The 144,179-nt window shown below is 37.3% G+C and overlaps 5 protein-coding genes and 2 pseudogenes across 12 annotated transcripts; 3 read left to right on the top strand and 4 right to left on the bottom strand.

Annotated features, from left to right (window-relative positions):
- Nucleotides 1-13,703: 13,703 nt before the first annotated feature.
- On the bottom strand, nucleotides 13,704-35,264 carry LOC149831742 (uncharacterized). 7 transcript variants are annotated; one of them, XR_016433311.1, is made up of 4 exons: nucleotides 35,113-35,264; nucleotides 22,617-24,256; nucleotides 16,305-16,529; nucleotides 13,704-13,899 (listed from the first exon to the last, which is right to left on the bottom strand). XR_016433311.1 is itself a non-coding variant. In XM_090014097.1 (3 exons), the coding sequence occupies exon 2, from the start codon at nucleotides 24,198-24,200 to the stop codon at nucleotides 22,653-22,655; it is 1,548 nt and encodes a 515-aa protein (XP_089870223.1). In that variant the 5' UTR covers nucleotides 24,201-24,256; nucleotides 35,113-35,264; the 3' UTR covers nucleotides 13,704-13,929; nucleotides 22,617-22,652. The 7 variants fall into 7 exon arrangements, 5 of the variants coding, with proteins under 5 accessions (XP_089870223.1, XP_089870224.1, XP_089870226.1 ...); XR_016433310.1 differs by having other exon boundaries at nucleotides 13,704-13,929; XM_090014097.1 differs by lacking the exon at nucleotides 16,305-16,529 and having other exon boundaries at nucleotides 13,704-13,929.
- LOC149831743 (uncharacterized) lies at nucleotides 17,308-20,094 on the top strand (annotated as a pseudogene).
- Nucleotides 35,265-40,029: 4,765 nt separating the features above from the next.
- Nucleotides 40,030-62,325, bottom strand: LOC149831744 (putative glycosyltransferase At5g03795). Its single transcript, XM_090014101.1, has 3 exons — nucleotides 61,934-62,325; nucleotides 43,560-44,124; nucleotides 40,030-40,700 (listed from the first exon to the last, which is right to left on the bottom strand). The coding sequence occupies exons 1-3, from the start codon at nucleotides 62,256-62,258 to the stop codon at nucleotides 40,181-40,183; spliced, it is 1,410 nt and encodes a 469-aa protein (XP_089870227.1). The 5' UTR covers nucleotides 62,259-62,325; the 3' UTR covers nucleotides 40,030-40,180.
- A 2,079-nt stretch (nucleotides 62,326-64,404) lies between these two features.
- On the bottom strand, nucleotides 64,405-65,347 carry CRR42 (DUF3148 family protein). The gene is made up of 2 exons (XM_090012204.1): nucleotides 64,964-65,347; nucleotides 64,405-64,708 (listed from the first exon to the last, which is right to left on the bottom strand). The coding sequence occupies exons 1-2, from the start codon at nucleotides 65,278-65,280 to the stop codon at nucleotides 64,606-64,608; spliced, it is 420 nt and encodes a 139-aa protein (XP_089868330.1). The 5' UTR covers nucleotides 65,281-65,347; the 3' UTR covers nucleotides 64,405-64,605.
- A 15,908-nt stretch (nucleotides 65,348-81,255) lies between these two features.
- LOC149831746 (rhomboid-like protein 15) lies at nucleotides 81,256-88,143 on the top strand (annotated as a pseudogene).
- A 7,062-nt stretch (nucleotides 88,144-95,205) lies between these two features.
- LOC149831747 (uncharacterized) lies at nucleotides 95,206-101,675 on the bottom strand. Of its 2 annotated transcripts, none has more exons than XM_090014102.1 (8): nucleotides 101,130-101,675; nucleotides 100,663-100,755; nucleotides 100,374-100,532; nucleotides 99,947-100,114; nucleotides 99,719-99,835; nucleotides 99,535-99,630; nucleotides 97,472-99,431; nucleotides 95,206-95,448 (listed from the first exon to the last, which is right to left on the bottom strand). In XM_090014102.1, exons 1-7 carry the CDS (start codon nucleotides 101,574-101,576, stop codon nucleotides 98,967-98,969), a joined length of 1,545 nt encoding a protein of 514 aa, XP_089870228.1. In that variant the 5' UTR covers nucleotides 101,577-101,675; the 3' UTR covers nucleotides 95,206-95,448; nucleotides 97,472-98,966. The 2 variants fall into 2 exon arrangements, with proteins under 2 accessions (XP_089870228.1, XP_089870229.1); XM_090014103.1 differs by having other exon boundaries at nucleotides 95,206-95,458.
- A 6,082-nt stretch (nucleotides 101,676-107,757) lies between these two features.
- On the top strand, nucleotides 107,758-140,340 carry LOC149831748 (uncharacterized). Its single transcript, XM_090014094.1, has 10 exons — nucleotides 107,758-107,856; nucleotides 108,090-108,184; nucleotides 108,302-108,414; nucleotides 124,168-124,239; nucleotides 124,787-124,822; nucleotides 138,811-138,856; nucleotides 138,973-139,060; nucleotides 139,215-139,272; nucleotides 139,749-139,810; nucleotides 140,118-140,340. The coding sequence occupies exons 2-9, from the start codon at nucleotides 108,106-108,108 to the stop codon at nucleotides 139,797-139,799; spliced, it is 543 nt and encodes a 180-aa protein (XP_089870220.1). The 5' UTR covers nucleotides 107,758-107,856; nucleotides 108,090-108,105; the 3' UTR covers nucleotides 139,800-139,810; nucleotides 140,118-140,340.
- Nucleotides 140,341-144,179: the final 3,839 nt, after the last annotated feature.

The raw sequence follows: 144,179 nt of genomic DNA on the forward strand, positions 1-144,179 counted from the left end.
TACCCGTAACGTGGTTACATGCAAGCGCACAAGAAAACACAAATTAGAGCCAACCCATAATTGATGATGCATGCAGGGCATATCTCTCTTAGGGATGCAAATGGGCCGGATCCAGTATGAGCATTTTTATAATTTATTGACTTTTTCAACCCGATCAGGATCTGATTTTCCTATGTATTTAGTTGATCCAGATCTGATTCATCTGCATTCCTACTCTCACGTGAGCCCAAACGCGTGCTCTCTCTCTCTCTCTCTCTCTCTCTCTCTCTCTCTCTCTCTCTCTCTCCCCTACGTATTTAGTTGATCCAGATCTGATTTATCTGCATTCCTACTCTCACGTGAGCCCAAACGCGTGCTCTCTCTCTCTCTCTCTCTCACACACACACACACACACACACAACGTCAGTCCAAACACGAGCAAATCTCAAATCCAACAATCACATGGACTTGATTTGAGTGGGGCCTCAGTGTTGTGGGGGCCCATGTGCAGGTACTGCCATGTTGGTAATTATGATATTGGACGTGTCTGATGATTGGATCCCCTCACCACAAACTCCCACTAGAATACCAACAAATTATGATGTGTCCGCCGAGCACGTGTAGAAGCATCTAAGTGACTCTTATGAAAGCAAAGTAGCATCACCATAGGAGGTCATATGGCTGTCCAAGAAAAAGTGATACTCCAAAACAGTACAAAGGACACCAGTGCTATTCCCAACTCCAAAACATATATAGCCACACAACCCCATGTAAAAAACCAGTCAAAAAGAGGGTGAAATCATTGGTCCAAATCTTTAAACCTTCCCTAGGTAAACACTCTCTATGTGAAAACTGCTCCTGCCTACATGGGGTTGTAAGGAAAAAAATCAGATTGGTCCAAGTCACAGTTAAAAAAAGTAAAAGTTTCACCATTCCCATTGAGATCTCCATGGGAACAAAATAAAAGCAATCATTCATAATTGATCTCTCTCTCTCTCTCTCTCTCTCTCTCTCTCTCTGTTATATCAGGCTAAGATTTGGACGGTGGCCTTTCTTCTGTTCTGGCCTCATAAAAATCCTTCTTGTTAGCTTTTTTCAACAATGCTTTTCATTATTATATTTGACATAAAGAGACCCACATCTCCACCGTGCTTCTTGTTCCCACCGTTTCTTTTACAGGCAAATAGCCTGTAAAAGTGATAGTCATTCTAATGATAAGAAGACAAGATTTCCTTGAAAACCCACAATCTTTTCAGTATTCTATGCTTAAAATGACCTGTCATCGTGTGCTTTTCTAACTAATAAACCCCCTTATGTCTTCCTTCCCTGCCTATTTACTCCAGTTGATTATGGAGTCAAGATCTTATGAAGATAGAGAAGGAAACTGTTGTCTGGAATGAAGTTTGATCCAAGATCTTTCACTACAAAAAAAAAAAATTGCTATTTGTCATGTAATTTTGTCTCATAGGTAAATAATTATTTTGAAGATAGATCTCGGACCAGGCTTCATTCCTCACTGCAAGATTTCTTTACACAGAAGGTTCATCGGTTCCGCGTTTTCAAATAAACAAGTAAGCGTTTCTAATTTTTTGTGATTCTGTCAAAGCTCATTCTTGACATGGAAATCAGCTTATTATGCTTTGATTGATACGTCTGATCAAGAAAAGATAGCAATCATAGTAATGATGTCATCGATAGCAAGAGTTTTCCTCACTCACGAACCTACCTAAACTAGACCAGCCCATCGAAGTCCGACAATTGTGATCTCTCACTTGAACTGGAAGTAACCAAAACAGAGATTTTCTTTAAGCGCACCCGAGTACCAACACCTAGATATAAAACCAGCAAAGCCACTCAACTTTGTTTAAACTAAAAGAAAGAATTGTTATAACATGTTTGCTTTATGCAGGCTACTCAAAACTTTAGACTGCAAGGGTAATAGGGATTCAGATTACCCAAAAAGGGTATGGGGATTGAAGAATTATGTTGCGTTTAGTGTCTTTTGTGCTTTAGAATGGAGATAATATGATAAACTATAAGTTAGTCTTGGGCTTATTAAGTTATTGAACTGATTTATATACCTTGTAGCAGTTTTAAAATGGCCATGTAGGTGGGTTTTGCTTCTCCTGTGTATTGCATCTAGATGACACTGTTGGAGGCTTTTTTTTCATATGGTTTAGGGCAAGTTGGAAGAACCATTAACATTAACATGTTCTACGGTTTTCAGCTACTGTAAAACATTATATACATCAAAGCCATTGTTAATGCTGATTCAATCCTATATTATATAATCTTCTTTGAACTTTGAGTTCGCAGAATTTACTGATAAGTGGTGTAACAGTTATCCTTTTTAATAATGTGATGGCAGAAGTATCTTTGATCCAGATCCTTCTTCATTACAGATTCAGTTTTCAGTTGAGTTTTAGAATTGTTTGGATATATATAAGCTAAGATAACCTTTCTCATGATGATAAAAATAAATTTATTAATCAGATCTCTCTCTCGCTATATCTATCCATTTATCTATCTATAGGGACATTATTTGCTATCTTGCATATTGCATGTGGCATTTTCGTAGTGCTTACTTATTTGCAGGTGCTATATAATTTCTCTCTTGTTATTCACCTGAAAGAATAGTTCATACTATATCTTTGCCAAGATGAAAATGAGAGGTTTTGGAAGTTTCTAGATACAAGAAAATATTAGTGTTGTAAAGTGGCCAGGTTGGTCCTTGGGTGGTTGGGATGAAACTGATACTTGAATTCACAAAGAGTTCCCTGACTCCTTGTCTTTCATCCGTCCAACTTTCATCTTGTTATGTATGGTGGCTACCATGGATTCTTTGATTGCATTTTTAGCACAACCATAACCAAAGTAAAATGCAGAAATTCTTTTGAGGCAGATGTTGGGAGAAGGGTAAGGCAGTGCCTGCAGGTTGTGATGCATTTCAGATGTGGATGATAGACAACGTGTAGGTATTTTACCTCAGGAAATGGGCTCTGTACCTGCAACCATCTTTGTGTTCAGTGCAGCTCACTCTCTCTATCTCAGGTTAATAGTCCATTGTGCCTCATAAGCATGCCTTGATAAAGTGCTTCCTAGACTATATATAATCAGAATATTCAAGGGGTGTCACGTGAAATATGACCAAATTCATGAACTCCTATATTTCAAGCACTTACTATCTATTCATGTTTGGTATACCATGACCAAGTTCATGAAACTCCTATATTTCTACTGCTAGTATGGTCATATTTCATATTATGACATAAGTTCAAATGATGTCCCGAGATACAAATGTAGATATGTGCTGTTTGGTTATTTAAACTTTGCAAGCTTGTAAAACATCTTTCTTTTTTATTGTCTAACTTGGTATGTTTGGTTTCTCTTCAGAAACTAGAAATTCGAGTTTGGTTCTAAGTTTTGCTGCATGATAAGTTTTGTTGCTAACTGGAAGTCATCTCTCTCTCTCTCTCTTGCAATGTTACAGCTTATATGCTTAACTGGTGCAATTCCCTCTTCCTATCAAGAAGATACAAAAGATTGTTTTACCCTTTCAGAAGCTATTTAACTGTCATAAATTTTTCTCATATCCAGGTTTTCGTGGAGAAAGGCCAAAAACTTTACTAATAAATTTGTCAATATTTCCCAAAAAGTTCATGGTTTTCCTCCTCCCCAGAATTTTAGCCCTCAACACATTTTTAGTCTTTTTTTTTTATAATTTTGAAAGCCAAGATGGAGATAGCCTGGTGGGTTAAGACTTAAGACCTGAGACCCCTTGGTTCTTGGACTCCATCCAGGTTCTTGGACTCTTTTGGTAGCATCAACTTCTTTGAGGAAGCTTAAGAAATCTGACCAAGTCGCATATATTTGCTACAAAAGGAGGGGCACTCTAGATAAAACCTGGCACTACATGTCAATCAGATGCTCATTTTCCACCAATGAACGGCCAGCCAAAAAAGTCTGCTGACTAGATACAACCAAACTGAACCTGTACTGAAAATAATGGTAAAATAATACAGTTTATACCGCAACTCCATAGCATAGTGACAAATCTCGCGAGATTTAGGAAACTCGCGAAATTTTTGCGAGAAATACCCAAAGTTAAAAAGGGTATAATTTCTCGAGTTTTTCGTCAAAAACATAAATATCGCATTTTAAACATGATATTTATGTTTTTATTGGCTATTTATATTGAAAAAACATGTGGTTTTTATTTTTAAAAGTATTATTTATACTTTCTTATAAAAAATATTTAGATTTTTTATTGTTGAGATTTTGCCAAAAAATGCAAGATTTAAAAAAAAATCAATTTCTCGAAAGTTTTTGGCTGTCAATATTTTGCCGTTTTAAACTTTTGTCACTATGCTCAATAGATTCTACGCTAAATATTGATTCATTTATCATATTAAGAACACATGTGCGTGAATTTGTTATTTTATTATATCATCCTCGTATGTAAAGTTGTAACTATTGATGCCCAAGAGTGAATTTTCTCACCTTGTTTATGTCCATATAGGACTTAAAAGTGCAAATAATTTTGTCTTGCATCCTATAACACAAGAAATTAGGATCCCAATATGCCTGAAGTGTAGTTGGTTACTTATTTGAACAACAGCAGTAGTGGGTTTCTCTGGTTAAGTCCACCAGGTAGCCCATTTATGTGTAACTCAGAGAAAATTAATTCAGTTGGTAGCCTCACTTGCAGCTGCCCACAAGGGCTCTACACATCTAGCAAGGTGGGTCAGCTTAAAGCATAAGTTGAAGGATGCCACAAGGTAGATACCGAAGGTGTGCTATCCGTTGCTGTGAGGGCGGAGCCAATGGGAAACTATATATCCCCTTGGGTAGTGGGGAGTACTCATGGAGTTTTATACTGCAGAGACTGAAACAAGGTCACTGTCAATGTGGTACCTTTCGATGAGGGAGGATCAAATGCAACAAGATTGTGCAATTTTAATGTGCTGCTGTACCTAATCATCCGCCATCTTTAGTAGGTCCCCAGCATCAGATGGTAGGTGATCAGGTGCAGCAGCATACTTAAAGTGTGCAACAACATTGCACCTGATCTCAATTCTCTTTCGATCCGTAATGAGATATCTTAACTAGAACAGTGGTTTCCTCGCCATTATCTGAAGAAGACGAAGTGTAGCAGGAAACCAAGAAGAAAAAGGGGACGATGACTTTATTGGAATTCTCTTTTTTTTTTTATATTAACATGTGCAAGTTACAAGGTACAACTTATATACATAGGCTCATCCCTTGGATGTAGGCAACATTATCTATTGGGCTGGTGACCATAGAATTGATAACGAGTTACACGAAAATAGAAAAAATCTCAACTATCGATATCAATAATAGATAATGGGTAACACAAAAGTAAGAAAAAGCTTAACCAATATCCACGTATGTAGGTAATATTAACATATGGTTATCAAATGTAATGATTTGCCAACTAATATCCTCATATGCAAGTGATAACTCATTATCAAGTTATCTAAATCAACTAATACGCCCCCCTCAAGTTGGAGCATGTGGATTGAGCATGCCCAACTTGGTCTTTAGAAGTGAAAGTTGTGCACTGCCCAAGGCTTTTGTGAAAATATTGGCGCACTGTAAATGGGTAGGAATAAACTGAGTACAGATGAACTCATTTTAAATTTTCTCCTGAATAAGGTAACAATCAATTTTGATATGTTTAGTATGTTCATGGTAGACAGGGTTAGCAGCAATACTCAAGGCTGCTTGACTCACAAAATATAACCATGGGCTGAGGATAAGAGATCCCAAAGTCAGTCAATAAATATTTGACCCGAATAAGCTCACAAGTTGCTAATGCCATATAACGATACTCGGCCTCTACAGATGATCGAGATAATGGACTGTTTCTTTGAATTCCACAAAATCAGACTCAAGTCGATCATAATGCAATATTCAAAGGTAGACTTGCGAGTTATTGGACAAGAAGCCCAATATGAATCAGAATAGCAGAGAATAGTTAACTTACTAGATGAATTCATTAAAATCCCATGTCCCGGGGTGCCTTTGAGGTAGCGCAATATGCGGAGGGATGCGTCCATATGAGGAGTTCATGGTTGGTTGAAGAATTGGCTTAAATGTGGATGACATATGAGATGTTAGGTTGTGTGATGGTGAGATATATTAATCGACCAATCAATCATCGATAAAGGCTTGGGTCTTCCAAAAGTGAATCATCTGCATTATTGAACTTAAAATGTTGCTCCATTGGAAAAGAGCATGGCTTCGAACCTAGATATCCCATGTCTTCCAATATATCTAATGTATACTTGCATTGAGAAAGAAAAATCTTTTGTTTGGATCGAGCAATTTCAATGCCCAAGAAATATTTGAGAGCGCCGAGATCTTTAAGGAAAAATCGTTGATGAAAATTTTGTTTGAGGGCATAGATCTAATCAAGATTATCACATGCGATGATTATGTCATTTACATACATCAAGATGAACAAGTGATAAGTGGTCTTAGTTTTGGAGAATAAAGAGTAGTCGACCTTGGATTGAACAAAACCAATTTTCTTTAAATAAGAGGAGAGCTTCCTAGACCAATTTCACAAGGATTGTTTAAGATCGTAAAGGGACTTATATAGGCGGCAAACTGGGTGCGCCTCTTGATGAGAGAATCCAGGAGAGAGCCGCATGTATTCCTCTTCATCGAGATCACTATGAAGAAATGCATTGTTGACATCGATTTGAAAAATATGTCAATGACATAAAAGTAATGGCAAGGAGGCAACGAACGGTGACCATCTTGGCCACTAGAGCAAACGTCTCATTGTAATCAAGACCTTTGATTTGAGTGTACCCTTTGGCAATCAAGCGGGCTTTATAATGTTCAATAAAACCATCATACCAAAATTTAACTTTATAGACCCATTTGCAATCGACAAGATGCTTACCTTCAGGTAATGTCATCACCATCCAGGTATGGTTTGCCTCAAGTGCTCAGATTTCAGCAGCCATGGCATCACACTAATGTTGGTGTTTTATGGCTTGAGAAAATGTCTTTTGCTAAAAAACTTGAGTGATAGCGGCTAAGAAGGTTCGATGGAAAGGAGAGAATAGCTAATATGTAAAGTAATGGTTGAGAGGATGGTGAGTACTTGGAACCATGTCACATGAAGCATCTGATTGGAGTACGGGGGCTTCACAGTAAAAGTTGAAATCCTTGAGGTAAGAAGGTGGTTGGTGAGAATGATAAGATCGATGAAGTAGAGGCATGTCTTGGGTGTTGTGGGTGTCAAGAGGAATGGGTAGGTCATTTGAAACAGAGGGCGATAAAGAAGCATTGGGGGCATTTGGGATGGTGAAAAAAGGCTCAAGAGTTGAGGCAATGGGGATAATTCTTTGGATTAAAAAATGGGTATGGGTATGACATTATTGTCATCAATAGAAGGGGCTTTTTTATTGAAATGAAAAAATGTTTTAATAAAATTTGATATCTTTACTCATAAAAAACTTTTGAGATTCAAGATCATAAACTTTATAACCAACTTAACCGTATGAATATCCTATAAAGATGCATTGTTTGGCATGAGTATCAAATTTATGGATATGGTTGATGTTAAATGCGTAACATAAGCATCCAAATATGCCTAAATTATCATAATTCGGCACTTGGTTGTATAATGTCTCATAGGGAGCTTTACCCATCAAGGGTTTTGAGGAGAGATGATTAATAAGGTATCTGGAAGTAAGAACACATTCCCTTCAAAATTTGAATGGTAAATTTGATTGAAATCGAAGGGTTCGAGCCATATTCAATAAATCTCTATTTTTGCGTTCAACAACACCATTTTGTTATGGTGTTGTTATGCAACTATGTTGATGATTGATTCCATTTTCTCTAAGAAAAGTTTGCATGTCATTTGAAAAAAAATCAATTTCATTGTCGGATCTAATGCTTAAAGCATTGGTTTAAAATTGATTGTGAATTAACAAAATAAAATCTTTGATAACATTGAATGTCTCAGACTTATACCTCATGAGATAGACTCATGCGCATCTACTGTAGTCATCTACTATGGTTAAGAAAAATGGGCTCTTGACATAGAGGGAGTTTGATATGCACCCCATATGTCATAATGTAGTAACTTGAATGGTTTGGAAGAGGATATAGTCCCATGAGAAAATGGTAGCTTGGTTTGTTTAGCTTTATGACAAATGAAATAATTTTCATGAGAAATCTTGTCATTAACTTTATTAGAATTAATAAGAACTTGAAGAAAAGAATTTGATAAATGTCCAAGTCTAAGATGCCAAATGGAAGGAGATGAAGCATTTAAGGCATGATTACCACCGCTCTCAAGAATATAAAGATTCCCTTGCAACCTACCTGTTTTAATCATCATTTTCAAGTGTGGGTTCTGAAAAATACAATGATTTTCTTTAAACACAACATCATATTTCAAATCATGAATTAATTTACTAATGAAAAAGAGACTGAATTTGAAATGAGAAACATATAAAAAATTATGTAAAGTAATTGTAGAAGTCAATATGACATTGCCTGTATAAGTGATAGGGGTGGATGTCCCATCATGGAGGTCGATGGGTGGGAAGGAGATCGACACTAGGGAGGAAAGATTGGATATAAAATTTGTGATGTGACATGTGGCTCTTGAATCTATAATCCAACATTGAGATGCAAATAGACAAAGTGATGGTTTGAGTATATTATATGCAAGGTTGGCCATAGATGGAGTGTTTTGGTTACCTAGATTGACAATGGCCATAATCTTATCATATTGTTCTTGGGTAAGTTTAGGAAGAGAAGAACTGAAAGTTGGTTTTTCGGGTTCGATGGTGGAGGAACATGCATTAGCCTGGCTGGTGAAGCGAGCATTGGAAGAACCCCTTGATCGGTTAGGAAAACCATGAAAATAATAGCATTTTGACTTGATATGACCAAGATGCCCACAATGTTTGCATTTTGGTCTTGGACGTGTCTGGCCTATCTTCGATGTGTCAGCCTTGACAGGCAGATTGCCTCGATCGATTATTGTGGCAGTTGGTTCATGAGATGGCATGAGGCGAAGGTCGTTCTTCTTGAATAATCAATGAATAGGCCTTGGATATATTTGGCAAGGGTGTCACGAGGAGTAATTGACACTGGATGACACTAAAATTGTCATTAAGGCCCATCAGAAATTGAATGATCATTTCTCGTTGTTGGAGTTCTTGAATGACCTTCATGGCCCCACACGAGCAAGGTGAAATCTCAATATATATTGGCATTTTATCCCATAATCCCTTTAGCTTGGTAAAATACATCATTATTGGAGATTGTTCTTGCTTGAGAATGATTATCTTCTGTTGGATTTGATATATTCTAGGAGCATTCAATTAGGAAAACCTCTCACGGAGCTATGCCCAAACCTAAGTTGCGGTTTGAGCATAAATGGCGCTGGCTACTAAATCATTATGAATGGATTTGAGCAACCAGGATAACCCCATATTGTTGCATCGCTCTTATATGGCAACATTTAGTGATGATGATTTGGGTTTCGTGACCGATCCTTCGACAAAACCCAATTTATTCTTGGCACTTAGTGCCATAACTATAACTTTACTCTACATCGAGTAGTTGCTTCTAATGAGCTGTTACGATACTAAGGATATCCTTGGGTTATTCGAATGATGAAGAAAAAAGGGATTGATCGTTGTTTCTTGAGTGTTCTCAGATGAATCAACATTGTTTTTTATGCTATCTGACACCATAAACAAACAAAGATGCACGATGGAGGAATAAGAATCACCGATAGTGGCTTGGAAACATGCGATGACCAAAGTTCTAGTATGGCACTATGAAGGGCACAGAATCAAAGTCCCTGCTTTGATACCATGAAGAAAGAGCGAAGTGTAGTAAGAAACCAAGAAGAGAAAAAGGGGACGATGACTTTATTGGAATTCCCTTTTTTATTAACATCTGCAAGTTACAAGGTACAACTTATATACACAAGCCATCGGCCAGATCGACTCTCATCCTTTGGATGTAGGCAATGCTATATATTGTGCTGGTGACCATATAATTGTTAACTCGTTATCCATTGATAACGAGTTACACGAAAATAGGAAAAATCTCAACTATCGTTATCAATAGATAACGGGTAACACAAAAGTTGGAAAAAGCTTAACCAATATCCACGTATGTAGGTAATATTAACATATCGTTATCAAACGTAACGATTTGCCAACTAATATCCTCATACTCAGGTGATAACTCATTATCGAGTTATCTAAATCAACTAATATTATAAAAAAACAAAAGGAAAAAAAAAAACTCACTAGAAGCTAAAATGTTTGTTTTACTTTTTTCATTGGTCACATCTATATTTGTTCTTCTTTTGGTCGATGTGGCTTTTATGCCTTGTTTTTGTTTTTTTTTAAATGTCATACTTGCAAGTTTTGGTATCTGCAGAAGCATTTATCGGAAGATGGAAACAGTGGATGCTTTTCAAGCCTCGTCATAATCTATGTATCACTTCCAGTCATCAGAGTGTAGCAGTCACTATCACATTAACTAGAAATCTTAATGGTAATTTCATCATCTAGTTTCTCAGAGTTGGTAATGCAGTAGAGAACTTGATATAAAATAGATAGCATCCGTAACTATTTTTCGGTGATTAGTCATCCCTTTTCTCACCAGAATATGTGCAGTTGTTGGCAATAACTTGCGGTTCGTGGTTATTGCTATTATTTATATGGTTGAGAAATAAAAAAAGAAGCTTGGTAAGAGGAAGAAGTAAAAAATCTATGAAAGCTGAAGGTGGATGAAATAAATTCAGTGGCTTTAAATGTGAAAGGGCAGGAAAATCTTAGCATGTTTCCGGTTATTGATTCCTTTTCATGTCATTCTTATGGTTACAGCAAGAAAGCAATCTCCTTCTCATGGTTCTGGTTGTTGTTAAATTTTTGCCCATAAAATTCCTTGGATTGAACCTTTGAGTGTGTTTAGCAGCTGAAGAATTGCTTGCAAAGTTGTCTTTATGGTTGTTTGTAGTATGACCTCCCAATTGTATTATATATAGGCCAAAATTAGCCATTCAAAGGTAGCACCTAGAAAGCTGTTCCAGGCGTACACCTTCGTTTTGTTCATTCAGATGCTAGTGGATCTGCCTATTCTTTGTACCAGAAAGAGCATTTGTCCATCGTTTGTCATGTCTAAGTTGTTCGGTTCTCTCTCTCTCTCTCTCTCTCTCTCTCTCTCTCTCTCTCTCTCTCTCTCTATATATATATATATATATATATATATACACACACACGCGTGTGTGAAAACTTACTAAATCACATGACCTAATTGTTTTTTGGTCTGTTTCTTGTTTGTTTTTAATTTTTGACCGTACAAATGTGATCTGTGTTTGATTTTATAAGGATTTGATTCGACCCTGTGTAGATTTCTATAAGGTTTGAAAAATCAATAGTTTTTGAGGTTCCAATCTTTTTTTTTCACTGAAAAACATGATCTAGGTGTTTATTCCTAGTAATTTGATCAGCTTGGCGAACGCATATATGGGGTCAGAATAGCAAAAAACGCACTGAAAAAATCTGAAAAAACCATGTAACATGTTTTCATCACTTTATATGTTTGTGTGTATAAAGAGAGAGAGAGAGAGTAATTTGTTCCACCTACGGTCCACACGGTGTGGACAGTGCTGATTTTTAATGTTGCAAGTCATGTGTTGCACATGAAACTTTACAGATGTGTTCGGCATGTTTTCTTTGCTAGGAATCGATTGTTGGAGCTTTTTTTTTTTGACAAAAAAGAACAATTTTATGAACTTTGAAATTTATGAAAAATTTGAGTCGTTGATCTTTGAAATCTTATAAAAACCTGCTCACATATTATTCGAGAGAGAGATAAAGAGAGATTTGTGCCACCATGGAGGGCACACTGTATTTTTTTGCTTGACCCATAGGGATGCACATCTGATACCTGCATTTGTAGGAGGACCATGCATGTGATTAGCATGCTAGACTCCTTTTAAACAATCTCAGCCAAGAAAAATATAGCACAAAGACACGGTATGCATGCCCACAACTGTTGGATATGGCCATGGATACACCTACAGCCGTCGGATCATTGCTTTGGATAATTTAGTGAAAATGAGGGCTCTGATTTCAGCTCCTGAAATGTAAAACCCTGAAGGGTTTTTTTTTTTTTTTGCCTCTGGATAAATAACATTATACTAAAACATGAGATAATAAATTATATTTCCTTTAAAAAAAAAACATGAGACAATCCAGGATACATACACCAACAATGGTGATTTTTTCAATAATCACCGCACATCATGGTGATACATACATCATGGGGAGCCCCCTTGGGCTCCCTTTAAGGTCATCTCTGTACCACCTGGTACGGAGATGCCCTTCGCACAGGGTTGTGTGGTTTTGCAAATACAACTTAATCGACATGTAATGGTAGTTTTTAGTCATGCTAAGAGGCCTGATTCAAAGGCACTACGTTTTCGTATAGCTTAAGCTTCGTGGTATGAGTATATCTTCTGATAATGATGAAGCCTACCCAACAAGATAGCCCGAGACAGACTTGTCTTTTTTCTAGTGGCACCTGTGATTATAAGGCAAAGGATGCCTCTTGTAGGTTTATAATTAACTTGTTAGGTCTTGTCAACTTAGTGACTCAGACCGCCTTACCAGATGAACGGACCTCTAATTGGGTGCACGCCCATAAAGCTTTGTTCATTTTTTGTTTTTGAAAAGCAAGCTGGGTTAGGTGGACTCCTACCAAAACAACAGCCGCCCCTTGTAACAGAAGGATTCGATACTGGGCCTTACACGGGACCCGGTAGTATAAGGCATCGTTCATTTGATAGTGGGTGACTAGGGATGGCAGTGGACCGGGGGAAAGCGGGGCCCCGCCTCGCCCCGTTTGGACCAAGGATGAAGGGTATGAAACGGGGATGGAGGCGGGGACGAAGGTTAAAATCCATCCCCGTCCGGGGGTGGAGGCGGGGATGGACGTGCACTTTTCCCAGCAATATCCCCGCCCCGTCCCGCCTCATCCCCGTTTGAACCAGGGATGGAGGACATGAAACGGGGATGAAGGCGGGGGTGGATGATAAAATCCATCCCCGCCGGGGATGGAGGCGGGGGTGGAGACCTTGTCCCCCGCCCCGTCCTGCCCCACTGCCATCCCTATGGGTGACTCGTGAATGATTCCAAGTTGACAAGACGACACAAGTTTGAAAACCATAGGAAGTGTCTCTTACCTAAGGTCGAAGTTGGACGTACTTCCAAGTTGAAAGAAAAGACTTCAAAGGTTTTACCAACTAGAGACCGGTGAGTGATTGAGGGCTTCAAAGGTTCAACCTTTTTAAAACTTTCCAAAACCCAAAATTTTGAAAAAAATTGAAACTTTTTATTTAATATAAAATTTTGCATGATCCTCGAAAGTAATAGGCCAACAAGTTCATCTATGACCACATTTCAATCGTTCTAAATACTAGACGGCCCACCTGAGCGGAAGCACGAGTGTATATTAGCCTCCCAGTATCAGATCTAGTACAGAATCATCCATAAATAAAACTTGATTGGGGTCATTACTTTAAGGATTCCCACATGTAGAAAAATCTGAAAGACAAAATTTATTTAAGGTTTAAGACAATTAAGGAGTTACATAAAGATTTAAAGTTTTCAACCATAAGCATAACCAATGCAGAAATAAAAGGACAAAATTCAGAATTCTTCTCATTCTAAAATATTACAATTATTAAAACTTAAAGATCTAGACATAAAAGGTTAAATTGTTATAAGTTTATAAACATCAAAAATTGTCTGAGTCCTTCAAGAATCGTAATAGGTAAGAGTGGAGCCTTCAGCCATGCAAAAACCTGCACTTCGCTTCAGTCCTCAACAAGATTATCTGTAATGTTGTAGGACATCAACCACTTGCCTGTAGGAAACCCAAAACTAAACTTGGAGAATACAAATCAAGTTGTAAAGGTACAATCAAAATGTAATTCTCATCATTTAAAAAATGAGAGTCAAAGGAATCCATATTAAAACATACGCGTGATATTTAATCACATTTATCATCATTCATTCCATAACATTCAGAATTGCATAATTTATATGCATGAGACTCAAACTCATATTCATTTTCATTCATGGAATTCAACATTACAATTATTCATATCCATGATAAGTGTTCGCATAAATAAATGAGAATTCACAACACATATCATGCTTTGAAATGTAGTACAATGCAAAAGTTCATGAAAACATAAACATTCACTTTCTTTATCCTCAAAAGAAGCATGTTCATGTCCAACTCATGACTAAGACATGCATTATCTAAATTATAAATTCACATGGCATTTCTCAGAATATTTAAGCACTTTGCATTCACATATATAAATAAAACATACCTTATTCGACCTTTCCCGTGTGTCTCACACACACAAGCACCTCACGTGTAATAACCAAGCTTGTGGCTTGTATCAACAGGTCATATCATATGACCAATATAAACATATCTTTTTCATTCATATGTAACAAATCATATGCAATAATTATGCAAACTCTAGTAGTCTCTATATGTTCATGCATATGATAGCAGTGATTCTAAAAAATCTAATTCATTATTTCTCTTGTTTATTCATACTCATCTAGTATAAAAGAGGGTATTGACAGTATTTATTATTCTATATATTTTATTTGCCCTCTTGTGGCTTAACTGATTCTTTCCTGAGTGATTAAACCTTGTAATACATCGGTTGAGATAACGGACCTATGTTCTCAGGTTTTGGCCTACGCCAAACCAAAATCGCAGGCAAAAAATTGGGCATGCATCCTTAACTCTGCATAGTTGTGATACTACCACCTATGATTCATTGGTAGACTTGTCCCCTAACCTCTATGGGATGGGGACAAGAGGTACCTCCAGCCCTGAAAAACTCAATATGTCCTACGACGTTTGTACTAACCTTCCATCTCTAAGGAGGACAAGAGATAGGGACGAACTCAGCCATCTTAGAGAGCCCGACTTCACTGGCGCCTCAAATGGACCCATAGTCGAGGGTTATCTTTATTATTAAGTCATAAGTCAAAGTCAAATATTATCTCACAAGATAACCTTCTCATGCTCTTATGCATGATGTCAATAGTTTATGCCCTCTCACATGACTAAAATAGTTTATGCTATATGTATGACTGAATCTTACATGCTCTCATGCATGTACATGACATAATCATTTTCACTTTCATGCATGATCCTATTATGTCATGATTTATTCTACATATGTTCTCATGCATAATTCATTTCTAATATGCTTTCATGTATGATTCTTCTACATGTGTTACTATGCATGAACATGTCATAGATGATTCAAATTTTTTCATGTATAATACATGTTACATCATAAATTAGCACACAAACATGATATGCACTAACACATATATGTATTCACATGCATGATACATTTAATTAAAACATACACTCATGATACATGCTTTACGTATATGACATGTTTCACTCAGTTATTAATTTACACAAGTATTTAATACAATCATGTTAAACATATCAATTTATGCAATCATACATTTCACACAATGCACGTTCAAACATGTACCTGCAATAAACACACTTCATATCTCGCTATCTAAAATCATGATGAGTATGATCTCTGAACTACAAAAATAAGATCAATTTTATTCTCATATATTCAAATTATGCTCAGCATGATCTTTGAACTACAAACACAACAGTCCTAGACATCCACAACTAAGTGAGTATGTGAGCATATAACAGTGTGACATACAAGCACTTATATCTCCATACATTCAAATCATGCTCAGCGTGATCTCAGAACTACAAAAATAAGATCACTTTTATTTTCATATATTCAAATCATGCTCAGCATGATCTCCGAACTACAATCATAACAGTCCTAGATATCAATAACTAAGTGAGTGTGTGAGTAGGTGAGTGTTGTATATAATAAAATAAATATAGTGTGTGATGCATTTACACCACCTACTTACCACGTGTATTTATCTGATTTTCATTCATATGTATTGCATTTATTGTGCACAACATTTTTTTTGCCATAAGCGATACTTAGCAATAAGTATCATATATCCCTTTTTTTGTACCTGCAAATCAATTAATACAATGTAATATATTTACCTCTAAGCATTATCTACTATTAAAACTAAACTACTAATTTAACTATGCAATAATTCATACTTGACATAATACTGGAATATATTAGATTGATATCAAACAACAAGAATTTTCATTCTACAAATTTAGTTTAGGAATCCTACCTTTGCAACACGATAAAAAGTAGCAAAACTCGAAAACCAAGAAGTTCCATAAAAAACCGCAATCGATTTTCTACGCAGGCAAAATACAACACTTGGTGCGCGACACACAACACCCAGCGAAAACTCCAAAATGGATCAGCTAGTAGTCCTCACAATAAGAGAGTGCTATAGTGTTCAGCCCACCATTAAGTGTGAAAACAATCCAGATCTGTTGGGCATGAATCCCTATGCAAAAGAACACGCAAACATTCATGAAAAAACCTAGTTAGGGTCATACGGTTGAGGCAAAAACACTCGATTTATAGAGAACAAATATGCCTTCAACAAAAGAAAGAAAATAGAGAAAGAAAACTCAGTAATACTTTAAAAAAAATGGCAAATGAACAATGACAAACACATTTGGGCCAACCACATATTGTTCCATATATTCCATCACGTTTATCATTGAAGGGGACTCCAAACATGTTTTATTGAATAATTGTAAAGACATGCATTCATATGTTTGCAAATGTTCCTTTCATGTCCTTGCAACTTGCCAATGAGTCCATATTGTTTCTCGCCCACGAATAGATCTTAAATTTCCGTAGGACCAACGGCAGATCAGCAAAAGATAGCACTCAATTACCAAACCCCATGAATTGTAACACCGAACCCCAAACGAATAATACAACAAATCCCAGAGACAATCAGAGATCAAGCCAAATCCACACACCGAACACAAATCAAGATGTTGAAATTAAGCAAAAACGGGAGTTCAATTTCAAATTAGGGTAGTTCCCCCAACCAACAATGCTAATTGAAACCCGTCATCAAATTAGAAGAGACACCAAAAGATCTCTGATCAAAAATAATGAAACATGCTAAAGTAAAGCAAACCCATTGAGTTCAAGGAGACAACCCAGAGTTACTATGTACTCGGATAAATGAAGAGGGATGTAAGTAGTTTAGGGGTGAAGGGAACCCCTAGTAGGGGTAGAAGAAAGGAGGAAGGAGGAATTTGATGATGGACTTACCAACAAACCCTCACGGCCGGAGAAAACTCCAGCAGTGGCTGGCTCGTGACTCTCGACGGTTGGCTCTCGAACAGGAAGAAGAAGGGGTGAATCTCGGCGGCGGCGATGACACGATAGTGGCACAAGGTTGGCCTCTGGTCTCCATCCAAATGGGGAAGAAAAGCAGGAGAAAGGAAGGGGAAGAAGGAGAAGAGAGGGGAGTCTGTAGAGGGAGAGAAAGAACGGGGTGTCGGCTGGGATAGGGAACGGAAAGAAAAGAGAGGGGCTCAGGGTTACGGGTTCTTTTGTTGCGTGAATGGTGTTGGGTCTGGATCAGGCCCGGTTTGGGTTCGGTTCCCACACTACCATACTACAACAAATTGCCCTAATAAGATTTAACTAATCATGATTTAATTTATTTTTCTTTTTAAAAATTACAAAGTTCGAATATATATTCCAATGAATATTTAAATTTAAGGAAAGTAGTCCTTATTATGAAACTGGGTCAACCCATTGGGTCCGAACCCACTTGAACACCAGATCCATTCAAAATTTCCTAATTTTTCTAAAATTTATTTTATTTTATTATTTATTTATCCTATTAGCACCAAAATGGTTATACTAATTCTAAATAGTTCATAGTTTTGATATTTTTCTAAAATTGTGATTTGTTAATTAAAATTTTTCTCATAAATTATTTTATGACAAAAATACCTTTCATTAGAATTTCTTTTGAAATCCACCAAAATGCATCTAGTTGCATTCAAAAGACATTGAAAACACCTAGATTAGTTTGTGACCTTTTAAAATAATTAATTTTCAGGATATATTAAATATTTTTATAATATTTTATCTAAAGATATTCTTGAAACAACCATTTTACCCTTACTGGTCGGAAAGATATAATTAAGTATAAACTACCCAAAATTGACATAAAAAAATAGAAGTACATTTTTAACTCAACATTAAAGCTAATTCTTTATTTATTTAAAATCTCAAAATTTTACAGGTTTTACAAGAATTGACTAGGATCTTGCAAGTCAGGTTCATCATGGGCCTGTTTGAAAACCCCTATGCTGATTACAGTTTGGTCAATGAACTTGGTAGACAAGTCTGTTTCCTTCATATAACCATTGCATTTGCCATCCCTGCTAGTTATGAATTATCCAGGATCTTAACACTTGGCCAGAAATTAAGAGAAAAGTTTCTGATGACAGGCTCATAAAGAATTGGCTAGGGAAGGAGTTAGGAAATCCCTTGTCTTGCTTAAGAATGGAAAACCCGGTGACAAGCCTTTATTGCCACTTGACTAGAAGGCTCCTAAGATCCTTGTTGCTGGTACTCATGCTGACAACTTGGGCTACCAATGTGGTGGATGGGCAATTCAATGGCAAGGTGTATGTGTAAACAATGTCACCAAAGGTACGTACTCCTTTGCTATTATATATATATATATATATATATATATATATATATATAGAGAGAGAGAGAGAGAGAGAGAGAGAGAGACCTACCAGATAGAAAATGTACCAACTAGGAATTTTTTTTGTGTTTTTTTGAAATTCTGACCTTACAGATGTGTTCAGCATGATTGATTTACTAGAAATTGGCACTTGGATCATGCATTTTGGATGAAGAAAATGGGATTTGAAGCCTCAAACATTTATGAAAATTGTAGACCGCTGATTTTTGAACCTTATAAAAACCTTATATATATATATGTATATATATATATATATATGTATATATATATATATATATGTATATATATATATGGCAACTAGAATAAGTTAACTGAAAATTATTTGAACCAGAGTATGAACCGAGATTTTCATGGGGTTTTTAATTTTTTTCTTAAATTTCACTGTCCAGATAGGCTCTAGATGCTTCTTTTTTATAGAAACAGTCGTTTTATAGAAACAGACTCTTGGATCTAGATGCTTTGTTTTTTCTTAATTTTTTAAGGCTTGAAAATCAACAGCTCAAAATTTCCATAAATATTCAAGCATCTAAAAATAGCATTGTTTCATCGAAAATACATAATCCAACAGTTGATTCCTAGCAAATTGACCAGGCCGATTGCTCTGCAAAGTTGGATTTGCAAAACCTGTTGGAAATGCCTAGTTCACACTCCAGTTAACATATTATAGTGATCCTATATATTTTCGTGTGTAACATTTTAACCAAAAAAATTTGTTTCTTGTAGGAACAACTGTCCTTAGTGCAGTGAAATCGATAGTGAGCCCTTAGACCACGGTTGTGTATGAAACGAACCCTGATGCTGACTTTGTCCAGAAGGGAGGATTCTCTTATGCTGTTGTGGTTGGTGGTGAGATTCCTTACGCAGAAACAGCCGGTGACAGCAAGAACCTGACCATTCCTGAGCCTGATCCTTCAGTTATCCGGAATGTCTGCGGGTCTGTGAAGTGTGTGGTGGTCATCATTTCAGGCAGGCCAGTAGTCATTGAGCCGTATGTATCACATATTGATGCATTGGTCGCCGCGTGGTTGCCGGGGACGGAAGGCCAATGCATTGCAGATGTGCTCTTTGGTGACTATAGTTTCTCAGGCAAGCTGCCCCGGACATGGTTCAAAAGTCATGATTAACTCCCAATGAATGTTGGTGACAAGCACTATGATCCACTGTTCCCGTTCGGCTTCGGCCTGACCACATCCCCAGCAAAGTAGAGGAGACTTTAGTTGGTTTCAAGCATTTGTCTATAAGGTTTGGTCTTGTAGTTTAATTATCTTTACAGTACATTGTCTGTAGAAATAACACATCCAATTATATATTAGTTTTTTCGACAACACATCCAATTATATATTAGGAGAAACGGTACAAGTTTTTTTTTCTTTTTCTTTTTTTGGTGTGTGTGTGTGTGTGGGTGTGGGTGTGTGGGTGTGTGTGTGTGGGGGGGGGGGGGGGGGGGGGGGGGGGGTTACTCTTTGCTTAAATTTCAATTTAATCAATAAGAAGTCATTTTCTTATTAAATGTCAATTTTTACTCTTTACCATCTCACTTTGTTTGCTCAAAGTATACTCTTGTTGCCCTGCCTAGAAATATTTAGTTTTAGAACCCAAGATAGGGAACCAAGTTCTACACAGTTTTCAAACTTTTGTTGGTCTGTTACATGCCACCTAACCAGTTCTGGTTAAACAAGTCTTGTACAAGACTAACTGACCGTATGCAACTAGGTTTTGCTTTTTCTTGGTTGTCATCACCATTTTCTTTTTTTAATAATCCGAGGGAACCTATGTCACCTGGGTACGGGTGTGGGTACGGAGGGTACGACGCAACAATTCTAAAAATGTAGGTATGGGCCGGGGTGGCAATCGGATCGGGTTGGCTGGTTGGTATGTGGCAAACACGAACCCAACCCATTTATTAAACGGGTAACCCAACACGACATGGTTAACCCGTTTAATAAACGGGTTGGTGGGCGGGTCAGAGTCGGGTAAACAGGTTGGCGGGTCGGGTTCGAGTAAACGGGTTGACCCATCTGCCTAACTTGTTTATTAAACGGGTCAAACGGGTTGGCGGGTTGGTGTACCCCTAACACAAACCCGACCCGTTTAATAAACGGGTTAGGCGGGTCAACCCGTTTACGACACAAACCCGTTTAAGCCAAACCCGAACCCGGCTAAGAAGCAGGTTGGCGGGTCGGGTTGGTGGGTCGTGTCAGATATAAACTAAATACAAACTGGAGGGTAAGTGTGTAGGGAAAAATGGAGTTTCCATGTGATATAGGAGGGAACCCTGTCCCCTCCCCCCACCCCCAAATCACGCACTGCACATTGGCTGGACTTTGGATGGTAAAATCATTAAGATCCCCCCCTGCCAACCGGAAAGTACACCCCAGCTTCGACCTTGTGGCAAAGGACGTAGCCTGTGGGTTTCAAACTTGTGACATCTTGTCAACAATCCCTACTAGATAGTGGAGCCCTTGTGGGCTTGCTGTCATCACCATTAACTAATGGTCAAGTCTTATTTTCAAATGTCTCGTTATTTTTCCCTTGTTGCTCTTTCAAAAGAAATTTGTTCAGAGCCAAAGCTTTGAAAATGTACTTCCATGTTGGTAGTAGCTTTGAGATTTGTGGAGGACGATTATCGAATTTTTAAGAGAGGATACTTTTGTCATGTAGAAATGAGATTGGTGAACCTGAACTCCCAACTGGTTCATCCATCCTCATTCTTGGATTGAACTTTCCATCTCCAATCAAGACAATGAAGGAAAAAATATTTATGGATGTCAACAGCTGGAATGTATGTTGGCTATCTAATCGAATCTGTATCCATTTAGTCTGATCAGTAAGGGCATAACATTCACAAATACTAATCGATGCAATCTAGAATTTTACATCCAAATCCAATTACATGTAATATGCATATCAAACTAGCAAGCTAAGATTTAGTAATAACTTTTGTCATTCGAATGTGATTAGGGTTCCAATTATCTAAACTGAATCCAACCCGTTTACATCCATAACACTTTTTGAGAGTTTACATCCTTATGATATTTTCTTTAACATAGGGAGAGAAATTTCTCAGTACTATGAAGAAAACCTTACTGTTGTTTGAGCTACTCTGGAATTTCAATTAATTTGGCTAGCTCAGAGAGAGAGAGAGAGAGGGGGGGAGGGGTGGGTTTGCTTAGGCTTTAGCTGAATTAACTAGATTCATAACCATGTTGCACTCTCTTTTTTTCAGAAAATTATACCACATACTTGAGCTCCCTGGAAACTTCATATGAATTAGCAAGCTTATATGGGAATGCAGCGTGAGCCCTTCCCTATAAATATTAGCCAAGATCATTTCAAATCCGACAGTTTTTTTTCTTTTTCTTTTTCTTGTAGGTTATGACATGGAAAAACCACACCCAGGATTGGAGACCTGACCACACTGATCTTAGCCTGCGATACGGTGGTCATTCCCGCAGCATAAAACTCCGCCAGCACCCCCTCGACCCCCAAGGAACCTCTGTGCTTAGTCTTGCCAAAGGAAGCACCCACATGTCATTCAAACTCAGGGTAGAGGGAGACCTTTTCCACGGGCCTGAGACCATGTGGGCGACCCCTTGGGGTCTAAATCCAACAGGTGTTATCCAACTAAAAGAAGAAAGAACAAAGTACTAAATGACTACCAGAAAGATAAACATAGAGCAAGAAATAATATAGATCATACCCAGTCATGAAGCAGAGTAAGTCAACACATTTATTAAGATAGATCTACAACACTATCAAGCATGTCCAAAATGGTGCACTTAACAAAAATGCAACCTTTATATTAGTACAAGTACATAAAGCCAGCAAAAAAGGTACCTCTTCAACTGAAGAGCTGCATTTCCATTGCCACTGTTATGCAGTCGACGTTTTCTCAGCCTCCTCCCCGGTAGGCCCAACTGTTGCTTCTGATTCAGTCATACTCTTATCCTTGGTCTCCATCATGTTGGTCTTGCCTTCATCTTTGGAATTTTTAGTCACATTCTTATCCTCAAGCTCCTTGATCATCTTCAAGATCTCTGTTTTCTCTAACAGCAAAGCTCCCATCTTGGTGTCAATCTTTTCTAGTTTCTTTCTCATTTTATCAACATCATTCAACTTCACTTTCTTTTCACACCTTCTCTTCTTATCCACTTTCTTGACCTTCTTCTCTTCTTGTTTCTCACCCTCACTCACGGGTTCCCCTCTGTCTGGAGCCTCACCACTTTCAAATGTCTTCTCTTCTGCCTTCTTCCCCCCATCATCAGAAGCATCACCGGCCATCTTCTTCTTATCTTTCTCCTTTAATCCTTTGTCATTCACTTTCTTCTCTTTCTCCTTTAATCCTTTGTCTTTCACTTTCTTCTCTTTTTTCTTTTGTTTGTCTTCCTTTAGTTCCTTCTCAACATCCTTGTCACTTTCCTTCTTCTCCTCACCCTCCCTGGCAGCTTCATCTTTGTGATCCTTGTTCTTATCATCTTTAGTTTTCTTCTCCTTTTTTCCCTCCCCCTCAGAAACATCACTGCCCTTATGTTTCTTTTGTTTCTCCTTTCTCACTCCATTGTCCTGTAGGTTATCATCAGTCTCTTTTTGTTCTCCACCTTCTATCTTTCTTTCCTTCTCCACATCTTCACTTTCCTTCCGTTCCTTCTCTTTCTTCACATGCTCCTTTCCTTCATGTTCACCTTCCTTTGGACTTCCATGCTTTTCCTTCTTGGATTTTTCTTTTTTCTTTCCCTCTTTTTCATCCTTGTCTTCCTTCAGTTCAATATCTTTATCCATTGTTTTCTCATTTCCATGTTCCACCTTTGCTTCTTTTTCTCCATTTGCATCATTCTTCTGCACCACCCCCTTGGCCTTTGCTTGCATGACTTCCCTTTTCTTCTTCTTTTTTTCTTCCCCTTCAAACTCCCCATCCTTATCTTTTTTCTTCTCTTTTTTTTTCTCCTTCTTCTCCTTCCCCTCATCTTGGGTGTCATTCTCTTCAGTTCCATCATCTTCATCTGTTCTTTTGTTCTTTTTCTTTTTCTCCTCATCTCTTCCAGTCTCTCCGTCCTTTTCCTTATCTTTGTGTTTTTTTGTCTTTTTGTCTTTCACTTCACCTTTCTCATCCTTCGCCTTACCTTCCATGTTGGGCTCCCCATCCTTATTTTTGCCTCTTTTTTTCACCTCTTTTTTCTTCTCTTTTTCTTCCACCTCCCCTGCTTCCTTGTCTTTGAAGTCGAGCCCTTTGTCCTTGTTCTTATCCTTGTGTTTTTTCTCTTTTTTCTCTACCTTTTCTTTGCACTCCCCATCCTTCAGCACAGCCTTATTCTTCACTTCCAGCTCCATCTCTTGCTTCTCTTCCTTATCCATATTTGATTCTTTTGTGTGAGTCTTAATTTTGATATGCAGCTCTTGTTTATCTTCAGTTTTTTCTGACATTCATGAAACACATGACAGGAATCAAAAAACTGAATTTTTTTGTCCCAGATAGCCTCCTGAAAGTGGAAACACTAAAAATGTTCTTAGTGCTTACAATCTTAATTAATGACAAACTTAAAAAAAGAGATGTAAAGTACAGACAGTTATGATCAAACACAGGTACACTAAGAAGAATTATGAATCAGCAAGAGGAAGTACATGATTATATTATCAACCAGGTGAGGTTTGCGGATGAGTTTGCAGTTCCAAAAGCCCAATTAGACACTAATAAAGCTTTTTTTTTATATTCCTTTAATAAAGCTTTTGAAGATAAGTTTTCTTCCCCCTCCCCCAAACTAGATGCAGAGAGATTTATTATGACAACCATCATAGCATCTCTTTTCCAACTAGACACGGAGATTTGTATTAACAACCATCATTTTGTGTCTCACCATTTCTGTAAATGCAAAGTTGTAGTACAACCTATGTCACATGGGTGCAGGTGCGGGTGCGACACGGGTGCAGCACAATTTTAAAAATTTTGGACACGGGGACTCGGCTATATATATATATATATATATATATATATATATATATCCTGTGTGCATATATGTGGATATTGTCCTCTAAAGTTTGGCACCAACATGAGTGTTTTTATAAACTTTGCAAATTGTACTTTTGCCCTTGCAGAAAGGGGGGTCCAGGGGGAAGCGCCCCTGGCGGGAGGGCGTAGGGGGGCAGCGCCCCCCGGAATTTTTTTTTTCCAGGGGCTTATGTTTGAGGCTTCGTTGCAAAAAATGTACATACTGCCAAGAAAAGGAAAAGATAGAAATGTCAAAATTTCTCAAAAAAATTGTCTGCACATAATTATGATGGTTATTTGTAGTGAACCATCCTTGACATGCATGGGCAGGGATCTCGCACCCAATTTGACAGGACAAGAAATCACATAATGAAGACTTTCAATTCCAGAAATCCCACCATAACAAAATCTTAACACAAAGTCCTTAATTTAACAGAACTACTAAAAGGACCAACAGAGACTCCAATTATTCTAGCAACATTTAACACAAAATGAGAGTAGCTTAAGAAAACCCAGTTCAACCAGAATAAGCGGTGACTCAGAAGCCCCAGAAATGTTTTTTTTTGTTTTTTACCTTAAAATGGACAATTTTTGGACTCGGTCAATGTTGACTGAGTCCAAAAAAGGACGGACTCGGCCTCGACTCGTTGACCGAGTTCGGGCCGAGTCCGAAGCCACACCCGTGTCGGGGCGTGTCGACTCGGGTGCGGCGCCTCCCTAGCCGAGTCCGTGTGACATAGAGTACAACTTTTTTGCCACTCAAAAAAATATATATTACATGAATCAATCAGCCTGTTTCCATTACGTAGACACCCAATTTTTTATAATCCTTTGGGAAATATATTTCCTCAGGTTCCAAGGTGAAAATACTGAAAGTCCTAGGATATTTCACGCATCCAAGCTTAGGAAAACTGTAGAATTTCAGAAAAAAAAACAAAAATTCCTCTTTTCTCTTTGGACGGCAAATACTTCCGTTGTCCAGTGACGAGACGGCAAAGTATCCTTGTCGTCCAGCTCCAAGATGAGAACAGCAAAGACCTTTTGTCGTTAAGCAATGTGACAGCAAAGATTGTTTGCCATCCATGAGTGGGACGGCAAGCGTTGGGATGACACAGTCTCTTTGTCGTCTGTTATCATGACGGCAAATCACTTTGTCGTCCAATACGCCGAATGTGGGGATAAGCCATGAGGCTTATCCTTATCCTATCCTAACCATCCTAGACGTATTTTCTGAGCAAAACTCTACATGGGATGAACTTTATCCCAAGGTTGCCAAACTAGGAAGCGGGAAACGATACGGGAAGCGAAAGCGAGAAGCGAGGCATTTTAAAATTTAAAGGAAGTGGGGAGCGAAGTATCAATTTGAAAGAGAAATATGAATAAAAAATGAAGCAATATGGTAACTGAATAGGAATCAAACAAGAAACAACTAAAAACTAGAATAAAATTGATCATTCTTATATTTCATGATTTTTCAATAAAGAGTTAATTTTTTGTTAAAATCTAACAATGAAGGTTACCAATTTAGAGAAAGCAGATGGAAAGTGAGAGAAAATATATGAAAAACATGAAAAAAAAATATGAAAAAAGCATATAGAAAGCATAGACCAGAGTTACCAGAAGCGCATGTACAGTAGGGGAAGCACGCTTCCCCAATACGTGCTTCGGAAGCGCGAAACGCGGCGCTTCTGAAATGCACAGGGAAGCGCACATTTATTTTGGGAAGCACTTACCCCATCAAAGGGGTATGTGCACCCCATTAATGGGGTACGTGCACCCCTTTAATGTGGTGCGTGCACCCCTTTCTCGGGGTACGCGTACCCCTTTAATGTGGAACGTGCACCCCATTAAAGGGGTACATACACCCCATTAAAGGGGTACGCAGGGTGCGATTTGCTGTTTTATCCTTTTTGTTGAAGTTTTTTTTCAAAAAAATTAAAAGAACGAGTTTTTTTAGTAAGGACAAAAAAGAGATTTTGAAAAACCCGTGAAAACAAAACTCGAAAGGGTTTAGGGTTTTTTTTTCATGCCTCTGCTGAATCCGAGTCTCCTTCTCCCTTCTCTCCTCTCTTTGGCAACCGATCGACGGAATCCAAAATTCGGCGACCTGCACCGACGTCCGGCGACCTCCATCGTCCGACAATGAATCCATTCAGGTACGTACCCGTTTCTCCATCTCCTCTCTCCATCACGTATCTCCCATGACTCTCCATCTCTTCCTGGAACTTCCAGTTCCAATCGAAGCATATGGATCCGTAAATCTTTCTGGGAACATGGTCAACCATAAATTCTCGAAAAAAGGGGGGGCCCGCCCCTTCTTCCGTAAAGTCGACCTCTTTGTTTTCGCCAGTGCTGACGCAGTGCGCGTGTAGATAAGGAAAGCAAAATCCCAGTGGGGGAAGGGGGGGGGCGGTGCCTTTCTTTGACTGTCGTCACTCCTAGTTGTTTGTCAGTCACACCTTGATTCTACAGGCTGGTGCAGTTTAGCAGTGTCAGTGGCGATTTTATCGGATGTGCTTGTCGAAGACACAGAATGCTCGTATCGACTGGTTCAATGGAGAGGAGAGGTGGAAGAGTGACGTTTTTTTCTTATGTTCGTGATTCTTCATCTACCGATGCAGAAAATGATCCAGTTTTCCATTTCCATTCCCATATAGAGTACGAGAGCAAAATGTGTGTTGTTGGTTGTTTGCAGAAACACTCACTGTTTTTAAGGGTTTCATTCTTCATGGAATACCACCCGGTTGTTGTTCGATGTTGGAAAGAGCTGATACATTTTTTTCTTCTTCATATTTGTTTAAGTTACTAATCCCTATGGGATTCGAGCTCAGGAACTCTTAGTATGATAGAGCAAATAAGTTGCAGAATCTGCAAAATAAGCTACAGAATCTGCAGAATGATATTTATGAATGATAGACAGAAATATCTTGAAATTGGATTTACTTTACACTGCAGAATTTGCAAATAAGCTTTACACATCAATAGGATTTTCTTCGTATTTTTGCACAGAGTGGGTTTACTTCTTTAGTCTTTCTATCAACTCGTTGCATCAGAGCCACTGAGTTTATACTGTCAGAATAGTGCTATAATGCAAAACATACTAATGTATGTTATACTTTCATGATCAATGTTGTGTTTATTTTCTTTTATGTCTTTTATCCAGGAATTAACGTGTGATTTTTTGTAATCTATAACATCCTAATGGATTTGTTTCTTGTTTGATAATTTGGCTAAATAGATTTTACCTTTGACTAATAACATAATTTCAACTTTCAACTTTCATTTTTTGCTAGTATATATTAATGTGCATACAGTTTAGAACTTTTAACTTATAATTTACAGTTTAGAACTTTATAGCTTAAAAAATTAACTATATCTCTATGCAATCTTTGAGTTTAATGATTTCTCATTTTCTATGTTACAGAGATCACAAGATTTACAACAATCACAACATCAAATAAGAAGTCATTTGATTATTTCATTGAAAAAGTACATTTTTTAATCAAATTTATTTGTTTTCTTAATGCATTATTTAGTGCTTTCATGCATTTGTTAAATGGTTGCAACAAGAATGTGAATTATGATCTTCTCTTGATGTATTGTTTTTTAAATGTTTGACAGTTCCAATATGATGCATTTATTAGATAATTGCAACTTATATTATTTATTATCTTAGATACATGTTTTATTTTGTCAATGATGACATAAATCTTGTTTTTTGATAAAATAAAAATATATAATTACATTTTTGCTTTCCTTTCGATTCTTATTCGCTTCTTTTTTGTTTCTCACTCGAATCCTAGGTCGCTTCCTTCTTCGCTTCGGGTTCGCTTCCGAGACGCTTCCTAGGTCGTTTCTGAGTCGTCCCTTGCTTCTCACTTCCTAAAATTTTAGAAGTGCCTCGCTTCCCGCTTCTGCTTCCCGTATCGCTTCCCGCTCCCGCTTCCTAGTCTGGCAACTCTGGCATAGACTATGTGTGTGGGAAGCATAGAAGAAGCATAGGGGAATCGAGATTCCCATGAAGTTTCGGAAGCGAGGAGTATCACGCTTCCGAAGCGAGTTTTCGGGAAGCGAGCTTCCTACCTACCTAAGAAGCTTCTAGTAACTTTGTTTTATCCCCTCTTTGGAATAAATACAAATCCATTTGGGTTGGATTCGAATCCAAAAAAATCTGTGATTCACATCACATCCATGATTCTTATAAAATAGGGGTACACCCCTAAAGCCTGAATCATCTGAAAATCCCATGTCTGAGTACTGGCCCTAGAGAGAACGTCTACCCTAGCCTCGCCCTCACTTTGTCCCATTTTCAATCCCTCAACTACCATACCCTACGTGGAGGTGTTATAGACGGAGAAAAATCAGTCGGAGCATAAAGGACAAACAGGCCCCAAAGTCAAAGAAAGGTGGTTTTCAAATCAATTTGCTTGTTTTTTCATCTATGTTAATTTTTATATTTATTTTGTTTTGTAAGTGCTCATACATGCTTGATCTTGCTTTCATATCTCGTTTCACGAGGGGTTGAAATCTCGAACCTGGGTTTTCTCGATGATGAGCTTCGAGCTTCGGAGGTTTAAACATTCATCTGCTTTACCTTGTGGAGGACAGTCGAGGCTTGAAACGAGCGTCCAACATCTTTTAAACAAATTTGAAAAGGATTTTGTGAAATCAAGGTGAGTGCAAATTCTTTTTACCTGCAAAATTTTTGCTAAAATAATAATTGTGTTTATAACTCCGCCTGTGTATAACTGTTTAGTTATACACTGCCGGTCCCAAGCCCGAACAAAGGAAGAGGGTTGTGGTAGGCCAGTGACAGCCAGCATAAAAACTTAATCATACCCTATGAATATGAACCAATATGAGAATTTCGTTGGGGTGTTCCCTACTGAGCGACGCGTTGTACTCTATAGGCCCGGAGGCAGTGATAAATGGGCAAGGGTTGCTAGGTCGTCGCCCAGAAGCGACGGGTCACACCGGCGCCCGGGTGTGGTGTCAAATAGACAAGGGTTCACTCACTTTGTTGGACGGGTGGGGGTAAAGAAGTTAGTCCAAGACCATAAAATTAGGTTAGTCACTTGGAACATAGGGTCTTTAACTGGTTTGTAGAGTTAGTAGATGTTATGTGTAGGAGAAAGATTGATATTTTATGTCTACAAGAGACCAAATGGGTAGGTGAGAAAGCAAAAGTGATAGAACCTTGGGGGTATAAGATTTGATATACGGGAATAAATAGGAATAAGAATAGAATAGGGATTGTTATGAGTCGTGAGTTTATAGATAACGTAGTTGAAGTCCGTAGGAAGGGTGATAGGATTTTACTTATTAAATTAGTATTAGGTACGGATATTATTAATATTATTAGTGTTTATACACCTCAAGTAGGTTTAGATGATTCCATTAAGTGTCAATTTTGGAAAGATTTAGATGGAGTAGTACAAGGGATATCTTATGGAGAAAAGCTTTTCATCGACGGTGACCTTAATGGACATGTAGGCATTAGTAGGGATGGATTTAAGAGTATCCATGGAGGCTATGGTATAGGAGAAAGAAACGAAAGTGGAGAAAGAATTTTAGATTTTGGTTTGTCCTATGATATGATCATAGCAAACACTTGGCTTAGGAAGAGGGAGTCTCACCTAGTAACATTTAAAAGTGGGGTTAATACGAGTCAGATATATTTTTTCCTACTTAGAAAGAGAGATAGGGGTTGTTGCATCGATTGTAAGGTTATACCGAGAGAAAGTGTAGCTACACAACATAGAGTCTTAATTTTAGATCTTAGAATTAGACAATGCCACAAAAGGGATAGACATAGGATAGATCCTAGAATTAAGTGCCGGGCATTGAAAGGAGCTAAACAAGGAATGTTTGTAGAGCAGGTAGTTAAGAAAGTTGATTGGTGTCTCGAGGATGATCCAGAATCAATGTGGAATAAGATAGCGGGTGGCATGAGAAAGGGGGCTAAGGAGTTATTGGGTGAGTCTAAAGGCGGTGCACCGCTAGGTAAGGATACATCATGGTGGAACGAGGATGTCAAATTAGCTATTAAGGTTAAAAGAGAGTGTTATAGAAATCTAAGAGTCATGATGATGAGAATTTGGAGAAGTATATAATAGCAAAGAAGGAAGCTAAAAAAGTACTTCGAAATGCGAGGGATAAGGTATATAAGAAGGTTTATGACAAGTTGGATACCAAAGAGGGTGAGAAGGATATTTATAGGCTTGCAAAGATGAGAGATAGGAAATCGAGGGATTTGGGTATGGTTAGATGTATCAAAGATGAAACACAAAGGGTTTTAGTCAAAGATGAGAAGATTAAGGAGAGATGGAAAGATTATTTTGATAAGCTATTTAATGGAAGTCATGCTCAGGATCTTGGAGACTTCTTCATTCCTTTTCATGAGATGAATCGTGACTTCATGCGCAAAATTCAAAAGAAAGAAATTGCAGAGGCTTTGAAGAAAATGAAATCAAGAAGGGCAATTGGCCCAGATGGTATACCTATCGAGGCTTGGAAATGCTTGGGAGAGAAAGGTTTAGAATGGTTGACAAATCTTTTTAACAAGATTTGGCGGAAAAATAAGATGCCTAATGAGTGGAGGAAGAGTACTTTGGTGCCTCTATATAAGAATAAGGGTGATATACAAGATTGCACAAACTATGGTACTATAAAACTCATGAGTCATACTATAAAACTTTGGGAGAGGGTGATTGAGTCTAGGTTGTCATGATATCGGAGAATCAATTTGGTTTTATGCCTGGAAGATCAACTATGGAAGCTATACATCTTCTTAGACAATTTATTGAGAGATATAGAGAGAGGAACAAAGATTTGCATATGGTTTTTATTGATCTGGAGAAGGCATGTGATAGAGTACCTAGGGACGTTCTCTGGTGGACAATGATGAAGAAAGGTGTTTCTCTCAAGTACATTAGTATAATTAAAGATATGTATGAAGGAGTAGTAACCAATGTCCGCACTTGTCGAGGGGTGACAACCAATTTTCCTATAACGGTTGGGTTACATCAAGGATCTGCTTTAAGCCCTTTCCTATTTGCTATAGTGATGGATAAGCTTACGAGATCAACTCAAGAAAATGTGTCGTGGTGTATGTTGTTTGCTGATGATATTGTTTTGATTGATGAGTCTAGAGTTGGGGTTAATGCTAAGTTAGAATTATGGAGACAGACATTGGAAGCAAGAGGTTTTAAGTTGAGTAAGAGTAAGACAGAATATATGGAATGTCGGTTTAGTAAGCAACGAAGTAGTGATGGGAGTGTAGTGAAGCTTGGTGAGCAAGAAATACTATTGGATGATTGTTTCAAATATTTGGGATCTATCATTCAAAAGTATGGAGAAATTGATGGAGATGTAAATCATAGGATAAAGGTTGGGTGGATGAAATAGAAAAGTACAACTGGAGTGTTGTGCGATCCTAGAATGCCATTGCGGTTGAAGGAAAAGTTTTATAGGACGACTATTAAGCCCGCTTTACTATATGGTACGGAATGTTGGGCTGCCAAGAGACATCATATTCAAAAAATGAGTGTAGCTGAGATGCGTATGCTTAGATGGATGTGTGGAAATACAATAAAAGATAAGATTTGGAACGAGGAGATATGTAAGAAGGTAGGTGTTGCACCCATTGAAAATAAGATGAGAGAGAATCGTTTACGGTGGTTTGGACATATTCGGCGAAGGCCTAATGATGCTCCAGTTAGAAGGATGGAGAAATGGGAAAATATATTAGTTAAAAGAGGTCGGGGTAGGCCTAGGAAGACTTGGATGGAGATTATAGGAAAGGATATGAATGCTTTGAACCTCACCGAGGACATGGCATTGGATAGAAATGATTGGAGGAGAAGGATTCATGTGGAAGACCCAGAATGATTTTCTTTTTTGGTTCATATCGCCGACCCCAATTGTTTTGGGATGAAGGCGTAGTAGTTGTTGTTTGTTGTATAATAACTAGGGGTGGCAATCGGGTCGGGTTGGCGGGTCGGGTTGGCGGGTTGGCGTGTCAGCATACCTCAACCCTAACCCGACCTGTTTATTAAACGGGTCGGCTGTGGCAAACACGAACCCGACCCGTTTAATAAACGGGTAACCGGACACGACCCGCCAACCCATAAATGGGTTGGGTCGGGTAAACAGGTTTTCAGGTTGGCGGGTCGGGTTGACGGATCGGGTTGGCAGGTTGGCGGGTCGGGTTGACGGGTTGGCGGGTTGACCCACCCGCCTAACCCATTTATTAAACGGGTCAGCCGGGTTGGCGGGTTGACCCACCCGCCTAACCCATTTATTAAACGGGTCAGCCGGGTTGGCAGGTTGGCATACCCCCAACCCGAACCCGACCTGTTTAATAAACGGGTTACGCGGGTCGACCCGTTTATTAAACGGGTTGGCTTAAGCCCAACCCGAACCCGCCTAAGAGGCGGGTTGGCGGGTCGGGTTGGCGGGTCGTGTCAGAAATTGCCACCCCTAATAATAACTGTGTCTATCAAATGCAGAGTCCTTGCAGCAATGATGGTCAAATTTACAACATTGATCATCAATACTAAGTTCTTATCCATTAAAAGTGTTATAAGGCTATAAGTTCTTTTAAGATATTAAATCAGTAAGTACTTTGTGTTCATCCAGACACAATGCTTGTTATTTAATAATACATCAACATTTCAGACTAACATAAATTAAAACATCAAAAAAGTAAAATAAAATGTGCAAAGAAAAATGAATAAAGTGAAACATCAACACAAATGGGAGTTGCACATGTGGGTGTTAGTTCTAGATATTCCTTCAGCATCTCATTTTAAATAACAGGAAAGGAACCAGCCAATTCAAGGCTCAAAGTCACAACACGGCAACCTTGATAAGATATGTGGGGTAAAAATTATGCTATAGGTACAGCCAACCCAATTCCCCAATGTCATGTGGACTCATAATGATTCAAATTTACAGAAGTCGGCAGAAAAGAAATTGATGATGATCCACTTGGTGAAGTGGGTGATTCACAATTCCCCCTAGATACACAAATTTACCCCATTTTCCACACTCCTAGGCAAGCTGGGAGGCAACGCCTGGGGGATAATACCTGGAGATCCCTATGTTAAGGTTTGTACGACTTTACCAAGCAGCTATCCATATTTTTCCAACAATGTTATTTTAAAATTGTCTCCACCCAACAGATACAAATTCAATTTGATTATTTTCATGTAAAATTCTGCTCTTTTGCATCCATTTTTCATCATTCAATAGACTATCATATGAAATCTTTTTAACTCATGCTTATTGGCCTCCCTTCCAAATGCTCCAACATTTTCCACTTGGAAATCAATTCACCACCCATTTGGCGAGTCAGAGGATTCCAATAAGAATGTTTCCATTCAGCCCCTTCAAAGCTTCACCATATTGTTTTCAGATTGAACACACGGTTCACCTCCATTAAGTCTTGGATTGGCTGGTTCGAATTAATTCTTCCTCCTTTTCAACTAGCGCAAAATCCTGAACACACAACCCATTCATTGTCCCATATAGATGCACATGATGGTTCTCTAGAAAATCAACAACAAATAATCCACCTTCTTAATAGGATACCAAGCTGAAATAATCCGCTGGTTGCAAAGAATATTCATTCCAATCCTCCATATCATAATCAGCTTCATAGTTCTAAGCACAGACAAGAACATCATAACCATAAACTAGACAAGATCTCCATATTTGCAGATAAAATATCCAAAAACGAAAATCCTATCATTTTACAATAGCAACAATAAACAAAAGATGCCCCAAAGATATTCAACAACAACCATGACAAGACTAAATTCCATAATAAATTTCAAGCATCAAACAACAAACGACAAACCGATGAAACTCTTAATTCCATTTTTCTAGACAATCCTCCAAACTGGATAACACATTCATTTTCTCCGTTTTTAATCTATAAATCCAAACTACGTTCGCCTCCTTCCTGTCCAAACGCTAAATTCAGACTCTGAATTCACCTCAATGGATCAGAATTCCACCGTAGACCTTCCAAACGCAAAATTCTCGAACACCCAATCGGTCCTGGACAAATCTCCACATGGGTAGGTGATAATTCTCCATCATGTACTTCTTTGAGGTATCCAATTTGAAATTCAAATAAAATATCTTTAAATATAAATCAGAAAATGAAAAATAAACCATATTCACACTCAGAATCTCTCTCTCTCTCTCTCTCTCTCTCTCTCTCGATTTTACCCATTCAGGAAATATTGGACCTTGATCCCACCATTTCACAACCCCAAACCGAACACTGTCTCTCTCTCTCCGATAGATGACAGAGAAACAGCAATAGATAAAAGGCCACACCTTTGTCCGATTTCAGAGTGCTTGAATCTTCAGAAGCCGTTCCTCAGAGTGCTCCCTACCACCCACCGACAAAAGCCCGTTTCTCTTTCCCTCTTCTTGCTTTTCCCATCATCTTAAACAAACGGTCCTTCCCATTCTTCAACATTAAGCAAGAAACGTGGTATGGAAGAGGCAAATCAAATTACAAGAAGCCACCCAAGTGTTTGATCAAATACCACACTGACCATTGAGGTGTTGGTCTTTTTAGATCCCACATGTCATTTTGACTACCACTATGCCTTGTGTTTGGGTCAAGTAGGTCATTGGCACCATCTCCTTTTCCTATGGAAAATCACTGTAAATGGGAATCAAATCTCCTGAGAATTCCTTATCCCAGCTTTAGCTAAACATGCACCTCCAATTTTCTCCAAAAGTGATGACAAGCTAAGAAAATTAGTATTTGCGACACCCGGAACTATCAAGCTTCTGAACAATAGCCCCAATGCTCCACGCGTACCCGGAACACATGAGACACTAGAATATGAGAACTAGAGCGTGGACTAGGCATTTTTTATGCTTTTTTTTTTCAAAATCCGCGCTATAGATATGTCTAGCATGGTTTATTTTGCTAGGAATTGACTTGAATCATGCTTTCTCAATAACAATATATGGTTTTTGGATGCTTGAATATTTAAAAAAATCTAATCTGTCGATTTTTTAGCTTTAAAAAATCATGTTTATGCATTGCAATGGGATGATTAAAAAATCTCTTTAAAACCAAGCATGCAGAGACATCCATATTTTCAGATTTAATAAAAAACCAATAAAAATCTCCATTCACACTCTAGTTCACATATCCTATATAATTCCTGCAATGCTGATGGAGTCTTAATCAAGTCTGGAGTTGTTAAGTTTGGATCGGGTGCAATCACATGGCACAAAATTTGCCCTCTATCAGGCCTTGGGCCCCACAACTGACAGGCCTGTCCAGAGGGTGATCAGGTGCTTAATGGACAAATATTTATACAATCATATTGCACCTGATCATATTTATACAATCATATTGCACATTTCACAATTCCATGGAATTGGTTTACAATGCAATCCAAACATGATGCAGCTTTTCTAAGCAACATCCAATACAAATAAAAGAATTTAAGAAATTTGTATCAAAGTTATTGTATGTGAAAAAATAACAATTCACAATTCCATGGAATCGGTTTGCAATTCAGTCTATATACTTCTACCAACCTCTAAGAATAATAAAATAGAAGAATTATAAGTTGGCATTGAAGATATTGTATTCAAAATTACATTTCAATTTCCATGGAATTTGTTTCTCAATGTAATCCAAACATGATGTAATGTTTCTACCTGTCATCTAATAATAATAAGTAAAAGAATTAGAAGTTGGTAACAAGGTTATTGCATGTAAAATAACATTTCAACTCCATGGAATTATTTTCCAATGCAAACCAAACATGATATAATGCTTCTACCTATCATCTAATAATAATAAATAGAAGAACCAGAAGTTGGTATCGAAGTTTTTGTATGTGAAATCACACTTCGCAATTCCATGGAATTAGTTTCCAATACAATCGAAACATGATATAATATTTCAATCCAGCGTCTAAATAACAATAAATAAAAGAATTAGAGGTTGGTATCAAAGTTTATTGTATGTCAAATTAGATTTCACAATTCCATGGAATTGGTTTCCAATTCAATCGGAACATGATATAATATTTCTACCGCCATCTAATAACAGTAAATAGAAGAATTGAAAGTTGGTATCCAAGTTATTTATATGTGAAATCAAGACCTCACAATTCCATGGAATTGATTTCCAATGCAGTCTAAACATGATCTAAGTATTTATACCCAATCTCTAATAATAAACATAAGAACTGGTTATTGGTATCTTGCCAAATGAAATGCAAACCAAAATTCCCTACGAAAAAGACCTTTTGGATTAAAGCCATGAGATATGCTTTAGGTTTATGGGTATTTTGGGTATTTATAAAGTCAAAGGATAATATCGTCTTTCTGGGGAGACTTTGATTTTTTTTATGTCATTGACGAAAATGAATGGGATAAAATGGAATATGGGCTGTTCATGTCAGCATCTTAATAGTTAAGAAAAATATTGGGCTTATCCGTCGATCGAGAAACGTGTCAACATCTTAGAAGTTCTAGATTTTTCTAGAATATCATCCATGTCAGAGTGACGTGTCAGATGAAAGAACCAGATGCCACGTGGAAGTTAAATATCACATCATAGCTCATAAGAGGTACGATCAGATGAGCGTCGAGTTTAGGTGTTAGAAAGAGAAAATGTAAAAGGGCCGTTGCTGTCGAAGATCCGACGGTCAATCGTTGCTGATACCTTTTGCCCTTCTTTATGTAAGAAGTGCAACCAGCCGGATATTGGTCCTGAAGAAGCGGATACGATATGACCCGATCACGGTGGTCCCAAACCGGTTCCAAATTTTAAGTAATGACTATGATTTTGAATTCTAATTTCTAATCCATATCCTGAATAGATCTTTGAAGTGGACTTCAATCAGGATCTGAAATTTCATATGGATTATGAAACTGTTGGATCCTGTAAAAATAGGTTGAAATTTGAAAACATTATTGGATCGGACATAATCCAGATGAAACACCAATCCCACAGGAAAGCCGATTTGAATCTGATTCCAAAAGAGTCTGCCCATATCCGAAAGGACATTCATATTCTATTTTAGGATCCACCTCAGAAAATTAGTATATCGGATTTGGGTCGGATGTCCAACTGAATCTGAACCATTTGCTCCCCTATCTGAAGGGCGGAGATTAACGGATTAGGTTAACCCTACACTGAACCGAGTGGAACCCTATTTAAAATGGGTCGGATCATATAATGCTGATGGAAGTGGGTTTGGACCCAGGTTGGTTGTTATCATATCCATTTGCAATAAGATGGTTTAGGGGCGTGGATCTTGTTGTTAGATCCAGTTCTAACTTCTAGCCCACAGTTATCGTTGGACAACACCATGCAAGAAAACAGGCAGCAATATGCCTTTAAGGTATATGGATCCAGATGCACATTAAGGAGCATGTACTATAGGAGCCTCTGAATGCTTATTGTTACCCCTGCCAATGAGCCGGGTCTTAACTAACTATACTCTCGATACCAACCAGAAAGTGTTAGGGTCTGGACCTACTAAGTTAAATGCAATTAGCTAATCAGGTCAGGCTAACAGGATCCAAGTGATGGATTCGTATATCTTTTTTAAAGTTTATATAAATCAAACCAGAGACTGACTCAAGATCCTAGGATCCAGAATATTCATATTGAATTTGGAATTTTCCATCTCAACCTAGATCAGGTCCTGGTCCTGTCCACAGTCACAAATATCAGTGATATTTTGAAAATATCATGATTTTATCCTCCAAATAATCATAATATTTTCAAAAAATCACATTTTGAAACTATGTGATCTACTGCAGTATCTATTATGATTTGACATTGTTGGCTGTAATTGACTCCAATCAATATAGAACGTGCAACGTGTATTATAGTGAGATATCAGATGCGTAGTGATCATGCGCTAAAGTAAAATATAAAGGTACATTGATCATGCAATAAAGTGCATACTGAGAACACATTAGAGGAATATACTTGGTGCACTGAAGAGCAGCTTTTTGTAATAGCAAACTGTGTAGGGTGTAACATGGAATCCAAACCGATGTCTCGGACCAATTAGACTTGACCCACTGGATCTCGACGAACCGGTTGGTTAGGCTCAGGTCTGAAATCTAGAGCCATTCCAGAACAGGCTTGCCATTGCTAGGGATGTCAACGGGTATTGGATGTAACCTGACATCCAACCCAAATCTGACTCCGATTAATAAGTTTTGGTTTGGATCCGATTAATAGTTGGATTCGGGTTCGGTATTGAGTTTTGCATTCAAACCCGAACCGAACTGATTAAGTGCAAATCGGATTTAAAGCTAGTTGGATTCAGATTCGTTTTTTATCTTTTTCCATTCCGATTCCAAATCAGATTAGGTTGGACTCTGTAATGCCTAGATCCGACAGAGCCCGACCCATTTACATCCCTAGTTGTTGATTAAGAAAGATGTAAATGTTAGCCTATTTGTACCCTACTTATTTATATATATGACTCAAACGGTTTCGTGCAATTTATTCTCAAGACGGCCAGAAGTCGAAACGGTTTGTACCTACACCCATTTCATACTCGATCTAAACCTGAACTGACCCAAACTCGAACCAACCCATCACCCAAAATGAGCCAATGGTGAACTGAGTCCTGATCGGGTGCAATCACATGGCACAAATATTTGCGCATTAAGCACCTGATCGCCCTCCATCAGGCCTTGGGTCCCACAATTGACAGGCATGTCCCCAACATGGAGGGTGATCAGGTGATTAATGCACAAATATTTGTGCAATCATATTGCACCTCATCTTTTCACATAGTGAACCTGGTTTGTACTCAAAATATGTTTAAAGTACTGCTCTTTCATCTCTAAATTTTGGTATACATCAGAATGGTGGTTTTTATAGAGTTTCTTTATTTACAAGTGCTATAATAGAGTTTGTTGATATATAATCCCTTTAAAGAATAATATCCAACTCAGTGAGTCTATTTCAAACCCAACCTGTTTATACCAAACCCAATTTACCTGAACCCATTAACCTATAATGGCCTACACCTTCAGTCGTACCAGAACCAAACGTGAACTCAAATGAAATTGGGTCGGGTCCAACACCAATTTTGGGCCCGATTAAAAGCAGGCCTATTTAAGGCCCGGCTGTTTATACTTAACCTAATTTATAACGGAACCCATCAACCCACCAGTTACACCCCTCTATGTGTGTGTGTGTGCGACGCGAGCACGACGCGAGCACACACGTGCACATGACTGAAGCAGTTTGATATATGATAGTATGTATACCATGGCAAAATTTCATGTGCATGTATGATCACAGCAAATAAGATAGTGCTAAAACCAGAGGAGCAGGATGTGGCTATAAACAAACAAAATTTTTACACGTAACATATACATTTTGCACATCTTAAAGGCTTGAATGGCAACTAGAATCCATCGAACTCCTCTGTGCAACTCTAATGACACTTCTTCGAAGCCATAACTCATACATCACCATGTAAAAAGCATCAAAATCAACTGGATTTGAATGCCACTGGAAATGCTTTCTGACCCTCAACACATTCCTCTGCAATCTCACATACTCTTCCAAACTCAATCCCTGCAGAACTCTCTTCAACAATGGAATGTCTAATGTTGCAACAATTAGAGAGAAGCTCTTCCAATTGATTATATCAGCAAAGGGGAGCTCATAGTGGTTAGAAATGATCACCGGCACACACCCGTGAAAGATTGCATCGGAGATTCTTGCTGTGTTTACTTCAAAGCCTTTGACATGCAAGCAGAATTTGCTCTGCAATAATGCATCTGAATATGATGAATTGAGCCGACCAGAATGGATGGATATTTCAGTGTCATTTCCCCATTCCCGAAGAAGCTTCTCACGAACGGGAGAATTGATTGTGCCAGCAAAGAAAGCCAATCTTTTCCTGAAAAATACATTTGAAACAGATAACTGAGCAGGCTTCTACATGATTTGAAATGTTCAAGGACAAAAATTAAACCGGTCAAAGCCATCGCAACATGTGGAAAGCATGCAAAGTATGGAAAATCATAGGTTTTAAGAACAATAACAAACTCACAAGCCTCTGTAATCTGCATCAGTGTAATTGAGTGTGGGGAGAGAAAGAAGATTGAACCAAGCAAGTAAAGGTTCGCCATGTCTCAAACCAGTGCAAATCACTCAGCTGAGTCAACATAAGTATGAAATATAAATTCCTATCAGTTTTTACCATATTTTGAAAAATCTTCTTTTAACAGTTTTTGTCAAGTTATGACAGAGACTACTCATTTCTCACAATGTTCCCTCTTCTATCAACAGATTTTCTAGATTCACAAAGATCTCATTATTTAATTGCATAGAATGAAATTTAAGGACTATGTGATCTACATGCACTATACAGCAAACCTGCTCAGTTATTTGCCAGGAATTTTAGAATGGCCGAAGCTAAATTTTTTCATGATTGCCATGTACAAACTGATGTTTACATGTTATCAACATCAGTTTGCAGACTGCAGAAACCTGTGGCCATCCGCTTGTGTAAAAACTTTTCTTGACAGAAATAACTCAGCCGCAAGTATTGCAACAAGGAGAACTTTAAATTGCATTTATAACCTCAAATCCATCAAGGATAAATTGGTATTCAAGGGTCAAGGTTGATTTTAACCATAACATGATAACACCATGCTACTAGATTGCCAGTGAAAGCCCGTCAATGTATTTCCACAAGTAATGAAGGCAAATGATGTGGAATACTTTTAGGTCCATAGTTCTATCCCCAGATGATGAAAATTTAGTAGCAGCATATTATTGCCATCACATGGAATTACTAAATAGCTCACCTACACACTAACATGATCTAGATTTTATTGATGCAGAATATGGACTACAACTCGCAAACCAACATGCTTCTCACTATAAAAAGAAAATGCCTCTAAATTTAACCAAAGAGCATGTTAAGAAATAAACAATGATTTCGAGTTGTTAGTTCATAACCTTTAAAAAAAAGAATAAACAAGTCAGAGAAAACATTTAAAGGAAAAGGTTATGAACTAAAAATAGAAGGTATTTACACCTATTGATACCTAAAATATTATCATGATGCTCCCTCTAAAATGATCAATCCCTGTGCAACTCTACCCTACTGAATGAGAATATTAAAGGAAAAGAAGGTAAAATATGCACCACCACCAACTTGATATACTTGCCATATCTCAACCCCCTTAACTTTCTAAGGCTCACATCATGACAATAACAAAAATGCTCACAATTTGACAACAATAAAGATGATTAAAGGCATAAAAAAGAGATATGGAAGTAAGCACTTCATTAATTGAACAAGAAGAATTTGAAAAGCTAAGACCCATTGCAATAAAAAACATAATCAACACTACAAACAAATAAACAACAAGAAACAAAAATATTGACCAAAAAAAAGGAATATACATGACCAGATAAGCTACCTCAAACATTTGAGGTCCATACATGCTGCATCCAAACACCACAAATATGCAAATGTCAAACGTATGTTCCATTTTGTTTCTGCAAAACTAAATTCTTTGAAAAAAATCAGCAAACATCATAAAACATGGTTATCAATTCTGTGCACATTACCAATCTAAAATCCTAAAAGAGTTAACTCTTCATTTATTCATATAAGCACACCACAATCCACATGAAGGAAGCTCAGAAGGCCAGCAGTGACAAACCATTAAGAAAAAAATCTATCATACTTTGTCTACATGATGTAGAAAGAAACACATTCTAAACATTGCAACAGAGAACATTTCATGGCATTTTAAAGAGAATTTTAGTGGATAACGGATATCAAGATATTAAGAACCACCAACAAATGGTTAATTTATTCCAGTAAGAATCAATAGATAAGACATGCAAGCAAATAATATTATTGAAAGCCCAATATAGACCTTGTTGTTGGACATAGATGAAAATGAAAACTGATGAATAAATTGACACCCAAGTCACATAGACACTTTATTTAGCATGTGTATCCCGTGTTGACACGACATGATACCTGGACACTTCATGGAAATGACACAACACTTCATTGGCATAGTTAAACCACTTTCACACGCAATCAACATTATTATCATTAGCTTTATCTATTTTCTTTTATGATCTAATTTACTTGTTTCTATTCACATGAGTTCTTTTTCTTTTAAAATTTGTCATCTACATTAAAATTCAATTTCAACTTAGTTTCATTGTTTGATGATCCTAATTATAGTGATTTAGAATGGTTGTTTTATACACTCACACACATACATCTATGTGTGTGTACAGTCATGTCCCTGTGTCCTCATTTTTGAAATTATCAAATTGTACCAACTGTATCCACATGACATAGATTAACATAGAACCAACCAAGCCTAGAATGAGGTACAATTCAAAATCAAACAAGGATATCCAACGTCTTATATAGTAATAAACTCGAAAATAATATGTATAAGGCCCCTAGGTGTACCACAACCCATAAATATATATATATATATATATATATATATATATATATATATATATATATATTGGTAAACATGAAGGTGTCATGATAAGAATTAACAGAATGCCAAAGTGAGACCAAACAATTAGAAAAAAAATTCAAGCAGCAGAAGAAAAGTGTATTTGCAATGCCAGATGGTGTTGTATCTTTAAGGCAAATACATCTGTTTGACGATAAGGAAGACGAAATTAAAATGATCAACTAAAGGAAAACACAAAGAGCTATCTTTTGCATTATCAAATGCTCCAAAGCAAGCATATATTTTACCTCTCCAATGAGGCGGCCCGAGGAAGATTTCCATGCCTTGGCCAAATTTGTGGGAGTGATGCATCCTTATGTGGTAAATATCCAGACAAATAATAGCTTGAAGAACATACAACTTGAATAGCATTGAATTTCACTTCACTTGCCTTCTCCATAGCTGATCTTCCAGTGGAATGGCAAGCCACATAAAAATGATCAGCACCATCAGTTCTGTTCCAGTAAGGATAAGCTCGACTGATATTGGAAATATAACTCCTGATAAAATCTGGAATTCCTTGAACATCCACTCTAGGGTCATGTCTCAACCTCGCAATTGAAAACGGTAAGAAGAAAAGATCTGCCTCAGCAGGATCCTTCGTCATAAAACAGCTCTGCATCAGAAGCTTCTTAAAATAACTTTCACTAGCGTAATTTCCATCAGGTTCAAACTTCACAGGCAGAAGTACATTGGCAAAGGGATCATCCTCCTTATGGGGATAAACATAAATTTTAAACCCATCTATCATTTCCTTGTAAACTTCCATAAATATCTTCTTGTTGTGGAAAATATTGTTACCTATGTCATTTCCTGCAAAGCATCAGAACACGAATAGCATAATCAATGACAAAACTGTTTTGACTGAGAAACAAGATCACAAAACAAGAGACTTACCCAAAAATAGTGAAGGCAAGCTAATATTTTCAGAGTATCTTATGCATACCAATTTGCATTTTTCATCGAGTGGTAGATACCATTTTATGAGAAAATGAAAATTGATTTAGAAAACAGAAAAAATACCAGAAACTGCCACATTCTGAATCTGTACGGTAACTGATCGACATGAAGCCAGTGTTTCATGCTATAGGCTTCCCAATGCCGAACCACGTAATATCCTGTGTGAAGTTATTCATTTTCTGTCAAGTTCTTTTTGTTTTCATGGTATCAGAGCCAATTGCCCAGTGAGGGTGTTTGTGTTCATATTGCTCTTTTTTTTATTATAGTTGTTGAATCGACTTCGTTGGTGAAATGCCCATATCCGTTTAACCTTAATATCACAAATTTTGTGACAATTAAACTCAACCACAACTTTCTGTTATGGCAAACCCAATTTCTTGGTCTCATAGAAAGTCAAGACATGGCAGGCTTTCTTGACAGAGAATACCCCATGCTGGCTCAGTATATGCAGAATCCAACTAGTGCTGTTGTGAATCCGAAGTACGTGGCATGGAGGAAATCAGACCGTTTACTGCAAGGGTGAATCACTGGGACTCTTACAGAAGAAGTCCTTAAAATTGTTGTTGGACTTCAAACTTCTCGACAATGCTCTGATAACCGCCTTTGCTCATGTATCTAAAGAACGAGAATTCTTGTTAGTTCAAAAATTGCAATTGCATCGAAAAAATGAGATATCTATAGTCGACTATATAAAAAGCTTCAAGAATATATGTGATGAGCTTGCAGCCATAGGCAAGCCAATGGATGATGATACCAAGGTATTTTGGTTATTGAACGGGCTTGGAACCGGTTATGAATCATTTGTTACAGTCATGCTAAAGCCACCAACCCCGTCATATGAACAAGTTGTCGCCTTGTCGGTTTGTTGCAAAACCATCAAACCGGATGCGATCTGTTAAAATATATCTAATATATATATATATATATATATATATATATATATATATATATATATATATATATATATATATATATTCTGTATATTACAAAATACCCGATAGGGGTAGTTTTGTAAATTCACATAGTTGTTTTAGAAAACAACTATTTTTCAGTTTTCATTAAAATGTATTTTTCCTTTTTATTTTTTCCTTTTATTTTTTGTATTTTTTAAATAACAAAAAGGGGCTCCAACATAGAGTCGTTGGAGCCCCCAACGGTCACAAATGTGACCGTTGGGGGCTCCCAACGACTCCATGGGAGCCCCCTTTTGGGCTCCCCTTTTGAGGCATTTTGCCTCCTCTTCTCTCCTCTCCCTTTTGTATAAATAGGGGTGATCCCCTTGTATATTTTCATTCATGAGAGCTTTCTCTCTTACATCGTTGCCTTCTTAAAGGCTTGTGCTTGTATTGTCCCTTTGTGGACTTGTGATATTGTCTCTTTTATTCATTGTTGTAAGTGCTTGTATGCACTCTTTTTATTTCCGCAATATATCATTACATGGTATCAGAGCCACTCGATTCTTGAATGAAAGGTGTGGTTCGTGTTTTTCATATCTAGTAGATATCTTCTCACTTCTTGGCAACATCATGGAGACAAAGATTGACCTTTCTTTCAAGCTCAATGGAAAGAATTATATGATGTGGGCATCGACAATGGAAAATAATCTCAAAGGGAAGAAGCTTTGGGGTTTTGTCATGGGTTCCGTTCCGGAACCTAAGCTTATGCTCACGAAGATTGAAGAAGGTCAAGAAAAGGCTCTTGAAGGAGATGCTCGCCTCAAGGCCATTGAAAGTCATCAAAAGGAAGTGGAAGATTGGGAAAGCAATCACGCAAAAATCCTTGCGTGGTTTATGAATAATGTGGAGCTTAAGGTATGTGCTAATATAGCTAAATTTCGTAGAGCCAATGAGGCTTGGTCCTTTATGAAGGGTATGTATACCCAAAAGGATCTTGCAAGAGCATACTTCTTGCAAGAAAAGATTAGAACCACCAAGCAAGGTGATTCTAGCATTCAAAACTATTATAGTGCTTTAAACCCACTATGGGATGAATTGGCTCTCTTGGAGCCAAAATGGGTTTCTATGGAAGATATTGATTTAAGGCAAAAACAAATGGAACAAGAGCGATTGTTTCAATTTCTTTTTGGGCTACGTCCCAAATTTGAGCAAGTGAGATCTTCACTCCTCCATAGATCTATTTTTCCTCCTATTGAGGATGCTATTGCCGAAATCACTCAAGAGGAGACAAGGCTTGGCATGAGTAAGCATGTTGATGAAGTCCTTGTTGTATCCAAACCGGGTAATAATGTTAGAACCTATAAGCCTCCTCATTTTGGGAAACAAGGAAACTACAATGGAGGAAGAAAAATGATTGTTTGTCATTATTGCAATGAGCCGGGTCACATTAGACCCGCTTGTCCTAAGCTTATTGGAACCTTCAAACCTAAAGTGGCTTCTCTTGAGGAAACCACCACCAAAGAAGATGAAGGCAAGAACAATGACATCAAAGAAACTCTTGGACAAATATCTATGGCTCTCCAACAAATGCTAAAAGTTTCTTCTTCCACATCGGGTGCGGCTATTGCTTCATCATCTTCACCCGGTACGTATTCTTGGATCCTTGACTCCGGAGCTTCTTTTCATATGACCCCTCATGAAAATGCACTTAGTGATGTTTGCACCAATTCAAAGGACTCTTGTGTCTCTACGGCCGATGGAACCTTTTTAAAAATTTCAAGTATTGGCTCTTTTAAAGATTCACAAAATTTTTGTGTTCCAAAAGTAAGAGTTGTTCCTAAACTAAATTTAAACCTATTTTCGATTTCTCAAATTGCCGACCATGGATGTGAAATATCTTTCTCATCTAATGGTTGCTTTGTGCAGGATCTCCGGTCCGGGAAGCGGATTGGGCAAGGCCATAGAAAGGGAGACCTCTATTATATGGACCATCTTGATCTCCCTACAAACTTTTTTTGTTCTTATGTCCAAGAAAAAAACATGGAAACTTGGCATAAAAGACTTGGTCATCCAAGTTATTCCAAAATGTATCTCTTTCCTTTTGGAAACAAATTTTGTAAGGAAAAAGAAATTAATTGCAAAGATTGCATTTTTGGAAAAATGAAATCTATTCCATTTCCAACTAGAACTTTTCTTTCATCAAGGCCTTTTGAATTGGTGCATTCGGATGTTTGGGGGTCATCTCCGGTTATGTCTAAAGGGGTTATTCATATTATGTTACGTTTATTGATGATTTTACTCGGTATGTTTGGATTTATTTCCTTAGTCATAAATCGGAAGTATTTACTTTCTTTAAAGATTTTCATAAAAAGGTTCAAAATCAATTTCAAAGTAACATATCTATTTTAAGATCCGATTCCGGTGGCGAATACTTATCTCACGAATTCCAAAACTATTTAACCCAAAATGGCATTTGCCATCAAAAGTCATGTCCTAGGACTCCCCAACAAAATGGCCTAGCGGAAAGGAAACATAGGCACATTATTGAAACCGCTAGAACGTTACTTATTTCTAAGAATATTCCAAAGAAGTTTTGGGCCGAAGCCGTCTTAACCTCAACCTATCTAATCAATAGAATGCCCTCTTCTAAGTTAAAAAATGCTTCTCCCTATGAAAAACTCTTTAAACTTTCACCCGATTTCAATCGACTTCGTATTTTTGGTTGCAAATGTTTTGTCCTATCACACAAAAGGGATAAGTTATCTCCAAAAGCAATTGAATGTTTTTTCTAGGATATGGTGAAAATCAAAAAGGGTATAGATGTTATGATTTTAAGAATGATAAATTATATATTTCAAAAGATGTAACATTTCTAGAAGAAGAAAACGGCTTTGATAAACTAGAAGAAACAAATGAAATTGACTATATATTCTTATATGATCTTATTGATGACATACAAGAAGATTTTCTTGAAAACATTGATGATTCTCGTGAGGTATCCCCTCTTGACATAACACCCTCAAATGATAGTGATTCTAATATAAATGATCATGATAGCGATACCAGTATAAATGTTTACTCAAGAAGAAATCAAGAAACTCCTATTAGTGCCCTCGAAAAATACTCTCAAATTTCTGAGGAACCACAAGTTAGGCATTCTTCTAGAATATCAATACCCCCAAATAGGTTTGTATCCTATGATTCCTTAACTCCCAACTATCGGGCATGTTTAATAACCTTACACTCTTATTTTGAACCGGCACACTATAATCAAGCTAAATCTATACCTCATTGGGTTGAAGCAATGCAAGTTGAACTTAATGCGCTAAAAAAGGCCAATACAACAAACAACAACTACGCCTTCATCCCAAAACAATTGGGGTCAGCGATATGAACCAAAAAAGAAATTCATTTTGGGTCTTCCACATGAATCCTTTTCCTCCAATCATTTCTATCCAACGCCATGTCCTTGGTGAGGTTCAAAGCATTCATATCCTTTCCTATCATCTCCATCCAAGTCTTCCTAGGCCTACCCCGACCTCTTTTAACTAATATATTTTCCCATTTCTCTAACCTTCTAACTGGAGCATCATTAGGCCTTCGCCGAATATGTCCAAACCACCGTAAACGATTCTCTCGCATCTTATTTTCAATGGGTGCAACACCTACCTTCTTACGTATCTCTTCGTTCCGAATCTTATCTTTTATTGTATTTCCACACATCCATCTAAGCATCCGCATCTCAGCTACACTCATTTTTTGAATATGATGTCTCTTGGCAGCCCAACATTCCGTACCATATAGTAAAGCGGGCCTAATAGTCGTCCTATAAAACTTTTCCTTCAACCGCAATGGCATTCTAGGATCGCACAACACTCCAGTTGTACTTTTCTATTTCATCCACCCAACCTTTATCCTATGATTTACATCTCCATCAATTTCTCCATACTTTTGAATGATAGATCCCAAATATTTGAAACAATCATCCAATAGTATTTCTTGCTCACCAAGCTTCACTACACTCCCATCACTACTTCGTTGCTTACTAAACCGACATTCCATATATTCAGTCTTACTCTTACTCAACTTAAAACCTCTAGCTTCCAATGTCTGTCTCCATAATTCTAACTTAGCATTAACCCCAGCTCTAGACTCATCAATCAAAACAATATCATCAGCAAACAACATACACCACGGTACATTTTCTTGAATTGATCTCGTAAGCTCATCCATCACTATCGCAAATAGGAAAGGGCTTAAAGCAGATCCTTGATGTAACCCAACCGTTATCGGAAAATTGGTTGTCACCCCTCCACAAGTGCGGACATTGGTTACTACTCCTTCATACATATCTTTAATTATACTAATGTACTTGAGAGAAACACCTTTCTTCATCATTGTCCACCAGAGAACCATATGCAAATCTTTGTTCCTCTCTCTATATCTTTCAATAAGTTGTCTAAGAAGATGTATAGCTTCCATAGTTGATCTTCCAGGCATAAAACCAAATTGATTCTCCGATATCATGACAACCTTCCTCAACCTAGACTCAATCACCCTCTCCCAAAGTTTCATAGTATGACTCATGAGTTTTATACCACGATAGTTTGTGCAATCTTGTATATCACCCTTATTCTTATATAAAGGCACCAAAGTACTCTTCCTCCACTCATTAGGCATCTTATTTGTTCGCCAAATCAAGTTAAAAAGATTTGTCAACCATTCTAAACCTTTCTCTCCCAAGCATTTCCAAGCCTCGATAGGTATACCATCTGGGCCAACTGCCCTTCTTGATTTCATTTTCTTCAAAGCCTCTGCAATTTCTTTCTTTTGAATCTTGCGCATGAAGTCACGATTTATCTCATGAAAAGGAATGGAGAAGTCTCCAAGATCTTGAGCATGACTATCATTAAATAGCTTATCAAAATAATCTTTCCATCTCTCCTTAATCTCTTCATCTTTGACTAATACTTGGAAAATAGTTAATCTACCCTCACACAAAAAACCTATTGGTTGTCGCTGGGTCTTCAAAGTTAAAACTAAAAGCGATGGCTCTTTAGAACGATATAAAGCTAGATTAGTTGCTAAGGGATACTCCCAAGAATATGGCATTGATTACAAAGAAACATTCGCTCCTGTAGCTCGAATGACCAGTGTTAGGACTTTAATCGCTGTTGCATCAACCAAAAAATGGCCTATTTATCAACTTGACGTAAAAAATGCTTTTTAAATGGAAGTTTAAGTGAAGAAGTTTATATGAATCCGCCACCCGGAATAAATATTAAGCAAGGTCAAACTCTTCGGCTTTTGAAGGCATTATATGGCCTTAAACAAGCTCCTAAGGCTTGGTATGATCGTTTCAGTGATATCATGATAAAGTTAGGATTTCACTCTTGTTATACTGACACTGCTCTTTTTGTTAAACATGCAGGTTCTAGTATCGTAATCTTGCTGCTTTACGTTGATGATATGATTATCACTGGGAATGATCAAAATAGTATTATTAATGTTAAAAATATGTTAAAAAATAATTTTGATATGTCTGACTTAGGTTTTCTCAGATATTTTCTTGGAATTGAAGTTGCATATTCTCCTAGAGGATATATTTTGTCACAGATGAAGCTTGTTGCAGATATATGTTTTAAGTCTGGAATTTCTGATGATAAGAAAGTAGAGACTCCCGAGGTTATTAATGTCAAATTGCGGTTGGAGGATGGGGTTCTTCTGGAAGATCCTACACCTTACAGACAACTCATTGGGTCTCTTACCTATTTAACCATCACCAGACCAGATATCACTCATGTGGTTCACTCTGTTAGCCAATTTCAGCATGCTCCTACAACTGTGCATATGAGTGTTGTTCTCCGAATCATCCGCTATATTCGGAATACCATCAATAAAGGGCTATTTCTATCCTCTTCTTCTTCCTTGAATCTTCTTGCTTATACTGATGCAGATTGGGGAGGTAATCCCAATGATCGAGTCTCAACTACTGGTTTTTGTGTTTTTCTAGGAGACTCTGTGATTGTCTGGCGATGCAAGAAGCAGCAGAAAGTTTCACTATCATCCACTGAAGCTGAGTACCGGGCTATGGCAACCACGACAATGGAACTTGTATGGCTTCGCAGTTTGCTTAAAGACATGGGAGTTGATATCACCGAAGCCTCAAAGCTATGTTGCGACAACAAGAGTGTCATCTATATTGCGAGCAATCATACTTTTCATGAGCGTACAAAACATATCGAAATGGATTGCCACTATGTCCGTGATGAATTCTTGCGAGGAACTATTGCTCTTCCATATGTCACTTCAGAATATCAGTTGGCGGACTTCTTCACTAAAGCTCTTCCGGCTCCTCGCTTCATGTTTCTTCTTGGCAAACTTTCCGTCATCTCCCCGTAAAGTTTGAGGGGGGGTGTTAAAATGTATCTAATATATATATATATATATATATATATATATATATATATATATATATATATATATATATATATATATATATATATATATACTATTTCTCATTTAGATAAATACCCGATAGGGGTATTCTTGTAAAACCACATATGTATCTTTTTTCCTTTTTCTATTTTTCTTTTTTTCCCTTTTTCCCTTTTTCTTTTTTCTTTATTTTTCCTTTTTGTAATGACCATAAGGGGGCCCCACACTTGTAGTCGTTGGGGCTCCAACGGTCAGATTTCTGACCGTTGGGGCTCCCAACGACTACAAGGGAGCCCCCCTTGTGGTTCCTTTTAGTGCTTCCCTCCTCTATAAATAGAGGAGGTCTCCCCCTCTTAAATGTATGGGTTTTTACACCCTTCTCTTCTTTTCTTCAATAAATCCAACTTATGACTTTTAGTCATTTTCTATATTTGAGAGTTTTGTGTGTGCACATTCGGTGTTTGTGTTCTTGGCTCTAGTAGTCACTCTTAAAGAGTGACCCTTTTGCTCTATTGGTGCTTCCGCCTCTTTTCATTACATGGTATCAGAGCTCGGTTGGTGATTGGGCTATTCTTTTGTCATCTTGGAAAGCGTGCCTCTCAAAGTTTTGAAGAAAAGAAGAATATTTGGTGCCGATGGAACGTGACTCTAAAGTGGAGCTTTCTTTCAAGCTAAATGGGTCCAATTATCTCATATGGGCCTCCGCTATGGAAAATCATCTAAGAGGTAAGAAACTTTGGGGCTTTGTTATGGGAACTACTCCCGAACCCTCTCTTGTTCTTACCAAAATTGAAAATGAAGTTGAAAAGGCTTTAGATGGCGATGAGCGCATCAAAGCCATTAATGAACATCAATCCAAAATCGAGGATTGGGAAAGTAACCATGCCAAAATTTTGGCATGGTTTATGAACAATGTAGATCTCAAAAATTGTGCTAATATTGCCAAGTTTAGAAGGGCCAATGAGGCTTGGTTTTTCCTTAAGGGTATGTATACCCAAAAGGATCTTTCTCGGCAATTCTTTTGTCAAGAAAAAATTCGTTCCACTAAACAAATGGATATGAGTGTTCGAGACTATTTTAGCTCTCTAACCCCTCTTTGGGATGAGCTTGCCCTTCTTGAGCCCAAATGGGTTGCTCCACAAGATATTGAACTAAGAAGGGAACAAATTGAAAAGGAGCACTTTTTTCAATTCCTTCATGGACTTCGCCCGGAATTTGAACAAGTTAGGGCATCTCTTCTCCATAGAAGCAAAGCCCTACCTATTGAAGATGCTCTTGCCGAAGTATGTCAAGAAGAAACTCGACTTGGCTTGAGCATTAGGAATGATGAGGTTTTGGCCGTTAATAGGCCCGGATCAAATGTTAAAGCATATAGACCTCCCCACTTTAACAAAAATATCAATGGGCCTAGAAGGGGAATAATATGCCATTATTGTAATGAACCGGGTCACATTAGACCGGCTTGTCCAAAACTCAAAGGAAAAGTTGTCGTGGTTGGGGAAACTTCTCCAAAGAAGGAAGAAAGTACCAAAGAAGGAGATATCAAAGAAACTCTAAATCACATCTCCGAAGTTCTCCAACATCTTCTCATGACTTCTCCTTCAACATCCGGGGCCGCCATTGCCTATTCTTCATCTCCTCCAGGTATGTGGATACTAGACTCCGGTGCTTCTTTTCATATGACATCTCATAAAAATTCTCTTTCAAATATTTTTTCCGAACCTATATCTTCTTGTGTTTCAACGGCCGATGGTACATCACTAAAAATTGAAAGTATTGGATCTCTTGATTTCAAAAACTTCTTTGTTCCTAAAGTAAGAATCGTTCCTAAAATAAATTTAAATCTTTTTTCCGTATCTCAAATCACCGATCATGGATGCCAAGTCTCTTTCTCACCTAAGGATTGCACCGTGCAGGATCTCCAGTCAGGGAAGCTGATTGGGCAAGGCCATAGAAGGGGTGACCTCTACTTTATGGATTTTTTGACTCTCCCATCTAAGGCATCATGCAATCTTGTAAAAGACAAAAGTATTGGAATATGGCATGAGAGACTTGGCCATCCAAATTTTGTAAAAATGTCTCTTTTTCCGTTTTTGAACAATACTTGTAAAGACAATCACATGACTTGTAAAGATTGCATTTTTGAAAAATCTAAAGCTATTCCATTTCCACAAAGAAGTTACTTTACCACTCGGCCATTTGAACTTATTCATTCCGATGTGTGGGGACCTTCCCCTATTTTGTCTAAAGGAGGTTTTTCGTATTATATGGTATTTATTGATGATTTTACTCGATTCACGTGGATTTACTTCCTAAGTCGCAAATCTGAAGTTTTCTCCTTCTTTAAAGAATTTCATGCAATGGTCAAAAACCATTTTTTGGGAAATTTATCTATTCTTAGATCTGATTCGGGAGGCGAATATATGTCCAATGATTTTCAAAACTATTTGAAAGAAAATGAAATTTTTCACCAACGTTCTTGTCCCAACACTCCGCAACAAAATGGACTTGCGGAAAGAAAGCATAGGCACATAATAGAGACTACAAGAACGTTATTAATCTCAAAAAATATTCCAAAATCCTTTTGGGCCGAAGCGGTTCTAACCTCTACATATCTTATCAATAGAACCCCTTCATCCTCTTTGAAAAATCTTTCTCCATTTGAAAAACTTTACAATATGTCTCCCGATTACAAAAGACTAAGAATTTTTGGATGTAAATGTTTTGTTTTAACTCACAAGAATGATAAACTTTCCCCTAGGGCTATTGAATGTATTTTTTGGGGATATGGCGAAAAACAAAAAGGGTATCGATGTTTTGACATACTTAAAAACAAGCTTTATATCTCTAAAGATGTCACATTCCTTGAAGAGGAAAGTGGTTTTTCGCACCAACCGAATGAAAATATTGATTATTCATTCTTATTTGACTTATTGCCTAAAGAAAACATCATAGATGATCATATTGATCCTAATGAATCTCTTAGTGAAGATCTTGTTGAACATCCAAACGATGATCAAAACTTAGAAGAAAATGTTTCAAGACAAATTCAAGTCTACTCTAGAAGGAATGAAAGGAATCCTCCTTGTGCCCTTGAAAAATTTTCCCAAAATGAGTTCACCGAAGAGACTTCCCAAAGAAGATCAAATCGGATTTCCAAAATACCAAATAGATTTGTTTCTTATGATTCTTTTTCGCCTAACTTTCGAGCATGCCTACTTGCTCTTCACTCTTTTCATGAACCATCTCATTACAATGATGCTAAGCAATATGCTCATTGGAATGAAGCTATGCAAATTGAACTTAATGCTCTTAAAAAGGCACAAACTTGGGAAATCATTGATCCTCCCAATGGCAAGAAACCCATCGGATGTAGATGGGTTTTTAAAGTAAAAACTAAGAGTGATGGTTCATTGGAAAGATATAAGGCTAGGTTGGTAGCCAAAGGATATGCCCAAGAGTATGGGGTAGATTATGATGAAACCTTTGCCCCCGTTGCTCGAATCACTAGTGTTCGAGCTCTTATTGCTATAGCCGCAGTTAAAAAATGGCCAATCTTTCAACTTGATGTCAAAAATGCCTTTTTGAATGGTAATTTAAATGAAGAAGTGTATATGGAACCACCTCCAGGTATGGATTTAAATGGAAAAATTTTGAAATTAAAAAAGGCTTTATATGGTCTTAAGCAAGCACCTAAAGCTTGGTATGATAGGTTTAGTAACGTATTAATAAATTTAGGATTTTCTTCTTGTTATACTGACACTGCTCTTTTTGTGAAAAGAACAGGTGACTCCATTATTGTGCTTCTGCTGTATGTTGATGATATGATCATCACTGGGAATGACAAAAAGGGAGTAAATGATGTTAAGTCTATGCTAAAAGATACCTTTGATATGTCTGACCTTGGTTATTTGCGATATTTTTTAGGAATTGAAGTGGCTTATTCCGAACGTGGATACATCTTATCTCAGATGAAGTTAGCTGCTGAAATTTGTACCAAATCAGGAATATCTGATGAAAAGAAAGTTGAGACTCCCGAAGTTATCAATGCGAAACTTAGACTTGAAGATGGTGTCCTTCTTGAAGATCCAACTCCCTACCGTCAATCTATGTCACACGGACTCGGCTCCAAGGTCGCCGCACCCGCGTCGACACGCACCGACACGGGTGCGGACACGGGTGCGGCTCGGACTCGGTCAACCCGACCCTGGGTGTGGTCAACGCACCCAGGGTCATTTTGGTCCATATTTTGGAAAAAAAAATTTTAAAATTTTATGGGCTACAGCTGTAAGGAAAAAAACCCATCACAACTAAAAAACCTGTACACTTTCAAGTTTTAAGTACAGAATGGGCACAACTCAAGTTTTTGTGGTTTTTTCCTGTATGAAGAAAGTGAATTATTACAGTGTATGAAGAAAGTGCCCAAAAGTGAATTATTCCTGTATGAAGAAAGTGTACAGAATGCCTTCACAACTCATCACCTGTCCCCTAATGGGCACAACTTTGACCGAGTCTTATATATATATATATATATATATATATATATATATATATATATATATATATATATATATATATATATATTTGTTAATATATATATATTTTAATATATATATAGCCGAGTCCCCGTGTCCAAAATTTTTGAAATTGCGCCGCACCCGTGTCGCACCCGCACCCATGTGACATAGCCGTCAATTAATTGGATCCCTCACTTATCTATCCATCACCCGTCCTGACATAGCCCATGCGGTTCATGCAGCGAGCCAGTTCCAGCACGCACCTACCACGGTTCATATGGCGGCCGTAATGAGAATTGTGCGATATATCAAAAATATCATCTCAAAGGGACTCTTCTTATCCTCTTCCTCATCTCTTGAATTGACTGCTTTTACTGATGCTGACTGGGGAGGCAATCCCAATGATCGTATCTCAATTACGGGTCTTTGTGTTTTTTTAGGTGAATCTCTCATCTCGTGGAGATGCAAAAAGCAGCAGAAGGTCTCCTTATCATCTACTGAAGCTGAGTATCGGGCTATGGCGATGACAACTATGAAAATCATATGGCTCAAAAGTCTCCTTGTTGACATGGGCGTCCTCATTTCCACTCCTACCAAGCTCTGCTGTGATAACAAAAGTGCGATATACATTGCCAACAATCACACCTTTCATGAACAGACAAAGCATATCGAGATGGATTGCCATTATGTTCGAGACGAATATCTCAGAGGGACTATCTCATTACCATATGTTACTTCAGAACATCAGCTAGCTGACTTCTTCACCAAAGCGCTTCCAACTCCACGATTTATGTTCCTCCTTAGCAAACTTTCGGTCTTCTCCCCGTAAAGTTTGAGGGGGCGTGTTAATATATATATATATATATATATATATATATATATATATATATATATATATATATATATATATATATATATATATATATATATATACTTATATATATACATCCGTATATATATAAGTATATATATACATATATGTATATATATACTATTTCTCATTTAGATAAATACCCGATAGGGGTATTCTTGTAAAACCACATATGTATCTTTTTTCCTTTTTCTATTTTTCTTTTTTTCCCTTTTTCCCTTTTTCTTTTTTCTTTATTTTTCCTTTTTGTAATGACCACAAGGGGGCCCCACACTTGTAGTCGTTGGGGCTCCAACGGTCATATTTTTGACTGTTGGGGCTCTCAACGACTACAAGGGAGCCCCCCTTGTGGTTCCTTTTAGTGCTTCCCTCCTCTATAAATAGAGGAGGTCTTCCCCTCTTAAATGTATGGGTTTTTACACCCTTCTCTTCTTTTCTTCAATAAATCCAACTTATGACTTTTAGTCATTTTCTATATTTGAGAGTTTTGTGTGTGCACATTCGGTGTTTGTGTTCTTGGCTCTAGTAGTCACTCTTAAAGAGTGACCCTTTTGCTCTATTGGTGCTTCCGCCTCTTTTCATTACAATATATATATATATTCTGTATATTACAAAATACCTGATAGGGGTAGTTTTGTAAATTCACATAGTTGTTTTAGAAAACAACTATTTTTCAGTTTTCATTAAAATGTATTTTTCCTTTTTATTTTTTCCTTTTATTTTTTGTATTTTTTAAATAACAAAAAGGGGCTCCAACATAGAGTCGTTGGAGCCCCCAACGGTCACAAATGTGACCGTTGGGGGCTCCCAACGACTCCATGGGAGCCCCCTTTTGGGCTCCCCTTTTGAGGCATTTTGCCTCCTCTTCTCTCCTCTCCCTTTTGTATAAATAGGGGTGATCCACTTGTATATTTTCATTCTTGAGAGCTTTCTCTCTTCTCAATAAGAGGCTTTTTACATTGTTGCCTTCTTAAAGGCTTGTGCTTGTATTGTCCCTTTGTGGACTTGTGATATTGTCTCTTTTATTCATTGTTGTAAGTGCTTGTATGCACTCTTTTTATTTCCGCAATATCTCATTACAGCGATCTTTATGACGGAGTAAACAATCACTCAGCATTTTTTAGCCAAAGAACTGAAAACTAAAAATATCGATATTCTAACGAAAAACAATAGTTTTCTTCAAAAGGATGTGAGTTCACTCAAGTAAGACAAACCATAAATCGAGAAAATAATTCAGCTCCAAAGAAGCAGTTTAATGGTCAAGCAGGAAATCAAATCCAAGCAAAAAATAAAGAGAAAGGCGTGATCTATCAAATTTTCTTTAAGCCAAATCATAGCTATATCAATTTGTGGCATCACTTCAATTAGGCATTTCAAGTAGAAGATGTCCCTCAAGCGCTTGCAGCCCTAAAACTCTTTGTTGGTCAAGATAATGTGTGGTTTCCAGATACAGGAACGACTGCCCATGTGACTTCAGATGCAGGTAAACTTGACAATCTTAATAAGTATTATGGTCCGAAAAAAATCATGATTGGTGATAGATCTAAACTTGCTATTACTCACACTAGGACGACAAATATAAAAGTTGGAAGCAAAAAATTGATACTAGAGAATGTTCTTGTTGTTCTTGAGATTAAGAAAAACTTGATTTCGGTTAGTCAATTAACGTCTGACATGCCTTATTCCTTTGAGTTCTCGTATAACTTTTTTTTAGTGAAGGATCAAGCCAGCAACAAAGTGGTGGTGACGGGCAATAGAATCAATGGTCTGTATGAAGTCATGCCGGAGAATAAGCAAGTCTACTATTCTACATGATTCTGATCTGTTAGCAAGGATGTTTGGCATGCAAGATTCAACCATCCCAATATGCAGCTAGTTAAAAATTATTCTATTGAGGTAACCGCACAGAATAAATCTTCTTCAATATGCCCGAGTTGTCAAATGGGCAAAATGTGTAGGCTATCGTTTCTTTATATTGATGAACATTGTTCAAAATCATTTGATAAGATTCATTGTGATTTGTGGGGGGCGGCACCCATATCTTCCTTTCAACAATTCAAGTTTTATGCTATATTTGTTGATGAATATTCAAGAATCAGGTGGTTTTATTCATTAAAAGCCAAATCTGAGCTCACAGAAAAATTTATTGAATTTTACAATTTGGTGATTTCTCAGTTTGAGAAAAAAATCAAAGTTTTTCAAACCGATGAATGAGGAGAATTCAATAGCCACGTGTTGGAAAAAATTTTGAAAGAAAAATGTATTAAACATGTTAAAGTCTGCCCAAAAATGCCCGAGAAAAATGGAATGGCAGAGCGTGAACATCACTTTATTACTGAACTGGGATTAACTAAGATTTTTCATAGTAATATTCCAACATGTTTTTGGGTAGAAGCATTCTCCACGGTTGTGTGGCTGATTAATAGACTTCCTTCTCCAAGTATTCACATGAAGTCGTCACTTGAGTTACAAACAGTCAGACTTTTCTTGCCTTAAATCTTTTGGCTATAGATGTTTTCCATATATTAGAGACTACAACAAAAATAAAAAAAGTTTGAGCCACGATCCTTACCATGTGTATTTCTGAGATATAGTGAATTTCATAAGGGGTTCAGATGCTTTTATCCTCCTACTGACCGTGTTTTTATATCTAGAGATTCTATACATGTGTTTGATGAGCACGTTTTTTCATATAAAGCTCCTAGTAAATTGTTTGCCTCTATAACTAACAATGAAGAATTAGTGAGTTTTATTTATTCGAATTATTGTCATCAACCTGACAATGTTATGCAAAGGAGTTGTGTTAATGATGATTGCAAAACTAGTGACCTTCAAGATAATGCTTCCAATTTTCCTAATAAGAGTCAAAATGATCAGCAAACCCTTGATGACCACGAGAATCATGAAAATCCGGTTTCTCTTGAACCTGATATTCAAATTGAAGAAAGTGTTATTCCATTTGAAAACTCAAATGTTGCTGGGACAGATGCTCAGAACATCTATCATATGGTCACATGGTCAAAAGAAGGAATAGTCAACCCAAATCCAATATATTTTTTAGCTCTAACTATGCTCGTGGAACCAAAAACAGTTAATGAAGCATTGAAGAGTTCTGGCTGGCATCAAGCTATGGAAGAAGAATTTTTAGCATTAGAACATAATGATACGTGGGTTTTGGTTTCTTGCACGCCCAATATGAATGTCATTAGAAGCAGATGGGTTTCTAAGACAAAAATTAAAAGTGATGGAAGCGTAGAACGCTTTAAAGTTCGCTTGGTGGCTAAAGGATTCAGTCAAATACCTGGAGTTGATTTTGCAGAAACTTTCTCTCCTGTTATAAAACCTCCATCAATTAGAATTGTTTTAACAGTTGCTCCTGCCTATAATTGGGATATCAGGAAGTTAGATGTAAAGAATGCCTTTTTACATAGGTTTCTGAGTCAAGATGTCTATATTGATCAACTACCCGGGTACAGAGATGAAAATAAACCCGACTTTGTGCACAAATAGAATAGAGCCTTATATGGCTTGAAACAAGCTCCACGAGATTGGTATAACAGGTTTGGTGCATTCTTATTCTCTATGGGTTTTTATTCTAGCGTTGTTGATTCATTTTTATTTATTTATCAAAGTAATCATGAGATAGTGCTTCTTCTGCTTTATGTAGATGATATAATTATCAGAGGAAATGATCTCACTATGATAAATGATTTTGTTACCAAAGTTAGTAATGAGTTTGCTATGAAAGATTTTGGCTATCTCCACTACTTTCTGAGAAAAGAGGTTCATCGCTTCGCTCAAGGCTTATTTCTGAATAAAAAACGGTATGCTTATGCCCTATTGGATCGAGCTCATATGCTAGGAGACAAACCGATCTCCACTCCCATAGTATCTAACATTTGCCTCACCAAAGAAAGTGAAAGATTATTCTATGACTGTACTCTGTATTAAAGTCTGATTGGAGGATTACATTATTTCACATTCACTAGACCAGACATCTCAATGAGTGTAAATTACGTTAGTCAATTCATGCAAAGTCTCACTGAATTTCACTTTCAAATGGTAAAAAGAATTTTATGATATGTTCATAGAACTATCGAGTATGGAACACTATTATTAGCTAACACTCCAATTCAATTATATGTTTTTTCTGATGCGGACTGAGCCGATTGTCCTCTTACCAGAAGATCTATCACAGGTTTTTGCATATTCCTCGACGTCAATTGCATATCATGGAGTGCTAAGAAATAACATACAGTGGCTCATTCAAGTATTGAAGCCGAATACAAAGCAATGGCGTCAACAACAGCAAAACTTACATGATTGTCGCTTATTCTTCGGGACATTGGGATATATTTATCTGAACCACCTATTCTATTTTGTGATAATCTTTCAGCTCTTCAAGTAATTATCAAACCGACATTTCATTCTCATACTAAGCATGTTGAAATTGACTTCCACTTTGTTCAGGAAAGGGTAGCTCGTGGCAGTCTTATCACCAAATTTGTCCCTTTCTCTTAACACGTAGTTGATATCTTAACCAAGGCAAATGGAGGTTTAGGATAATGCTAATCACATTAAGGATAATAACAAAGAGAGAGAGAGAGTTTGGATACGATTGAAATTCTTAATTTTAAAATGGAAAACTATATGAAGAACCTTGATAATGGAACCTACTCAAGTCGGGGAATTGAGTAGAGAGCTTCAACAGTGGATGTAGGTGATCCCAACGTCTTGTGTGAAGTTATTTATTTTCTGTCAAGTTCTTTTTGTTTTCAAGGCTCTATGGTCTAATGATTTCTAAATAACTAATGAGTATTGAGAGGGCTTGTTCTGTAAACTAAGCTGGGATGTATCTGAATAACATTTCAGTAATTTGTATAACCTAAAATCATGTACTGCACTAAGCATCATCAAAAGAAAAACGAAATCCAACCAACTTTTTCTCTTTTTCTGATCTTGGTACTCGAGGATCCTTTCATTCTCGCCAATTGGTCGTGGATTGCTTCCATCGAGCTCCAGAAAAGACGCAGGAGGTTTGGCAACGGTCTGATTCGTCGCATTCAGAGGGGTTCTAAGAGGCAATGGGCTCTCAGGGTGGTGAATTCTTGGATACCCACTTGAATGTTCGTGAAATCGAGGGCTCTGACGGAGATGGTGGTGGTAGAGATTTGATGTGAGCAAGATGTAGCAGAGAATGAAGAGGGAGGAGAGCAGAGCGAGGCTCGCGGGTATCGAGTAAAGGCTTCTCAAAGGCTCGGGCATCCTTCTAACTTGCCATGAGATGCAAGTGAATCTTGGAAAAGGAAAAAGAAGCCATGGTTTTGTTGAGATTTTTTTTTCTTTCACTTTATGGAAAATCCAGGAAGAGAGGGAGAGAAAGAGAGAGACTGAAATAGACGTGTTTAGAAGATTCAAACCACCATTTACGGTAAGTTTCGACGATTAGGAGGAGATTTTTCTACCGCGTTCGGAAGTGAGAATAAGTTTCATATGAAAATTTATCTTTTGTTTGTATAACGCGGAGAGAGAGAGAGGATTGTCATATGAAAAGTTTTTCCATCTCTAGAAATGGAGAAAATTTTCATATGAAACATTTTAAAATATATATATGATAAAAATTTCCTTTTGTTTGAAAATAAGTAGAAAAAACTTTTTTTCTTTTTCACTCAATTTTCCTATCATTTTCCCATTTCCAAACAAGCTTAAGTTCTTTAGTTTAAGAATAAAGACTAGGATCCACAGTTTCAGGGATGGATAAGTTTTGCAGATTCACTTCCCGTTTGGGCAGTAACTTTCTTAATTTTTTTATTGGTTTGAAAGTTGGTATGGAAGTTTATAGTAATTTTTAATTAACTTGACCACAAGGGCTCCCCTCATCTGGTTGAGGGTGACTTGTCCAATATCATCAAATTGATGGGACTTCACAAGTTCAAAACCCACAGGTAGCATCCCTATCATAAGGTCTCAGCTGGGTGTATTCTCGGTGGGCAGAAGGGACCTCAAGGGTTTTACCAACAGAAGGCATGCAGTTGGTGATAAGGAGTTTTTTTCTTGCACTTTCTAAAATATTATATTTAATTAACTGTGGCATTGGCACCACTTAACGAAACTTTCCAAAAGCTTTTAGTGTTTGACAACAAAAAAGTAGGCGGGCTGGTGTGAATGTCACCGAGTGCCACAAGTTCAAAACCCATGGGTGCCGTCCCTTACTGCAAGGTGAAAGCTCGGCGTACTCCCTGGTAGGCAGGGGGCGCCTCAAGGGTTAGGCATTATTAAATCCCACACGATCGGTTCATGCCTTATCAGATTTTGATTCCGATTCAAAGTTGGATATAAAAAGGTAAGACGAAATCCAGATCCAATAAGCTAATCAGATATGTTTTATATGTAACAGGTTGAATTACTCCTCCCGTTCAGATTCAGATTCAAAGTTGCATACCAAATCCAAATCCGATTATTAATCTACTTTGTTTGCCAAATTTGACTAATTGGATTTAGATTTGTTTGGATATCATATCCAAACCTGACCTGTAGACACCCTTATTTGGGTTTATAATAAGTCGGGTAGATACCAAGTCAAGCAGGCTTTTAACAAGTGGAACTACCCTTGGTTGAATGTAAATTGGGTTTGGCTTATAACGATCTGGATTCGAATCAATTTGGATAAATTAGTCTGGGTTTAGGTTTGATGTACTTCTGCCGAATTAATCAATGGGGTTGACTCAAAACAGGGGTGTCAACGGGTCAGGTTTGGTTCGGACCCAGGTGAAACCAGACCTGGCCCCGATTTTTGGATATGGTATTGGGTCCAGATCCGAGTGTAATCAGATCCATTATAAGAGAAACCATAACCAGACCCAATAAGAACTACATGAACCAGACCCGAGTCATACCCGGTAAAACTAAATTTTATCATTTTTACATTGAAAAATCATGGGTTTTAATCAAAACTTGGGTCGGGGCCCAGTCTGGTGTAAAATTTTACAAACTATACCCAGGTTTTTGTATTAATCAGAGCTTCGGATCCAGACCCGGATCTTATCAGTTCTTGGATCATTTGATTCAGATGCATGGATATGTTTTTATAAGGTTTCAAAAATCAACCAACTACAATTTCATATATTTTTAAAGCTCCAAATACTATTTTTTTCATTCAAAATGCATGATCCAAGTGTCTATTTCTAGTAAATCAATCATGCTGAACACATCTGTAAAGTTAGAATTTGGAAAAAACACCAAAAATCTGATAAAACGTTTCTTATTGGGTAGGTTTTTATTTTCCCTCTTTGTAGATAGTATAAAACACGGAGAGAAATTATATATTTTTTCCTTTTTAGATTGACTCTTTCCTTCACACTTTTTGTAGCCCAAGCCCCAATCACACCATCAACAGAAAGCATCAAACAGATATTAGTTACTTTCAGATAATTAAGGAGAAGACCCCTACTGGTCATTGCCTCAGAACAAGCATCTAAGATAATCAATGACTGCAGTCAGTTTAAAAGGAAAACAAAACAGAGTTGGTTATTGCCACGCAAATGCATCAACATGGCTTCGTTGGTTCAACCTTCATGCTGTATTTATCCAACGTGGTCATCACCATAGACGTTCATTCCTCAAGATCCAATGGCCTGAAGTACTTTGCATCCATCAAGTATGTGCCTATAGCAAGTCTGACTGCCCATACATCTTTAGGTTTCCTTGCAACAATTCTGTTCATGCAAACATTAATGCTCCGGTTAACTGGTAAAAACATAAATTACACTTTGTCTTAGCCAAGAGGCTAAAAGGGGAAATCAATTATCATGTTAACCAGATATTACCAACTTGCAAATGGAATCTGAAGCACCATATTACAGTTGCAGAAGGCCGAAAAATACCATAGAAATACATGTTAGCTAACTAGCCAAGTGCAGTTTTAAGAGCGCATAATCACTTGGCAATATCTGATAAGTGCAGAAACATACCTCCCAACATCACCAGGCTTAATCTGTCCTGTGTTCATTTTAAGTGAAGGCATAGAATCTGCTGTTTTCAGTGCAGATGGAGCCTCTGTGATGATAATTGGTGATCCAATAACCAGTGAAGATGTAGAATTTTGCAGAACGGTGCCTTCCTTCTTAGATTCATCGCTTGCCGATTGAGGAGTCGACGATTCGCACTTCAAGATTAGTCGGGAAGTTCGATTACGAGGTGTCAAATAGCTTAGTTGCAAGGAAGAAAAATGGAACCTAGAGGAGGAGGAAGAAGAAGGAATAGTTGGTAAAGTAAGAGCTCTGGCCATGGATGGATATGGAACAAGCCTTATTGGGTGGTTCCTATTACATGGTCTTATGTCTGCTTTGCATCATCCTATCCTCAGACATTGAAACCAATGAAAGGCAAATATGCTAAATAAAAATCATAATGGGGACCCACCCCTTTGGTCCCATGCCTTTGTATATGAACAAATAAAACGAAGAAGCTGTTAATTTTTCTTCAAAGGGCCGTTTGTCACACTCTAGTTCAAGGAAAGCCACTTTCTCTTGAAAGGGATGCTCAAAGATGGAAACTACTTTTACCATGGGAGAAGTATGAACCCATTTCTTGATAGGAAAGAACTTTGCATTTACGATGTAGGTCCCACCACATATTTTCGTGGACATGTTTGTTTCACCTCTCTTTAGCAAAGAGCGCCTCTTTCGTAGGAAAGGGCATGAAACAAACACCCTGGCCTGTTTTTTTTTTCAATAAGAGAAAGCCTTCTCCCTGTCTCTAGCAGGAAAAATATTTATGACAGTGGCCGGTCCCAAAGGAAAATGTGGGGCCCACTGGTGGGCTGGGCTGGCCATTCTTTCAATGTGCCGCATTCCATGAAAAAATGGCCTTTTTTTTCAAAAATAAGTGTAAAACCCGACTCGGGTGGACTCGAGCTCACCCACCATGTTGTTTCTAAACTAGGATGGACTCAACCGGTTTGGGTCTGGCCGTTCTTAGTCCGGATCCAATTTGAACTGGACCTGCTCTAGATCCAGATTGACTGGTCAAGATAAGTTTGGATCAGTCTTAGACCCATATCAGAATTGGGTCTGAATTTGGTCAGACGGCTCTAGATCCAATCAGACAATTCTAGATCCAGTTAGAATATTCTAGATCCATTTAGATCATTCTGAATCTAGTTTGACTATTCTGGATTCAGATAGGTAATGGATCTAGATCGAAGCAGACAGAGATTGGATCCAGATCAGAATTGAATTCGGATCGGATCGTAAGATAGTCTCGAGTTGTCCCAAAATCCGAAATGACCAAAATATTTATTTGGATACTCGAGATCCATTTCAGTAAGATGGACATATCTTTGCACCTCGAACTCATAATCGAGTGAGGTTTGGTGCGTTGGACTTGTATTGAAGAGGGGAATCTCTTGGTCCATGAAATTTAGTCAAATTAGTAATGCAGAAATTGAGGTTTCTTGAGTGAATTCGAGAGGGGTATTTTGGTAATTTTGTAATAGGTTTTATCAATTAATTCAACTATATTGGTTTAATAATCAGATCACACTGTGATAACTTCATGAGACTCGATTGCGGTGAGAATACAACATTCACACTAAAGGTAAGGGATATTATAAGTAATCTTCGATGTAAATAAACATTTCACGTTGCTTGTTACTGTAATGTTATAAATGATTAGCATAATTATTTTGGGGGAGATCATGACATGCATAAACTTCCATGCTTGACATTATGAGTTGATTTATATACACACGTTATAGTGATATGCTTGTTAGTTGTGATATGTCATGCATGATAGAAAGAAATTGTATTTCAATTGCATGTCTATATGATCTTTAATATCATGCATTGTGATGAGACTAAGTTTAGATTAGAGTCTCATTTAGTTCATTCATATTGTATGAATGGAAATTTTGAGATCAGCATGCATGACTCCTTAAATCCCGAAAGTGGTGACCTGTGGTAAGGGCTACCTGGTTCGCGGTCATAGTGCAGCCACCACAGAGAGTGGGACGCCGGTGATTTAACGATACAGAGACACTACATCATTGCATGCTAAGTGAGAGAGGTGTGAGACCTAACGTCATCATAAGAATAAAAATGAGATTTTTTGTGATCAGTCATGACATCACTCATGAGAGACCGAGTGAATAATGAGTTTGAGAATGTCGGTAAATGTGTAAACTTAGTTATGACTTAGGATTTCACTCACACTGATTTGGGACTCTGAAGGACCATGGATGGTTGAAAACCATCATGGTTAGGATGTAGCATAAACCATACCGAGATTGAGACCTTGACCTCCCGGCTAGCTACCGGTGGGGTCCCCGTGGTGGTTCACTACAGTGCCTGGTGGTTCGAGGACCACTGGGAGTGTATGGTTCATTGTCTGGCCAACATGTAGAATTGGGGTGTTTTACGGGGTTGTTACGCTCATAGACGGCTATGACCGGTATAACCAACATAGTGATAGTTGTGTGAAAGAGAGCATTCGAGATTTTTAATGGAGATAATTAAAATATAAAAACATGTGTGGTATGTCGAAAGTTAAACTAAGATTAGAGGCTTAAAACTCACTACAATTGTAAGTTAATTGTTTATTTACTTATAATTATTTTTTACTGGGTTGTAGACTCACCCCCATTTTGTTAATTACAACTGTAGGTTACAGGCATTAGAACAATCAGTTGGTGAGCAGTTTTTTCTTCTTCAACAGAGCATCTGGTATATTTTATTTTCTTGTTATTGAATAAGATGTAATTTGTTTTCTTTTATTATGAACGATGAACAATTGTAAGAAAGAGTTGATTTATGAAAGTAAAATGAAAAGTTTTTTTTTAGCCACGTTTTCTTTGTGTAAACTTTGTACTCTTTCCCTCTGAGAAGTAATACCAACTGAACTCGGACTCCTGAGGTTCCAAATCGGGGTGTTACAAAGTGGTATCAGAGTCAGGTTTATACAGAAAAAGATTCATCATTCATAATAAAAAATTTAATGACAAGATATAAGTCTTTGCTCGAATAAGACACGTTAATGATTAGTTTATTGTGTGATTATGAATGGTTAGCGAACGAGGAAACCACGAAGACCCAAGGGCTTAAGACCTTGTTGAGCCTCCCGTCGGAAGAAGAGAGGAGTTCATCGCTACAATGGTGATGGCCACTAGAATCATCACAAGTATGACTCAAGTTGCTAGAGATCTGACACCACAACCTCCTCCAATCTACATTATAGTTGGGGATGGAGGTTTTTACCTTCATGACCACCCCTACACTACTCAGGGGTGTCAGCCACCACCTTATGGAAATATGACTCGTCAGTTCAACCGTTAGGGAGCAAGGTATGCACATAGGCGGATGATGAGAAATTTGATGGTGGCTCAAGGAGGAATCAGGAGAAGAGCATCCCCGAACATAAACCTTATGCCTCGGGGAGGGGCTCGTATGGCTAGCGCGCGGGGACGACATATGTCCCGAGAGAGCTATGTGACTGCCATGCGTGGAGGCAACCAGAGAGTTCCACCTCCAGTCCAAGAGTTTTTGTCTAAAGAAACTCGAAGAGATGCATTTCTGGCAGCCGAAGCAGCTCAACAGGCAATAGAGGCCAACCGAAGTGGCCCAAGGTTTGGGCAAGGACAAACAACATCAGGGAGTTTGAAAGAGGAATGCGAGGATGAAGACCCGATTGATGATCCGACCTTACCTACATACACTTCTGTCACACCTACCCACACATCTTCCTCACCCACTTATACTCCTGCTTCGCCCTAGTACGACCTGAACGTTCTTCCTGAGACTCACCAGCATCAAGCTCAAAGGAACACAGGGAACATGCCATGTTTCGGATGGATTGAAGAATAATTAGGATTAGCTAGTTGTTTAGTCGAGTCATATTGTTTGAATTGCATTGTTTCTTCTTCCTTTACTAGTGATGTCTCGCACATTTATGAGATTTTTGAATGAAATAAAATGAATGACTTTATATATATTGGGTGATATATGATGAAAATTTGTACAAGTACCAACGAATCATGTGATAATAATTTCCCTTCAGTATCAATGGTCACTCGTAGGGAAACATCTTACCTATCAAAGGACATGGTAGCGGTCAGGCGGGAAAGGGAGATCCTTGGTGGACCGTCGCGAAGGGCACCCTCATCATCCCCTACTACGGAAGGGGCACAAGTTTAGAGAAGCCATGTGACAACTCACACACCGGAGAGATATACTCCACGAGAGGGTAGAGAAGAAAGTATGGAGATTTCACATGGATCTCCGATGAGTCAAAGTACGAGAATACTGCCAGAATACACTATCAACCGGATATTGTATGAACTCCTACAAACAACCCGAGCCCAACAAAGTCAACCTCAGACGGACATTTTTGGCATCACCTCATGGGCTGAGAAGTTCAAGAACATGCAACATTTGCTCTTCGATGGCACTCCTAACGGTGTCGTGGCAGAGAATTGGTTGATGCAAGTAGAGAAAGCATTGGATGTCATCCAATGTCCAGAGGATCAGAGTATGGATAGTTGTATCCAATCTAACCAGTGATGCAGAGCACTGGTGGAGGTCCATCAAGGACACCTTGGATTCGGATACGTACTTGCCTTGGTCCACATTCATGAGGAGATTTTACAGGCAATTCTTTTCAAAGTGTCAGAGGGTGAAAAATGAAGAAGAATTCAGGAAGTTGAAGCATGGTGACATGACGATCACCCAATATACCGCTCGTTTCAACTCTCTCTCCTGTTTTGCCAAATCCTTGGTGGAAAATGATAAAGAGAAGTGCAAGAGGATCGAGAGGGGTTTGAGGCCCCAAATCTTGAGGTTGGTCGGGCCACAATAAATAAAGAAATACAGTTGGCTCGTAGACTACGCCTCCAGGTACGAGTTTTGGGAGATGAGGACGAATGAGAAGCCCCAAACAAAGGAAAAACCCAAGTTCGAAAATAAGGCTCATCACAATGGTGGCAATGTGGTAGAGTCCTATCGAAGAAAGTTTCAGCCTAGAGGAAGATTCTAGCGAGACAACAGGAGACAGTACAGAGGACAAACCCCTAATCAGAACCAGGGTAAACAAGTCAAGAATACAGGCAATCAACAAGTCAAGCGGCAGAAGATCCAAAAGTCGACCCAGTCGGACAACGCTTGCAGGACTTGTGGTCTCCAGAAGCACGAGGGTAATTGTGACTTGAGGAATGTGAGATGTTTCAACTGCCAGCAGATGAGTCATTATGTCAATGATTGCCCACAACCTGATCAAAGAAGCAACGCCCCACCGAAGCCGAAGTCAGCAGTACCAGACTGCACTTATGTGACTGCTCTTCAAGAAGCTCTTGCCAACCCTGAAGTGGTTGAATGTACACTTCTTATTTCTGGTATTCTTGCTCGTGTATTATTCGACTCAGGAGTCACACATAGTTTCACTTCTTCAGCTTTTGGGAAACAGTTGTCAGTGGCACCTTCTCGATTGAGTGTTTCTTACTTAATAGAGACACCTATATGAGCAACCACCATTGTGGATATTGTGTATTCTAAGTATGTAGTAAAAATCGAAAATTGCGAGTTGTCTGTGAACTTGTTGCAACTCGACTTCAAAGATATGGACGTTGTTATAGGCATGGATTGGTTATCGGACCATCATGCCACTATCGATTGTAGAAGAAAGTGTGTCAGCTTTCAGATACCCCATACCTTCACTTTCACATATCAGGGTATTAGGAAGTTACTGAAGCCGGCTATCATATCTTGTATAAAGGCCAATAAATATATTAAAAAGGGATACATGGGATTCCTGACCTACATGAAAATTAAAGAGAAAGAAGATCTCACAATATCAGATGTAGACATAGTTCGTGAATATGATGATATTTTTTTGGAAGATCTACTAGGCCTCCCTCCTGATCGTGAGATTGAATTTCAAATTGATTTAGTTTTGGGAACAACGCCCATTTCAAAGGCTCCCTATCGAATGGGACCTACAGAACTTAAGGAGCTCAAGGAGCAACTGCAAAAATTATTAGAGAAAAGTTTTACTTGTCCGTCAGTATCTCCTTGGGGTGCTCTGATCCTATTCGTTAAGAATGATGGTTCACTGTGTATATGTATAGACTATCGACAATTGAACGCAGTGACCACCAAAAATAAATATCCATTGCCTAGAATTGATGATTTGTTCGATCAACTGCAAGGAGCGGTATGCTTCTCAAAGTTGGTTTTGAGATCGGGTTATCATCAGCTGAGGATCAAGAAAGAAGATGTGGCTAAGACAATATTCAGATCGAGATATGGCCATTATGAATTCTTAGTCATGCCTTTTGGTCTGACTAACGCATCAATTGTCTTCATGGATATGATGAATAGGTTCTTCAGACACTATTTGGATAAGTTCGTGGTCGTATTTGTCGATGACATCCTCATATACTCTACCTCGAAGGAGCAATATGAAGAGCATCTGAGGATAGTTCTGTAGATACTTAGAGAACATCAGCTCTATGTCAAATTCTCTAAGTGTGTTTTTTGGTTGAAATAAGTGTCTTTCCTTGGACACATTGTTTCTAAAGACGGGATTATGGTAGACCCTGCAAAGATTTAAGCAGTCACCAATTGGTCTAGACCCAAGAATCATATTGAGATTCACAGCTTCTTGGGATTAGCCGAGTACTACCGACGATTCGTAGAAGGATTTTCTTTGTTGGCGACTCCTTTGACAAAGCTCACAAAGAAGGATGTAAAGTTTGAATGAAACGATAAATGTGAGCAGAGTTTTCAAGAGATAAAGAAGTGTTTGACCACTGCCCCAATATTGGTCTTACCTTCTAGATCCGGAGGGTTCACTATTTATAGTGATGCCTCTCGCAAAGGATTGGGTTGTGTTCTGATGCAACACAAAAAAGTGATAGCTTATGCATCTCGTCAGCTTAAAACTCATGAAGTCAACTATCTGACGCATGATTTGGAACTAGCAGCAGTGGTATTCGCCCTTAAGATTTGGAGGCACTATCTCTATGGTGAGCAATTTGAGATCTTTAATGACCATCAAAGCCTTAAGTATTTATTTTCGCAGAGAGATTTGAATTTGAGACAAAGAAGATGGTTGAAATTTTTAAAAGACTATGATTTTGAGCTGAAGTATTATCCGGGTAAAGCGAATGTAGTCGTTGATGCCCTTAGCCGAAAGACAGGAGCACTAGCCAGACTCACAGATTGGGAGTTATTTTCCATGATGGCTCATCAGAAGGCAGAAGCTCAATGCCTACCAGGTCGATTGCTATTTGTGTAAACCAACATGAGATCAAAATTGTGGGAGCTAATTAAGGAAAAGCAACCCTTAGACCCAGAATTGGCCCAAATAAGAAAGAAGATTTTGGAAAATGAGGAGTCAGAATTCAAAATTGATGATCAAGGACTTCTTAGATTTCGTCAAAGAGTGTGCATTCCTAAGGATGATTAACTTAGAAATCAATTGTTGAAAGATGCACATCATTCTAGATATGTCATCCATCCTAGCAGCACTAAAATGTATCGAGATCTGAAAGATACATTTTGGTGGAGTGGAATGAAGAGCAACATTGCTGAATTTGTTAGCAAGTGTTTAGTATGTCAGCAGGTGAAAATTGAGCACCAATGACCAGGTGGCCTTTTGCAACCACTTCCCATACCTGAGTGAAAATGGACGGATATAGTGATGGACTTCGTTTTAGGGCTTCCAAAGATGAAAATTGGATGGATTCAGTATGGGTGATTGTCGACATGCTAACTAAGTCAACTCACTTTTTGGCCTGTAAGACAACACAATCTTATGACCAATTGGTTCAATTGTTTATCAGAGAGATTATTAGACTCCATAGAGTACCTAATTCAATTGTTTCAGATATAGACTCGAAGTTCACATCACGATTTCGGCAATGTTTTCAAGAAGCAATGGGAACACAATTAAAAATAAGTATAACTTTTCACCCCCAGTCAGATGGGTAGTCAAAGTGAACCATTCAGACCTTAGAAGACATACTCCAAGTATGTAGTTTGAAATATAGTGACTCGTGGAATGATATTCTATCATTGATAGAGTTTGCCTACAACAACAACTTTCAAGCAAGTGTAGGCATGACTTCATTTGAGGCATTGTATGGTCAACAATGTTGAACTTTCTTGTGTTGGGATGAGGTCAGAGAAATAAGATTGTTAGGGCTCAAGATGGTTCAACGGATGGTAGACCAAGTGAGATTCATTCGAGAGCATCTTCTCACAGCGCAAAGTCGACAGAAGAGTTATGCGGACCAAAGACGTCGTGAGTTGGAATTTGAGCAAGGTGACCACGTATTTTTTAAGATATCTCCGTTTAAGAGAGTGGTGTGTTTTGGTCGAAGAGGAAAGTTGAATCCTAGATATATTGGACCCTTTGAGATACTCGTGAAAGTTGGTCAGACAGCATACCGTTTAGCCTTACCATCTTCCTTGTCTCGAATTCATAACGTGTTTCATGTTTCCATATTGCGGAAGTATGTGTCAGATCCCTCCCACAAATTGGATACAGTCGAGACTGTATTGGATATACAATATGACTTAAGTATTAGAGAAAAGCTCGTAGAGATTTTGGATGCAAAAATACAAAAGTTAAAAAACAAAGAGTTATCTCTGGTATTGGTTAGATGGAGTCATCACAGCAATAAGAAGACTACTTGGGAGCATGAATCTGACATTCGTGAGCAATTTCCACATTTGTTTCCAGGTAAGATTCGAGACGAATCTTCTTTTAAGGGGGGTAGAATTGTAAAAAACCCTCTGACGAAGTCGCCGGAGGGAATAAACATAAAAAAGGAAACTGTGTTACGAGAGGGGGTGAGGATAAACCTCACCCCCCAAAATCCGTGGAGGGTGAGGCTTATCCTCACCCTGCGTGAGGGCTTTTATAGCCCTCACGCAGCCCCCTCTACCGCATCTCAATGAGCAGCAGAGAGAGAGAGAGAGGGAGCAACAGAGAGTGGGAGAGAGAGACACTTACCGGTGACGACGGTGAGGTAAGCCTCCACCCTCTTCATCATCTTCTTCGTTCTTCTTTTCTGTTTCGAGCAAATGGAGGGGGGGCAACCATTGCTGCAGGTGAGTTGCAGGAAAACGAAAAGAAAAAAAAATTGAAAAGATACAAAGAGAGAGAGAGGGGAGGAGGGGGGCCGGCCGGCCAACCGACCGATGTCGGTGGTCGACCCCCCTCTGCCACAGAGAAGGACAGAGAGGGCCGACCCCGACGGTCGGCCCCTCTGTTTAAGAAGAAGGGGGAGGACGGAAGGGGTGATGCCCTTCCGCCGAGCCAAAAAAAAAATGTTTGGTCTAGGTCCGACCCAGAGTGAGTCAGTCTGGGTCTGACCCAGACCAGACCGAATCAGGTTGGGTCTGACCCACATCTGAACCCGAGTTCGAGCCAAGAAAAAATAAAATAAAAATAAATGAATATATAAATAAAATAATAATAAAGTAAGAAGTGATTCTAGTCGAACCGATTTTTGACGATCGGTTCAGACCGAACAGAGTCTGAGCCAAACCGGTTTGAACCAAACTCGGTCTCAGCTTAACCGGTTTGAACCAAACCGGGATGGACTGAATTGGTTCGGGTCTGATGATTCTTAATCCAGATCCAAATTGAACTGGACCTGCTCTAGATCCAGATTGACTGGTCAAGATAAGTTTGGATCAGTCTTAGACCCATATCAGAATTGGATCTGGATCTAGTCAGATGGATTTGGATCCAGTTAGAATATTCTGGATCCATTTAGACCATTCTGGATCCAATTTGACTATTCTGAATCCATATAGGTAATGGATCTAGATCTAAGCATACAGAGATTGGATCTAGATCAGAATTGGATTCGGATCGAATCGTAAGATAGTCTCGAGTTGTCCCAAAATTTGAAATGACAAAAATATCCATTTGGATACCCGAGATCCATTTCAGTAAGATGGACATATCTTTGCACCCTTAACTCATAATCGAGTGAGGTTTGGTGCGTTGGACTCGTATTCAAGAGAAGAATTCATTGGTCCATGAAATTCAGTCAAATTAGTAATGCAAAAAATTGAGGTTTCTTGAGTTAATTCAGGAGGGGTATTTTGGTAATTTTATAAGAGGTTTTATGAATTAATTCAACTATGTTGGTTTAATAATCAGATCACAGTGTGAGAACTTCATGAGACTCGATTGCGTGAGAACACAACGTTCATACTTGAGGTAAGGGATATTATAAGTAATCTTAGATGTAAATAAACATTTCACGTTGCTTGTTATTGTAATGTTATAAATGATTAGCATAATTATTTTGGGGGAGATCATGACATGCATAAACTTCCATGCTTGACATTATGAGTTGATTTATATACACACGTTATAGTGATATGCTTGTTAGTTGTGATATGTCATGCATGATAGAAAGAAATTGTATTTCAATTGCATGTCTATATGATCATTAATATCATGCATTGTGATGAGACTAAGTTTAGATTAGAGTCTCATTTAGTTCATTCATATTGTATGAATGGAAATTTTGAGATCAGCATGCATGACTCCTTAAATCCCGAAAGTGGCGACCTGTGGTAAGGGCTACCTGGTTCGCGGTCATAGTGCAGCCACCACAGAGAATGGGAAGCCGGTGATTTAACGATACAGAGACACTACATCATTGCATGCTAAGTGAGAGAGGTGTGAGACCTAACGTCATCATAAGAATAAAAATGAGATTTTTTGTGATCAGTCATGACATCACTCATGAGAGACCGAGTGAATAATGAGTTTGAGAATGTCGGTAAATGTGTAAACTTAGTTATGACTTAGGATTTCACTCACACTGATTTGGGACTCTAAAGGACCATGGATGGTTGATAACCATCATGGTTAGGATGTAGCATAAACCATACCGAGATTGAGACCTTGACCTCCCGGCTAGCTACCGGTGGGGTCCCCGTGGTGGTTCACTACAGTGACTGGTGGTTCGGGGACTACTGGGAGTGTATGGTTCATTGTCTGGCCAACATGTAGAATTGGGGTGTTTTACGGGGTTGTTACGCTCATAGACGGCTATGACCGGTATAACCAACATAGTGATAGTTGTGTGAAAGAGAGCATTCGAGATTTCTAATGGGGGTAATTAAAATATACAAAAATGTGTGGTATGTCGAAAGTTAAACTAAGATTAGAGGCTTAAAACCCACTACAATTGTAAGTTAATTGTTTATTTACTTATAATTATTTCTTACTGGGTTGTAGACTCACCCCCATTTTGTTAATTACAACTATAGGTTACAGGCATTAGAACAATCAGTTGGTGAGCAGTTTTTTCTTCTTCAACAAAGCATCTGGTATATTTTATTTTCTTGTCATTGAATAAGATGTAATTTGTTTTCTTTTATTATGAACGATAAACAATTGTAAGAAAGAGTTGATTTGTGAGAATAAAATGAAAAGTTTTTTTTTAGCCACGTTTTCTCTGTGTAAACTTTGTACTCTTTTCCTCTAAAAAGTAATACCAACCGAACTCAGACTCCTGAGGTTCCAGATCGAGGTGTTACAGTTGAGCAGTTTTCTTTCTCAGTAACATCCTATAATGGCAACCAACTATTTTTCTTGTTTATTATATTAGTCCTAAGATCAGAATACCCTTAATTTAATACCACATGCATATTTTGAAGGTTTCAATAACTTCTTTTGTTTTGTCTTACTATGCTAGATTTTTAATAACTTCATGTTAATATTCTTGTAACTACCTACTGTTTGGAAGGATATACCCCTCATCCCATCCAAAAAACCCTATCACAAGGATGAACTTCATCTCCTTGTCATTTAAACGTGATCAGCCACATTTGCATGACGTTAATAAATTTCTTTCAAAATGATGCATGAATTAGATAGCCAAACACATGCTAAAACAAACTTCGTGAACTTGTCTATCAAGAAATAAACCAGCTTAGCAGAGTAGAAGAGGACATTCACTTAATTATAATATGAATCATAACCAAGATTTCATAACAAAATAAGAGTACATGAAAACTGTGTGAATATAAATATATTCTCATCTCTTCGCTGTTGGAAAAGAATATTTTCACAGCAGAACACAAGCATGACACAATGTCGTCAATTGTTCTTCACCAAGCAACATCTTTATAAAAAACAGATGCTGCATCATGTCCACCATCCCAACTACAATCCTATTCTTTTGATTTACCCTTTAATCGCTTATACATCAAATTACTAAATTAAAAAGTAAAAAATTGGGGATACAACTGCAGCAATCCAAATTATAATTGAGGATTCACTAATGCACAATTTATATGATATGACTTCTGCAAAATCTCATCCAATCAGGGTCACCCAATCCAAGGATTTGAGATAAAAAAATGGAGTTTTCATTGCCATTGCTTCTCACCAATCAGCAGAGAAGGAAACCTGGTTACATAGCAATACATAATTTTCTGCATTCTCAGCCTCAAGATCAAACAATCTGTCTATTAGATCAGCATTTCCACTCTTAATATAGGTCGAAACCAAAGCAGTCCATGAAATTATATCTTTTTTCAGGTATACTAAAAAAGTTTTCATCTACGCACACAAGATTTAAAAAGAAAATTAAAAAATGTGGATCATTACTTTAGAGCAAATATGACTAATGTGTAATAAAGATACATATAAAAAACAAAGTAATCATTAGAATATATGGTACTATATTGTACAAGTTATTTTCTTCAAAACAAATAAGCATCACTTCAATTGCTTCTGCCATCCATCCAATTCCAGCATAAGCAAGCATCAACACTTCAAACTCAAAACCAAAAGTGCATCATCCACTGTATATGTTGAGGTATCAACTCCCATCTACAACCAAAATAATGACAAAAGAGATTAATCATAACAATAACCAAATTAGCAAGACCACCAGAAAGAATAAACATTACACATGACCAAAAATATGTCTGCATTGTAAAAAAACATTAAAATTCACTTGAAATGTGCACGCTGTGCATAACCAAAATCGCCATTCCATATTCCCAACTCTGTTTTTGTGCCTTATCTTTCGCTTTGACAAGCTCAAGTTCCATCTCAAGTGCTTATTTTCAATATTTGATTGCACAAGTCTTTTCACTAAAGCCAACTCCATAGACAAAGCATTGTATTTGTCACACATTAGGTTGGACTGACATACTCATCACATCAATAAAAAAAACACAATCACACGCACTCTACATGTTTTTTTATTACCACTAAGATATTCATAATTGATATAACAATTTTATTAATAACATATTAAAGCAATATTTTTACCTGCGTTGGGCAGCTGTAAAATTTTTTATTTTTATCTCTTTGTATTTGCTGTAAGAATTTGGAATAACCCTTCACCACTTTTACACCTAATGTGATGGTATATCACGTTACTAATTATTTTGATGCCTGTGAAAGCATCACAAATTATAGGACATTTAGTTCAAAAAGGCAATTTCAAAATAACATGAAAATATGAACATGGATAAATAAATTTTTCTTGGGATTATGGTGATTGCCTCAATCAATCATAGAAATCAAATTATACATGAAAACCATAAAAAGAAATAGTTAAGTCTGTAAACCAAACATTAATGAAATTTTTGTGTAAAAATTTCTTAGTCCTTTGTCTCCACTAAAACCAGATAAATCAACAGTCACAATGTCACCTCCAAATCAAATTGGCAAAAAGTAACAATAAATTGATCCAATAGTGATATACATGATCAAATACAGTGATTACTGAAGAGACCAAACCATATAATACTGAAGCATGCTTTGTATTAAATAGACTGTGCCGTGTAACATGTGGGATCCAGTCAGAATTAATATCATGTGGATCTATCCTGCACAAAGATTGATGTTCCAAGATATTCATGGTTGCATAGCATAAGCTGATATTGTCTTATATTATAAATTCCAAGTTACAAGTCATTCATTAAAGAAACAAGAAAATCACTCCATCAACTTGATCCAACCTGAAAAAGTTGCAAAATTCCATAAAATCTTAAGACTCAAGGGCTCTCAAGTTTAATGACTACAATCAAAATGCTGCAATACAAATAGCTAACAGCAAAGCAATAAGCATATGAAATTCCAATTAACAGATACACTCAAGTAGGAGAACAAATCCAGAAGTAGTAGACACTCAAAAAGGCTAATTGCATTTATTGACATTCAAGACAGTTCTAAAAGGATAGAAACCGTACTAACGAAGTACAACCCAAATATTAGCTTAAGTTTTTCACCCAGTGGGCAGTTACCTGCTTACAACCATGTTTCTTAAAGGCAATTCAAAACAGCAGATATGTGAGTTGCATAACAAAGACAATCCCCAGAGGTAGCAACAGAGATACCCACTGAAAGGCAGAGGTATTGCTTTTGTGTATCAACCTCACCACAATCTGGGGGTTGAATCAGATAGCTGAATGGTTAGGTCACACTAACATAACTGAAGGGTCTTGGGTTCGAATCCACAGAGCCAGCTTGAATAACAAAAGAAATAATCACCCACAATTTCTCCCAGCAGATTCAAGAAACTTAAATAGATTCTGCAGCAAGTCTCAAATACCCTATCTAACTCAAATGTGCATAAAAAAATTCATGTCTGTAGTACTATAGTTTACTGACAATTTTTTAGAAAATATTAACATTTAAAAATATTAAAATAAAAAAAATAATGCAAAAAATGAGAAAAATGTGTTTCAGTAATATTTCCAGAAAATATGTGAAGAAATGCTTTTAAAACATAAAAAAGATGAAGAATAAAGAAATGTCCTATTTAAAAAGTTAAACAAGAAAAGTAAAAATAAGAAGAAAATACAACTATCATGGTAAATTAAACAGTGAAAATGAATACATTTCGATTTTTCCTCAATATCTCTTGAAGAAATTCAATTTTTTTACTTTTAATTTTATTATTTTCAAAAACATCCCAGAGATTTATCAGGAAAAATACTCATCATAGCCAAAATCAAGCAGCAGAAAAAAAAAGGGCGGCTGGGGAGACTGCATTAGCAGTTGTACACTATCTAGTTGTACAAAAAAAAAATCCCAGAGATTTATCTGTGAGATTCGCAACATGAATCAAGCCCACATTAGAAGGAGAAACGGACTGAATTGTATCGAGAAAACAACGACGATGATGATGATGACGACGACAAGGCAATCCCAGAACCAACATTAAAAAAGGAACACTGATTCAGAACTAAACCGTGACAAGGCAATCCCAAAACCAACAAAAAAGGGAAAATTCCTTACGTGTCATTCATCGGGAAATCGCACAACTAATCAACCCAAAATTTCTGTTTCTTTACACCAAAAACCTTAATTTCCCAAAACACATGCAAGATCACACTAAAAAAATGACCAAAACAAACATAAATTCTTTTTTCTCAATCAGACATCGGAAAAAGGGACTCTATGCTCGCCAGGGAAGAAGAATGAGAGAGAGAGAGACTTGTAGAGGTGTATCTCGCCGGAAAGCTGTCGCGAGCCGAAGGTTATTTCTAGCTTGCCACAGTAGTGAACAGAGAAAAAGTCGAGACCCGTGACAGGCGAAGTTGAGAAAGGTGAAATCGAGAAACAGAGAGAGAGAGAGAGAGACGAACGAGAACGGAAAGAACCTTCTTCTTCGCTTTTCGGGGTCCGTACACTTCGCTTTGAGGTCTTCAAAATTAAAAAATTCTCACTTGACGCCGTTATCGGAAAAGCAAAGTGAGACGTGGCGACCATCTGCAATGGTGGCTCGGACGGCCGAGATGTTCGGATGAGCAGAACGGTCATTTTCAAAATGACCTGATCTGCTTCCTCTGATCCTCTCCCCGATTCCTCTCTGTTTATTATTTTCCCTTTCTTCCTTCGATCTTCGATTGTCGAGTATGTTTAGTTTTCTCTATTATCCACGAAATTTAGGGTTATGTGGAACAAATCCAAGGATCTGGAATTTGTAGCTGCGTGTTCGAGATTTGATTCCTTTTTATGTGAAATTAGTGCTAGGAAAGTTTTAAAATATTAATAATTACTACCAAAAGAGTTTTGAAAAAGTTTAGTCCCATATCTAAGAGAGAAAAGTTTTTCAAGAGGTTTAAATAGAGAGCTTGTTATCTATTCTTTACTTTGGTAAGCCTTGATTCTTTAGGTGGATTGCGGACATTGTTGCGCATCGTGCAGCAACGAACGTGCCGCGCCGTTCACGCACACGCGCCCGTGCGTGCGCAAGGGCGCTTGAGGCGTAATGTGGCGTTTTGATGACGCACTTTGCACTTTGAAAGCTTATGAGGTGAAAATATCCGTTTTGTTTTTCGGTTTGAGTTATCTGGCTGTTTGAAAGCTTTAAGTTGCATGCATATCGAGTTAATGTTGCATTGTGACTGTTGGGCGGTTTTAGAGGCCTTTGATTGACAGTCAAAGGTGGGTGACCGTTCAGGTTCTTTTTCGTCCTATTTTCAAACCGTCAGATTTATAGCCATTAATCTCATTTATCGCAAAACGTTTTGTCTTCTCTAAAAGTCTATAAATATCTTCTATTTTCGTCTTTTGAGAACACAAGAATTTTACGACTCTCCAAAATCTTCTTCTTCCTTCTTCTCTATTTGGCTTGCAGAGTACAAGTGTGGTAGAGATCATCTGTCCTTGCGAAACAATGACTCTCTGGAGGTTCAAGCCTAGTTGTATCCTGGGAACTCAGTCGCATCAAACCCTTTTTCGCATCTTCGGTCTTCCCGGAGTGGGGCGATTGAAGTTCTAAAGATAGCGATCTTAAGAACGTGCCTCTAGGCTTGAGATTTCTTTTCTGAAATCCATTTTCACAAGGTTGGTCTAACAATTAGAGGGATCGATTTGATTCCTTTTTGGTCTTCTGGAGGATTTTGTGTAATATGGTGATGGAAAATTTATCGAATTAAATATTGAAGTTTGTGCTTTTCGTTTTTTTTTTCTTTTTCTTTTTTTGGTTTTTTAGAGCTATCAAAGGCATTGTCACTTGCCCCTTTTTTGGTTAGAATGCCAATAGTTGCCTTAACTCGACAGTGTTCAACTATTTTACAAGAAGCAGGATATAATGCCTGAATTGTTATTAATGGAAGGGGATAACATTGAAGAATACTTTCAGCAGCATGATCATTTGGCATGAATGCACACACACTCACACACCTTCCAGTTTATACGGTTGCCTACACACTCTATAGTTTCTAGTGATGGTGAGCTTGGGGCCGTTTTAGAGAGTAACACATCCCCTCTACGAATATTCAACCAGAATTGAAAATTAAAAAGATTTTTTTTTTTTTTTTGCAAATTGGTCCTGCCTTATCAACCATTTGCAAATTAATCCCCTCCTTATCACGTTTTGCAAAAGGAAAATGCCAAAAATGATGAGTTTTCCTAAAAAAACTCTACAATTTTTTAAAATCACCCTAATGTCCAAAACCGCAACCTTTTTAGCTGTAAAAGAACTTTTTTTACCCTTGACACATGCAAATTTTCTTTGATATGCGATTTTTCCTCTCAGATATCCAAATATGTGAATTTCCTCCCGTGTTTGGTAATTTTCTCCAAAATAAACATATTTTCCAAGTTTACCAATATGTGATTTTTGGTAAGAGGAGTTTGTTTGAAAAAACTGACACTACAAAAGCGCGACGAGCATTTAGCGATACTTCAAAAGAGTTCCTAAAACCTTTAGTACCGCTTCAAAAGTACAATGGGCCTTTAGCGATGCTTTAAAAGCACATATATGGGGTAAATCGCAAAATACATTATAACATTAGCATATTTTGGAACGAAAATCACATATTTGGGAGGACATTCACATATTCTCATGTTTTGAGAGAAAATTAGTAAATGTGCGAGAAAATTCACATATTTGGAAGAAAAAATCGCAAATAAAGGAAGAAATTCACATATTTGAATATTTGTGAGGGAAGTTCTCATATTTAGAGAAAATTCACTTGCCCCTTTTTTGGTTAGAATGTCAATAGTTGCCTTAACTTTGAGGAGGTTTCCAAGTCTAGGCGGATTTCATTATCATCGTTTGTCGTATTTGCATCTGCTATTCACAGAGTTGTATTGCATCTGGTTATTCTACGATGATAAATTATAAAGGTGTCTGAGGTGCATGCATGTAGCTATACCCATCTTTGCTAGGCTTAAGATTGTCGTTAGGAGCTAGGACTCGAGATTCGGCTTGGTAATCGGAATCATCAGATGAAGATATTTTTCGGCGATTCCTCGTGTATCTCCTTGCGAGATGGAAAGCCAATAAAAGCTTGGTTAAACGTGAAAATTTCTTGGCAGTAACTAAACTGTCAGTGTTTTACTTGGAAGTTTATTGATTTCTACTTCGATTGGTGTTTTATAAGGAAGAGTTCTGCAGATAAATGATGATATTCCAAGTATGTTGGTAGCTACGTTTGTGTTACGACATTTTCGTGCTCCTTTCAAGCAAGGCAGCAAGTTTTGAAAGTTTTTACTTGGATACGTTTTTGCCTCGAGAACTACTTATCATTTACTTTGAATAGTTTGATGTTGTTTTGTTGTTTTGGAAAATAAAGAAATTATGTTTAGAAACGCATCGACTGTGTTGGGACTCCAATCCTGGCATGCTTTAGTTGGCTTGAGATTTTTACCATGGGTTGAGACTCTCTGCGATTGCTTTTTCCCTTTTTATATGGATTTTCTGCTTTTGTGGGGTTTGGTTGTTCCTAATTGAATATCTGGTGCGAAATCTCTGAGCTGTCTGGTAATTGTTGCATGTGGTAGGCAGGGTTGTCAACTCGGTTGAACCAGTGGTGGAGAGTCATTCCATTCATTACTTCAGGAGTGGTGGTTGTATGTGGTTTTATATACTTGCTTTGTCTATTGGCTGGATATGACTCCTTTGCTGAGATATGCTTCTAGCCCAGTTTAATTATTTCACGGTTCCAAGGTACGGGAACATAATACTTAAAAGAATGTGAAAATTTGATTTTATACACGAATATCATTGAGTTGGTCCACTTCATGTTAGAAGAAGAGCCTTTTCTAAGCAAGATGAAGTGTTACTGTAAAATCTGACCCAGGTGATATCCACTGCAGCCTTATTTTTGTTACTGCACTAAGACGAACATGAGTGGAGTGGATTTTGTATCTAGAATGCAATTGTGAGGCTGTTGACTTGTGTCTATTAACTGGCTGATGGAATTTTGTCTGCTCATGCCTCACCAGGTTCATGTTGTCATTGGTCATGGGATGCAGATCATTGTCTGCTTCTACTGCTTGGATGGTTGAATTTACTGTGTGGAGTCCATTGTCACCATCCACCATGATCGTAGTTCTTTGGGTTCAGCTCATTAGGTTGTGGCCTTTAGGTGTCCAGAGAACCTAGCAGATGTTTTTCAGGCTAAAACTCATTGTGTACTGTTAATAGATTACTAGTGAAACCTCCTCTTGTACATGAATAAATGTAGAGACACAAGTGCATGTTTATGAGATACAAGAAAAATAAGTTAGTTGGGCAACATTCAGTCATTGACTCATTGGTTATGATTCATGTCGTAGAGAGGACCTGGTAATTGCTCGTAGCTACCATTTTGTTATTTTTTTTATGGTAAAAGACATCAGGTCTTTCTCACAGTTACCAAGCCTATCAAGATGTCCATGGGGATGCGTGACATACTTTGATGCCATTGCTTTCCAGATCTTTTATTTGATTGATATGAAGAAACAAAAATAAGATTGTTGCACCCGATCAGTTCTTCACAGTCGGTTGCAAAATGGTCAATGCAAGACAACCCATCTTACTGTGAGCAGTGATGCTTCATTTGATTCCATTGATAGGTAGGACAGAGTGTCCATGGGAAAGTATAGGTAGGAAAAACAAATACTACATATTAGCCTAAATTTTAGACATCAAGGATGTTTTTTAGTTTGGGTCCTTGTTTAGAAATCTACCTGTCTTTGGACAATTGGCTAATAGACAAATCCTATTCATTGCAGTTTACAGGATTTACACAGCGATTCTTTTTCATGGATCCATGTTGCATGTCATGTTCAACATGCTGGCTCTGGTACCTCTGGGGAGTGGGTTAGAATGAATCACGGGATCTGTCCGGCTCTTATATGTGATTCTTATGTTAGCTACAACAAATGCCATTTTTCATCTTCTTATTGCATCAGTCGTTGCCTATAATCCCATACACCCTTATCATAATCTGATGGACGAGTGTGCAATTGGATTATCAGGGATCATATTTTCTATGATTGTCACAGAAATGAGTTTAAGCGGAATTCAATCAAGAAGGTAATGTAACAACCTAAATCCATGTTGTTCCTTGAGGTTGCTTTATTTTCTAAAAGTACTTTAACTATTTATTCTTCCCTTATTTTTGTGTAAAGAACAAACTTGAGCCACCATATATGATTCGCATTTTTTACTTCTACTGATTCATATTGTATGATGTTGTGCAGCGTGTTTGGACTTTTCAATGTGCCCGAAAAATGGTATAAGACTGCGGCTTCCTATCTATGAAAGTAAATTTTGGGGAATATGCACAAATACACAAACGCATGCACTCATATTGACATTGTTTCAGTTTGTTATTGCTTTCTTCAAGATGAGATAAGTATTACACTCTTAGGTACGCATGGATCTTGCTGGTGGCCTTTCAGCTTCTGATGACAAATGTTTCACTACTTGGACACTTATGTGGAATTTTGTCTGGGTTTGCATGTCAGTTCCTTTACATTATAGTCCCTCATTTTTCTTTTGAGCCGCTATTTTCACTTCAAGAGTACTTATACCAGTATCTGCTTACTCAACAGATAACTATGGAATGCTCAACTTTCTTTTGCCAGGATCATCCTTCTTTTCTAGAATTGAGAGTTCCTCTCTGCTTGTAAGTTTATGAATCAAGTTTCCATGTGAATCTGGGGCTCTTTGCCTAGGCTTTGTTGTTGTCTGTTTTCTTGTTTACTCACTATCATGCATGTACATTAATCTGCAAATGGTTTAATGGCTCTACGCACACATGTAAGCATTCAGGTGCATGCATCACATAGAAGCATCTGAGTTTTCTCTATGAGAATTAAGTTTGTCTTTGTGGGGTCAAGTAATATGTAATATACTATGCCTTTATGTATGTGATATGTTCATGTAACTGTGAAAAATAACCTGTTTTAGTGTCAGTGCCACAATCTCTGAATTCTAAATCCATTTGCAGTCGTCTTGTGTTAGGAGGCCTGGATTTATTGTGGGTGGTGGGGGTAATCCAACTGCTGCACAGCTCCCTACACATACAACTATGCCTGTGAGGTAACAAATATTTGTCTTCTTGCTGTATTTAGTACGCAATGTCTAAATGGTTGTTTTCACCTCCAGCAGTACTCTTTCTGGAAATGTGTGGAGAAATCTCTCCACATGGATGCCACAAAGCACGTCACCAGTTTCTGAGGTATTTTGATATCTGCACTAGATAGTGATCTTTTGTTTTTAGTTTTCATTTCCTTTGACATTATTGTACATTAGTTCATTCATGATAATCATCAGATGTTGATGCATATGAACTACAACATAAGTGCAGGTTTCATTATAGTAACATATTTTAAAATAAAGCAGCTAATAGGAAATTTTAGGTCCTAAAACACCTGGCTTACTTTAATGTTGTATCCTTCTAATCAGTGAATTGAAAAATAGTTTTCTGAGATTGTGTTAGTGTGTATGTGTGAAGCTGCTAGAGGACCAATCTGTCATGTCTGGAATGAGTGTGATGCAAGTATTGAGGATTTATTGGTTTAGATGCCATCATTCAGTGTACATGACTCGATTCTTGAAATTAGGTTTGGTGATTGACATAATGGTGATAATCTTCTAAGTACAGGCTTTGAGGCAAGCAGGTTGACTTCAATTTTCAACTTGCCCTCCTGCTTGTTCTCTTCCATCCATGAAAATGATGACCATTTTGGCTGTTTGGGAACCAGGACTGGATCCTTCTCTAAGCTCAAATGAACTGGTAATTTAGCTGGGCTCGAGCTGCCTGGCTTGTTTGCTAGATCCAGTGAAAAATTCAGTCCTTGTGTTTCTTCATTTCTCTTTTATCTCCTGTTTTATATGGCTAGACCTTTGCATATGTTTTCCACACAAGTTAGGAAAGTGCTTCATCTGTTAGCCAGCACCTAGGTGCCCGTCCCCCAAAAGGGCTAGTCAGTGGCTAGGTGGAACTAATCAGCCTAATCAGGACCAAGAAAAGAATAAATAAATACAATAAATCCTTAAAAATAACAGAATGCATATTCAGCACAATTTATGAAGCCAAACAACTAAAACTATGAAAATACATAAATCATGAATGAAGTTAAACAATTAAAATGTAACTACATTTCTAACATTGTTGATTTCCACGTAGTACCTTTTTTTTTCCTTTCCTTCTCTTATTCACTGATTTATCATATTTCTACAATCAATTGAAGTACAAATTCATGCACCTTTGCTTATAAACATGAAATGCTAAGAAAATTTTGCTTTTAAGCATGATAGATTTCCCCTCTTCTTTGGTGTATTCTTGCTCCACATGTGATGCATTGAAATGTTGAACGAACCATTGGGGCAAGAAGGATATTTTCATATTTTCACTGTGTAGATGAAGGAGATGGTTGTCAATGAAGTTTTTTTTTCTTACTGATTCTTCCCTTGATAATATTTCATGCAATTCTTCTATACATCAGCCTGTGTTGGGTGGTTATTTTTATTTGCTTGCGGAAGATTAATTCTGTTGTGATATAACCTACTGTCAATTTTTTTTTTAAATCTAGCCATTACAGGATAGCCACAGAGTTCCAGGTCACGGGAGGATTCTTGGATCTGCTCGCAATAATGCCGCTGCTCCTACAGTTTCTTCTGATTCAGGACTTCATGCCAGGCTGCTAGATAGTAGTGTACCAGTCCATGAAGATCCATCCATGAGAACAGCAACTCGAATTTCAGATTCAAGTTACCGATTTGTCACATGGGAGATCTGTGTTACTTTCTCATGCAGGTGTACTGCCCATACTATTCAGTTGTCAGGTGTGCTTTTAACCCTTTCAGATGGCAAATGACTAATCATTTCTTATATTGCACTTTTAGGAACTCGGCTATGGAAAGTGCAGTGCGTGTTGAAGGTATGGGCACAAACAACCAGGTCTCTCTATTTATTCAAATATTTAGAACTTAAAACCGGGCATTATGATTCATTCCATAAGTTTGTACAAATTTCTTTGAAACTCCAACCAACATGCTGTTCTTTGGACGAGTCACCTGAAGGCCTATAACTCAAGTTGTTGGGTCTTTCAAATGGTATTGGTACAGACTGAGGTTAGTGGATTAAACTTGCTTCCTCTCTAATCCTTTCTGGATTTGTATCCTTGCAGGGTCTCAGTAACTTACAGACAAGGTAACAATTCATTTGAGTCTCTCTTGAGGATTGATCTAATGTCTCCCAAAGAATGATGCCCATGCAGTGAATTATTTTGATTAGTGGTATTTAAACTAATGAACCTTTAAGATGTTGCAACTCTCCTTCTCCCAAAAGAAAATGAAATGTATGTTTAACCCTTAGCCATCTGATTGGAAGTTCAACGCCTTGTCCGAACATTTTGATATAACCGTTTTGAGAGAAACAAGGGTGCTGGATTAGAAATGCAAAGTTATGGTTGGACAGAAGTCACAGAACAGACTCATTTTCATGAGATTAGAATTTGCAGGCACTTGTTAGTTTACGCCTTCAAGGTTGTCAAATATGGTTGCTGCATTACCAATCAGATTTTGATGGAAAACATGAACACTTTTGTGCAGCTCAGGATTGGTGATCCACCTTGTCTTGGTGGATGAAGACTCTACTTAGCCAATTTAGAAAAGTGGGTTGAGTGGTATACATCTGCCGGGTTACCCCAAGAACTAACTATTGTACTCAAGCTCTGGCCTAGAAGTGCCTGGCAGAATCTGTCTTAATTTATTCTGTGATTCATGTTACATTTAACACAATGTGGGCGATCTCTTGATTTATCAGAGCAAAGCAGAGATGGCTCTTACAGCGGAAGGTGGAGATTCAAATCTGGCTGTTGAAATTCTGAGTCAGGCATGTTTTCCCTTCTACTGTTGCTGTGATTGCCACTGATTGCCATTTCCTATCTCGAGTTTTCTCTGATTTTTCTTGCATCACTGTACAGGGGTAGATCGTTTATTGTTCAGATCACATCCCGAACTCGCATCTCAAATGCATCTGTGTAGAGTATGAAGCTGACAAAACTCACTGGGCATCCTGTAAGAATGTGTCCACCAACGTTGGGTTGATGCTAAGGAGGGAGAAGACGCCTGAGAGAGAGAGAGGTGTACGATCCTCAACAATATATTTATAGTGAAAACAGGTTGGGTCTGGATATTACATTATGTTACATTAGATCAAGACCCAATACAAATAGTACAATGACTTTGGGATAATTACATGGGTTTCGGGTCCAGACCCAAACCCAAACCCGTAATGAGTACAACGATCCAATCAATCTTAATATCCTCCCTCAAGTTGTGCATGGTCATGTACCATGGACAACTTGCTCTTCAAAAACCAAAATTGTATGTTGGTAAGACCTTTAGTGAACAAATTCGCCACCTGATGAGCCGTCTGAATATAAGCAGGTTCAACTTGTTTTTTACCTCTTGCCGAATAAAATGATGATCAATCTCTATATGCTTTGTACGGCTGTGATGAATGGGATTGAAGGAAATCTAGATGACACTCTGATTATCACACAAAAGAGTAGTGGGTAGAATGGTTTCTCCTAATTCTACCAAAAGATGTCTCAGCCATATAACCTCTGTTGTAGCTGCTACTATGAACCTATACTCAGCCTCAGTACTGGATCGTGCAACTGCACGCTGTTTCTTGCTACTCTATGCTATTAAGTTTTCATCAATAAAAACACAATAGTCAGACATTGACCTTCTGTCATCTGGATCTCTAGCTCAATCGACATCTGCATACACAATTAGTCTATGTTGCTCTCCTATAGTCTTAGATTGATGATAAACTAAGTCATCATCAAGTGTTCCCTTTAAGTACCGAAGAATTCTCTTGACAACATTCATATGTTTTGTGTGTGGATCATGCATGAATTGGGAGACTTGATTCACTGCGTACACAATATCTGGTCTAGTGAAAGTGAGATATTGAAGCATACCCATGAGACTTCGATATTGTCTAAGATCTCCATATGCCTCCCCATCTAGAGCACTGAGCTTATGATTCAATACACTAGGAGTGGGCAGAGGTTTGCAATTCTTCATACCTGCCTTATCCAGTAAATCCAAGGTATATTTGTATTGAGTTAATGAAATATATTTATCTCGCCGGTCTACTTCAACTCTCAAAAAATAACGCAAAACCCCCAAATCTTTCATCTTAAACTTTCGACTCAAGAGCGCCTTTATAGCTTTTATATGTTCATCAGAATTCTCGGTGATAATAATATCATCTACATATATGAGGAGTAAAGTACTGACCTGACGATCTCGAAAAATGAATAAGGAATGATCGAGGTAAGATCGAATGAATCCATGTTGTTGAACTTCGACAGAGAAGCTATCGAACCAAGAACGAGAGGCCTGCTTTAATCCATAGATGGCTCTTCGTAATTTACAAACATGAGTGTTGGGGTTGCGTTCTGCATAACCAGGGGGGTGCTCCATATACACTTTTTCTTTTAGACTGTCATGCAAAAATGCATTTTTGATATCAAACTGACTGAGAGTCCAACCATACTGAACCGACAAAAATAAAATTAATCAAATTGTTCTCATCTTGACCACAGGGCTAAATGTCTCATTATAGTCTTGCCTGTATTCCTGAGTAAAGCCTTTGGCTACAAGTCTCGCCTTGTAGCGTTCAATGGATACATCAAGTTTATACTTGATCTTATAGACCCATTTAGAACCTGCAACATTTTTGTCTGAGGGTCTAGGGACAATCTTCTAAGTTTCACATTCATGCAAGGTTTTTATCTCCTCATTCATGGCCTCAATCCACTTGATTGACATGTATGCATCCAAGAACCTGACGGGTTCATCTTGCTTTTCAATCTGAGAAACAAATAATTGCAAATCTCTAGAGAAGTTGTTATAACTAACTCATCTCTCAATAGGATGGCGAATTCTTCCAGTTCGTCTGGGTTGCACATCAATTGGTTGATCATTATTCTTATTTCGTCGTACATAGACGATTCCTTGAAATTTTGCGGCATCTGAAGTAGACATGCTAGGAACCTGCGCATTTCTCAATTCTTCCATCTGAGGTTCAATGTCGGTCTCACGCGGTTCAACAGGTGACGTGTGACGCGAGGGAGCATCATACGTCTCTATCTGGTTAAGCAACTCAGTGGCAAGCCATGGTTGATACCACTCAACGGCCTCGTTGTGTCCATCTACACTTCCTGAGTCCTGAACAATGGTTTCATCAAACACAACATTTCGTGAGACTTTGATGTGGTGAGTGATGGGGTCATAGCATCGATACCCTTTGTATTGGTCAACATATCCCACAAACTTTCACACACATGCCTTGTCCTGAAACTTATTTCATTGAGAGCTATCAATATGGACGTAACATATGCAACCAAACACTGGCAGTTCATTATAATCGAGTTGAATCCCGAAAAGAGCAAAATAAGGGGATTGGTTCTCTAGCAATGTCATGGGTAGACGATTTATGATATACACAGCTGAGTGGAAGGCCTCAGTCCACAAACTCACGGGAACGTGAGTGTCATGCAACATACTCAAGGCACTTTGCACAATGTGCCGATGTTTTCTTTCTGTCATACCATTTTGTTGTGGTGTATGTGGGCAAGATATACGATGACTTATTCCATTATCTTGGAGAAATTCAATAAATTTCTTTGATAAATACTCATCTCCTCCATCACATTGGAAATGCTGAATTTTAGACGAGAATTGATTACAAACTGAAACGAAAAATGAACAAAAGAGTTTGAACACTTCAAATTTATGTTTCATAAAATAAATCCAAGTATATATGGAGTAGCTATCAATAAAGGTTATGTAATAGCGATTACCAGATAAGGAATATTGTGGGGGTAGGACCCCAAACATTAGAGTACACAATTTCAAAAGGTATTGAAGCTCTTTGATTTATTGAATTAAAAAGAAGAACATGACTCTTGCATAGTTGACAACTGGAACAAAGTGAAGTATCAGACTCAACACTCAGACTAGACTCTGAAACAAGTCCACTCGACACAAGTTTCTTAATGAATGAACCATTACAATGACCCAAACGACGATGTCAAATCTCTGGCTTATTACACTGAGATAAACTAAAACAATCTTTGGACGACACTGGCTGAATGACAGATGAATTTGATGAAGCACCACGAACAGAAGAAGAAGGAAGTTCCTTGAGGATATACATGTTTCCTTGTCGTTCTCCTTCAACGAGCGTCTTCTTCGTGAGAAGATCCTTGACACATACAGAAGAAGACGTGAATTCAATTAAAGAATTAGTATCATCAACAAGTTTAGATACAAAGACAATGTTCTTGACAATACTTGGAGAATGATAGACATTGGACAAATTTAGAGAAGAATTAGGGAGTGAAAGGTTAACATTTCCAGTATGAGATATAGAGTGAAGATTATCATCTCCAGTTTTAATATGAAATTTTCACGATAAGGAGCAGGTTTTAAAATCTTACCGACATCACCTGTCACATGTGTTGCAGCCCCAGAATCAATGTACCAGGTTCCTTGCTCATTCTGCTTAAAGCTTAAACTTGAAAGAGCAGATATCAGAAGATTCTTCACATTATCTTTTTCATCATCCTTCGAGTCTTCTCATATTTTTCCTCTGTGATAGGATCTTGCACCATTGAATTTTCCCTTATTCTGTGGATTGTACAAACAATTAGCTTTGATGTGCCCCTTTTTGTTGCATTGAAAATATGTTGGTATGTTTCTGGAGCTCTGATTCCCTGGGAAAGAATTAGGTGACACGTTGGGCATGGGTAACAATCCTTATCCTCCTTGATTATTCCTTCCTTATCCACGTCCACCTCGAAAACCTTAACGTCCTCGTCCTGTCATCATCCCTGTAACCAATACATCATTGGTGACTGGAGTGCATCTCTTCTCCTCGAATGGTAACTTCGTACTGTAATAACTTCGCGCGAAGATCCTCAAAACTTGGTAAAGAAGGCATAGGAGGGATGTGACCAGCATATGCTAATCAGATCTAAGATCGTTTAGTGCCTATTGAACTTTTTCTTTGTCAGAAACTTCACAACTCACCATGGCTAGTTGATCAGTGATGGTCTTGACTTTGTTCATGTACTCTGTAACTGACAAGTTTTCCTTTTTTAAGAGCTGAAATTCTTTCTTCAAATGTAGGATTCTAGCCTCTGAAATCTGTGAATAGGTTTGTGTCAATCTCTGCCATAGCTCCATAGTGGAGCATTCATCGGGAATGCCCACTAATACCTCTTGAGAAAGAGTAAAGATAATAAATACCACAACCGCCTAATCCTTTCTCCTTCATATTGTGAATTCTGGATTACGAACCAATTTGTTGGAAACATCCTATTTATCATCTCTCCTCTTGCAAACAAACTCTGGTGATGTAGGGACAGATCCATCAAGATATCCAGAGAGATCCAAACTCCTAATAAAAGGCAATATTTGCCTCTTCCAAGTTAAGTAATTCAAGTTGGTGAGTTTCTCGAAAATAAGTTGACCAAGGAAGCTAGATAGAAGAGAAGGAAAATCCATGAAAAGAATAAGGATAAATGGAATTGAAGAGAATAGTGAAAAATATATCAGCAAGACAGTCCCACAAGTTAGAGAAACAAACGGAGTTCACAACCACTTTTTTTTAAGAGTCATTGTTTCTCTAATACCGTTAGTGGACTGCACGATTTGTACTGGTCAGAGTCTCGACAGATCTATCGCAGACTCCAAAAATGTAACGTCAAGTCTGACAAAAATTGGGTATACACGTTTGAAAATCAATAAGTTCTATAAGATGACTATTCACGTCAGAACTGATGTTAATGAGAGAGAGTTTGCACCAATCAGATCTGGAATCAATGATGAAGGTGGGTAAAAAAATTTTTGCAATAGGAAGAGGAGAAACAGATCTGGAACAAAATCAGATCAGGAAATCCAAAGATTGAATTGAAATAAAGAATCCATAAGAAGAGAAGCAGATCCAATAAATCAGATGGAAGAATCGAAATTAAAAATCTGTTTTGAAAGAAGGAACTTTGACGGAGGAAACAGAGAGAAACGATAGGCAGATCCAATAAATCAGATGGAAGAATCGATATCTGTTTTGAAAGAAGGAACGTTGATGGAGGAAATAGAGAGAAACGATAGCCAAAACGGAAGATTTTTTTTTTGGGTTTTACTAACCTGGAACAAAGGACGAATCTCTCGAGACACTTTCTGAAATCGGATTCACGCCCTTGAACTGCAGTCAGATGCAATCTCGCTTTGATACCATGTAAGAATGTGTCCACCAACGTTGGGTTGATGCTAAGGAGGGAGAAGACGCCTGTGTGTATGTGTGTGTGTGAGAGAGAGAGAGAGAGGGAGAGGCTGCAGCAACGAGAGGTACGATCCTCAACAACAAGGATGGTGCCCTACCTATATGTTATATTTATATTGAAAACAGGTTAGGTCTGGATATTACATTATGCTACATTAGATCCAGACCCAATACAAATAGTGCAATGACTTTGGGATAATTACATGGGTTTTGGGTCCAAACCCAAACCCTTAATGAGTACAATGATCCAGTCAGTCTTAATACATCCCCCACGGCAGGTGCTTTCGTGTGCATCTACGTCTAGCTGATTTACGACTGCCTTGATTGAGCTCATCAGACATTGATTATGCATGTTTCCACAGCGGTGGTGTTCTTTAGTCTTATCTTGAAAAACTAGATTGATTGACTGTGAAATAGCAGATGTAAGTCTATCTCCCGAATCAAATGAATGATCGCTTGAAGAGTGTTACAAGGAAAAAAGTTGAGATGAATTAGAGTGGGGCTTGGCCAATTCCACCAATTCTCATTACACAAACATTGAGATTAGCATATTTGTGCATATCTGGATTTTGGCCCACAATGCAATCAACTATACAGCGAGGTAGACAACCATACATTGCAAATTTCTGAACCAAAAAACAAAGATCTTATTTCATTCACAAACTAACTTTTCTTCTCTCCAGGTAATTACCATGGTTACAATAACCTTACATTGAGAATCGATGTGCAGTTTCTGCTTATGAACTCCTGTTAGAGAAGCTCAGCCTTCTAGATAACTAAAATTGTTATCCCGTGAAGTGTACACCTAGTTATAACCGACCCTGGTTTCATAACTCGAACTGGCTTCTCAGCGATGATTCAAGGATCTGCAAGGAACTTGAGCAAGGATTAGTTGTCAAAAATAGATTGAATCATCAATCTCTGTTGGCTAGTCATCTCAGTAAGTTAGCAGTGTAGCTTCATTTTATATATATATATATATATATATATATATATAATATTTATATATATATAGGTAAATATATGCTAATAATGAAGTTAAGGAAATGAGTAGAAATCACTCTTTCAAAAAATTACAATCTTTTGTAGATCAAATATTCCGGATGTGATCCACATGGTTTGTTTGGTAGGAAACATGTTTTGAATCATGTGATTATGACAAGTAATTAGGTTTTTAAAAAGGTCAAAAAATCAACAGCAACAATGTGCCAAAATTTCATAACTCAAAAGATCACATTTTTACATAAAAAAAATGATCAAGGCTTGATCCTTAGCAAAGGAACCATGCCGAACACATCTTGCACCTATGATTTCTAGCTCATTAATTCCTTACCTTCATTAGTACCATATATATATATATATATATATATATATATATATATACACACACACACAGAGAGAGAGAGAGAGACCAACATAATAAAATGCATCAAGTTTTTAACCCCCATGAAAGGGTTGGAGCAAATAAACATCACAGGCTCATATATTTTGACTGTAGACATCCTGAAACTTTTCCAGACGCATGCATGCCTGCAAGCAAATGCTGCAGTCTCTTCCTAAATAGGGTTTCAGGGATTTCTAAAATGAAGTAGGATGAGAATGGGATTCAAAAAGTGATCAGATGATTATACTCATTTAATAAACTTATTGCACAAAATAACTAAAGCATCAAGGACTGGTAGGGTATCTAAAGAGAACTCGTTTTGTACATAAAGGGGGCACCGTTAATTTTGGGCACCCTTTTCTCGCGAAAATCGAACCCAATGTTTGTTTAGCCACTGTGGGCCCAGCGGAAATGCATCAGCGGGTATGTGTTTCCACTGAAAGCTCCAGCTCTCAGTGACGAGCAAACACTCCCAAAATGCCTGAAAAAGAAACACTATACAAGACAACACGGAGGAGTCCATTTAACTTTGCAAACCTGCATGCCAAACTTCAAGGGGTAGTGCATGATACTAAACTACTCTAGCACAAAAGTAACCACGAAAAGAAGGATTTCTACTGTCAGATAAGAGAGACAACGAAAGAAAATAATGTAGCACTTAGATGCCTCAATCTCATTGTGATTTGATCAGATGATTATCGAGCCAAACAAGGGGAACTTCCAATATTTCTCCAGTGTTCTATTGGAAAATGATGATCGGCTCATGATGTTGACAGCATAAGCAAGATACGACAAACAGATGCAAAAACAAGTCAGGATATGGACTATATAACCTGACCAAGATAGAAATTCTAGAACAAAAATCCTAGGCTCTAGTATCATGAGCGCAAAGAGAAATTCTAGAACAAAAATCCTAGGCTCTCGTATCAGGCATGAAAGCATCAATAACCAAAATCTAAACCTTCTTCTTACTATTGCACAAAAGTGGCAAAAAGTTCCTAGAAGCACCACAAGGTAACTCAGGCAAAAGATGCAAATTACCTTTACACAAAAAACATATCAAAATATACAGGAGATATAAATGAAATAAAAGGTAGAGTCTAACAAACACTGTTATAGGTAAGCGAAAACCAGGTTTTGGCCAAAACTTGGTTAAACACAAAAACAACCGCCCCAGCAAAATGCGTTTTTTTTCTTTGTTCATGGTTGGACGGCCATTGGCCTGAAAATGGCCAGCCGTATTTTTTCTTTTTTTTTTCTTTTTCTTTTTTAGTTTTTGGTGACCAAAAATCTGAAAAGCAGATTTTGGTCATCCAAACAGTCATGAATAGAAACCAGGTTTTTAGGCATAACTTGTTTTTTGCAAACCAGGTTTTGCCCCCGTCATCCAAACAGGGCCTAAGGAAATTTAACAGAGAATTAAGATGAAAAATGCATAAAGGATAAAAAGCAAGAATCATGATATAACACCAATAAGAAGTGGGCGCCAATAATGAAACACTTACTGAATCACGAGGTACTGAGAAGCTCAGCATCAGCATTACTTATGAACCAGTGTTCTGATGAGCAACTCTTAGAGCTTTCTGCAATAGGCTTGCGAAGAGACACTGTTACACCAAAACCAGCTACAACCAGCCTGTAGTCATCTTTCTCAGCAAAAATTGACAAAAAAACAGTAATGATAGGGTGCTCCCGGAGCACCTACTCCTTGATTACAATCCAAGGGTGATGAGTTAAATATTGCACGTATTTCATTACTGTTGTTGGAAACTAAAACAAATGAGAGGGAGAGGCGGTTTCCAAAGCTGAACATTAAATGAGTTATTAATTTTTGGGTAAGTCTCCCTTTCTCTTTACTCTCATGCATTCACGGACGGTGCTCTTTTTGTAAATCTCTCTTTCCTCTCATGTGCACATGATGAAGGACCATGGGTGAAACTACCATGGATAAAAACAAGTGGTCCCCATGGACATGCTCTATAGTGCATGCTCATGGACGGTGCTATATCATGCATGCTATGTACATTGGAAAACCCATGCATAACTCATATTATCTTTCTGAAGTACCTCTAACAATGGCATGTGTAAATACCAAGGTTGCAAGACTAGGAAGCCGAAGAGGAAAATGATAGGCAAGAGGAAGCGAGAAGAGATGCATTTTAAAATGTACGCAGGAAGCGAGGAATGAAAAGAAGAAATATAAGAAATGAATGAGAATCAAAATGAAACACAAATAAAAACTAAAATAAAAGTGACTATTCTCAAAATTTCCCAATTTTTTAGTATAAGAATTAAATTTTTAACAAAATCTAAAAATGATGACTACCAATTTATAGAAAACACATAAAAGTGAGTGAAAAGAGTGAGAGGAAACACATAAAAAACATGAAAAGTAGAGTGTGAGAACATATAAGAATAATAAATAAAGAGTGTGGAAAGCATAGGAGAATCGAGATTCTCATCATGTTTTGGAAGAGAGTATTGCATTTCAGAAGCAAGTTTCTAGGAAATGGGCTTCCTCACCTATCTAAGAAGCTTCAGGTAACTCTACTAAATACCTATATAAGCATGCCATGCATATGTCATGGATGAACTGAAATAATGTACATGACAAAAAACAAGTCCACTCCATGGATGCCGCTCTATCATACATGCGATGTACAGGTTGACAAAACCTATGCCGACTCTGTTTTATCTTTCTAAGACCTCTATCACAATGGCATGCGTACATACTTGTGTGAGTATACCATGCATCCATGTCAATCATTCACACATTAATGCATGGAGATAGAGAGGGAGAGACCAAAAGCCAAGAGCTCATTTAATTTTCAATGTTGGAAACCGTCCTCCACCTCTTTCAATTTGCTTTTAGTTTCCAGAAAATAAAGGAAGACACGCAATATTTAACTCTATTTATAACTGTTGGATCTTAACTGATCCAATGGTTGTAATCAGGGAGTAGGTGCTCTGGGAGCATTCTATCATTACTAAAAAAAGACCTTATCTTGAATTACTGAAATTTGGATGTGCATGTTTAGTATGTTGACGAGGCTTCCATGAACTAGATGCATCAGATGAAAACCTCTGGTTACTAAAAGCTGGGATATGACTTGAATGTGATCCACCAGATCTAAAATTGGAATTCCTGAAAGCTGGGATGTAACTTGAATGAGATCGATGAGAACGGAAACCAGAATTCCTCTGCCCCTTTTCAACTGGTGTCCTAGGAGATTCCCAGTCACTCACATTGACACCTCTAGTAGGTAAACCACCTCCCACATTTGTTATCCAGCCATTTTTTCGCCTGAACTTCCCAGTAGTAAAACCGGCACCCTCCTGATCTAGCAAGCGCTCTGTCCCCTGAGATTGACCATAATCATGGGGTATTGATCTAAATCCCAAAAAATCAGAATCTTCTGCTGGAAGACATTGAGGTGTTGATGGTTCAGAGAACCTTTGGTCATACTACAAGAAGGTTGGCTCAGTTAGCAACTTTAGATAAAAGATATCATACCTAAATTATACAAGTATGTCAAAGATACAGGTAATTGCACGTATGATGTCAAACCTGATCAAGTCTATTGCAACCCCGTGCTAAATGTCCCTCTTCTCCACATTTATAGCATAATGCTGATCCCTTTCCACTCCTATCTCTTGCACACCCCTATTAGAGGAAATTGCACAAGTTTTTCTGACTTAATATTCAGGAAATACGGGCAACTTTCATTAGCCATGATGTGAGCTCCACTTACCGAACCAGTGTGACCTATCTGACCACACTTGTAACAAGAAACCACTCTTGGGCCAGTATTAACAAAATCAACACAACACAGATGACCATATTGTTTGCAGACATAACATTGTATCTCCTGTCAGCGTGAAAATTACTTAAAACATTAATTAACATAAATCCCAACTTAGATCACATTTCTTATTCAAGGCAAACAAAATATATGAACAGTAAATGACAAAATAAAGACCTTCAAATCATCCAGGTCATAATCATTTTTACATGTTGACATGTCATGCCCGGGATTTCCACAACGCAGACAGCACCTCAAACTCGAAGTATCTTTATCGATGCTGTGCTTTTGCAAGCACTTCCTTGCGCGGTGACCCGTTCTTTTGCATATAAAACATGCACGCATCTGCATGAAACACATCATTCCAAAACCAAAATGTAATGTGCACAAAACTGCACGCTCAGAACATGCATAGAATACACACAGTATGGAAAACATATTGGACTAAGAAATTGAACGGGAGGGAAGCAAGACAATATAAACATACCATATTAGACTATGATGTGCATTCTAGTGAAAAAATTTATTGCAGGCATCATACTAAAGATAACATGCATTCGAAAGCCTTAGCAAGACAACCCATAGAACATAAAAAATTGCGTACTTCAGAACATGACTTGGCCGCATGACCGAACTTCCCGCAGATGTAACACGGTTTCTTCTGCTTCTTCAACAAGCACTTCGACGCGGCATGACCCACTTCACCACAAGTATAACAAGCTCCCCAAGACTCCTCGGGAGGATCGAAATACCGAGGCCCACGCTGAATATATACATATAGTAAGTTTGCAAGGCTGAAGAGTAACTTTGCACATAGACATTCAGACAACACCCGGAAAATCTAGTTTTTTTTTCAATCCTTGTGAAATCGCTTCAAAAATAGTTCAACTTACCAGGAGTTTCCGCAATACAGTGTTGTCCGATATCGCAAAGCCCCCCGCCACGGCTTCAGGGGATTCTGAAACCTCCAAAATCTCGTCTACAGTCTACGATAAGAAGAGAAAATCTCTGTCACGAATAAGAATCCCCAATTTCATCATTCAAAACACCCCAAAAATACATAAGAAGCGGCACAACGCTAAGCAATTGTACAAAACCCATAGATTCTCTCGGAAAAACATCGGGCAACCGTTTGGGAACCGAAATAAGCTCCGAAGACGCTAATGAGTTGCAGCGGACTTAGGATTAATAGTAATGCTGCAAAGCTCGCATTTTGCCTACGGGGTAACCTGTAGTCTCTGAGCAGGAATTGCAACTGCACGTTCACTCGTTCATCCAAACACCTGAGTTATAAATTACAGCACTCCACACACGCGCACGCGCGCGGAGAGAGAGAGAGAGAGAGAGAGAGAGAGAGAACCAGTTTCCCGCCTCCGACTCCCGCCTCGACTTCCTCTTCCTTCTTCGTCCTCTCAATCATCTTCCTCCCCTCCTTCGTCCTCCTCCTCTTCAGATTCGTATTCTCGCCGGCGATCGCCGCCCCGTCGACGACGTCGACGCCCTCCGACGACGAGACGTCGACGACGGCCGACAAGTTCGGCGAGTCGCCGACAGTCAGGTTCCGCACCGTCTCCTCCGTCGGCCGCATCCTCGGCTCCGCCTTCTTGAGGATCTCCACCGTCAGATCCTCGTTCGCCTCCCTATCTTTGGCGGCGGCGGCGGCGTCGTCGTCGTCGTCGTCATCGTCGCTGCTGCACAACGAAATCACAATCCTCTTCTTCTTCGTCCTTTTCTCCTTCTTCTTCCTCTTCTCCTCCTCTTCGGATTCCGGCCGGCTCCTCTCCTCGGACAAACTTCTTCCGGCCATAGTGACACCGGAATCCGGCGAAAAAAGGACGGGAATTGAGGACAGTAGGTCGGGAAGGTCGTCGGAAAGTCACCGGCGGGGAAGCGATCTGGAGGAAAGAGGGGCGAAGGCGAAACCCTAGCCGCTGGAGCGCTTTTGTGGGATGACCGTGCCTCGTGGCTTCTAGCAAAAAACTTAAAGACTCTATGTTAAATCCAAAGATCAAGTTCATTAAGAAATCTGCTGCCAGATTGCACAAGTTTTTGGGGGTGCTGTAAGAGCGAGCCTTCTTTTGAAGGATATTTGTAGGATAAAAGTGATACGCTATTCAACGTGGCAGTCAAATAGATGGAACTTGTTTTTGGAATACGCGATGTATCATTTTCTATCACGTAAATACCAATTTTTAACAAGGGTTGAAACGGGTTGGTTTTGAGTCGGATTGTGGCTAATCCTGCTTTAGATCCATGTCCAAAATCCGATTGATCTTTGTGGATCCAAGAGGAGGGGAGGAGCAACTTGACCTTGATAGAAACCAACCGTTGGTAGTATGATGGACCTGCCCGTTTAGACCATTGTGACAAACGTTTTTATCGGCAATTTCTAGTTTTTCAAAAACTCACAAGAAATTTAAAAAATATCATAAATCTTGCATTTTTTTTTTCTGCAAAATCTTGGCAATAAAAAAATAAATTTAAAATATAAAATTAATTTTATAATAAAACATTAATAAAATTTATTTAAAAATAAAAATACATGATTTTTTCGTGATAAATAGCCGTTAAAAACTTAAATATCGTGCTTAAATCACGGTATTTATGTTTTTTCATAAATCTCAAGATATTTGTCACTATGGTTTAGACGGGTTGGATTGCAGGTAGAGGCCTTTTTTTTTTAATGACGAGGAACCCTTACCGAAGCAAGAAAACCCCCGGGTGAGGCCCCAAGACCACCCTGCCTTCTGGGGCCCATGTGCGCCATTAAGGTTTGATTTGGTGCCCTCATATGGAGACCCGGATTATAATAGTAACATATATCAACGATATTTTGAAAATATGGCCACCGTATTTCAAAACCATATATAATTTCCAAAACAAAGTCCTTTTCAAAGTATCGCAACTTTATCGTGATATTATTGCCTTGTTAGTGCGATATTGACATTTTACACGTTTATGTTTCTATTATATTTCGAATCTTTGATATAATTCATCATGTGAATTTTATATTTGCTAGTATTTTTCCAAGATTCAAAAGAACATTTTTTTTATCTATCATTATCATTATGGTTAATACATGGGTTCGCAATGTGCAAATCCGATCCATGTTAGACCAAATGAATTAAGTTATATGATATCCCAACTTCAACTTAAGAGAACACATTTTTAGGGTACTTTTGGAAGTAACAAAAACTTTCATAGAAAAATTTGCCTATGAGAAGTTTTGATAGGATAACTTTTTAAAATGAAAAAAAAAAACACTTTGTTTGAGTTTCATGAGAAAAAAAATCTTAAAATGAAAGAGAAAGGAGGAGGGGGACGTCGAAGCTTTTCTAGTTTTTTCAAGAGGTGAGTGATGGTCGGTGGTGGTGGATCTTCGATGCCATTTTTCGAAATGTGAGTGATGGTGAATGGTGACCGATGGTGGCGATGAATGGTGGGAAGGGCAATTTTTTTAGATATGGGTGATGGTGAGTGGTGGTGGTGGGGGGGTGGTAGTGAAACTTCTTTGGTGTGATTTTTTGAGAGGTGGGTGATGGTGGGTAGTAGTGGTAGTGGTGATGGTTGCAGAAAAATAGTAGGCATAGTGGTGTGATATGAGGGGGGCAAACAGGGGTGTAGCAAAAAAAAAATATTTGGTGTGATAGTCGGGGGTTTGAGGGCATCGCCCCCTAAAAAATTGTTTTTGAGATAAAATAAAAAATGACTACAATTATTAATAAAAATATATTTCATATGGACAAATCAAACTATTTGCTGCAGTCAGGGTTGGGCTAAAAAAATGGATAAAAATCTATTTCATATGGAATCAGGGCTGGGCTAGGACTGGACTGGGCTAAAAAAATGGATAGAAATCTATTCCATATGAAATCAGGGCTGGGCTAGGACTGGACTGTGCTAAAAAATGGATAAAAAACTATTTCATATGGAATCAGGGTTGAGCTAGGATTGGGCTTTAAAATATATATTTATATATATAACTGTTTCGGGAGGCAGGATTGGGATACAGCCCAGTCCTGCCCCCCCCCCCCGCTCCGCCTCTGACTCCTACCAACCATGCAGGGAACCGATGGTTCCATATGAAAGGCACTTCCATAAAAGAAATGTGTCCTTATCAAAAATTTTAGACGTGACCAATCAACCTTAGAGAATTGCGACTAGGGTCATACATATTTTGGATTTGATCTATATTCAATTATTTTTGTAATACGGATCATAAAATAAATCTGAATGCAAATTCCAATTGGATTTGGATTGGACTCTATAGGAAATCCGGTTAGTACTCAAATAGATCAAATTCACACGTTTGGTTATTTTTTAATGTAAATTTCTTGTTTCAAACCTTATTTTACCCCTTCTCCCTTATCACCCACTGTTGGTTGACATCCCGTTGGTAAAATCCTTGACTTTTTCTTTGCCCACTTGAGAGTACACCCATCTTGGGCTATAATTATTGTATTTTCTCTCATATTATAGCCTTTTTGTTTATAGTTGAAGAAACTGCAACCAGGTGCTGAAACATAGTCACCATCCCTTGGATTTGAGTGTATATAATCCAACATGTGTCCAACTTGAGAGTGGATCCTGTCAAATGCTGGGTGAGATTGCTAATCTTACTTGGCGTTTGATTGGATTTGCTCTTATTCAACTTGTTCATTTTTTTTGTGAAATTTATTTGTTTGCTTTTTTAAATTTTAAAATTTTTTATTTTTTATTATATGGATAGTTATATTTAAATAACATGTGATGATTTAAATTGTATTCCTAATATGATTATGTTGTTGTATCGAGATTAATCCTAAGGCCGTAAACTTGATTTAGGGCTATAAAATTTACTGATAAATTCTAGTTGAATTTTTTTATAGATTTATATTCTTGGCCATACTAACACTCCCGTGAACTGACAAGAATAGAGGGACTTCTTGATGAATGCCCTCAACAATCTGACTGAGACCATGATGACTCACATCCAAGCACAGACTACAGAGCCCATAACTTGTGTGCACCTTGCATCAGTTATGACAGCGAACACTGATGCATTGACATATGAGTAATTTCTGAAGTCAAATCTATAATGCCTTAATTTTTTAAACCATGAATTTAGGATTTTTTTTAACTCATTTACATGATTTTCAAGAAACATAGCAAAAACTCTTTTTAAATACAATTTAAGTCTTGGGCAGGTTACATATATAACACATACAAGTAAGACTAGAATAACTAAATCAACCCATTATTTATATTTAAAACAAATTAAATACTAGCCTCAAACATTATCAAAGTTTACAAGACTTAATCAGATAAACACAAAATAAAATATCAAGTTCTTTCAAAACCTTAAAGAATTGTGACCCTCTTAGCACCAACCTAAGCCTACTATCATCACCCTCCAGTCTACTCATTACTTAAATGTTATAATTAGAAGCATAAGTCTACAGTCTCAGTAGGTACACCAAAACACGTGAACACAAATATTCCAATCACATAATTAAACATTGACACATTTTTAGATATCATCTAAATCACAAAACATCACAATATCAAAATTAAACATAATTCTCAATTACACAACTAATAATGCTTGCATTCATATTATAGGATAAACATGCTACAATGCATCATGCCAATGAAATAACAATTTGTGCACAAACTAAAATATATCAATTATTTCACTTTGATTTTTTGTGTTCTACTTCTTCTCCTCCCTGACTCCCCGAAGGTATACTTTCAGGTTCTTAACTTCGATTCAACCAATCCAATGAGAGGTATATTGTGTTATGTATTCTATTAACCTCATCGAACTGAATAATCTGCAACCTCACACCGAGGTTCCATTGGAGAGGTCCGTAACTAAGAGAAACTCCTAATGGCCCTACTCGAAATCGATTTTTACTCTGCAGAGATTTTGGACATACCACCTATGATACATGGTAGTTCGGGCCCTCTATGGTCGAATATAGGAGATCAAGAGACAATGCTACTCTCCAAAATAAAACAATGGTCAACCCGTCGTGTGTACCCCCACTCTCTTCAAAGTAGGTCTCATTCCAAAGGACCTGTTTCGAATGGGTCATGCGTATCATTTAATTATTATGCCCATAAATTAAAATATATGCACTCACAACACATGCATCCGAGCTCATAAGCTCAATCTCTCCATTGGAGATTTCATAAGCAAGTATATTTTGACTCATTAAGATACCCACAATTCACATCATAAGCTCAGTCTTTACGAGACAATTATGTGATTATGTGCACGAATATATATTTTTTATCTCTAGTGTACCACAGACACCCATAGGTTTCATAGTACCTAGGCTCACACCAAGCCACACATGCTCATATCACATATCATTATCATTATGTCATATGCTCACATGCATAAATAAAATCTGCAACCACATGTAATTCATGATCATATTTAAACAAGCAACAACGTGTGTAACATTTTACTTTACATTGTTTATACCTTATGATATTCAATGCACATTAACATGCATACTCAGTTTGCATGTATAACAACTCAAATTTTAAGATAAACATCTATAACCATGTTGCATAATGTAAAATACACTTAAGCATCTATACAAGACACAATGTGTAAATTTAGATCCCTTTTAACCTATTTTTGGAAAACCCATCAAAAATCATAGGAACCGAATTACACTCTCAATTTTATTGAAAATGCCTCCATGTCTCAGGAAAATGGTGTAAAAAACAAAATTAAAAATTTTGTTATAATAAAATTACAAATTTTTTTAGACTAAACCCTATTTAGGAAAAATATAAGACATATCCTGTCAACTACAAAAAATTATCCCGGTTTACAGAATTTCTCCAGACCTACAGAAAAATCTTTTGACAAAACACTTTTTACAGAATCTGCTTATACATGTTACCTTCCATCCAGATTTTTCTCAATTTATTTTGATCAGTCTTTGTTGGGTCTTTAGAACTATCAAAACTGTTGGTCGGAACGATATTGCAGATAAGGCAAAAAAACTGTACTCTGTTGCAAAGGACGTTTCGACCTCAATACAGATCCAAACGAAATAATATTTTTTTTTAAATTATAGCCCTCGATGTGTAGAATACTATAATATTTTAATTTTAATTTATTTATTTTATTTTTATAGATATATTAATTTTTTTTTGAAATAAATTGTGATAAAAAATGATGACAGAAAAACCAAGATTAAAATTCATGCAAGATCCATTAAGCAAGAACAAGATTCCAAGATAAATTCATACAATCACTTTTTTTATGCTCTAAACATATTTACACCATTGTATAACACATATTTGCTCAAATTCATGCAAGGGCCGAGCGACCAGATGTGGCCAAGTCGACCCAACCCATTATGGGTTGGGTTTGAGTCAAGGGTTTAGGCCCGAGCTCCCTAGTTGTTGGGACAAAACCTGACCTGTTATATAATAAGCCAAGTCTAGTCTGGGTCGGCCTGCGGGCTAACGGGTCGGCTTGATGGGCTTGATTTGTTTATTAATATAAAAATAAAAAAAATTAATTAATTGCATAGTAACTTGATAATTATTATTATTTACATAATTAATTATATTATTTTTCTAAAAAAGTAAAAAGATAATGAATGGGGTACATGAAAGCCTATTAATTATTTATTATTTACCTAATTAATTGCACTAATTAATTGAGTTTGAGCCAGTCGAGGTTACGGGCTGATCTTAAGAACTAGGCTAAAACTCGACCCATTAGTACGGACCGGCCATCTGCTGGCCGCGCCTCACTTAAAGCCCGGCGAGCCGAGCTTTAAACAGTCCCGGCCCGGCCCGACCCGATGCCCACCCCTCTTACGTAGGACAGAGGTTATTCGAGGGTCTTTATTTGTCCTTTGTCAGAAACATGTAGGTTCATATCAGGAATTTCTGAAACATTTTGCTTGACATAAAATATCTGGCCAAGTGTAGTCTCTATCAGGAAATTACCCTAAAAACTAATAAAAGAGCGAGGCCGGGTTTGACATTTCCGAGTCTGCGTTTCCCCATTCGTTGCTCGTTCTAGCGCGTCGGAATTTTCCGGCCGGACGACTCGCTTTTCCGGCACGTTGGTGAGTTTCTTGACCCTGTGGCGGCATCGCCGGAAATCCAATTTCCGGCGAATACCCCTGCCCCCTCTGACTGTTCGCTTCTTTCCTTGATCTGATTCTAAACCGGTGGAAAGTTGGACGGAGAATCGTGTGAATCTTCCTCTATTCTTGTTGCATCATTCTTTAGATTCATGGGTTTCTTATGTCTGCAATCTCTCTCTCTCTCTCATGGGAAAAACGTTTTCTTGAAACAGGAGTAAAGAGAACGCAATGGGGTTCATAGGGGAAACGGTGGAGTCGATTCGATCGCTTCAGATTAGGCATGTAATCACTCAGGCTGTTAGCCTCGGTACTGAAATACCTTCTTCTTCAATAGTTTTGATATGCTTATGAATAATTCGTTTTTTTTTTGGCACTTTTTTTTCATATATTTTCGTTCTTAAATTTTTGTGATGATCTGCGTCAGGGATGATTGTTACGTCAGCCCTAATAATATGGAAGGGGTTGATGTGCGTCACCGGAAGCGAATCGCCCGTCGTCGTGGTTCTTTCTGGGAGTATGGAACCTGGTTTCAAGAGGGTATGACTTAAACCTGTATGTTTTACCTTAATTTTGGTGCGCATCCTTGTCTTAGATCAGATACAGTAGTCGAGTACTTCTATTCTGTGTTGTGTATGTGTTACTAATTAATCAAATGAAGCCCGGGGTTCGAACAACATAGGGTTGTAGATTAGATTATAGATACATAGCATCTATCTGAAGGATCGTTACGTTACCCGAAATTCAAAGAGAGACATATCATATGACTGGCTGTTCAAGATCGTGGTCGCTAGTATAATGTGGTATTCTCGTTGCGGGTCGTTACTCAAGCTCTATTAAGTTGCTCCTTTCTGAAAAGGACAAAAAACATACTTGGCTATTTTTTTTATGTGTGTTGATGGTGGTCATTAGTTGCCGACCCCAAGTGTTTGGGATGAAGGCGTTGTTGTTGTTGTGTGTTGATGGTGGTCATTAGTTGCTTATAGATTTGATTCATGTATGACCATATTGAGAATCTGAGATCCATGTTGCATTGACATGGACTGGGCTATGGGATAAGCCATGGATACTGGATTTTCATGAAAATTAGGACATGCGAGTTCACTATGCCCTTGTGTTTGGGGGCACGATGCCTGCCATGGGATAGTGAGGTAGCGACCGTGTTGAGAAGTTGGAACAAGGCAAGGCCACACTCCCAAAGTCGGTATCCAAGAGGAGATGCATGGTTGAGTGGCAAAAGACATCAGTTGTGACTGGAAAGTAAAGCCACGTGAAGGGGTTGGATTGTGGAAACTGGAAACCACAAGGAAATGCTTGTGATGCATAGGAGCAGCAAAGCATGCCAAACATGGTTAGGCAGGAAAGGGGAGCCCAAGAAAGTGAGTGCCTTGGATAAGCACTGGGCATAAGAAATACTTTTTGGTTGACTTGAAATAGAGGGCTTTGTGTGAACTTTCTTGTAGGCAGGAAGGACCGTGGAGTCTTACTTAAGTGATGTTAATGATTGAATTTGAGAAGTTTAAAGGATATGAATCAAGATCAGATATTGCAAATACTTTTTTTCTGAGGAAAGTGAATCAGATGAAAGTGGAAGAGAAGCTATAAGGCCTCAATTGCCAATATACAGGAAAACAAACTCCTCCCAAACGTATGGTAACTCTTCAACAAGCATGTTGAAGTTTTGAGTGAGGGAGAGTTACCACATACTCATTGTTGAGCATGGTTGGTTGTTCCTGGAATGTGATTGACGTGCCTAGTGGACGTACACTAGTTTGATAGTGCCTAGGTGTAGCATGGTGCAAGGCATTGATGGTGTGTGAATGGACACGTTTATGGGAGGTGCAACCTTAGTTGTCATAGGCGCTAGGCGGAGCCTAGGCGGTGAGCCCCTAAAAAGGCCTAGGCGGTACCCCAAATAATAAAAAAAACACACACACACACAAAATATGTAAACAAACTACTAAAATTAATAAGAAACATGTATACAACATAAAATCAATCAACAATAAGCAATAAACAAATAATAACATGTCGTCAAACACTGCAAAACAATTATATTACATAACCTGCTCAAACAAATTAAGAATAAATTAACAATTGAATAAACAAACCATACCACTAACAATGTGAATGAACATTATACAAAAAATAAAATCATGTATAAAAAAAATAACATGTCAACAACAATAGACATAATACAAGCAATAGACAACTAAGGTGCATGCACATGTACACACACACACAATCACAAATGAGAATAAAATTAAAATGCACAATATACACTCATTGTCATCTATTGGTTATAAATTAGCTGCAGTCAATATGTTATTTTGATGGCACAAATGTTGTCACCTTTTCTATCTCACTGGTCACTGCAAAGTTCAGGATTTTCTTGTAAATACTGCAAGCTCTATCTCTCCTTTGCCCCAACCTTCTTAACAAAGGGCAAATGAATTACCAAGATGATGATGAAATAAAAGAATATATAGATACATTTGCATATGCTTATAGTTATGTGTATATTATGTATGCTTATATTATATGTATTTAGTTTAATCTAAACCACATAAAATGAAACAATATAATAAAGTGAAGAACATTTTAATCTGATGAAGCAGTCTTTCATACTTTTCTCATGAAAAGAGAAAGATGGTGCTTCTGATTTTATACAGAAAGAAGGATACTAGCATTCTGCTAACATGGTAAGGTTGGGCTAACTGAGCTTGTGTTCAGCCCTTTTGGTAAATGAGTTGGACCGATAAAGACCCTGATTGGCATGGCAATAGTATATTGCATCCCTCACCAGAATCCACTTGAGAAAAGAAAGATATGAACCAACATCTGGTCCAAATGTCAAAAAATTAAACCCAAAGGCATCGGACATAGAATCCCAACACTCAAAATATGTTAGCACTTAGCATTAACAGAGCTGGAAGCCTGGAACTGGACTTGGCTAACTCAACTCTTTCAATTAAGTGTGAAACACATCATAAACAAAAGCCTCTAATCCACGATTGAAGGTTAAAAACGCACAACATACACAGCAACCATGTCTACATATGCAAGTATCATTATGTTATAGTTAAATATAACCAGACGCAAATAAACCAAAACTTTTATTCTAGAATGCAACAATGTAAGCGAGGATGCAACAATAAACCAAAAGCTACATCCTCATCAGAAAACAAATCAATATTCTCATGTACGATTGCAACAATGTATCGGAAACTCATGCATTTTTTATTTTTTACAAGAATGCAACCTGATCCTGCATTAAATGACAATGACTAGAATATCCCTACCAGATGAGATGACAAAAAATAACCCTACAACATTACACACATATGCATACATACATGTGTTTACTGTGTTTATATAAATGAAGAATCCACTGAGGTGAGGGCACATACCAAGAGAAAGGCATTCAATGCTGCCGTAAGATTGACCCCCACACCCCCAGCCTTCAAGTTCATTAACAGCACCTGTAAAATGCAATGGAAAAATTAACAGGTGCTCATATGTCACTCCTAGACACTAGTAAGACATAAATCAAATTAACATACAAGTACATCATTTTCTTCAGCAAATTTCTTGATCACTTTCTCTCGTTGTTGTTGACTTAAAGTGTCATCCAGATGAACAAATGGGAAATTTCTCCTAAAAAATAGCAAAAACAAAATTAAATAATAAAAATTTAAAAAAACTGCAGAACAATAAAAGCAAATGACTAGACTGGACAAGCAACCTAAAACTCTAGACATAAATAGACAAATGACCTAGAAAAGTGCAAAAAATGAAAATGATCGAGAAAAAAATAAGAGATGATTAGGTAGTTAGTAACAAAATTTTGAATATTGCTTCCCTACTTTTCCTTCCAAAGGCCCAGATTTGAATAACTAAAAGCAAGTAAATAGGATGAACCAAAAGGTGAACATTGCTAGCTATTGGTTGCCTAGAAATGAAACTGAAGAAAAGATGTGAGCTGTTGCTAAGTCTCTGCATAGTTCTATATGCATAAATGCATGCAAAACCCAAAAGAAACTGAATCAGCACTTGCATGTATGCTACAACCTAGGAATGCAAAATCACAGGCTGGCCCAAAGTTGCAGTGCCAACCCAGCTTCAATCAACTAACTAAAACATGAGAGAGAGAGAGAGAGCTAGCCATACCTGTAGAGGTCCAGAGGAGAGGAGCCTTCTTCTTCTTCGTGCCCTAGCCTGCGAGAGAGGAGAGAACAGACAGATATTGAGAGAGTAAAAGGGGGAAAGGGACCCCCTTTTCCCCCTTTTATAGTTGACATTAGTCAACGACATGAGAACAAATTTTTTACCGACCTAGGCTTGCACCTAGGCGGTCCCTGCCTAGGTGGAAATATAGGGCCCCACCGCTCAAACCATCGCCCAGGCTGCTCCTAGGCTGCCTTTGACAACTAAGGGTGCAACATGTGGTGACGTGCTTGATGGTTAGGTTGGTAGGTAGGACCGTAGGTGCTCTTGCATGTGTGAAATCGTTGAAATGTTGAAATATGACAATGGGTTGAAAAAAGGTGCTATTGAGTGGAAAATGCAAGACTAATATAATTTACATGCAGCATTGAATGTGTAACATTGGCAATGTGGTGGTTGGATGGCAGATGACAAACAGTAACCACATCCACTAGTCAATGTTGTGTAGTCGCATGAAGATGGCTCATTGTCTGTAATGGTGTTGGATTGCTAGAATATATTGGAGGCAAATCATGCATTATTGGTGGTGTTGAGCAGGTAGAAAACATGAGCAATCAAGGTGATAAAGGTCATTGACTACTATTTTTTTTTGTCATCTCCTTAAAACGTTCAAGCATGTTAAAGTTCATATTCATGTTCATCAAGAAAAAAACAAACAGAATCATAAAGCATAACAAGCGATTGAGAAAAGCCAAAAACCACATTGATTGTGTTCGATAATGTAACGTCCCTAAAAAATCCAACCTTTTTAAAACTTTCTCAAAATTTTTTATTCATTACAAAATTTTGCATGATTCTCGAAAGTAATATGTCAACAAGTTCATCTATGACAACATTCTAACCGTTCCAAATATTAGACGACCCACCTGAGAACAAGTGCGAGTGTATATTAGTCTCCCAGTATCAGATCCAGTACAAAATCATCCATAAACACAACTCAATTAAGGTTATTACTTTTAATATCCTCACATGTAGAAAAATGCAGAAGACAAAATTTATTTAAGGTTTAAGACAATTGAGGAGTTATGTAAAGATTTAAAAATTTCAAACCATAAGCATAACCATTGCATAAGTGAAAGGACAAAATTCAAAAATATTCTCATTCAAAAATATTATAATTCTTCAAACGTAAAGATCTAGACATAAAAAGGTTAAATTGTTACAAGTTTATAACCATAAAAAATTGCCTGGGTCCTCCAGGGATCGTAATAGGTAAGAGTAGAGCCTTCAACCGCGCAACAATCCGCACTTCACTTCAGTCTTCCACGAGGTTATCTTAAATGTTGTAAGGCATCAACCACTTGCCCATAGGAAACCCAAAATTAAACTTGGAAAATACAAATCAAGTTTGTAATGATACAATCAAAGTGTGATTCCCATCATTAAAAAATTGAGGGTCAAGGGAATCCACATCAAAACATGCACATAACGTTCAATTACATTTATCATAATTCATTCCATGGCATTTATAATTACGTAAGTTATTTTCATAAAACTTAAACTCACATTCATTTTCATTCATAACATTAAATATTACATTCATTCATATCCATGACAGGTGTTCACATAAATAAATGGGAATTCACAATTGATAGCATGCTTTAATTTGAAATAAAACACAACAGTCCATGAAAATATAAACTTTCACTTTCTTTATCCTAAAAAAAAGCATACTTATGATTATGATATACATTATCTAAATTATTAATTTTCATGTTCATTCTCAGAACATTTATGCACCTTTGCGTTCAGATAAATATATGGAACAATCCATGATTCGACATTTTCTGTGTGTTTCACACACACAAGCACTTCACGTGCAACAAACAAGCTCGAGACTTATATCAACAGGTCAATCACATGACCATAAACATGTATTTTTCATTTACATGTGAAATTCATATGTAATGAATTATGCAAACCTTAATATTCTTTGTATATTCACATCTATATATTTATGCATATGATAACAATAATTCTAAAAATCTAATTCATTGTTTCTCTTGTTTATTCAGACCCATCTGGTACAAAAGTGGGTATAGACATCCAAAAATAACCATAGGAGTATTTATTATTTTATGTATCTTATTTGCGCTCCTATGTTCTTTCCCGAGTGATTCAATTCTGCAATGCAGCGGTTGGGAGAATGGACCTAAAGTCGCAGATTTTGGCTTACGCCAAACCAAAATCATCGGCGAAAAAATTGAGTTTGCATCCCTAACTCTGTAGAGCTGTGGTACCACTACCTATGACTCATTGATAGACTTGTTCTCTAACCTCCGTGGGAAGGGGACAAGAGGCGCCTTCAACCTTCAAAAACTCAATATGTCTCACGAGGCTTGTACCGCCCTTTCCTCTTCTGGGAGGACAAGAGATCGCGATGGACCCAGCCATCTCAGAGAGCCCGGCTTCATCGACGCCTCAAATGAACCAATGGTTCGGGGTTATCTTTATTATTAAGTCATAGGTCACAGTCAAGTGTCATTATCTCAAATGATATCCCTCTCATGTCTTCATGCATGATATCAATAGTTCATGCCCTCATGCATGACTAAATAGTCTACGCCATATGCATGACTTGATCTTACGTGCTCTCATGCATGTACATGATATAATCATAATTTTCATGCATGATCCTATCGTGTCATGATTTATGCTATACATGCTCTCATGCATGATTCATTTCTGACATGCTTTCATGTATGATATCAATTACAATATGCCTTATGCATTATTCTTTCACATGTATTTATATGCATGAACATATGATAGATGATTTAATTTTTTTTCGTACTTAACATATATCAAATCATAATTCAACATACAAACATGATACATGTTAGAACATATCCATATTCCCACACATGATTCATTTATTTCAAGGCATACATTCAAATTTCATACTTTATATACGTGATATGCTTTACCAAATTATCATATCATACAGGCATTCATGGTAGACATGTCAAATCACAATAAATCATGCAACCTATGTCACATGGGTGCGGGTGCGGCGCAATTCCAAAAAATTTGGACACGGGGACTCGGCTATATATATATATATTAAAAAAATATATTTTAAATATATATAATTATATATATATATATATAACAATAAATTAACACATAAAGATTATAAAATTTAAAGCAAAAATAAAAAAGCAATTCTTAACAACACAAACTTACTAAAATATAACACATAAAGAAGCTTGTGAGTGTGATAAACAACAAAACTTATCATAAATCTACCTCATCGTCTGAATTAGAGGGAAGAACAGGATCGAGGTAGTCCATGTTGAGAATATGCAAATTATGTTCTCCCTCCAAGTCAAAATATTCTGGATTTACATCCCAATTCTTGGATGGTCCACAACTGCATCAAAAAATTACTATATTAGTATCTAACTTAAAACTTTGAATACAAATATTTAAGCACAAACTTTGAATACAAAGAAAAAAAAGTACCTATACTCTTCTTTGGTGCGGCGAGAAATTAATCGTAGATTTGACTGAACATAAACCAAATCCTCTGCTCTTTTACTAGTGAGTTTGTTTCTTTTAATGTTGTGAATTTGAGCATATGTACTTCAATTTCTTTCACAGCAAGATGATGTAGCAAGTTGGGATAACAACTTCATTGCAAGTCGTTGCAGATTTGGTGTCTCTGATCCATATGTTGCCCACCAATTAAGGGGATCTTCCTCGTCCCTTGCCACGAGTGCTGCTAAAGAATCAAATCTCCCAGTAGAAAACTTGCCAAACTCATTATTTACAACCTTAAACATGTGAGGATCATTAAAAAGTCTTCCTAAACATATCATTTTATTTCTTGATATCTCAGGATCTTCATTTGGAGAAACACGACCAACACCTGCTGTCAACCATTTTTTTGCATAGTATTTTAGATTGAGAGAGTGTGCCATGCAATGCAAAGGTGTATTGCTTTTATTCCATCTTCTCACTAAAACTGAATGTACATGATTGTAAAATTCTGAATCATCAAGTGCAATATCTTTCTTCTCATGTTTAAAAATGATACTTTGAACTTTTTCAATCATATTGTCTCATATTTCATAAATTCTATGAAGCGTGGGTACATCTCTGTCAACTTCTCTCAACATTTCCCAAATAGGCACTATAAATTCAATAAAATATGTAATTTTATCCCACCAAAAATCATCACAGATGCATTTTTTGATAGCTTGAGCCTTGACATCATCTTCAGTACGATAAAAATCCCAATCTTGATCAACCACCATCATCATCAATGCATTCTTGAGTTGCTTAATTCTTTTCATCATAACAATGAGAGAAGCAAAACGAGTTTCAGCAACTTGAGATCAGAATGCCTATATTAAATATAGAAAGAGCATGATGATGGTTTACAACAAAATTTCTAATATTTCGAACATCATGCTCTATTTCCTCAATCCATAAACATATTTCATGTGCATGTGTATCATCTTTTGATGGATTACATATACTTTTAAGTGCCAAATTTAAACTGTGTGCTGCACAAGGAGTCTAAAAAATATGTGAATATGTATCTTTACTTGCCAAATTCATTCCTGCGCGACTGCAAACTGGAGCATTGTTAGTAATGATTTGCACCACACTTTATTCACCCATTTCTTTTATCACTTCGACAAATAATCTATTTAAATATTCAACATCTTTATACTCTTCAGATGCATCATCAGTCTTCAAAAAGATTGACCCATTAAGTGAGTAAACAATGAAGTTTATCAGTGGTTGCCTTCGTATATCAGTCCACCCATCAGAAACAATCGACACTCCATGTCGTTTCCATGCAAATTTTTGGGTCTCTAACAAGTCTTCAATTCTATTTTTTTCCTCTGCAAGAATGACTGTTCGTAGTTTTTCTGAACTAGGAGGCACATAACCACTCAAATTACAATTAGCCAAAGATGTAATCATATCTTTCCAGTATGGACTTCTAGCTACATTAAAAGGAATTGAGCTTGAGGAAAAGAATCAACCAATCTTTTTATCAATTTCTGCTATTGTCGTGTTTTTGAATGACACTTGTATTGTTTTATTGCTTTTCATCTTTCTTTTCTTTAAAAGCTCTTCTTGTATATCACTAGCAACAGGAAAAGACAAATTAATCGAATCGCTTCTCATCTTTGCAATTTTCTTCTTTTCAACTTCCTTTTGTTCTTTTTTTAATTGCTTTAACATGTCTTTGTCAACCCCAGAACATGCCCTAATTCCTTGACCACGAATATGCAAAAGATGTGCTTTCACACGCGTATAAGAACCTCTGAAAACAGTTTTACATAGATTACAATGAAACTACACATTCCCACCACCCCCACTACTAGCTTTTACCCCTTTTGTCACAAGCCTCCAAAGTGGTTGAAAAACTTCTAATTTAGGGTTAGAACTTGAACCAAATGTATTGACACTACCGCTAGAACTCGCCATTATATCTGAAAAGCGAAAATTGAAAAGAAAATAAGTAAATAAAATAAAGTTAATAAGCACTTCAAAATAATAGTAATAGGAGCTCCAGGTTCGTTCCCCCTGTGCAAATCAGGTTCAAACCAGACCCTCCTCTGCAAACCAGGTTTGAGATAGAGGGCCTACCCCCTATCTAACGCAAAAAGGAGGGGCAGGGCAAGCCCCTGCTGAACCTTATCAGTGCCAGGGGCTTCGCCCTTGCCAAAAAGCCAAAGGCAGCAGGGGAAACGAGGAGGGACTGAGCCTCTCCTCATTTTCCTTTTGTTCGGCAGGGGTAAGAAGGAGTGGGGGAAGGAGGGGGCTCGACTGACAGGCCGAGCCTTGCCACGCTGGACAGAAGGGAAACGAGGGGCCGAGCCCCTCTTCTGTGAATCGAAGGCAAAGGGAGGGGCCGAGCCCCTCTTCTGCGAGCATAGGGTGCAGGGAGGGAGGGGGGGGGGGGTCCTGCCCCTCGTTTCCCTTCTGTCCGGCGTAGCAAGGCTCGACCTATCAGCCGAGCCCCCTCCTTCCCCCACTCCTTCTTACCCCTGCCGAACAAAAGGGAAATGAGGAGGGGCTCGGCCCCTCCTCGTTTCCCCTGCTGTTCGGCGGGGCAAGGCTCGGCCTGTCAGCCGAGCCCCCTCCTTCCCCCACTCCTACTTCTTACCCCTGCGATAAAAGGGAAACGAGGAGGGGCTCGGCCCCTCCTCGTTTCCCGTGCTGTTCGGCGGGGCAAGGCTCGGCCTGTCAGCCGAGGCCCCTCCTTCTCCCCCTCAGCCCCTCCTCTATGAATCAGAGGCACAGGGAGGGACCGAGCCCCTCTTCTGCGAGCAGAGGGTGCAGGGAGGGGGGGCGAGCCCCTCTTCTGCGAGCAAAGGGTGGGGGGGGGGGCTGCCTGACATAAGCGAAACGAGGAGGGGCCAAGCCCCTCCTTTGTGAATAGGAGGCACAGAGACGGGCCGAGCCCCTCTTCTGCGAGCAGAGGGTGCAAGGAGGGAGGCTGCGAGCAGAGGGTGCAGGAGGGTCGACATACCTGTTGAGTGTTGACGGAGGGGGAGACGGTGGCTGGCACCTGTGCGTACCGTCGCCGGAGTCTGGATCGCCGACATGGGTGTAGGAGAAAGCTGCAGGGGCTGAGGGGGAGAGGCAAAATCGAGAGGGTAAGCCCCTCCCCCTGTCGATAAACCACTTTTAGGGTTCGACTGCAGATGAAATTTGGATCTGGGTCGGGTCCCGAAGCAGATTCAAAACGTATTTTAAAAATCAAAATAGACATTTTTGGACTCGGTCAAAGTTGACCGAGTTCAAAATGTGGACGGACTCGGCGTTGACCGAGTCTGGGCCGAGTCCGAAGCCGCACCCGAGTCCACACCCGTGTCGGGGCGTGTCGACTCGGGTGCGGCGCCTCCTTAGCCGAGTCCGTGTGACTTGGCATGCATCACTCATTTCACACAATGCATGCTCAAACATGTACCTGCAGCAAACAGACTCCATATTCCGCTATCTAAAATCATGACGAGCATGATCTCTGAACTATAACAAGAAAATCACTTCTATTCCAATACATTCAAATTATGCTCAGCATGATATTCGAAGTAGAGTCACAATAATCCTAAATATCCACAAGTGGCATGTGTGAGCAGGAAGGTGTTGCATACAATAAAATAAATTCGTTGTGCGATGCATTTGCACTACATACCTACCACGGGTAAACATCGATTTGCAATTTGCATTAATTTCAATGCACATTGCTTTTCTTGCCGCAAACGATACTTAGCAAAAAGTATCATTTATTTTCTCATTTTCGTACCTGCAAATCAATTGGCACAGTGCAATATATAAATCTCTAAGCATTTTTTTTAATATTACAACTAAACTATTAATTTCATCTAAGCACATTCTATTTGCGAACATAAACTATACACGTGTACATGCGAAGACCGCATTCACGATGTGCGTGTTAACATGGTTAACTACGCACATTCACACACTCTCTAGTGCATGTTTGTGATACAAACTATGAAATTAAAAGCTTATCTATAACGTGTATAAAACCTATTTCGAAACAAAGTTTCAAACATGCATATCCCGAAACCTTTTTGAAACCTTATTTGTAAACCACAATAAAAAATTGGGATTCGATCTCATATAGGCGTTTCACCGAACACTTAGCGTACGACAAAATTCTCAAGACGTACTCACTTCGGAATTATACATGCTTAACAATGTTAATACACTACACTAATCATGCTAATAACAAAATAAACAAAATTACTAATTTAATTCATGAGAAACCATCCAATTAGGCATTTCTAAACTTGATTTGCTAAATCTGCACTACGCTATGATTCTTACGCAACCTAGTACTAAAATACACTACATTAATACCAAATAACAAGAATTTACATTCTACAAATTTAGTTTAGGAATCCTACCATTGCGATACGAAGAAAAAGTAGCGGGAGTTAAAAATCAAGAAGTCCCGCGAGAACTGCAACCGATTTGCCGTGTAGGCAAAACACCGAATACTTGGTGTGCGACATGCAACAACAAGCAAAAACACAAGAATATGGTCAGCTGAGCGTCTTTTCACAGTGGGAGAGTGCTACAGTGCTGCACAGATAACGAAAAACTTATCGAAATATGTTTTCACATACAAGCGGCAAAATTTACAATGTAAATCGGTAACCCGATTGACGAAAACCACAAAACAACATAATAAAAAATCCAAAACAAGATTGGACAGCTGTGTGGAGCATCTCTACAGGTCTGCACGCTGTCCAAAGCACCACCACCGCGATGACATAAAAAACCAGGCACCCAATTTCAAGGAAAAAATAGTATTCCCTTGAAATCCAAACCAAAACAGGGAAAATACGAAAAAATATTGGCTAAGAGAAAGATACACTTGCTGTCATGGCTGACAAGGCATTGACAACAACCCGACACGATTCCCAATGCTGAGAATTGGGCACGCAAAATGAGAAAATTTGAAATCACTGAAATCGACAATTAAAGGCGCCAATACGAAAAATAAAAACACCATTTGGATCATCGCCAGGAGCATGAAGAATCGACATGCAAACCCGTCCATCAGGATAAACATTTGGATGCCGCATTTTTGATGCAAACCTAACTGATGGAGGACTGTTCGCATAATTGAGTGGGAGGAAGATCATGATTGCGTAGAAATGGCCTCCATTGCTGGACCCCCCCCCCCCCTCAAGACCGATTGATGAGCATGAACAAATAAACAAACACCCAAGCAAAAATCAAACAAGGAACAACTCTTCCCTGCACATCGCGAACTCCGATAGCAAAGTACACAATATCATCGCAAACAATTTAGAGAGTGGATGAAGAACTTCCAAACTTATTGAGGGAAGCAACCAATTTAACTAAACAATACAATCAAAATTCCCCACCCCAACGACGATATTCGAGCCGACCCACAGACGATGTTCACCTAATTTGGCACTTGCAGGGCCATCTGGGTGGCAACTGGTTCTTCCAACTACCAAGGGTGACCCGACAGAGGTCGGGTGCCTATATCGACAAAAGAGGGGGGCAACGAACAGGGTTGATGTCAGCAAACCCAAAGGAGAAAGAGGGAGAGTTACCTGGCAGTCGTGGCCGATGGATGTCCGATTGGTGGCTGGCGAAAGTGGCTCCTACTGGTGGTGTCGTTGTGACAAAACAACAACACGAGAAAGTGGGGAAAACCTGTGAAAAAAGGGACTGACATTGGTGGTGGATTGTGATTCGACAGAAGGGGAGGGCCGACGTTGGTTGGCCGGTGGGAACGTGGCCAGCGTCGGTAGGGAGTGGCAAGAAGAAACTGAAGGAAGGGAGAGGGTTCCGTTGGAGGGAAAGGGTAAAAGAGGAATGATAAGAGAGAAGGGGCATGAAGGTGAGGGCTTTGGAGAGAAAAAGGAAGAGAAGAGTGGTGAGGGTTGGCTGCATGAAAGAGGTTTCTTCACTAGCAGCGACAATGCCCTAATCGCAAAGATAAAAACCAATCCAAACCGGGTTCCGATATGGGTTCGGTTTGGTCTGGTATTATCCCACTCTAAACGTCAATAATTTTTTTTTAATACGGACCTAAACCTAATTAACTAATACAAATTATTATTATATATATTTTAAAGAAATGTTTGTTTTAAAACAAAATCATGTTTGAAAATATAATATAATATTTGTTTAATTGCATGATACCCTTAAAATTAAATGTTTGGATCGATCCATTTGGATCTAATCTATGTCACGCAAACTCTTCTAACAGGGCACCACACCCGCATGGCACCCGCACCCATGTGGGTGCGACACTTGGACACAACTTCCTTTGTGTTAGGTGAAGTCAATCACACTGAGGTCCATTTTTGTCCAAAAGTAGATTCGGTTAACCCTAACCAAGTCCAGTTATATCTACATTATGTATATAAATACATAAATGCACACAAATACACGTAGGGTTAACTTAAAAACTGTTCAAAATTATATATATACTCTCCCCGCACTCCCACACCCAAGTTTTTTTAAAGTGTCGAATCGCCGTATCCGTATCCGCACCCGCACCCGCACCTATGTGACATAAGATCTAATCAGTATAGAATTTGGGTCTATTTTAAAATCCCCCAATTTTTTTCCAAATTAGTTTCTTACGCTTTATTTGCATTAATTACTTATCTAGATTTAAATAGTTCAAGGTTTTGGTATTTTCTAAAATAGTAATTTATTGATTAGAGTATTTCTCATAAATTATTTTATGACCAAAATACCCTTTTAAGCATTTTTTCTGAAAACCATTAAAATGTGTCTTGTTAAGTTCAAAACACCTCGAAAACACCTAGATGATTTGTGACTCACTAAAATAATAAATTTTAATAATAATTTAAATGTTTTAATCAATATTTTGTCTGAAATAATACTTGAAATGACTATTTTACCGTTATTAACCAGAACTGAATAATTTAGTGTGTATAATACCAATACTTGCAAATAAAAAAATAAGAGTACATCTCTAATTCATCGATAAAGCTGAGTTCTTTATTTATTTATAATCTCAAAAATCTACAGGTTTTACAGATACATGTCATGTCACCTAGATATGTGGCTCAAAATCATGTGCCATTTTGACATAGATTATGATGTTACATGAAGAGTGTTGACTTTTGTCGGGGAAAGTTTTCACAAAGAACTTGTTCAGTTGAACATCTTTATTGCTTCAACCACACATGTCAACCCCTAGGCTAAGTACAATGAAATCTTTTATTGATCATAGCCATCTGTTCTCACGTTAAGTTTCTACTTGGATGATATGTTTACTCTCTATCTTTGGGCATGCCTTGTTATCCGTAGTTTGTCCAACCATTTTCAAACATCAAACATCAGTGGCTTGTGCCCTTCATCTTTATTTAAATGTGGCTTCCTCAGGTTGCTTCTTTTACAATCAACCAGTTACTTCCTTTTGATGCCTTCCTCTTGTGGAATTGAAAGAAATTTATTTTATGAATCACATAAAAACTAGAGCCAGTATTCTGTGAAAATATTTAGTATGTGTTAAGAAATGACCTTGAATCCTTGATCCTGTTGGCCAGTATGAAATTTCTATTCCAGGGTTGGCCTTAAATTTCTGGAACAATGTATCCATTTTATTCTATCTGCAGCATTTCATTGTTGCTCCAATTATTTTTTCGCCTTTTTGGTGATCTGTGCCCTACTTTTTTTGCTTCCTTGAGACTGCCCTTGTTCTGACTTCTACTTAACCACAACCTAATTAATGCTAGCATTTCCTTCTCCATACCCTTGTATGGACTTACTGATTTGATTCCTTCACTGCTTATTCGAACACAAGTTGCTGAAGCTGTAATTCCCTTCTAGCTATTGATATAGGTGAAATAACCTCTTTCAGTTTGAACAGCATATAGTAGCACACATTTTCCAAGTTGAATTGAGTGACCAGACAAGCCAAGGTAATGCCGGATGTGAGATGTTATATTAATGTGCACTGAATTCTGATCACAGCCTACATAAGGATCCAAAAACTACTCTACAAGTTCTATATGCTGGGATCATTTCATACCTAACTATATTCATCACACCTGAGTTCTCCCATCTTCCTGATCTTAGAATTTTTCATCTGGTTCTGGCCACATAATCTGGAGTTCTGAATCATCCTGATAATCCTCAACCCTGACATCTTTTAAGTCACCAAAGGTCCATAGGAAATGCAGTTCCTTGCACAACTGCCTCTCTCAAAACATTTTCCTATAAATCATCAACTTCCAAACATGTTTGGTATCAATGGACCAAGCTTATTCTTCTTGTAAGTTCCAGTATCTTTAATATTTTTCAGGTAGAAATTTTGTTATTGGCTGACACTGGCCAGAATAGGTTGCTTTCTCTTTTTTTTTGATGTAATTGTCATACAATTGTTAGTTATTGACATTAAATTTTATGTTTTTCTGTTGATGAATATGGTATCTATTTTTTATTTTTCTTATTTTCTGCTCAATTGTGTTTACAAGAACGACATTTAGCTCCTTTGCTGGGGCTATTAATTTTTTTATTAAATTCTCTTTCTGACTATTTGATGTCTTGTAGGGTGACATATTGTTCCTACACATGAGTAAAGATCCTATTCGAGCTGGGGAGATTGTTGTGTTTAATGTTGATGTATGTTTCCTTTTGGCTTATACTTTACCATGTTCAATCGTCTACAGTACTCTCTCTCTCTCTCTATATGTGTGTGTGTGCAAAGGCATATGTATAACTATTTAGGCTGGTAGTCAACCCCAAAATCAGTGGTGGGGTAAGAAACATCTCTCACCTGGGAAGGGTTTAAAAAGTAGAGAGGCTCTAAGGAGAGACTGAGAAAAGTTATTCACTTGTGTTGACATTGGGCATGCCAGTATTCTCCTGGGCTTTTCTTTCAATGAACTTTCAGGAACGATCATGATAGGTGGGAGAATCGAGGTGCTACCCAGCCTTGCTTTGGAGAAATTTTCATCTTTCAAGACATCTAAAATTGTCTCACCACAGTCACACACACACACGCATAAATATATATAATTTCATTGGTGTACACATTTCTTTTCTCTTTTTAATCTTCATTTATCCTGCTTTCCACTGATGTGCTTATTAGGTATAGAATCACACAGTATTGATCATAGATTATTTTACTTGCATGTTCTCAGACAACATTCTCATTACTTTGGCGCAGGGCCGCGAAATTCCAATTGTCCATCGGGTAATCAAGGTGAATACCCATGCTTAGCTTCTTCCCTTCATTTTACATCTTAATTGTTGGTATTCAAATTATTCCATTTATTCTTACTTCATGTTAGTCCGAGTGGTGAAAACAATTTATGGTTATGCATAAACCTATTTCCTGCTTGCAGCTTGTTATTGCACAAAATGCAAGTCTGCCATTATTGGGCTCTATAAGCTATAATCCTTCAGAAGATCCTACACTTCCTAGAACTGTTTAATAAATAAAATTGTTGTGTTTAGTTTTGCACAATCCTACATGAAATGGATTTTTTTCTGAATTTGGAGGCAAGAAATATCTTGGAAATGGGTAGCTTAGGGTTATAAGTGTTTTCATGTCTGCAAAAATGTTTGCATGACCTGATTTAAGAACAAAAAGCCAAAGTGGCCAATCTTAAACAATTGTCAAACAAATAACTCTTTTTCCCTCCGGGAGAAATGATCACCTTGTATGACAGGCTATTAGTATGATGTAATCGTCATGAAAGTGGCGTGGAATCCAAGGCACTCAAAACCCAAATCTAAATACCAACATGCAATACATATGAATGAAAAATAAATACAACAAACACAAAACTTTATGAATAGGTATCTTCGTTAATAATGAACCTTGAAATACATAAGCCAAAAGAAAAATATTACACAAAAACCTCACTACACAAATACACTCACACACATGAACCTAAACTACCCATCACTCTGTCACCCATAGGCATACACACCCCATATATATATAAGGAGAAAAGAGAGGAAGGGATAGAGTAAAGAGAGGAGAGCGAAAGTCGTCTCTAGCCATTGGACTAGAAATCTAGTTGTCGGGCTTAGTTCCCAACACAAATCTAGCTGTCGAGCTGAGTTCAACTAGATTGTTGGACTTAGTTCCCAACACAAATCTAGCTGTTGGCCTGAGTTTCCAACTAGTGTAAAGTTAACTTTAGTTGACTTTACAATCAATATATATATTATATAAATATATACATATATAATATAAAATATAAATATTATATATATGTATATATACATACAAAAAGGATAGAGTAGTCTTAACACCCCCCTCAAACTTATGGTGACTCACCGTGAGTTTGCAATTACAAAGAACCCATTACATAAAATGTCTTCATTGACTTCATCAAGTTCTTCCATTCGTTGCTTCCTTAAAGGATGCTCTTGATCTTCAATCATATTCTCTATTATGTAAAAGGTCTTTAGGATCTTCAATATCATTAATATTTGAGAATATGTAAATAGAGCTAACAAAACATCCCAACTATACACATATATCATAAAACATGAAAGATTTCAAAAATAAACTATATCCGTTATATATGATGGAGGATGGCCAAATGCACAAAAAATAGAATATATAAAAAATATTTAATAAGACAATTTAACAATTTTCAAAATTATTTTAAAAAATCATTACTTTTTCAAACACAATAGTCATTGAGAGACTCACTTCAATAGATAATTTTAAGAAAACATAGTTCTTAATTCACAAGAGAACATAATTGTATATGATCAAAATGAAAGATGCATGCATAAAATATCTCAAAGAATATTAATGCATAAAAGGCATGAGATATGGAATTTTCAAACAACATCAATAAGTAACTCACAAAGGAGTTTAACTCATAAGATCCCACAAAGGAGAGTAAATTTCTCATAGACAAATTTCCTTTTAAGAACAAAACATTTTACATAGGAAGATATAATGATTCAAATCATTCAATAAAGATCAAAACAAGGAAAATATGATAAACATTAATCATCTATTTCATTTTTAGAAGCAATATTAATCGTGCAACTAATGCATATATGAATGAACCATGAAATAGTTTAGAATCAATGAAAAAGTCACTTATGGACCAATTTCAAGAAATCATTTCAAGAGATAACAACTTACAAAAAATATGAAGATATTTAAAATCCCACAAATATCAAGAAATGTTTAAAACAAGAAATCTCACAATGGAGATATACACCATTAATTCACAAAGAGTCACAAGTAAAATATAAGAGATCTTTCATTAACTTAGAAAAGCATTAATTTAATTTATGCAAAACACGCAAGATAATCAATCATGAAACAAATTTAAAATATCCTTGATAATGCAATTAAAGCATATGCAATGCAAAATGCATGAAAATATTTCAATAACCATTTCCCTTAAATGAGTTTAGAGATTTAAAAATCACATAAAACAAAATGAATGATATTTGCAAATCTTAACACTAGTTTGACCACCACAAACAATCACTTCACAAGACTTTCAAACCTCAAGAATCATGTGTATCAACGACTAGAACAAGAGTATAATCACAATGCCACTAAAGGGTTAAAAAACACATAAAAGTGTAAATAACCGTCTCTTGTCTACATAAAATGACATTTAAAACAAGTGTATCAACGACTAGAACAAGAGGATAACCAATGATTACACATAACTCACGACATTGAAAACAACATCTCTTGTCTACATAAAATGACACTTAAAACAAGTGTATCAACGACTAGAACCAGGGCATAACCAATGGGTGCACATAACTCACCACATTGAAAACATCTATTGTCTACATAAAATGACACTTAAAACAAGTGTATTAGCGACTATAACAAGAGTATAATCTCAATGCTACTTATGTGCTAAACAAACACGCAAAAATGTGAATAAACATCTCTTGTTTACATATAATGACACTTAGAAATGAGGCATAATAGGAGGAAACATAAGAGGCAAATAGAGCTTGTAGGGAAAACAAACTAATGTTACTAAGAAAAATAAGGATATTAATTTTAACAATCCTTCGAAACACCATGGTTTCAAAAATAGAGTCATCACAAATAAACATAATTATAAGCATCTAACATAATAATAATGGCCAAATAAACAAATGAGTAATACAACATACTCATAAAATCAGAGATCAAACAACCGTCAGTTAGAGCCGAACTATAAGTCAACAATCTAAATTGACAAACAACGATATAACTCACCCCAATAGTCATCTCTAGTTTAATCAAAGCCAACATGGATTCAGAGGCCAATCAACTATCAATCAGACTCAAGATAAGTGACAACACGTTACTCATAACCCTTGGAAATCTAGAATAATAAGATGACATAAGGTACACATATAACTCACCTCAACGGCTAACCCTGACCCAATAACAACAAGACCAAATGAAATGATGCATCATACAAAGTTTCATGATGGACTATGGCAACAAAGAACTCATGAAAATAAATTGCAAATAATGTGAGTTGGAATACAATAAATGACTTAAAAATCATTATTTCAAATCAGTTTCAATAAGGATTTTTAGGATATGATGTAATCACATACAAACAAGTTGTCAATTGACAATATATCATAAATCTTGTGCAAGCAAAGGCAACCAAGATTATATAAAAAACAATAGAGAATGACCAAGGAGCTTGTTTACCCTAGATCATAAGTCCACTAAGGGACCAAAAAACAATATAATCAAGTAAAAGTTGCAGAAGCACGGACACAAAGATTCCAAGTACCACCAATCGCTAAGAGGCACACGAGTTTAATACATAAAAATGTACTAGCTTTTTATAAGAAAAAGGCCTAACGAAGGGGCATGTACATATATAGGGACTCATTAAGAGCACATCATGGATGTTTACAAAGAGATCATATAAAATATGTAAAAGAATGCATTCAAGTACGTGATAATAAAGCTTGCTCATCCCATCCAATATAACAATCACAAAGGCTACTCATGGCATATACCCAAGAGTATAAAGCAAGAGGTAATATTCCATCAAATATAAGAATCACTCATAAATTTAAACCATCAAAGATCATACTCAATCAATCATTAATCCTTTACAAAATTATTTTGCTCAATAAGATGGTTTTAAATATAGCAACAACTTGAAGTCAAACATTGATGTCACACAATCATAATAGCACAATCTCATGAGAGCCTATAAAACATTCATGATATTTCTAAACAATTTATAGCCTCTACGACTTAATGAGTAAATCATTCAAACGTTTAAAGCATATTTTTCGACATAGAAAATTCACATAATATATCAAGAATCATGTTTTTGAACTCAAAAAAACATGTAGACACATTCACACGATGATAGAGAGCATACAATATTAAGGAGTACAAGAATATATTCAAAATATCATGCATATCACAAGCTAAGATTCATCAAAACGTCACAATATTAAAAAAAATCACAAGAAGATTCATGTGAATACACTCATTAAGCATCATATAAGGGAGGACATATTATAAAATTTAGTATTTTGCAAATCATAAAAAAACATATAAGATTTTAACAAAACACATACTTTTTGCAAAATACACTTATCTACATTCAAATATATATATTTTATGTTTATGCAAAACCATATGTCAAGATACAATAATTTTTATAAATTCTACTTTCAATGGATTTATTAAAAACATATTCATTTTAAAATAATTTCATTTTAAAAACATGTGCCATAAAGTCACAATGTACATACCGGAATGAGAAGGCCTTAAATCCAAGCCATTTAATAAGTCAGAATTTTTTCTTTGAAACACGATCACGAACAAGACTCCAAGACCATGATGTTTTTGCTCTGATACCATGTCATGAAAGTGACGTGGAATTCAAAGCACTCAAAACCCAAATCCAAATACCAACATGCAATACATATGAGTGAAAAATAAATACAACAAACACAAGACTTTATGAATATGTTGTAAGGAAGTATGCGGAAGCACAGAAACACTAGCCACTTGAAGGCTTACAAGATTACAATCATACAAGTGCACATGCACAAGTCCTCATGGGACAATACAAAGATCAATAAGGCAAATGAAAGATACACAAAAAGTAAAACTTATAAGCCTTTTATTGAACAAGTGCTTAATACAAGCATTATACACAAGGGGGGAACAAGCCCCATATATATACACAACAAGAAGAAGAAGAGGATCATTGGGAGCTCCCAATGGAGTCGTTGGGAGTCCCCAACCACTCTATGGTCATTTTGACCATAGAGCCCCTAAGGGTCCTCTAAATTACATTTTAAGAAAATAAAAAATAAGAAATAAAAAATAACAGTTTTAATAAAAGTTTTATTACATGAGTGAAATGACAAAAATACCCCTATAGAGTATATACCTATATAACTGAAAATAAACATATATATATACTATATACTATATATATGTATATACAATCTTAACACCCCCCTTCAAACTTACAGTGTAAACACCAAAAGTTTGTTGAGAAGAAAAAAGAAACGTGGAGCAACAAGAGGCTTAGTGAAGAAGTTCACAAGTTGAAATTCTGAAGTGACAAAAGGCAACTCGATAGTTCCTGTTAGAAATTCATCACAAACATAATGGCAGTCCATCTCGATGTGCTTGGCGCGCTCATGAAAGGTGTGGTTGCTGGCAATGTAAATTGCGCTTTTATTATCGCAACACATCTTCGAAGGTTTGGAGACGTCAACACTTATATCTCTGAGAAGATTTCTTAACCATAAAAATTTCATAGTTGTAGTTGCCATAACTCTGTATTTTGCTTCAGTGGAAGATAATAAGACCTTTTGCTGTTTCTTGCATCTTCAGGCAATCAGAGAATCTCCTAAAAATACACAAAAATCAGTAGTTGAGATTCTATCATTGCGATTTTCTCCCCAATTAGCATCAGTATAAGTAAGTAAATCTAAAGATAAAGATGATGATTGAAAGAGCCCGTTAGTTATGATATTTTTGATACATCTGACGATCCTTAATACAACACTCATGTGTAAGGTTGTGGGAGCATGTTGAAACTGACTAGCAAAGTGAACGACATGAGCGATATCTGGTTTGGTGATAGACAGATAAGTGAGAGACCCAATTAGCTGTTTATAAGGTGTGGGGTCTTAAAGAAAAGTCTCATCTTTAAGTCTTATTTTAGCATTCACCACTCCAAGAGTTTCCATAACACATATATCTACAACAAGTTTCATTTGAGAAAGTATGTACCCTCTGGGAGAGTATGCAACTTCAATTCTTAAAAAATATCTTAATAATCTTAGGTCAGGCATATCAAAATTATCTTTTAACACATTTTTAACATTACTAACTCCCTTTTTGTCATTCCTTGTTATAATCATATCATCTACGTAAAGTAAAAGGATAACAATGCTAGTACCTATATTTTTCACAAAGAGTGCAATGTCAAAATAACATGAACGAAAACCCAAATTAGTCGTAACATTACTGAATCTATTATCCTTGGGAGCTTGTTTAAGACCATGCAAAGCTTTTAAAAGTTTAAGAGATTTTCCTTTTTCAATGTCAAATCTCGGCGGAGGATCCTTCTTCATTTAGTTTTCCATTAAGAAAAATATTTTTAACATCTAATTGGTATATAGGTCATTTTTTAGTTGATGCAATGGCTATTAGAGTCCTTACACTAGTCATTCTAGCTACGAGTGCAAAGGTTTCCTAATAGTCAATTTCATATTCTTGTGAGTATCTTTTAGCTACTAACATCGCTTTATATCTCTTTAAACTTTCATCACTTTTGATTTTAACTTTAAAAACCCATCGGTATCCAATAGGTTTCTTGTTTGGAGGTAACTTAACTACCACCTAAGTTTTTGCTTTCCTAAGAGCATCTAGTTCTGTATTCATGACTTCAATTCAATGAGGAATATTTTTAGCTTCGTTAGAGTGTGAAGGCTCATGATGTGAATGTAAAGTTATTAAGCAAGTCCTATAATTAAGAGATAATGTCTCATAAGAAACAAACCTATTTGGTGGAATAAATTCTTCTACTAGATCTTCTAAGAAAAGTTTCTTCTACGAATTCATTATATTGAGAAAATTTTTCTAAGGCACTAATAGGATTATTTTGCTCAGGCTGGGTATAAACTTAAATATTTTTGGAAGAACTATCAATGATGTCATCACTACTCAGTGATGTTCCAATATTAGAATATTCATGATTTATATCATCTATAATTTCATAATGATTCAAAGAATCATCATTGGCATGCATATCTTTCCTTGGAGAGAGATCGTACAAAAACATATAGTCCATTTCCTCTCTCTTATTATATTCTTCAAAACCATTTTCATCTTCTAAGAATGTCACATCTTTGGAAACATAAAGTTTGTTATTTTTGAAATCAAATCATCTATATCCTTTTTTATTTTCACCATATCCAATGAAAACACATTCAATTGCTTTTGGAGATAACTTGTCTCTTGTGTAAAAGCACAAAACATTTACAACAAAAAATTCGTAAATGATTGAAGTCGGTCGTTATTTTGAGAAGTTTTTCATAAGGAGAGATATTTTTTAAAGTGGATGATAGCATTCGATTTATTAAATAAGTGAAGTTAAAACAACTTCGACCCAAAAATTGATGGGAATATTTTTAGAAATAAGTAAGGTTCTAGCGATTTATACTATATGCCTATGTTTTCTTTCCGTTAGCCCATTTTGATGTGGTGTCCTAGGGCAAGATCTTTGATGGCAGACTCCATTTAGTTTTAGATAGTTTTGAAAATCATTAGATAGATATTCCTCACCCGAAAAATAGATATATTGGTTTAAAATTAATTCTTAACTTTCATGTGAAATTCTTTAAAAAAGGAGGAAACTTCTGACTTAAGATTAAGAATACATACCTAGTAAAATCATCAATAAAAGTTACATAATACGAGTAACCACCTTTAGACATGATCGGGGAAGGACCCCATACATCCGAGTGCACCAATTCAAAAGGTCTTGTTGAGACAAAGGTTCTATTTGGAAATAGAATATATATTTTTCCCAATAATACAATCTTTGCAAGTCATATCTTTTTCATTACAAAATTTGTTCCCAAAAAGAAAAAGATACATTTTAAAATAGCTTGGATGTCCAAGTATTTTATGCTAAGTTTCGATACCCTTATCTTGGACATACACACAAAAAGAGTTTAAAGGAAGAAAAAAAATATCCATAAAGTAAAGATCTCCCCTTTCTATGCCCTTGCCGAATCCGCTTCATGGACTAGAGTTCTTGCACAAAACAACCATTAGATGAGAAAGATATTTTACATCCATGGTCGGTATTTTGAAAAATGGAAAAAAAGTTTAAATTTAGTTTGGGAACAACTCTAACTTTTGAAACCATTTTTTTTTTGAAAATTTTAATAATATAATGTTCCTATATTCTTAAATTTCAAAATGGTTCCATCAGCCGTAGAAACACAAGATAAATTCAAATTATGCATATATTGGTTAAGGCATTCTCATGGAGAGTCATATAGAAAGATGCTCTCAAATCTAGAATCCAAGAGTACGTACTGGGTGAGGATGCAGAGGCAATAGCGACACCCGATGTAGAAGAAGTTTCATTGAGAATTTGTTGAAGTGCCATGAATATTTGTCCAAGTGTGTCTTTAAGATCTTCTTCACTTTTGCCTTCTTCTTCCTTCTTGGGAATAAATTCTTCAACAGAAACAACATTATAATTGAATGTTGCATTTAACTTTAGTCAAGCAGGTTTAATGTGACCTGGCTCATTACAATGATGACAAATAATCATTTTTCTTCTTCCACTATAGTTATTATTATTACTATAGTTATTTTGCCTCTCAAAGTGTGGAGGCTTATAGGTCTTGACATGGTGGCCGGGTTTAGATACGACAAAGACTTCATTAGAACTCTTACTCATACTAAGACGAGTTTCTTCTTGGATGATTTCGGCAATAGCATTTTCTAAAAGAAGAGTAGATCTATGTAGGAGACAAGACCTAACTTGCTCAAATTCGGGATGAAGCTCAAATGGAAATTGAAAAAATTGCTCTTGTTCCATTTGTTTTTGCCTAAGTTTCACGTCTTCAATAGTAACCCACTTAGGCTCGAAGAGTGCTAGTCCATCTTATAGGAGATTTAAAACACTATAATAATCTTGGATACTCATTTGACCTTGTTTGGTGGTCTTAACCTTTTCTTGCAAGAAATATGCTCTAAGATCCTTTTGGGTATACATACCCTTCATGGAAAACCAAGCTTCATTGGCTTTGCGAAATTTTGCAATGTTAACAGATACCTTAAGTTTCACGTTGTTCATGAAACCTTGCAAGAATTTTCGCATGGTTACTTTCCAAATGTTCTACTTGTTTATGATATCTTCAATAGCCTTGGTGTGAGTATTTCCCTCTAAGGCTTTCTCTTGATTTCCTTCTATCTTTGTGAGCTTGAGTTGGGGTTTGGGAATAATACCCATTACATAACCCCAATGCTTTTTTCCTTTGAGATTGTTTTCCATGGCTGAAGTCCATATCATGTAATTTTTACCATTGAACTTGAAGAAAAGATCAATCTTGGTTTCCATAGCATGAGCAAAAGATGAAAGAAGTGAAAAAGAGAGGATGTTGTCACAAGCACACCCTCTTGTCGAAAACCTTTCTCGTTCAAGAACACTATGACTCTGATACCATGTAATCATTTTGACCATAGATCCCTTAAGGGTCCTTTAAATTACATTTTAAGAAAATAAAAAATAACTATTTTAATAAACAGTTTTATTACATGAGTGAAATGGCAAAAATGCCCCTAATAGCATATACCTATATAACTGAAAATAAACATATATATATATATTATAATGAAACACTAGTGCAAAGAACAATGTCACAAAGTGACTAAAAGAGATCCACAAGTATACAAACAAGAAGCCACTAAAGCACAAAATACAATAAACCACAAAGGGGCAAGTGACAAACCCACACATGAGAGAGAGAGAGCTGAAAATATAAAGAATCTATTATTGAAAATGCTTTAATAAGCATTACAGTATGGTGGGGCAAGACCCCTTATTTATACAACAAATGGAAGCAACGGGGCTCCCATAGAGTCGTTGGGAGCCCCTCCAACGGTCACAATGGTCATATTTGTGACCGTTGGAGAGGGTCCCAATGACTCTTATGAGGGCCCATTTCAAAAAGATAAAAAAAATAAAAGAAAAAAATATAATAAAAAACAAAAAAAGGTCCTTAAGACATGCATAGTTATAAGTGAAAAGACTAATTTGCCCCTAGTGGGTATTACAATATATATATATATATATATATATATATATATATATATATATATATATATATATATATATATATATATATATATATATATATATATATATATATATACGCCCCCCCTCAAACTGACAATTGGATCACCGAGAGTTTGCTTAGGAGAAAGTAGAAACGGGGTGATGGCAAGGCTTTGGTGAAGAAATCTGTTAGTTGATACTCTGAAGTAATATATGGTGGTTAAATGGTGCCCCGCAAAAATTCATCTCAAACATAATAATAGTCCTTCTCAATGTGCTTTGTTCTTTTATGGAAGGTGTGATTGCTAGCAATGTAGATAACACTCATATTGTCGCAAGACAACTTCAGCGGAATAGAGATAATGACTCCTATATCTTTGAGCATACTTCTCAACCAGACAAGTTCAGTGGTAGTTGTGGTCATCATCCTATACTCAACCTCCGTGGAAGATATAAACACCTTTTGTTGTTTCTTACATCTCCAAGTGATTAATGATTCTCCATGAAAAATGCAATAACCTGTTGTAGAAATGCAATCATTGGGGTTACCACCCCAATCAGAGTCAGTATAAGCAATTAAATTAGGAGATGAAGAGAAAGATAAGAATAGTTCTTTGGTTATGGTTTCCTTCAAATATCTGATAATTCTCATGACGGCAACCATATGAATGGTAGTAGGGGCATTTTAAAATTGACTTGCACTGTGAATAACATGAGTAATATCTGACTTGTTAATGGACAAATATGTTAGTGATCCAATCAGTTGACGATAAGGAATGAGATTTTCTAAAGGAGTTCCATCATTGACTCTCATCTTAGCGTTAATTACTTCTGGAGTCTCCACTTTCTTTCCGTTAGTTAAGCCAGACTTGGAAATAATATTTGATGCAAGCTTCATCTGAGACAGAACATATCCTCGAGGAGAATATGCAACTTCGATTCCTAAAAAAATACCTTAGAAATTCAAGGTCCGACATATCAAAATTGTTTTTAAGAATATTTTTAATAAGCTCGATGCCCTTTTTATCACTCCCAGTGACGATCATGTCATCAACATATAATAATAAAATAGTTATGTGATCACGTGCATACTTAACAAAAAGAGTAGTATCAATATAACAAGAGGTAAAACCATTATCAAGAAAATTTTACTAAATCGATCATACCAAGCTTTTGGGTCTTGTTAAGACCATAAAGAGCTTTATTGAGTTTAAGAATTTTTCCTTTCTCAATCTCAAGACCCGGCGAAGGATCCATATAGACTTCTTCATAAAAGTTTAATTTAAAAAGGCATTTTTAACATCAAATTGATAGATAGGCCGTTGTTTAATAGACGCTAAGGTTATTAAGATTCTTATACTAGTCATCTTAGCAACTGGGGTAAAGGTTTCCTCATAATCAATTCCATATTCTTGTGCATACCCTTTAGCAACTAACCTAGCTTTGTATCTTTCTAATATCCCATCACTCTTGGTTTTGACTTTATAAACCTATCTATATCCAATAACCTTTTTTCCTAAAGGAAGAGACACAATTATCGAAGTGTTAACTTTGTTGAGTGCTTCTAACTTAAGTCTCATGGCATCAATCCAATGTGGATGTTGCTTAGCTTCTTTAAAATTTGAAGGCTCATGATAGGAATGGATCATCATTAGACAAGTTCTATAATTTGGAGAAAAGGAATCATATGACAATTTTTTGAGGAGGTCTATTATTCCTATAAGATAGCCTAGGTAGGGATTCTTCAACTTGATCTTCTAAATAAATGTCTTGAGAGTATATATTGAAGGCATTTTGATGTTCATTGCCCTCTCGCTGAGTATACACATGTATATCATTGGGATTCTCATTGTGAGAATGATCATTTTGATAATAATTGTCATCATCACAAATAGTATCATTAAAATCTTTAGACTTATTTTAGGCAATAAGTCAAAGAGGAAAGAATAGTCAATTTCTTTCTTAGATTTTTGAAACTCAAATCTATTTTGTTCTTCAAGAAAGGTTACATTTCTTGAAACATAAAGTTTGTTATTTTTAATATCATAACATTTATACCCCTTTTTATTTTCACCGTAGCCAATAAAAGCGTATTAAAGAGCTTTTGGTGAAAGTTTAGCTTGTCCTTGATAAAGAACATAACATTTACAATAAAAAAATCTTATTCTTTTAAAATCCGGAGACATTTTGAACATTTTTTAAAAGGAGAAACATTTTTTAAGGATGAGTATGACATCCGATTTATAAGATAAGTTGCGGAAAGAGCGACTTCAACCCAAAAGTTCTTTGAAACATTTTTAGAGACAAAAGAGTTCTTGCTGTTTCAATGAGATGCTTATATTTTCTTTCGTCAAGACCATTTTGTTGAGGAGTTTTAAGACAAAATCTTTGATGAATAATGTCATTTTGTTTAAGATAGTTTTGAAATTCATTTAACATGTGTTTACCTTCAGATCTAAAAATGGATATGTTGTTTTGAAATTGATTTTGAGTAAGGATATGAAATTCTTTAAAGATAGAGAAAACATCGGATTTGTTTTTAATAAAATAAACCCATGTGTATATAGTAAAATCATCATTAAAGACAAAATAGTATGAATATCCTCCTTTAGACATAACGGGTGCCGGTCCCCGTACATCCGAATGTACTAATTCAAATAGTCTCTTGAAAATAAAATTACTATGTGGATAAGGAAGAGAATGCATCTTTCCAAGGATACAATCATTGCATGTAAATTATTTTTCATTATAAAATTTTTCTAAAAAAGGAAAAAGATACAACTTAGAAATATTAAGGTGACCAAGCCTCTTATGCCAAGTAACAATATCTTTAGATTGGACTGTTAATTTGTAATTCATATATATATATATATATATTGTAATACCCACTAGAGGTAAAATAGTCTTTTTACATATAACACATATTCTTTTGAATATGATTTCCTTCTTTTCCTTCTTTTTCTTTTTTTTCTTTTTTGTCCTGGGTCCATTTAGTTGGACTTTGATGACTTGGTTCCTTTCACGGACACAATAACTGTATTCATTTAATTTGGGACTCACCAAAGTGGGGCTTTGGATTGGTCTCACGAGATTCCCAGTTGGCCAAGCCTTTTGAGCTGATGACGAGTGTTATGAGTTTCCAAAACTTGGACTGACTGTGTCTTGTTAATGCGCAAGTTTAGGAATCTCAACAAAGATTGGTCGATGATGTGGTAGGTAATTCTAGTTTATTCTTTATATTCCTCCCTTTTGTATTTTGGCTTTTGATGAACATATATGTATTCTGAACTTTGTCTCTTAATTGTATTTAAAATTTAAGGTGATATATTTAAAAAATTTCTTTTGCTTGGTGTTCATATTTAGGGATGGCAGTGGGGCGGGGCGGGGGACAAGGTTTCCACCCCCGCCCCGCCTCAAAATTTTATCCTCCACCCCCGCCCCGCCTCCGCGGTGGGGATGGATTTTATCCTCCACCCCCGCCTCCATCCCCGTTTCATACCCTTCATCCCCGGTCCAAACGGGGATGAGGCGGGGCGGGGCGGGGATATTGCGGGGAAAAGTGGTCGGGGCGAGGTTGGGGCGGGGATCGTGGCGGGGACGGGGCGGGGCGGGGAAAAGTGCACGTCCACCCCCGCCTCCATCCCCGTTTCATACCCTTCATCCCCGGTCCAAACGGAGCGAGGCGGGGCGGGGCCCCGCTTTCCCCCGGTCCACTGCCATCCCTATTCATATTGAAAACCCGTTAGTCATTATGGTTTGCTCTGTTATAAGAATAAGCATCCTTTTACATGTAAACGAGAGGCAAGGGCATTGAACTGATGCATCTGCTTTAAGTATGATTTTCTAGTGAATGTATACTGTATGTTGATGGTTGCATGTTCTTGTTTACCAGGTTCATGAGCGGAATGACACTCGTGAAGTGGACGTACTAACAAAAGGTTGCCACATTTATGATTTCTGAAATCTAAAAAAAGGACCTTCTTAATGACCAGGAATGGATGGTTTCAAATGAATGTTTTCCTAATAAATGTACTCTCTTTATTTAATTTATCAGGGGATAACAATTTTGGAGATGATAGGCTTTTATATGCCCATGGCCAGCTGTGGCTTCAGCAGCATCATATCATGGGCAGAGCTGTTGGGTAAGATATTATATACTTAAAATTGGATTGAATTTTCTTTAGTAAATAATGCAGAAGGCTACATCTCATTTTGTCAATGTGGTTAGCAGTGTTATTTTTCAGTGCCTGTATAATTTATTAACAGTATCACTGAAATTCTTGGTTAAATGGGCAGGTTTTTACCATATGTTGGCTGGGTAACAATTATCATGACTGAAAAGCCCATTATCAAGGTTCGCTATCTTCTTTTTCTTGATTTTTTAATGCTATTAGCTTTGTCCTTGAAAATAATGATGGCAAGACTGCCAAGGCATATTCTGGCAAATGAATTGTGTAAGCCGGACGTACTTATGCTCATTCCTGTGGCAATTTTCCCCCTTTTTAATATATGCATTTAACAACTGAGGTGTCAAGTGAGATACTTTTTGAAACGTTGGTGTCTTCTATACCGATCATTTTCATGTCTTGACTTACTCGGCAAAATTAGAAAATTTCAAAATTTTTTTAGGGCTTCTGTTTATTTTTTGGATAGTGTCCTTAGAAACCACGGTAGTTGTCCTATTGAAGCGGCCCTTGTATCTCAAGCGGACATTAGGAAAGGCGAACAAAAACAATAGTTTGGCATTTCAAGCAAGGTTGATCATCTGTGCCACTAGTCTAAAGTAAGGCTTATGCATCTCAATTTTAATTTGTTGTCCATTTTTTGCAGTATCTGCTCATTGGAGCCCTAGGATTGCTGGTTATAACATCTAAAGAGTAGAAGCATGACAGGTTTGTTTGGCATTACACGTTTGTGAATTTCTTTATCTAGAAATACATGCTCTCTTCTATGAAACTTTTGCGCTCGAAACAATAAGAGTTTGCTTGTTTTGGTGAATATGTGCACTTCTAGATTTGAGTCTCATTTTTCAGTTTCATATTCATTCTCTCTCTCCTTTTTTTTTAATGAAACAAATCTGAGACATAAAGTTGCTGCTACACTAACCATAAATATATTGGTATTTGGTGTTTGTACTTCATGTGGATGGTGAATTATTTCGTGTAAACTGTTTTGATACTGGTCTCCTTTGAGTTGCAGGTAAGTCGGTGGTCAAGTACTTAGAAATGGAAGTTGTCAGGAGAGCAAAAGTTTGGTAGTTGTTGAGTGTTTTTTCTTAGGTCCTCATTTTTTGTAATCCTCAAAATTGAGAAGCTTTTTCAATTATGCTCTGGTGCTAAGATGTTTCTAGTCGTCTATGAATTTATACTTTCAATAGAAAAGACACAGGTAGGTAGGGGCTCCTTTTTGGCATCTAGCCCAATCCTCTTTGCAGTGTATGACTTGCATTTTTTCTATGGCTTGGTTGGAGTGGCTTATCTCCGCTAAAGAATTCAGCTGGGTATCTTTTGGGTTACTCATTTTTTCTGTTTTTTCTGATTTATTACCCACATCTGGGATTGAAGGCCTGGTCGCTCTGGCTCAGCCTGCCATACCTAGGATCATCGTCTCAGAGGCGGAAAACTCTGAGGTTAGGATGGGTTATTCAGTTAGTCTTTGTATGTGACCTATGGATTGTGGTGTTGCCCTGACATACACATAAACTTGATTCAAGGCAACTACATAAGCTTGAATTCAGGTGGTGGGGCTGAGAGATTGCCGCCCTGGTATATGACCTATCTTAAGTAGTTAAAACCTCTGGGCCACCCCTCTTGCCCTTCAAGGAGCCTGTTGCTTCGACCCTAAGATCAAGGACTTGCATCCCGGGTATCAAACTCTTAATGTCCTTTAACTTGAATGCTTAAGCCGACCCACCTGTCTTTCAATTTGAATGCCTTAAACCGACCCGCCTAGCCAGGGTCTACCCTTGTGGTAGGAGTTGAACCTTGATGAAGGGATTAGCGCCTTCTCCCCAAGCTCGCTGCCACCCAGGTGACCTGGGCGGGTGTTACCAACCTGTAGAGATGTAAAAAATTGAATTTCTGTTTGGATTGGGTCGACACTGAATCCCACATAATCAATTATGTCCTAACCTGATCTGGTTTTGGATTTGCAACCATAATCAGCTTCAGGTGTTTGGTTGAGGTTCAGATGTTTTAGATTTGGATATCAGTCTTGAACCAAAACTCTTTGTCTTAGCTAATTGGATCTGGGAGGGGTCACCTACCTAAATCCGAACTTTGATCATCTCATGTAGACGAGGAAATGGGCCTGGGTCACACCCGCTTTTAGCCCATGTCAATATCCTTCTCAGAGGGTGTGGCCTACCATTTGGAAAAAGGCCTGGATGTGGTGGGTCTTAAGAGGTATACCCACTGGGTTTGGATTTGGTCTTGGATATAGGCTCATACACGTATGGGCCCTTAATTCGGACTCTCCCTCTCACTAGAATATGAGAAGTAAAAATATGGGCATTTTCAACATTTGTTTTGCAAATTCAACCACGTGGATGTGCTTGGCATAGAATTTGCTAGGAATCAACCATTGGGTTGTGTATTTTTGAAGAGAAAATGTGATTTTTGAATGCTTGAATATTTATGAAGATTATGAGCCATTAATTTTAAAACCTTAAAATGCATCAAATTTAGACAATTCAAAACCGGGTTCTTATAAAACCAACCATATAGATCACATGTACTGTTAGATTCAAGAAAAAAAAGCAAAAAATCCATGAAAATCATGGTTCCTGCATTAGTTCTCATATTTTTCAGTTCTCATATCCTTGTATATATATATATATATATATATATATATATATATATATATATATATATATATATATATATATATATATATATATATATATATATAGTCACTAGAATATGAGAACTAAAAATATGGGTATTTTCAGCCATTTTTTTGCAAATCCAATCATGTGTATGTGCTTGGCATGATGAATTTGCTAGGAATCAAGCATTGGATCATGTATTTTCGATGAAAAATGCAATTTTTGAATGCTTGAATATTTATGATGATTATTAGCCACTAATTTTAAAGCCTTAAAAAAATCTCATTTATGCATCAAAATTGAATGATTCAAGAGTGGGTTCTTATAAGACCAAGCATCGGTGTGGTTGAATTCAAGAGAAAAGAAAAGAAAATCTATGAGAATTGCAGTTCACATATGAGTCACTAAAATATGAAAACTGAAAATATGAGAATTAATGCGTGAACTGCATTTTTCATAGAGTTTTTGTTCTCTAACTGTAGAGATGTGATCTACATGCTTCATTTTATAAGAACCCACTCTTGAATCATCCAATTTTGATGCATAAATAAGATTTTTTTATGCTTTGAAATCAATGGCTCATAATTATCATAAATATTTAAGTATTGAAAATTCATATTTTCATCAAAAATATAAGATCCAACAGTTGATTCCTAGCAAATTCACCATGCCAAGCACATCCACATAGTTGGATTTACAAAAAAAAATATTGGAAATGCCCATATTTCTAGTTTTCATATTTCAACATATTCTAGTGATTATTTATGTATATACATATGATTGTCCAACCAAAAGAAGGTCCAAAATCTACAATAAACGACGATCGGACGACTCCCCTTCTCCAATGCTTGAGCATCTCATCTATTGAAACTCGTATATTTATTTTTTATAATTTATTTAATAAAAAACATGTTTTACATAAAGACTTTATGACATATAGGCATGTTTTTCAAAACATGAAAAATCCACAGCTTACAGTGTATTTAAAACTTTACATACAAAATATTGTGGGCAGTTGATTTTTAGTGATTTCAAAAACATATCTTAACATCGAAAATTCATAATCCAAAACTTATTGTTCACTAAATAAATGATAAAAATTCAATGTATAAAGTCCGATCAATAAAAAAAACCAAGTTGTTAGAGAGGAAACATCATCAATTATCATTGGTTGTAGATTTTGTATTTAAAATCAATTCCATTCAATCCATTGAAATGACCAAAATATCATTAAAAATAAAAATATCTTTCATATTACAAAGCTTTTATTGAAAGAAAATAAAAAAAGTCAAATACATTTAATTTGCCTTTTTTTAGACATATACAAACTTTTATTTAGTGTTTATGCACCTCAAGTAGGTTTAGATGATTCTATTAAGCGTCAATTTTGAGAAGATTTAGATGGAGTAGTACAAAGAATATCTTATGGAGAAAAGCTTTTCATCGGCGGTGACCTTAATGGACATGTAGGCATTAGTAGGGATGGATTTGAAAGTATCCATGGAGGCTATGGTATAGGGGAAAGAAACGAAACTGGAGAAAGGATTTTAGATTTTGGTTTGTCCTATGATATGATCTTAGCAAACACTTGGTTTAGGAAGAGGGAGTCTCACCTAGTAATATTTAAAAGTGAGGTTAATACGAGTCAGATAATTTTTTTTCTACTTAGAAAGAGAGATAGGGGTTGTTGCATCGATTGTAAGGTTATACTGGGAGAAAGTGTAGCTTGAAGATGAAGGTTGGGCCTGGCTACTACTGGATGAACGACCACTGTAACCTCCACGAACCATATTCTAACAAATAACATATGTCATACAATACATTCAAATAATTCGCATCAAGTATTACAATACATTCAAATCATTCACATCAAATATTGCAATACATTCAAATAATTCACAACAAGTATTACACTACATTCAAATCATTCATATCAAGTACAATACAACTCATTCATTCACATCAAGTATTACAATATATTCAAGTCATTCACATCAAGTATTACAATAATTCAAGTCATTCACATCAAGTATTACAATACATTCAAGTCATTCATATCAAGTATTACAATGCATTCAAATCATTCACATCAGGTACTGTAATGCATTCAAATAATTCACATCAGGTATTGCAATGCATTTAAATCATTCACATTGGTCTGCCCAAAATGATCGGAGTCTGGTGCTGGCTATCAGTTCCCTCCATGTCAAGGATAATGAAATCGACCGGAAAGTAGAACTCATCCACTTTCACTAGCACATCTTCCAAGATACCTCTCGGCACTTTGACGGAGCGATCTGCTAGTTGGAGTGTAATCGGGGTCGTTCTCATTTCTCCTAGCCCAATTGAATCATAGAAATATCCAGGCAGAATGTTCACACTTGCTCCAAGGTCGAGCAAGGCACGTTCTATCCTGATGTTACCTATGGTGCAAG

This window comes from Nuphar pumila, chromosome 7 (assembly GCF_984573655.1).
Source record: "Nuphar pumila chromosome 7, dmNupPumi1.hap1.1, whole genome shotgun sequence".
Taxonomy (NCBI): Eukaryota; Viridiplantae; Streptophyta; class Magnoliopsida; order Nymphaeales; family Nymphaeaceae; genus Nuphar; species Nuphar pumila.

Coding starts and splice junctions, on each gene's coding strand:
- LOC149831742 (XM_090014097.1), bottom strand. CDS start 24,200: ATGTCAGAAAAAACTGAAGATAAACAAGAGCTGCATATCAAAATTAAG.
- LOC149831744 (XM_090014101.1), bottom strand. CDS start 62,258: ATGCCCGAGCCTTTGAGAAGCCTTTACTCGATACCCGCGAGCCTCGCT. Junction 44,125..61,933: donor AGATCAGAAAAAGAGAAAAA/GTTGGTTGGATT, acceptor GATGCTTTGCAG/GAAATGACATAGGTAACAAT. Junction 40,701..43,559: donor CGGGCCGCCTCATTGGAGAG/GTAAAATATATG, acceptor TGTATTTTTCAG/GAAAAGATTGGCTTTCTTTG.
- CRR42 (XM_090012204.1), bottom strand. CDS start 65,280: ATGGCCAGAGCTCTTACTTTACCAACTATTCCTTCTTCTTCCTCCTCC. Junction 64,709..64,963: donor AAGCCTGGTGATGTTGGGAG/GTATGTTTCTGC, acceptor TTGCATGAACAG/AATTGTTGCAAGGAAACCTA.
- LOC149831747 (XM_090014102.1), bottom strand. CDS start 101,576: ATGGCCGGAAGAAGTTTGTCCGAGGAGAGGAGCCGGCCGGAATCCGAA. Junction 100,533..100,662: donor CTGTATTGCGGAAACTCCTG/GTAAGTTGAACT, acceptor GTATATATTCAG/CGTGGGCCTCGGTATTTCGA. Junction 99,836..99,946: donor ATGACCTGGATGATTTGAAG/GTCTTTATTTTG, acceptor TCACGCTGACAG/GAGATACAATGTTATGTCTG.
- LOC149831748 (XM_090014094.1), top strand. CDS start 108,106: ATGGGGTTCATAGGGGAAACGGTGGAGTCGATTCGATCGCTTCAGATT. Junction 108,185..108,301: donor CACTCAGGCTGTTAGCCTCG/GTACTGAAATAC, acceptor GATCTGCGTCAG/GGATGATTGTTACGTCAGCC. Junction 138,857..138,972: donor AGTGGACGTACTAACAAAAG/GTTGCCACATTT, acceptor TTAATTTATCAG/GGGATAACAATTTTGGAGAT.